General features: G+C 41.6%; 2 protein-coding genes across 5 annotated transcripts; both read left to right on the forward strand.

Annotated features, from left to right (window-relative positions):
* The first annotated feature begins 32931 nt into the window (after window positions 1–32931).
* LOC105918424 (NACHT and WD repeat domain-containing protein 2) lies at window positions 32932–94427 on the forward strand. Of its 4 annotated transcripts, none has more exons than XM_021311100.2 (8): window positions 32932–33108; window positions 34144–34318; window positions 49851–49939; window positions 66367–66483; window positions 83602–83823; window positions 85325–85475; window positions 85883–86472; window positions 88717–94427. In XM_021311100.2, exons 1-8 carry the CDS (start codon window positions 33094–33096, stop codon window positions 92611–92613), a joined length of 5256 nt encoding a protein of 1751 aa, XP_021166775.2. In that variant the 5' UTR covers window positions 32932–33093; the 3' UTR covers window positions 92614–94427. The 4 variants fall into 4 exon arrangements, with proteins under 4 accessions (XP_021166775.2, XP_012708957.2, XP_021166776.2 ...); XM_012853503.3 differs by having other exon boundaries at window positions 83602–83805; XM_021311101.2 differs by lacking the exon at window positions 32932–33108 and adding an exon at window positions 33291–33475.
* A 9026-nt stretch (window positions 94428–103453) lies between these two features.
* zgc:194930 (uncharacterized protein LOC557813 homolog) lies at window positions 103454–137295 on the forward strand. The gene is made up of 3 exons (XM_012853502.3): window positions 103454–103753; window positions 128979–129031; window positions 134690–137295. The coding sequence occupies exons 2-3, from the start codon at window positions 129000–129002 to the stop codon at window positions 135450–135452; spliced, it is 795 nt and encodes a 264-aa protein (XP_012708956.2). The 5' UTR covers window positions 103454–103753; window positions 128979–128999; the 3' UTR covers window positions 135453–137295.
* The last annotated feature ends 6884 nt before the right edge of the window (window positions 137296–144179 follow it).

The following is a 144179-nucleotide window of genomic DNA, read 5'->3' on the forward strand; positions in this document are numbered from 1 at the left end:
ATTTCAAGTCAGCCCACAAGTCATTAATTGAACAAAAGGGAGTCTTATTTTTTGCTTCTTGTTTGCTTGTTTTTTTTACCTTTGGCATACTTTTAAAAAGCTGTGAAATAAAAACAGCATTAGAAGGGCTGTGCTTAATGAGAGCAACAATGTTCCGACATTTGGTTAAAACAGCGTCAGATCCACTGTCACCCAGCTACAGTGACTGCCACTGTAAAGCGTGTACAGGCAGATGTTTCTAAGTCTCACATCTGCTGTCATGTTTTGAGCCTTGTCTGTCTATTAACCTTTTCTCTATCGTCCATTCTGCTGCGACAGCCTGGATGTTGTGCGCACATGCCTCTGGGTAATGGCACTCGGTAGACCTACTCACTGATAGTGCAAAGGAGTGTAGACAACAAGTCGTCGTTCATAAAGTGAGCCTTGGCATGTTATCCTTGCCAGCAGAAGTCCAATGATGACATGTGAGAGCGGCAGAAGCAGCCTCTAACAGACTTTGCTTCGTTGCTTTCTGGTTTTTGTACGTCTCTATTCTGGACATTACCGTTTTCCTGGAAGGTGAATGATAAGCGGATTTGTTCTGCCCACTGCTAGCTTGACTGAGCGAACGGAAGTGTATGGCAATGCAGAGGGGCCACTTTTCAAAATGTTTAATTTATATAGTAAAACAAAAAATACAAATACTTTTAAATAATTTTAACAGCCCAATGGAAAAAATTTTGCTTATTAGTGAACAGCAACTTTGAACCGAAAGATTTCAAAAGAACAGTTCTCAATTTTTGAAGCGAGCTTCTGGTAACTGGTTATAAAAGCTGCATATTTGTACTTTGGGCGTGGTCAATTTGTACATTTAGTACCCAGTTTAGCTGGACCCAAAAGGGTTACACTAATGGTTAGTGTGAGAAGGCCAACACCAAAGTGGATTTTGGTCATCTTTAATCTCAAAGTCTTTATAATGGTTTATGCCAACATAATTTATGGACATTGAAACCAGACACATTTGCATTACATGGTTATGTACACAGGAGCCAGTGATTATTTACACAGGAAGCGGAGGTCAGAGGTGGGGGGGGGGGCACCAATTGTTGTCCTGTGAGCGATAAATGCTGAGAATAAAACATGTGAAATATTTCAGGTCAAGCACAGCTGTGGGTTTAAGGTTATTGATATTAAGATGGAAGTTGTTTGCAGATGGTGGAAGTCTGTTTTGATCTGAACCTCTGAGACAAGCTAGCCAACTTCAGCCTTTAGAACAAACCAATTGATAGAAAATCAAGACACCAAGACAGATTTCCACTACAGTTAAAACAATAAAGTACTTAGAGCATTTTAAAAGAACTTTACATAAGAAATACAGAAGACTTTAACTACTTTATACAGCAACAAGTTAATTCCCCTCCAGAGCATGAACTGTTTTCTGTTGTGTGTGTGTCCCTGCAAGGATTTACTGGGTTGTTATTCCATTCCTGGACCAACATGCATCCAACAGAAGCATGCTCCTTGTGTGTAGCAAGAACAAATTTTGTCATGCAGAGTACAAAACATTTAATAAAAAAAAGAAATCTTAGAACCAAACATCAGAGGTGTCTTTAATTCAGTTTAGCAAAGTCTTGTGTTTCTGCAGAACTGATCAAAATAGTATCCAAACTGAGCCCTACCTTACATTTATTTTAAAATAAACACAGTGGCAAATATTACCTTTATCAGTTAAGTTTTTTTAGAGTAAAGTAGCAGAAATAAACGTTATAAAGATTAGATATGAGCACAAAGTTTACATGAGCATAAACGGATGTAAATACCCAGAGATCCCACTGTAAATTGATACATTACATCATCTGTCACCTTGTTGTAGAAAACTTCTTCTCATACAGCATTCAGTTTGAGCTAGTTAGGGTTGGCAACGTGACATTTGCTCAGATTTGTTAATTTCTTCAGCTGTGAACATGAATTATTTCAATTTTGATCTGTGTCAGCTGAACTTTGAGTTATCTCATCCCAAAGTGTGAGCTTGTAAACCATTGGAGATACGGGTGGAAAAAAAAAAAGAAATGCTTAAAATGTGTCGAGATATCAATTTTTCTGAGTCCTGTGAATGTTCATGTCCATTATTTAGCGGTTGTTGGAGAGCAGCATAACTGATCAAAGCCATCAAGCCTCCTCTGTTGGGAATTTTTAACATTTCAGGAAGGAAACTTGTCACTGCATTCCTCTTATCATGAAACTGCTTTTGATCATTCGCAATCGCGGGATGTCATGCATTATTCTGTTCTACACACACGCACAGACACACATCTACACACTCCTACTCGTCTGAAGCAGGCAGATGGATTTTAAATCAGAGTCACCATTTGTGGGTCACTTTTCCAGAGGGGCATGGCTGAGCAGAATGCTCAAAAAGTGCTAAAAATTTAAAGCGGAATATCCGCAAACTGTACATTGCATAATGATGAGTTCCCACCTACAGTTGCAGCTTTCATACATTGATCATGAACATGGCTGTCAGATTGTTTTGGGTTTTTAAATTAATTCGATTCAGTTTTGATAAATAGTGACAACACTTCATCTCAAGACATTTTGCGAGGTTCATTCTATGGACTCATCCCGACAGTTTTCTAAAGAAACACAGCAGGTTGCATGCATGTAGTGACATGGGATAACAGGAAGAAACCTCCGGCAGAACCAGGCTCGGTGTGAACGGTCATCTGACATGACCGACGGGGGGGGGGGGGTTCAGAGGACCGAGCAGAGACACAGACGCACTGATTTACGAGTCCTTTCTATCTTCTCTTCAGCTTTTCACTTTCAGAAGCCACCGCAGTGAGTCATATGTCTCCCTCTAACTCTTCTGCATCTTCTTCTCTCACACCAACTACCTTCATGTCCTCTTTCACTGCATTCATAAATCTACTGTTTGGTCTACCTCTAGGCCTCCTTTCTGGCACTTCCTGCCCAAGGATCTTTCTACCATTGTGCTCACTATTGGTCCTCTGTCCATGTCCAAACCATCTCAGTCTAGCCTCTCTGGCCACACCATCATGGGTTGTTCCTCTGATGTACTCATTCTTGATCCTATCCATCCTTGTCACTCTTCTTCATCTCTGCTACCTCAAGCTCTGCCTCCTGTGTCTTCCTCAGTGCCACTGTCTCTAAACCAGACAACATCGCTGGTCTCACCACTGTCTTGTAAACCTTTCCTTTCATTCGCGCCGATACTTTTATCACGCAACACACTTTTCTCCAACTGTTCCAACCTACATGGACACGTTACTTCACTTCTTTTCCACACTTGTCCTGCACCACTCTAACATACTTCTCTGTTACTCCAGACTTCCTCATACAATGCCATGGCTCCTGTCTCGGCAACCTGACATATGCTTTCTCTAGGCCTACAAAAACACAATGTGGCTCTTTCAACAGGTTTTCCTGGGTAGAATTACAATAAAACAAGCTGTTTCATTGACTATTTTAAAACAAAGAATTAGGTGCACGGATTAGATTTTATAATAGATTTTCTCTGATCGACACATGTTAAAAATTATACCTAGAAGGTATATACATACAGTCTAAATAGTCTTGGTTGTATGTACTTTTCTAGCCATTAAGAAGCTTCTGGTGTAACTCTGGCTGAATATCTGACCTCTGTTCTTGTTAGAATTGGTAGAGGCTGTTTGAAGGGGTTTGTTTCCCGAAGCAACTAAACCTTTAGCCATAGTACACAATTGTCCAGAGGGTTGAGGTCAAGAACCACCACTCCAGAAGTTTCATGTTAGCCTCCGCTATCATTTCCAAAGCTAGTTTCTATGTCTGATTGGGCTCATTGTGGGCAAGTTTAAAATATCTGACATAAACTGTCAACTAATGATGACTCATGGTTGAGACGTTCAAACAATACAGAAACCAACAAGACTCACACCGGTCATAAACAGGAAGACGCTGCAACACCAGCGCCAATGCCCACATTGAAGCCGATTTTACATCACCATGTAGATACAAAGCAGATACATTCAGCAGAAATTTACAGCTGACCTTATGTCTTCTGGAGACGACGTCACAGCTAGACAACATTTTTATTAACAGGAATAATGTTTGAAGGATTTAAGGCAAGATTTTAATCTTAAATACCTTCTAATCCCCCCGTACCAGATACTCACTCTGCCCACATCTAATAATTGTAAAATGCGGCTAAAAGAGGCATTGCGTCGCAGACCAGGGAACGTGCGGGGAGGAAGGAGGACTGGGCGTTGTCTGGGCTACTAGAACAAGGTAAAAAAAATGCTAAATAAACAAACTGAATGCTAAGGTAATAAATCGCTAACCTAAAAATCGATAGAACGATTGCAAAGCTCACTATTCCAGCTCCAACTAGCTACATTGAGGCATCACATATGTGAGACAGAGACATTTTTATGCCCCAAAGTGGTAGAACTACTGTTGTTTTTCTGGGCGACGTCACAATATATTTTGAGCCAATACCAATGCTAATTGAAACTTTAAATCCAGTACACTGGTAAACATGAGGAGGGCGGCACCCAGCGGTTTTAGACACAAAAGCAGTACTGTCAAAATAAGGACTGGGACATACAGACAGAACTATAAGACATCCGTGTGTCCAGTTTATTAGCAAAAATAAAAAAGTTGATTTGTGGATGAGTTGTTCTTTAAGAACACTGTACCAGCTGTCAATAATGGGGAGGGGGGGGGGGCATCGTGCTGTGGGCTGTTCCATTAATAATGGTACTGGTGCTTTGCTCAAAATAGATGGAAAACGAAGATGGACTACAAAATGAAAAGGCGTTACAACCTGCTACATCTTGAATCTTACAGCAACAGCAAAATAAATGGGGACATACCTAGATGTTAGTGAAGAACAATGATCCCACACAGATGTCAGAATTGGTTTTGGGCTGAATTAAGCTAGGTCTGTACCAGCTATGTCTACAGGTGAGCCAACTTCCTTAAATCCCGTCTGCTAATTTTGTCATAGTATTGTTGAATTATCCGGTCAGAATTATCTCAGAGGCTTGTGGGTGGCTACAGTGTTGTTTATGTGCAAGGAACAACACGTAGAAATGTAGAAATATGTAAAAATATGAATCTGCGTGGGTTAGACAGAATCCACAGCAAAGGGAAACTTGTGCACCGAACTTTCGTTTTATCAGTCCACTCTGAAACAGAGCAGCTCGAGCGCATCGTCAAAAATCCCCACATGTATTACAGTCGTGCTAATGAAGAGTGCACATAAATGTCCGACCAGAACTTTAAACCTTTGACATCCCCGAGGATTCTTGTAAAACCTGAGTGTTTGTTGTAGGGATTACACACCTATACGGGAGCAGCTTATTCCATAACATGTCAGCTCAGCAGACAAGAACCCCAAATAAGAGCCCACTGCTCCCCCACATGCTTCATGTGCATTACTGTCATTTCCAAACAAGGTTACCGTGTGTGTAACGCGCTGACAGGGAGTATAAAGAATATATGTCAAAGCCGTACAGGGGAACAAAGGCAAAAATGACAAAACAAGGTGGGAGACCCTGTCATTGTTGGGCAGGAGCCACGGTACAGTGCAGACACACTCAGCCCCAGAGGTACGAGTATCTTTGAAGTGGAACTACATCAAAGCACATTCTTTTTCATACTCATTTAATCTGTGTCTGTCCCCTCCAGTCATCATTCTGTCTATTTACTACTCTTGTTCAGTGAACGAAGTAACTAACACATTTACGCACATAGGCCTGTAGCTGTGGGTACTCACACAACAGCTCAGGGTTTGAGATGACGGTGAGGTGCCAGAACTTCCTCTAACAGGAATGTTTGGTACAGGAGAAAAAAAAAATAGGTGTGAGCTTTAGTTTTCTGAAGAGGAGAGTTTTGGTTAGCGAGTGATGACGGAATGGACCACAATGTGAGTTGGCGGATCATGGCTTTGTTCAGACATTGGCGAACACTGCTCCGGTCTATCACGGTGAGAAAGAAGTCTTAATCGGAAGGCAAAACAGTTGACAAGTTGTAACTTTAGCATTCCAGTTCCCACCAATGGGTATGAAGTATGGCCAAAGACAATAGAAAAGATCCTGGCAGGGTTGAACCACTACATACTCAAGAAAAACTAGCTCTAAATTCAGTTCACAGCAGTTAATCTGAATTAATTTATCTGCACAACCTACACACTTCTCAACAAACCCATAGTCCAGACCTGAATTAGCTCTCATTCCTTCAGCAAACTTTTAATAGTCTTAAAAGATATTTAGATTATTATGTAATACACTAGTGTCATATTATGTGGCCACATGGCAATAGCAACCAATTTTTTGACAGGTAATTCACATTTGCTTTATTTACTTCTGTTATAACCTGTTCTTTCCTTTAGCCAAATTCCCCCTAAACCTAATCACATTCACATATATTTAAATGTAAAATGTAAAAAAAAAATAATAAAAAATATGCGTGAGAGAAAAAAAACTTTGATCTAAGAAGAAATAGACTAAAGTTGGTGACAGGGAGTGAAGATAAAGATCAGGGTATTTGGAATAATGCTGTTTGGACAGATGGTTCTAAAAGTGAATGATTTGGATCCGAGAAAAGCGGACATACTCGGCTTAAATCATTAACAGCATTCCAGGAGAAGAACCTCATGCAGACTTTGCCGGGCTTTGTATGCAGCAACAGGACCTTGCCAGTCCACGACCATTGAATTCATCATATGTTCTGCAGATTATCAGAGGGAGCTAGAGCAAATATCTACCCCTCTATGTGGTTTTTAACGCTAAAGCATAACCGGATGCGTCAACATTAGAATAACTCAGAATAATACTTGGAAATCACTTGGAAATTTAGTGGATGTCTAGAGTAATTTGTGGGGTAAGTTCCTGCACACCTTGGCTTTTCTGTTCACAAAGCTCAGAAGCCTTTACACCAAGTCAAATTATGACAACAAATTACTCCGTGAAACAACCGTGCTACCGGTCAGAGTAGAACTCTGAGTTTCTCCTCCTTTTTAGCTGAGATCTGCACAAGGACGTGTCGGAAAAAGGCGTTTCCTTTTCTGGATGGGCCTGTATGCTGGAACGAAAATGCTCCACAGAAATCTCTGTCAGGAGAGGCTGATCAGACCACGATTCCATGTCTTATCGTTTCTGGGTTAATACATTTTAAATTCTTGCTGTTTTTCGCGGTTATCGATTATTTACCTCAATATTCTCAGCCAGCACATAATTTTTCTAGCACGAGGGGACACTTTCATTTCTGAACAATTTCTTAATCAACGCCATCTTTACTTCATCATAATATAAATATAGCCTAAAGTGGGGTTGGGGCAAATTATATACCTACAAGAAAATCAGTGTTAACTCATTTTCTACAAAGATGAGTAAAGCCAAATGCTGGCAAAAAGATGAATGAACATATCAGTTATTTCAATAACTCACACCATCCCATAATTGCATATGTTGAATATAGCCAATTCAGGTTAAATATAAGAACTGGACCTTACCTGATTAAACTGTATTTTCGTACTTCATCTTGATTGCCACGTCCTTTTTATGCCTGTCCGGTTGAACCTACAAACGCAATCAACGCACCCCCCTCCCCCCTTTTTTCGGGTGGTAAATGAGTGTAGCGTGAGAATACAGCTTTAATTCTCCATCAAATAACACTCATATCACTCATGCATTGACTTTTTCAGCAATTCTCCGCCGCTAACTAGCTTTTTTTTCTGCAGAAACAGCATTGTTCATTTTAGTTATGGTTTAATATTCTCCATGTGCCTTCATTAAAGATTTCTAATTCCACTGTGGAAAATGCGCAACCAGGCTGAGTACGACAGTGTGAGGTTAAACGACTCAGAGTAGCAGCTTTCTACTCAGGGTAGATCGGCCATTCTCTCTGAAACAGGGCCCAGGGGCAAAAATTGTGTTCGTGAGTAAAATAACCCAATTACATGTCTTGTGAGCAATTGTATCGGTTTTAAAAAAAATAATATTCTGATCTGTTGGGTTTTAAGTTCTGTATTTTGAGTGGAAACCCATGTAGTCATGCTGTCTGGTTTAGTTTTTTTGTTGCCTCGTTTGTTGTTTTTCACTCACCCATACTCTGCAAGTTTGCATTTCTTTTGATTATTACAACAGAAAAACCTTCCTCGGCAGGATGTAGAGTCAAAAAACATTTCCATTATTGACTTCTGTTTTGACTGACATACAGTTGCCTCAGGTGTCTAAAGCCCCGCACGGCACCCTCCTGCGGAGAAATGCGAAAGAATAGAGTTTAAAGCTCTTTCAGCACTCAAACAGGGAACATCTCTTTTACTTCCTTTATCACGTTTTGTAATGCTTAATCGAATCAGACCAGTACACGTGTGATTCCTGCACTTGAGCAGTTCGGACTTTAAATCAAGCAGATAGCAGCGCAGAAGTGTGACCCAACCTGGCTGAAGAGAAACACCACAAAAAGCAGCACATACACACACTGTTACACACATGACCTCATCTATCTCACCAACGTGAGGTGTGTGTGTGTGTGTGTGTGTTGGAGGTGTAACTGTGAGGTGAATTCATATTGTCTGATTGCTTCTCACAGCCAGCTCGTAATAAAGCTGCATTACATTTCTCACACAGCTCACCTCCTGCATCCCTCATCCATCCATATATCTTGAGGAGTAACTTTTGTTATCAGCAGCCTGTCCGGGCAACACTGTAAAAGCATGACAGCAGAAGAATTGCACACGGGAAGAATTTCCACCGGGGCCATGTTGATGTCCTATCGACTGTTATCATGTCAGTAAAGACAGAAATATCATGGTTTCCGGAGATTAACTTTGCAGACCCACGAGTCTAGCTGCACAGGAACAGCACACAAACATACTTAATATGTTCGCTGAAGCCTGCATAGAGGGTGATGTTCCCTTCTTTGTCAAAGCCACTTGTACGGTTTTATATTTTTACAATATCTTGCAAAATAATTTAGAAATCTTTTCACATTTTGTCACAATACAACCACAACCTTTAGTGTATTTTATCGGGATTCGTTGTGACAGACCTACATAAAGCAGTGCATGACTATAAAGAGGGAGGAAAATGGTATATGCTTGTTTTTTGGGGGGGGTTTTCACAAATTGTTTTAATTATACCATCATGATAAGGGAGGCAAGAGTAAGGGTAAGGAGGTATTCATCCCTCCTTACCCTATAACATTCCATATTCTCCATGCAGGAGAACATGCAATGTCTGAGATGTTTTATTTGGTGACCTTGTACTTGTTCGGTATAAGAATAACACCAGATTTATATTAAGAGTTTAAAAACAAACAAAAATCTAAAATATATGGCATTCGTATTCATCCACCTTTATTCTATTACACCTAAATAAAATCCAGTAAAACCTGTATTGTTGAAAAACAATATAGCCAAGACCACAGCAGACATGTCAGGGATGAAGCTGGGGAGAAATGTAAAGCAGGGTTGGATTGCAAAGCCATATCCGAGCTTTAAACATCTCACGGAGCTCTGTTCTATTCAGAGAATATGGAACACGAGAGTATACCAAAACTAACCTAACAAGACGTGGTGGCTGGGCAAGGACAGCATTATTCAGAGACATCCAGACGTAAATCTACCTGAGAATCAGCAGCTGGATTTCAAAATGGATTTCCATGGATTCTCCACATCCAGTATGACTGGCTTTGAGCTATTTCGAAAAGAAGGATGAATAAGCATTGTTTGTAAATGTGTAAATGTGTAAAGTCATGTAGACACACCCCCAAGAAATGAGAGCTCCAACTGTGCAGAAACGGGGCTCTCCAACGTATTCACTCAGAGCAGCTGAATACAAATGCCCTTTTGTTTTTAAATGCAAATTCATGATTCTGTTTGTTGACTAATGTTGGTGGAGCTGGATTTTATTTAGGGGGGGGGGGGTAGAATAAAAGGGGATAAATACATATGGACGCACAGATTTCAGATTTCCGTCTGTAAAAATTGTTGCATTTCATATTTTAAGATTAAGGCTATTGGGTAATCTTACCACACAGCTACAAGGTCGCCAGATAAAATCTAGGGGATTTTGCATGGTTTCCATGAACTAAGCTCTGGATTTTTGCTTTTGCTCCAGGTTCTGTGGCTTTGTTTGCAAAGTCTAAGACAAATCTCTGTCTAAATGTTGAATCTTTGTTGTGTTTCAGTGCCTGCATGGTTGTCTGTCTCCATATCGGCCCAACAATCAGCTGATGCTCTATCCAGCAATTACCCTGTGCCTCACCTAAACACTTTTAGTATACGTTACAGCCCTCCTGTGACCCCAATAGGGATTTTAATGCAACACAGATAAAATAATACCGTACAGATTAAACTTTAGTGTCCTCTATCTATCCAGATAACATTCAAAATGCTTCAGCTGGACCTTCTTATAAGAATTATGATTCTCTTTCATTCCATTAGTTCTGCTTGTAATGGGATATCGTGTTAGCTCAGAGGATCTTTGTTACCAATTAGCAGGATAATTACCATGCTAACTTAGCTGTAACTCATCTTGAGGTTGTTGACATCATTTATTTGCTACATGCAATCAGACATCAAGATAAATAGATGCCCCATAAACTGGACAATATTATAATTCTTAAAGACTTGGATGGAAACCAAATATTGTTCTTTGCAAAAACTTGCATAATAGGTCGTTTATTTGATTTTTTCACATCTACACATGCAAACTTATATCCATTAGACTGCTAAATTCTACCTGTAAAAACAACAATAACATACGACAGAATACAATACATGTTTTAACTTACTTTCAGGGGCCCCTCCAAAATGTATAATTTGTGCCAACTAAGATTGTATTAAACTTTTTGAATTAAAAAAAAAACGTTAAATAAAAACAAAAGTATCTGCAGCCTGATTAGCAGCCAGCAACAGCAAAACTGAGCAACCTATAGCTGCTTAACATGACGCAGCTATTCTGACATCACTTAGCATTGTAGAATAGGTTTACCTTGTTTTTGTTTGCAAATAATTTCAAGTTCTCTACTTGTACGCTTACTATGCACTTTAAACACCGCTAGGTTAATGCTGGTGCCATCAGGGAGCAAGAGGTGGGGTGCGACCATCCACAGGTTTCATCACAGGGGATCAGAGGGGACAGGACCATTAATCATTGCACAGCCACAGAGCCACACTAAAAGCTAAGGGCAAGTTCCAGTGGTAATTTTACCGCACATTCATGGTTCTGGATGGTGGGAGGAAAGTGGAGAACCTGGAAAGAACCCATGTCTATACCGGAAGAACATGCAAACTCCACAAAAAAAGCCTATTGGAGCTCAGTACCTGATTGCACCCACTGAGCGACCTGAATTGATCATGATTTTTGTTTATCTCTGTATTGAAAAATGATGCTGGTAAAATAAAACTAAAGTAAATATCTAAGACTTTTATTGGATAAAAAAACCTACTCGACATATAATACTGTATTAGTTATTTTTTTAATATTGTCTATAAAAACATTCAATAAAGTCAGATCTTTTTTGCTGTTTCTTTCCATTTTTTATAGGAACTTAATCTTAAGTTTTTCAATGAAATCTGTAGGTTGTACTTTGTTTGTAATACTTTTTTTTATCTGGGATAGGGCTCATTTGCTTTAACGTGGACAAAAAAGAAAGTGACATTTATGAAGAGATTAATAAAAAACTGCCCATTTAATGAATATAAAAGAAAAATATAGGCCATATTTACTGTTTGTACGATCCCAAAGAACGGCAAGATATAATTTAACTTGCGGCAGTTTGCATGCCCATTGCTTTGTTGCTGTTTTTTTTTTTTTATTTTTTTTTTTTTTATTCTGTCAACTGGGGATTTAAACACCTGTAATCTGCAATCATTCTTCCTGGAGTCACAGTTTAGGAAACAGCTGACAAAACTAATTAGGAGCAGAAGGACGTTCACATTTCCTGTCCTGACATCATATTAATCCCGTAAGACAAGAGTGCCGAGTTCGTAGGCCACTCATCATCCTTAGATTAATGTGACAATAGGTTACAGTCATGCTGCTGTCATGCCGCTGTTTTGTAATGGCTCCACCAGGCATGTCAAACAAAGGACTCAAGAGCTGCTGCTAATATGACAATAGTGATATGCTACTTTTTTATTGAAAAGAGCTCAAAGAAATCTATGTAAAGATAGATTCTTCTTTGTTGGAGATCATTTGTTTCTCTCTGCTTAAAGTGTCACCCACCATCTGTCTCCTTCTCCCTGTTGAACGTGTTTCAGCTTAACCTTTCTGCTGTATCCTAATTACTCATCCTTTTTGGCAACATGCTTGCAGATCTCTTGATGTTAAACCACTTTGCGTGTAACCCAAAGCTACTATGTGTATGTATTCTCTGGAGCTAAATATGAACTCTCATCTGATGTCACATGCCAAAGGAGATTTCTACTATCCTATTTTGTAATTATTTACAAAGAGTTTGAAATAATTTTGATCTGTTGTTGACTCCTAATGAAGGTTAATGGAAACCACATGGGTTTATTTAATAATCGGTATCTAGTATTAAAGCCTTTTGGCACCTGTTACAGATAAATAGGTTTAACAAAAAAGGATTTTTGACTTTTATCATACTTTACATTAGCTGATGTCTGGCCAATACTGTTGTAGTTCATGCAAAAGGCTCAAATATAACCTTTCAGCTATATGAGAACTGCTTTACTCCAAGTTCCTTAAAAAATGCATTGCCACACAATAGGTCTTGTCAAACTTTCCTTTCCCTCGAGGTCTCAAAGTATGAGGACGGTGTCACTTCATCATGTGGTATGATCAAAAGGTTTTACCTGAATGTTTTATGATCCTTAAGTGTTCAGGTTTTTGAGTTTCTTTGGTGTCTCTGCTTTCTAACTTTTTCCTCATGTTAATGTTCTCCAAGTTTTGCATAGTGTTCAGTTTCTTAGTTTATTCTTCTGTTCTGTTATTTGTACATTTTGAATTATTTCAGTTTCTCTGTTAGATTTCCTGAACGCTGGAGATAGACACAAGAAACCCCCGCGACCCCATGAGGGATTAAGTGGGTCAGAAAATGGATGGATGGATGGATGGATGGATGGATGGATGGATGGATGGATGTTAGATTTCCCCCTTGGTTTGATACTTTCTTTGTGTCTCATTTCAGCTCCAGTCATATTAATTAATCACCCTCCCTCAGCTTCCCTGCTTTCATTTTGCCACAGCTGTCCCACATTTCTCCTGATTAGCTCATCTGCTTTGTTTGCCATTTTCCACCCCTGCCTCAGTATTTAACCTCCAGATTTCTCATTCTTCACTGCTGGATTCTTCCGCTCAATCGACACCTATGGTTTTGGCAGATTTTTTGTTTATCTTTTGGTGTTTTTATAAATTTTCACACCTTTTGTGACACCAATAGTCAGCTACTAACAGACCAAACAACTGAGTGCCCCAAATGGATTATCTTGAAGCCTGATGAATTGGGTTTTTATATCCCTGAAAATACATAGAAAGTCAGTGGGTGGTTAGTGCAGCCAATTTTTTGTAATCAGAATCAGAATCAGAAATACTTTAATAATCCCAGAGAAAAATTATTGTACAGAGGGGACGGTATAATGAATTGTGCGGGTTAATACAACGAAACATTTGAAATTATTCACTTATACTTTCGTCATCCTTCTGTCTGAACTACAAAATTGCAGCAAGAAATAAAAATGGTGGTAAAATTGGTTTACTAGAAGTCCATGACCTTGTTTGGCAAATACTGTGACGTTATTGTTCAAGAAAACATAACAGGGAATGGAGAAAACTGAACAGATTGAAATATATGGCCCACACAGAATATAAAGATTTCTACACAGCACCTGGAGAGACTACATTAAACTTTTGTACACTCCTAGACACTCCAAATACACAACCAATTTAATTTAATGCTAAAAAGTAGATTGCATTTGTCCTGTTTAAAACTGCTGTTCAAGACCAACATCAATTTGCATACAGAGGAAACATGTCAACAGCTCCCCACACAGCCCTGACTCACCTGCTGATAGACAGCAAGCCCACAAACACTATTCTGACGTCAGTCAGAATAGTGTTTGTGGGCTTCAGTTCAGCCTTTAGCACTTTTATTCTCTATAAACTGGTTAATAAACTGAGTGACCTGGGCCTGCTGTGCAGGTAGATTCTGGCTTTCCTCAGGAACCACCCACAGACCGTCATACGGAAAGGACACATCATCTTGCCTCCTGAGCACAGGGACACCCCAGGGGTTTGTTCTCAGCCCCATTCTCTCTTTTCAATATTCATTCATGACTGCTCTGCCATCCACTCCACCAACACTATGGTTAGGTTTGCTGACAACAGCACTGTTATAGATCAGATATCATGATAATAATGAGTCAGCCTGCAAATAGGAGGTTCAGCAGTTGACACCATGATGTTGGAAAAACAACCTGGACCTCAATATTTCAAACACAAAAGAAGTAACCATGGACTTCAGGAAATCTAAGCACATCACCATCCACCCTCTTCTCTGAGGGAGGATGTTGAGAGAATTGATACCTACAATTTTCTGGGTGTCTACATCTCTGCTGACCTCACCTGGAACACACATATGTCACACCAGGTGGGGAAAGCCCAACTAAAATGTTATTTTCTCAGGAAAGTTAAAGCTCGTTAACCTTTCTCACCAGTTGCTTACGAACTTACAGTTCAACAAGAACAAGAAGAACTGGTAGTGGGTGTTGCTGAGGTCAGCAGAATGTGTTATTGGATCAAAGCTGCCCTCTCTGTCAAACTTTTACAACTGCAGAGTTGAAAAGAAACCCAGCCCCATTGTTTGCTACAGACTCCACTTACCCCAGAGATACACTCTTTTTTCTCGTTTTTCATCTAGAAAAAAGTTCAAGAGTTTCAAAACCAAATCCAACAGAATAAGAAACAGTTTTTTTACAAGAGCGGTCAAATCTATCACCCCCATATTTTGAAGGAACCTTATGAACAGAAGGTAGTAAATATCCTGATTGCAGGTGACCTTGGCAAATCCCTTAGTGTATATGTTTTGTATGTATATGTATGTGTACATATATGTACTATCCATAAATATGACCCTTTGCATTTCTTCAAAATTAAATTCAAGAAATCAACCTATGCTCCATGGCCGGTCTATCCTGTTGCTAGCCAGACCCCTTTTTAATGTTCAGTAGGCAACGTAATAGTCTGAGTCTGCATAAAAGTAGTGTGCTGCAACAGTAATACTAAAACAATGGGCTAACATCTACTCTTCTGCCTGTCAAACTACAAGGGAGTGTTTTAGATCATTTATTTTAAACTATATATGAAACTGTAAGGTTTAGTTACAGCCTCAAAATTATACAATTATTATAAGATGTCAAAATTAAATCAGACATGCCTTAAAGGCATACTATGCAACATTTTTCAGTTAATTAATTTGTTCCATATCGTTTTGGATGATTAAATGAATCATTTCACGTCGAACAAAGGTTTTCTCGGCCGCCCTGGTGGTCTGTGGGGAAAATATCGTACTTGCAATTGCAAGAGCCCTCGGCCCGCACTCACAGGCTCAGAAGTCTCGTGCAAGACCGCGAGAGTCGGTCTTGCTTTACAGCGAGAACTCCATGTGTTTTTGCCCTGCCATTCACTATATGCACGCGCGAAAGTAACAACAAAGAACCGCGTATTAACATCAAATAAACATGCAAGCATATCGATTTTTTATTATTATTATTATTATTTATTTATTTATTTATTTATTTATTTTTTTTTTTAATGTTGGCGAGACGCTACCGTGGCGGCCGCGGCCGTCTCGCCAAGATAGCGCTGCGGGAAACCCTGATGTTCATACTTTCACTGTTAGTCATTGTTTGTACTGCCGTTTCTTCGACTTTTCGTTGCGTTCGCCTGTCTGCTAAGCTCAAAACAACCGCGCCTGGCTTGACGGAGAAACCAGAACAGCTGAGCATCTTTACGACAGTGCATTTTTACTTTCGCCCTCTGGGGGGAGCCTCGCTGGAAAATCAACCCCGGTTGCATAGTATACCTTTAATTTTGAAAACTTATTTTTACAAATAGCTTAGGGTACGCAGTACATACCCTGAATGCACAGCACTGTATGGAATATTCATTTAATTTCATATAAAGTTCAAGCAAGATTTTGTTTTATATTACCACCTTGCTTTGGACATGTACTCAGCGTTAGTAATATTCTTTAAGCTCTTTCTTCTTTGTACCTACCTCAGTCTGCAAGTGATCCAAAGTGGATAACCTCCACACAGCCAAAGCCTGTACCAGAATTGACAGCCTGCAAGTGTTCAAGAGACATCTAGACGAGTTGACCGAGGGTTTGTCTAGTGACCCAGACTGTTCTCTAAGACAAGAAATGCTTGTAGGGGAACCACACTAAAGAGAAATTCCAAGAAATCCGTTTTTGACAGATATGGGAGGTGACAGAACTGGCCAAAAGAGTGCTCTATTTAGTTCTACTGTGGTGGTTCTGGTGGAGATACAGTAGATATGAATCCAGGTGGTTCCAAAACCTTTAAATTATCCTCCTGTTTACTAGTCCATGCGAGATAAAAGTTAGACATTAGAAATCAAAATGAAGTCATAATAAAGCTTTTCTTTAGATTTCTTAGAGACTGTGAAAACTTTAATTAATTATTGATTTAATTTAGTCATTAGCTAATTAATATTGCAGAATATGGTGGGCATGGTATCTTTGTTGTTCTAGATTAGTTTATTTTCTGTTTGCTGTGCAGTAATTAATCATTAGGGAGTAAGTCTAGTTTGAAAAAAAAATAGTTGCTGATTTCTCTCTGTAAGTTCTTATTGCATGTTCTCATTTTCTGATTTTATAGTTGATTCTAAATACATCATAATCATGAGAACTAAAGAAATATCGTCCCTTCTTATTTTATTTGTAGTAGAGATTTTTTTTTCATTTTCAAGACTAAATTATACATCATAAGAAGTATTAAGTAACATCAGAGTACTAGACTGCCCTACTTGGAGCTGCCATCCTGACAGTATTGTACTTCTTACACATAGTAACTAACACTACATTTGCTTGCCTCGCTTATTTTCTCGTGTTATGTTTTAGTCTGTTTGCAGCTTCTTCAAAAGCTTTCTATTATTTTCACGCAGTTGCCATGTTTGTAGGACATTTAGCCGGAATACAAGGTATAGGGAAGATGGCAGCCCAGCTGCTCTTTATGCTATTGTGGAAAACAGTGATCTAATAAGGAAATGAAGCAAATGCTAAATTTACCTGTCTCTGTCTCATCCACTCACAAAGACTTTAACTTCAGTAGCACACTTGCTTTTAAACATAAGGTACCACTAAAGAGGATCAAGCCAATAAGCAGTGCATTTCATGGATCCTTTGCTGCAAAAGGCTCCACGTAATGCAAGCACTTCAATGCAGCACACATACCCCTAAATCTCCTAAATACAGTATACAGCAGTGTGAATGCCAAAGACTTGCTTTGGCGTCTCAGCAGTCGGGCAGAGTGCAGTTTTCAGTGCCAGGGCTGTCTCAGTATGTGTTAAATGCATGATTGATGGCATAATCTATTGCTTCTGTTAGAAGCCCCAATCTTGCTGGCATGTCAGCTGTTTTCCAGTAAAGGGAATCAAGGGATGCACACAAGGTGTTGATATGAGAAGTAGTGCTTAGTTTCCATTGAAATCATGCATAATGGAATACAATGGGAAAATGGGATATTTTTATGACAATTTCCCTGGTTTATGTATTTTGATGATGAGAGTGGAACAAGGAAAGTCATGATGACGTTTCAGTCCTATACCCAATCACTCTGAGTGGAAGGATTCTGTTGTTTTCTAAGGCCTCAATGTACGATCACAGGTTAAAAAAAATTTTTTTATGATTGTCCATATAGTCATGGGATAAACTAAGTATACTGTATTATTCTATAGCTTAAAGAACAACTGCCAGCATCAGTTCAACTTTTAATAGCTTTTTTTTTGGTCATTGTTTCAGTGGCCTTTTTAAAACACTGCTTCATTTCCTTTGGGTTTACAGACCTTCTTTTGAACAGCTTTCTTGTATTCCTATTTAAGCATTTATATCAAATATATCTAAAATTTGATTGGGTCATTGCAGCATTGCCTTGATTATTTTTCTTTTAAGGTTTTCTGTTGTACAGTACATTTGCTGCTATGTCTTGGATCTTTTAGATGTTTGGGCAAAGCTTCAACTGTCAGACAGTATGATACCATATGATCACCGCACCACCACCCTGCGTAACAGTTGGTGTTAACAGTTTGATGTTTTTGTGCCGATTAGCTGTTTATTTTTTCTACCAACGTGACGTTGTGCACTCTGACCAAACTGCTTTGGTCGTATCTGTTTAAGCAACATTGTCTCAGAAGCCTTATGGTTTATCAGAAGCAAGTTTGCAAACATAGGTTATTTCTCTGTGGAAGCAGCACAGGTGTGCTTAATGTTATCAAAAAAAAACAAAACATAGTTTGCATGAGTTTTTATACAGTCCTGGAAATTGTTTCTTCCAGTGGCTGTAGGATATTGACCACACTTGTGTTGACGTAAGTTACAGGAAAATATATAAAAGCAATCAAAATGTTTAGATGAGCAGATTGAAAACTCCCTCCGTAAGTTCACTTCCATGTTGGTCCAACAAGCTCCATGTGATTATGCAGTGTTGATTTCCAAAACAGTTTCTCAGAGGGGGTGAATGTTTTTTCACTCCGGGTGTTCCTATTTGTGAATATTACCATCCCCAATGCCTGCAGCACCATAAGTTTGCCTGCCAGTCTCACCCACTTGAGAAATGAGAAGAAGAGAGAAGAAATGTAAACATTCAGAGCCGTTGTTTATCGGAGGTCAAATCTGGTCCACAAATAAACTTGAGGTATGAAAAAGGTTCCTGGTTGACGTAGTTGCTATGAATAACTTTTCAGTTCTCACCTTGGTTCTGGATTGTTTGGAAATGAACAAGCAAATGGCTGATCTAGCTCTCTCTCCAAGTGACCAAATATAACCACAGTGTCTTGGCTGATAGTTGTTGTGGTGGAGGACTCACACTCTGTGGGAAGTTAGCAGGAGGAGGAGGAGGAGGCGATTTGGGCACGTTGTGTAAAAGTCTGTTTCAGTCTTTCTTGAAAAGCTTTGACTTCAGAGACGTGTCTGCAAATCCTTTCAGAGCAACTCCGGAGAGAGGAGCAGATTGCAGTGCCCATCTAATTTTTGTCACCACAGTGGAGAAAAAGAACTGGTTTACACCTAATACCCTTGTCACGTTTTGACATCTCTACCTTGTGTTTCTCTAGTGCAGTGGTCTCAAACACCAGTCCTCAGGGGCCGTGTCCTGCAACTTTTAGCTGTGTCTCTGCTTCAACACACCTGACTCCAATATGAACTCATTAGCCAAGCTCAGCAGAGCTTGGCTACTGCATGCTAGTGAGGTAGTGTAGTCATTTGACTCAGGTGTGTAGGGCAAGTGAAACTTCTAAAAGTAGTAGGAAACCACCCCTTGAGGGTTTAAAATTTGATACCACTGCTCAAGTGCATTAGGTTGCATGGTTTCAAGTAAAAAACCTTCCAACATCCCCATCCTACATATCTGATGCTGTAGCACACTTTAACATAATGCCCAGCTAAAACACACTGCCACCAATATTTTGGGTATGTTGGAAAATGTCATGGGCTGAGACAATTTAGAGAAAACACATATAATAGCAATAACTCAATGTTAACCTTACCTGTTATACAATGAAGCTGCTCTGTCTGCTCTGATGAAGAACTAATTTCGGCACACTGAATACCAGAAGTGGCTAACATAGCGGGTGCATAGCATTAGTCCAACAACCCAATAGTCCGACAGCCCGATAGTTTGACAACCCTTACCCTACCCCTAACCCTAACCTGACAACCTAAGGCAAGAGTCATGACCGTTCTGTCTAATGCGGGAAAAGTTTAGTTTTCTTCGCCTGGCACTCACCATGAAGTTTAATCTAATGCCATCAGAGAGTACTAGGCATGGTAACTGCTGATACACATAAGATTAATTTGGGCATTGGCCTTGCACATGAATCTTGTCAAGGTATAGGCCTGCTCAGAATCAATTCTAAAAACCAAACTGATTTTTTTCATCTTGAAACTGGGTCATCCGACTATATCAGACTAGTGGGACTATCGGACTATTGGGTTGTTGGACCAATGGGTTGTCGGACTATTGGGGTGTCGGACTATTGGGCAGACCCCAACATAGCAATAGGGAAGCCCCTGGGGTTTTAGGCTCCTCATAGACTGTACTGTATATAGAGCATCAACCTTTGAGCCCAAGATGGTCAGGTTGTTAATAAGTATGAAAAATGGGGGGAAATAGCAAATTGTAAATCTTTTATCCTTTATCCCACAACTTATTTTATATGAATGGGGGCATTATAAATTAAACACATACTAAAGATACAGTTAAGGGAAAAAAGCAAGCGATCACTGCTAATTTGTAATTTATTTTATTTATTTTTTGTCATTATGTAAATTGAATATATTAGTTTAAGTATTTTTATTTCATAAACTACCAATGTTTTTTTCGACATTCCAAAAATACAATTTTTAGGTAATATTGGTATAAAGCAGTAAATAATTAATAATAAAGACTTAAAATGACTCTTAAAATAATAAAATAACATAAATAACATGGTGCTAATGTTTTAACTCCAGAACGCTTCAGAATTCAATCAGTATTAGGATGAACAAGACTGATTGTTAATCATAGCTGTCATGCTTTTTGAGATGATCTCTACTGGTTTTTCATAGTGCTGTCGGGTTTAGGCAGTCACCTTATCGAAAACATTTTAAATCTTGTGTAAGTCCTTCAATTGAAAAGAAATTGGAATGGAATGGCTGTCATACATGAAGAGATGCAGCTGTCAGAAATAAATTGCAGTGATCTAAATTATTTGCAGAGCTATATAGCATCCATGCTCTGAAATTATGTCACTTGATACACTATGCAGATGCTCTGTCTGCACTGATGAAGATTCACTCACATCTGGCCAATTGGTTAATATAGCTGGCATAGCAGGGAAGAGACTACTTGTGAAAGACTTTGTATAGAGCAATAAACTTTTCGTCTATAAAGTCCAAGATCATCAGACTGTGATTAAATATGACAAAAATAAAAAGTAGACAGTGATGTCATGCCAAACGTAACTTGCTCTGCTGTGACGCTGTGGAAAACAACAACATCATACACCACGGGTGCAAAATATTTATAGTAAGGGTTAGATACATAAATAGTATGTACGAATAAGGGCAGCACTGTCACTGAGATTTTTTCAGTGCCTTAAAGACAGAGAAAGTCCTAAGATCGAATCCAAGCCTGGGGTGGTTCTACAAGGGGTTTGCATACCCATGCATGCTCTGTCCACATACTCTGGCTTCCTACCACAGCCCTAAAAGAAGCATGTTAGGTTAACTGGTCTGTCCAAATTGTGCCCAGGAGTGACTGAGTTCAGGTTGGATTGTTTTATCTTCTGCTGGAGCCCAGGACCTTCCTGCTGTGAGGCACTGACAATTGTGTTGGAAAAAAGGATTAAGACTCATCTTTAGCAGAATTTAGTTGTCTTATATAATACATTATTAAGGGAAGCGGTTGTGATGATGTTTCAAACACTGAAAGGGCTAAAGGCACAACTTCCACATAAATGTTCATAAGTCAGCACCAACCCAGGTTCTTCCACCAATTTGTGCCAATGCTCCATCAGAGCCAAGGCTTTCTGAACACTAAGTCTTTCTGTTTAAACTGCTAAAGGATCAGCACTCGCACTAAATCACTGACAATACATGAAGCAAAGATTTCCAATAAAAATTCAAAGCTCAAAATAGCATTGGAACAACATGAGCACACAGTTTCTTGTCTTCCCATAGTTTAATTTAACATCCCCATATGCCGAGCTCAGATGTGTTGAGCTATAATCACGGTCCGTTCCAGTCCAACTTCATTCATAAAGCACTTTATAACTACCAGCACAGGACTTAAGTGCTTTAATGTTAAAATGCCGTTCTGTTTCATAATCCATCAAAGATCAATCCACAGGATGAATAGCTGACCTTTTCCACTGAAAGGGTCTTTATCACATATGAAAGAAGAAAGTACCAATCAGAGGCAGATTTAGTGTAATGTAAGAGCAATGACATGTTAGACAGCCAATCTAAAATAGATTCTGTTACGTTTTCTAAGACCCTTTTTTTAAAGTCACAGACATTTTTCTAAATTCCTGAATGGCCAATAGTCTATAACTGAAAATAATAGTCTAAGACTGATGTTGCTTTACCATCACTGTTTTCCTAAATGGTGATTATTCTATTAAAAAAATATAGGGTCATTTGTAACCCTCTCACCCCCATTTTTTAGAGTTAGGGTGGGGCTTCCAGGCTTGCAAGCTTCCACCTGCTTCCTTTAATATAATTGTTTAAATAGATGATCAAGGCATCTTCAGCCATCTGGAAGTTGCACCCAAAGATGAATCAGACTTATGGAGGTTGACCATTTTGTTCCATCGATGGTCTGACATCTTTTCAAATGTCCATGTGCCTTTTTAGGCAGTGTGTAAAAAAAATCTGTTTTAGCTTTTTATAAATCCTTTCAGGTCTTTTAATATCACAAATTGGTGGTTACAAATCCTGTTGAAACTGTGCATGTAACTCCTGTTTGCAGGGCCACTGATGCATACCAATCAATTCAGAAAGGCCCTTTCTAACTAGCTGTCCGAAATGCGGACTGCTGTCTAAAACAGTTTTCATAAATGATACTGGCTGTATGAAGCCATCAGGAATCCTTAAAAAAAATACACTGATATAAGTTGATGACTCTGCATTGTGATCCATATGTTTTCCTTTTCCCACTGTGACAATGACAAACTAAATCCCTGTTTGTGTCATGATCTTTGGGTGTTCGTGTCTCTGTTTTTGTTGCCTTATGGGTTCATTCCTTTGTGTTTTGTTTCTTTGTTTAGTTTGTGTTCTGTTCTTTGCACATTGGGTATTATTTTTCTGTTAAATCTCTGATTTTCCCATTGGTTTGATAGTTTCTTTGTTTGTCTGTTCAGTTCCGTTCATGTTAATAAGTCTCCCTCAGTCACCTTGTGCTCCTCCTGCTCCAGCTGCTTCACATTATCTCTGGAATAACCTTCCCCTTGTCCCTCAGAGTATAAACTCACCAGTTCTCATTGTTCTTCACTAAATTCCTCCATTAAATCGCTTTGTTTTCTGTCGCTCTCTCCTTTGCTTCATGGTCTGATCCTCCTCTATCTCCCTTAGCAAGTTTCTTTTTCATTTTCTCATTATTTAAGGCTGTTTAAATCCACAGCCACTCTCTGCATTTGCTATCTCAACCACAAACATGACAGCTTTTGGACAGCTGAAGGTTTTGCGTCAGAACTGGCTGGTATTTAGAACTCGTCATATTTTCATCTACCTTGACAAAAAAAACAAAAAAAAAAAACAGCTCACTTCGATCTGGAAAAAAGTAACCCCAGGTAATGATACTGTCACGATCAGATTTCACTGTGGGGATGATGATCCTTTGGTAATGTTCTTTGTTTGTTTGTTTGTTTTATCTTTAAGACTCATTGACCAAAGTTCAGATTTGGTTTTACCAGAATCTCCCATCAGGTTTTCTCAGAAAACGTTTGGTCTGCAGGTTTACTATAGAAGAAAAAGCATCCACTATAGCTTTATAGCATCCATACTCCTTAATCCAAAAATCTGGACAGAAATTTCAGCATGCGCTTCACAGATGTTCATTACAGGAAGGGTCAGAGCAGATTCCACCTGCTGAGGAGACTGAGATCTTTTGGAGTGCACAGGGTGCTCCTGAAGAACTACTTCGGCTACGTTCACTGCAGGCCTTTTTTTTTTTGTGAAATCTGATTTTTTTTTGCGTGTCCGTTCTCATTTCCAAATATATGTGACTTGTATGTGATCTCCTGTGTGAACTACATTCATACGCCTAAGTGTCCCGCCTGCGCAGTAGAAGATGCGATGACGTCACGCGTAGCAAGCGTGCTCATTGTTTGCAGAAGTAAACATGGATCGTAATGCTGCAGCGTATCTTGCGTTCTTTACGTTATTCTCCAACCGGAGCCAGAACATTACCAACGCAATCTTTTCAAGAAGATCGAACAGGAAGAGAGCAAAATTTTAGCGACGTGAGCGGCTTTACTAATACGGACTTCTTTCATAATTTTCAAATGACAAAGGCAACCTTTATGTGCGTCTGAACGGATCTCTTTAGCGCTCTCATGTAAAAACACACATCTTCGGCAGCCAGAGCAGCGAGTAAACGCGTTGCCGTGGGGCTGTATTGACTTGCAACAGGTGCTTGTTACCGCACAATAGTCAACCTCTTTGGCATAGCCAGGTCCACCGTTAGTGACGTTTGTCAAGTATCAATGACGTACAGGTCGGATGAATGTGACCCGGCTGTACAGACACATTTAAAAAAATCAGATACGTATCGGATTCAGGACCACATATCCAAGCGACCTGGGTCGCCATTTGAAAAAATCTGATCTGTGTTGTTCAGACTGTCATGAAAAGATCAGATACAGGTCGCATATGGCCAAAAAAATCGGAATTGGGTCACTTCAGGCTGCAGTGTGAACGTAGCCTTTAACTCTGTGGTGGCATCAACCATCTTCTATGGTATTGTTTGTTGGAGCAGCAGCTTATCTACAGCTGATAATAAGCGTTTAGATAAGATGATCAGGAAGGCCATCTCAGTGCTAGGATGCCTCCCAGTGAAGGTGTTGGAAAAGGGAAGGACTCTGGCAAAAATAGCATCACTGTTGGACAGTGTCGCCCATCCCATGCATGAAGTCGTTGCAGAACAGGAGAGCTTCTTCAGTGACAGCAACTCCTCCGAGCAGCTGTTAGTCTTTAGAACCATCACAGCTCTCAGCAAACTCAGTAAGTGATATTTGCACAGTTTTTCGATTTCTTGTGAATAGTCTGTGGATGTCTTTTTATGCACAAATATACATGCATTTGTCTTTTTTTTTTTTATTCGCCTCCTCAGTTGTGCATTTCTTTGAATCTGTGTATGCTATTTCTTTTATAATTCCACAGTATTGTTTCATGGTGTAAAGTTGCCTTCACTGTACGGTCTCTTGTTTTTTTACTTTCTGTTTTTATATTTTACCTTGGTACGTATCTGCATGCTTCTATTTGCCCTTCATTTTGCTGCTGGCACGCCTCAATTTCCCCACTGAGGGACAATAAAGGTTATTTATATCCAATTTAGTAAGGTGATCCCATCACCTCCTAATCCTGTGCCCTTTACTCAGAATGGTGTGAGAAAGTCATGATGCTGTTTTCCGATCTGCATCCTGGTTTGACTAATAGCAGGATTACGGTTGAGTCCGTCTAAGCCGGCGCTGCCAGGATTGATTCACTTGTTTTCTTGGGTATCTCCTGGGTTTCATTATGCGAGTGGTGTTAACGGACGTGCAAATGTAAACATTGTCAAGGGAGACAACGTGGAGGCGGACAGATGCGTTCAGTGGAAGTAAAAAAAATGCCTCATCCTCGGAGTGCTCAAATCATTTCCGTACATCTTATCCAGAGTGGTAAGAGCGGCTCTGATTTATTGACGGGGAAGATTTTTCACTCATGAATAAACCTGGTGATTTGCAAGGTGCCAAACGTTAATCTGCTTTGCATACATAAATTGTTAAGCAGGATCCGTTCCTTATGGGAATCTTGAAATTCAAGTCAGGAAAATCAGCAAATTGCCTAATCATTCACACACTAGAGACAAACCTGAGCTTGCAAGTGAAAAAAAAAAAAAAAGAAAGAAATTACCATTCTGTTTGAGCACAACCGGTAAGACATGGGTGAGCGGGGTCATGGTAACCACAGTTGGAAGAGAATGCTAATCACACAACTAATAAATACAGGAACGGCTTATTAAATTTTCCTTTGATACTTTCGTGGAAATGAACAATGCAGAGAGAGAGATGAAGTCGGAGCAAAGTGCGGCCTCGCGTACGAGAGGGTTTTCATAAGAGGAAGCTGGTGTTTACCGTTCAAATTGTCAAAACATCTGTATCTGTTTGGATTCCTGGACCCTTTCTTTGCTATATCTTTATTTTACTATTTTAACGTATTATTTACTATTTACCATTTTAACTTATTTGTAATAATGTTTTTTTTTATCTGGTTGCCACTGCAAATGAAACCCATACCCTTCAGGCTACTGCTCCCGAAAGCCACATCTGCAAACCTGAAATCTATTCAGATTCCCTGGTAATCTGCTCTGCCCCTCCCTTCACCCGAGTATCCAAGACATATTGCCACAGCTCTGATGTGAGGATTACTAATTTTATCATCGACCTTTGGCACAAGGTGGCTTGGTACCAAGTACGCTTATGAACAGTGGCGTCTCTGGCATCATACGTTGGGTGGGGCACAAAAACCTCAACACCTAGCAGCAACTGAGCCTTCTGTGATGCATACAACCTGACTTTGATCAGTTTTAAAATATTAGCACAAACCAACACACTAGAAGTGCTGTTTTATTTTATACAAGCTAAATGTAATTTAAAAAATAAACCGTTTTGTACACATGAAATTACAAACAAAGTCTGACTCCTGTTGTTAATTTCTTGAACAAAAAAGATGCACGTCAATCTGGGAAAACGTGTCAATAACTCTTTTGTCAAAGTGCAATAATCCATGAGCTAGCGGTGATAACTAAAACTTGATGGCAGCAGATGAAAAAGTCAAAACTTCACTTGCTTCATTTTTGTGTAAACAGAGCAGACCAGTCAATGGCATACCCTTTCCCGCTACATCTTCTATGGCCGCCACCAGGCACCCGGGGACTGTTTGACATAGAGCTCTTAGATTAAATTAAAAGAAAAACATAAATTCAAATGTATCTCATAGGCGTGTTTATTTTTATTTTACATTTGCTAAAATGGTCCCTGATCACTTCTACTTCACGTCTTTTTTACAGCAGAAAACTTACATCTGTCTTTGAAACATTTCATTTAAATCCATACATAAGGCCAAATGAGCTGGTTAAAATTGCAGTGCAAACACTGCTAAAAATACATTTAATAAAGTTCTGTTAGGGAAAAGTGGGTCGTGTAGATTAATCTACCTAATTAGGTTGTGTTTTCTATTGCTGTGCGTGCTATTGTCATTGTTTTAACAACAGTAGCCATAGTGGCTAACCCAGCAAAGAATGGTCACCTCCTATTGTTGTTTAAGATTTCATGTTCAGTTGAACAGATAAGCACGGCTTCAAAAAAGTCAACGGTTTTGCAATAAAGTGTGACTGTAAAACATATTCTGAGGCGCATGTTGGCTGTATTTGCTTGTCAACAATGGCTTTGTCCAAACCTCCATGTTTTTTCCTACTGTCCAACAAAAGGGAAACTGGAACACAAAAAGGAGGAGATGACGTAATCTGCGACTCGTTATTTCCGACCTGCGAGGCAAATGGTGCTTTTGAATGCACGAGAATCCATGTTGTACCGCTCCCGCTTAAGCCGTTTGTGACCCGACCATAAAAAAAGCCAATCACGTTGCAGTATTGTGGTTTAAGTCAGGACATACACCTGTGATGGAAGTGAGAGCTGCTGAGCCAACAGCCATTGCAAAATAAACATGGCAGTGCAGGAGGATTTACACGTAGCTGATGCATCTGTTTTGTCAAAATCCACCATTTCGTCTTTGAAAGAAGAACAACAAGAAGTGCCTTGACCAGCGAAACGCGTTGTGGTTTCTCATGGCGCCTGTTGCTTACATTTACCTTAAATACCGTGCTTGGCTAAAACCAACCTTTGGTAGGCGGACACCAGGTGTCACTTCGTCCAATCACTTCGTAAAGTTCTGCTGAATGTCCTGGTTGATAATTTGAAGAACTTTGCGTGCTACACATCATCAGTCTGGCTGGCCAGGTTAACTCAATGGTGCGGACGCAGAGACACAGAAAAGTTGCAGGACACCAGACTTTGAGGACTGGAGCTGTAGACCCCTGGTCTACTCTAGACAAACACATCGTGCTCTCTGCTCTGTGTGTAAAACAAAAAAATAAAAATAAAGATTATGTAAGTTTCAAATTCAACTCAGAAACTTGAGCTTAAAGCCTGATTGTGAGACATTTTCCTATCCTTTAATCAGTCTATAATAATTCTGCTGCCTTATAAATCCTATGAATTTTGGCAGATAGGGTGTAGGCTTCTGATATTTTCCTTTAAATTCATCATCATTCATTGTGCTCATGTGTTTTATTTAGACATTGTTTTATTTAAATTTTTCCATGAAAGATAACACTAGAAACAAAGGTATTGATTTTCTTGTATCGGTATGCAAATTGGCAGTGAGATTCAGAACAAATGTACAGGAAGCGCAATGGAAAATCTTGCACGAGGCACCAAATTGTCTAGGGCTGACTCTGATACTGTGTTCTGTTGTTGCCAAATTGATTGTATGAAGAAACCAATCCAGTAAAGTCTTGGACACGATTAAACATCTGCACCAGACAGCATATGGCTTTTGATTTGAAACAGGTGTGTAGAGGTCTTCGTGAAAGGCATTGTGTATGTGTCGTTCCGATTTTAACCACTAGGTGTCTTTATTACTTAATGTTCCTTTAATTGAATTGCTTCAATTGGTTAAAAGAAGAAAAAAATTATAAGAATTTTTTTACAGGTAACAAGCAATTGAATTAAGTTGATCTAACTTATTAATTTATTAGTAAACTATTTAGTTTATAAGTTGTCAAGTTAAATTAAATAATTTACCCAATTAGCTGGGTAAACTTAATTAAATTACTTGCTACCAGTCAAAGTAATTAATTTAATTTAATTTGTAGGCGCTTTCTTTTTTTGGAGTGGGACTTTGAACATGGGGTGGCGGTTGTTGCCAGACCGGCCGGTCTCTGTACTTCAGAAACTGCTGTTCAACTGGGATTTTCACACACAACCTTCTCCAGTTTCAGAAAGAACTATACAAAAGTCTGTCTACGATTTAAGCCCGTTTGCTGTTGCGATGACCCGGATAACTGAGAATTTGCACAGGCAACCTTCTCTTGGGTATCCAGTGAGTGGCAGCTGTGTCACAGAAATGTATCGCTGATGACAGCGGTCAGAGGAGAATGAGCAGACTGGTTGGTCAAAATAATCACTCATTAAAGCAACCGTAGGCCCTCTATGAACACACAATTCCTTGAACCTTGCAGCAGATGGGCTCCAGGAGAAGAAGACCACACTGCGCTCCTCACCTGTCGGCTAAGGACAAGAAACCGAGGCTACAAAGTTCAAACAGACTCACCAAAATTTATATCGGACTGGAAATACACTGTTCGGCCTGATGAGATATTAGCAGGAATGACACGAAAGCAAAGATCTATCCTACCTTCTGTCAATAGACCAGGCTGGTGGTGTAATCTCTAAGGGAGTTTTCATAGAACACTTTGAGCCAATTAGGCCTTGTTGAAAGGCAGCGGCCTACCCGAGCATCGTTGCTGACAATCTCCATCCATCTTCCGATCGTTACTTCCATCATGATGCATCGTGTCACAAACCTCTCATGACCTCCAGCATCATGGATAACGTGCATGTAAGGAAGCTGCATGATGTCAACATGGCAATATGGGCCAAAACCTCCTAAGAATGTGTCTGACACTTTGTTGACTTTTCCTCCCATAAATAATTAAGGCAGCCCTGAAGCCAAATCAGGTCCATCCAACCCGGCATGAGCACAGCAGAACTAATAAAGTAGCCATTGTTGCATTGATTCTTCTTTGCAATGTTTCCTTTTTTTTTTCTTTCTAAAAGTATTCGCTGTGTCTTCATATCGACTAACTGAGAGTGAATCTACCGTATATGAACGGCATTGAACTGTTTACATAAATCGCTGCTGCATCTTTATCCTGAAATTTACTGCAGTTTACTGTGATTTTCCAAGCTGTATGCAAACGAAATTGCGTTCTGTACGCACTTTGTGCACACAAAATGACAAAGATAAAGTTGTCTAAGTCTAAGTCTGCAACCAGTTCCACAATTTACATCTCAGTCTTACCTCGTCGACGTCCGATCCGTCTCATCAAATCAGGGAGAAAATAGGCACGTGTGATAAATACCCTTCACCTCTGAGTCAACAAACCGGCCCAGGGTGCATTATAACTGAGGAGTTAATGTAGTGGTGCCAAAGGCTATCATACAGAAATAGACCCACCCTGCCCCAGCGTTCCTCCTTTCCTCCCACTCTGTTCCTCTCCAGCTGTTTTGAGAAATCAACCATCCATCACCAGCTGTTTGTGTAGTTGCTGTTTCTGTTCGTGTGTGTGTGTGTGTGTGTGTGTGTGCGTGTGTGTGGACGCCAAGTGAACAGCCAGTATCTGCTCTTTGTGTTTGTGTGTGTCTACCAGGTGACACATCAAATCTCATCATCCCGGTGACTCACGTTTTGCTTTGGGTGATCCCGTACAGCAGTCGTGGAACATTCAAGATATAACGCTTTTTTTTTATTATCGTTATTATTCCTTCGTGGCCATTAAATTCAAACAGAGCTTTGCTTTGGCAAAGAGTAAAAGCCCATATTTAGTCGCCGCGATCCCCCATCAGCCCATCAAAGTGGATCCTTTGGAAAGACTGCGGTGTAATAATCCTGTGCAGGTGCACCCATGATTAACTAGCCGGGTGTTATGAAAGGAAGCGGAACAATCAAATAAGGAAAGGTCATAACACTGTTGGGAACAAGACTCTGGTCCCCCGGTGCTCCAGTTGAGCTCTACCGGAGACTCAGTTTTGTTCTGGTGTGAGCTGGTGGCCCTGCAGGCTGACTTAAATGGGTCAGAGAGAGCCCGCAGAGCCCAAATCATCCACAAGACCCGCAGCAGTGAGTCCTCTACTGCCTAATCAGGGAAGAGTAATGATTTTATTTGACTACATAATGATTAATCTAGATATTAGATACTATATATAAATATATCTGTGTGTGTGTGTGTGTGTCATTGCAGATTAGGGCATTCAGCATACTCAAACTACAGTGTTTTGATTCCTTGTTCACATTCTGTGTTAGCAGCAGAGAAGAGATTTGGATGGGAACGCCAAGGACGGTGTGCGTCTGAGCAGCAGGTCTGATCATTTTTGGCACGTGCATATCAAAATTTCAAAAGTCGAGATGTCGAATTTCGGTCTCAGGCGCCTCACAGCCCTCATCGGATTCGTAGAAATGCTGGAACACTGAGGGTGAGAGGCGAGGAGGAATATATGGCTCCGTGTCCCCCACCACCACCAGCACCACCACCACCACCCTCACAAGAGCAGCATAGTAATCAATTCCATTTAGTACAAGTCCAATGCACTTAAACCTCCGGCACGAATAACCAGAGGCTGCAGAGCAGAGGTACATTTATCGATAAAGCAATTAATTTGAACCCCTCCTCCTCCTCCACTGCTCAGCCTGTCTGAGCAAAAGGGACACGCAAGGTACACCCTATTAAAAACAAAAGAGACAGTAAAACTTACATACATTGCCAAAACAGGAAAACAAATATCAACTTCGTTCTGTTATGTTTATTTTGCAGTGAGCAAACTACCTCAGAAAACATAGAAATGTATGGAGCGAAAAAATAAAGAGAGCCAACAACAACAAAAATATGAACATTAACATGTTAAGTTTTCGTTCTGGACACATTTCACTGTGATTGCATCAGTTATAAATTTGTTCGATCCCCTTCGTTTAATTCCCTTTTATCCAATTAGGCAAGTTGCTACCATATTTGGTAGGAAATTCACAAACTTTAAGCGATTATAAAGAGAAAAAAAAATATGGACATGCAACATACAAGGGCAAAAGCATGGGCGGTTCTAGATTGGGGCCAACAGGGGCCAGTGCCCCTGTAGAACTGATCGGGTCCCTGTACTGAAGAGAAGACATAATACTGAATCAATTTCTTATGATGACATGTGCTGGAACAGAAATCGTAATTTTTTTACCTTTTACATTTTTATTTTAAGAATAAGTTTCAAATTAATGTGTTTCACCTTTAGCCCCCATGAAAAAAAAAAAAAAAACACTGCCTCCACCCCAGCCCCCACCCATGGTAAATTTGGTCTAGGACCACCACTGGGCAAAAGCTTAATTTTACATGATTTGCTGAAAAAATTTGAGCGCATTCGCATTGATTATCAGCCCGTTAGACGAAGGGTTTGTTTTTACCAGCAGCACAAATCTACAGGTTTTGGCAGCGTGATGCAAACTTGGCTCTCATTTAGCCAATTACGCTAACCGCCTCCATCTTAGCCAGAAAACTAGATGGAGAGGAAAAAAGACAGTGAACACGATGAAGTAAAAGTTTACTTATTTTTTTATGTTTGGTTTGCTGGTATCCGATCACTCCAGCTGTTGTGACCTTTCATTCATTTGGGTTCGTGTTTGGGAAATAATGCTGGTCGTGTCATTTACGATTAGCTACACAATGCTGACTTGGCGGGCCGGCACAATTTTAATAGGGCCCGGGGTGAGCTCCCCTTTCCGCCGGAGAGGAGGGTGACAGGGAGTAGGAGGAGGAGGGACGTCCACAGCAGCCCGCTGCCTGCTCCGTCAAGCCGCACGTGCAAAGCCGCGAGGCGACCGGAACTGAGCTCCTCTTTTACGGAAAAAGCGTACCAGCAGCGGACGTCGTCTACGTGAGTGCGACGCTTAAAATGTTTCAAAACAACTCATTAAAGCTTTAAATACGTGTTAATGTCGCTTGTTTCCGTATTATACTTTTATAAAAATTCAACAAATTAGCCTTTTGTTAGATGTTACTCGGCGAAAGGGCTTTTATTTTGAAGGCGTCGACCGGTAGTCGCGTTGTGTGTTCACGCGGACTTTACGCTCTCTCTCTCTCGCGGCTCTCTCTCTCTCTCGCGCGGCTCCAAACGGTGGGCTCGCAGAAACGCAGCAGGATGCCACGGGGAGCGCTCCGACTCTCGGCGTCCGTTTCACCGTCTGCCGCGGTCTCGCCTCGGTCGCGGCCACTCTGATGGGCGTTTTTAACCCCGTCTCGTCGCCCTCGGACGCTTGGACATTTTCGGAAGCCGCGAAATGAAGCGCATGAACGTGAGCAACCAAAAAGTGCACCCTCGCTGTTGTGCCCGTCTCCGGCAGCATCACAAGTATAGAGACCAGCACTCTGTCTGTGTGGATGCGGCGCGTCTGTGGTTCCTCTAGTAGTCCTTGTTTGGAGGATTTAATGTAGGATTGGACTATATGTTTTTTTTTCCTCCCCCTCTTTTTCATTATTATTGTTATTGTCGCTGTGGTATTTTTTTCCTCGAGGTTTTCCGTCTCTGAAAAAAAACAAACAAACAAAAAAAGATCTCAAGATAAAGAAACTCCGGAAAACCAGCGACAGCAGCTCACTTGGCCATCTGGAATAACCTTTCTTAGCGGTTATTCGCCTCCACAAGCATCTCCTTTCTCTGGGGTGGGGAACCCGACTGATGCTTGCCTTTTTGCTCGTCTGTTCGACTTCTGTGTCGTCTCGTTTCTGTCTGTTTGTCCCCACAGTGGCATGACAATTCATGAATGCGTCCAAGGACAATGTTTGCAAATTACGCATGCACCGTGGCGCTATAGTAGGCTGTGCGTAAGCTCCTTTTATTATGAATGCCTCAACAGACCCATTCAGTCTCATTCCTTGTGCGCTCTTAGAGCAGATTTGGCAGATTCGTCCTAACTTGACGGATTTGTTTGTGTGCGTGCGTGCGTGTGTGTGTGCGCGTGCGTGTTAATGGGGGGTTCAGCCATGGCGTGTCACGCTAGTATCCCCTTTAGGTTTTTATTTATTTATTTAAAAAAAAACGCAATCAAGATTCTATGCAAACAATTTTTACGTTTGTTTCCAAAAAGTTAAATAACAGAATTCGTGATGAGATACAAATAAATAAATAAAAATACGCACGAGATGCAAGCCTTTGCCATGTTTCAACGCCCCATTGTGTGTGTGTGTGTGTGTATGAACCAGAAGGAATCTGCGCGCAAATGTCTGAGTATGGTTATAAAAAAAAAAACAAGGGAAAATCCCCTGGCTGCGCTAACATGAGCCTCTTCATGCGTGTATGCGCGCGCGTGTGTGTGTGTGTGTGTGTGCAGCCACGCTGGAAGTCGCCTCCCATGTGGCCGTCGGGAGTGGGGAGCAGCCGGCAGCCGTGCCCGCGGGAGTCGGCGCTGCGCAAGGCGGCCGTCAGCGGCAACATCAACGCCCTGCCGCCGCACCATGTCCCCACCGGCCGCAGCGTCCGGGTCTTCATCTGCGCCAACCCCGATGGTAAGACACCGTGACACCTGCGTGGCGCTGATCTCAACCCCGTGGAGCCCGCGGACCCTCTGGCGGTGGGCGCTCTGAGCCATCGCGGTGCTTTTGCAGAACACATACACATCCATGTTGGGTTCTTGAACCCGCAGCCGTGAACTTCAGCGTGTTTAAGGTCACGGAGGAGCGCAGATCACTGCGACGTGCAAAGGGAAATGTTATGTTCATTCCCCCCTTTACTCCAACGCCTCTAAATAAAATCCATTGGACTCAATTGCCTTGACCAATCAGAGTTGATACTAGTAAACATGAGACATGGTGATGGCAGCATCGTGGGGATGGGGGACGTTTTATCGGCAGGGGCAGGTTCTCAGTTCTGATGGGAACATAGTTCTCTGTGCCGTTTAATCTCGGCCCGCATGCAGCTTTTCTGTGAAGCCTCAGGCTTCTTAGAGAACATCAGTAAACAAAAAGTGTCATGAAGACAGGAGTTCAGCAGACAGGTCAGGGATAATCAGTGGAGAGGTTTAACAAAGAGACATGAAGCAATACTTCTTATTTTCTGCTTTCGGTGGTCGCCATCCGTCTCTATCCGTCTCCATCTTCTGCATCTTCATCTCTCACACCAACTATCTTCCTCTTTCACTTCACTCATAGCTCTCCTCTTTGGTCCACCTCTACGTCTCCTGCCTAGCAGTTCCTGCCTCAGCATCCGTCCACCGGTGTGCTCTCCATCCCTCCTCTGTACATGCCCAAACCATCTCATCCAGCCTCTCTGACCACATCTAACGCGAGCTGTCCCCCCCTGACGTGCTCATCCCTGATCCTATCCATCCTCGTCACTCCCAAAGGGAACCTCAACATCTCCACCTCTGCTACCTTCCAGCTCTGCCTCCCGTGTTTTCTTCAGCACCGCCGTCTCTAAACCACACAGCATCGCTGGTCTCACCACCTCCCTTCGTTCTCGCTGATACTCCTTTATCACACGACACACCTGACACTTTTCTGCACCCCATCCAACCTGCTTGAACGCGTCTCTTCACCTCTTTTCCTCACTCGCCGTCGCTCTGAGGTAAAACGACATGTAAAGCTCGGAATATATCATCAAGAACAAGGGACGCACAATATTGCCATTAACATCGACATATACATACATACATACATACATACATACATACATACATACATATATATCTATATATAGATATATGTAGATATAGATATATGGTTATATCTACTCATCTGTAAATATCTGTTATCGGACATAGCAATTTTGATATTGATATCGGCCCAGATTTTCATATCAAGAACTGTTTTGTTAACCACAGGAAAAGGCAAAGGGTGTCGCTGTCCATCTTAACTGAAAGGAAAGGGAACATTAATCAGAGTAGCGGCCTGTGATAACTCTGTGGGCTCGGGTGGAAGAACCTGTACGCTGGTTGTGCAGAGTACAAAAATACGTCTTTCAGCAGGCTGAGAGGAAGGTCACCGTTGAAAGATTGTCACGGGAGAAGTGCTGTTTGTGGTTTGCCCGCAAAGGAAGGATTTGGAAGAAGGGTTAAGGCAAAGGTGTAGAAGAACCTTGCCAGAATGTTACGTGTGGAAGAAAATGAATACTCCTGCGTATTGCAGCTAGAGCTACGCATTATACATCAGAGAATTGGAATAATCTAGTCAAAATCCAGATTGAGATCCAGCTGAGAATCCGGTGGCAAAACTTGAAAACTGAAGCTCACCGATGCTCACCATCAGATCTCGCTGAGTCGGGGTCATTTCCGAAAGAGGAATGGCAAACATTTTAGTCTGTAGATGCAAAAACTGCTTCTACAGATTACTGAATTCATGCTTTTTAAATTGTTATTTTTAAAATAATAATAATGATTGAAAACCACCTGTATGGTTCCATCCAACTCACAACTATGCACAATCGATTTGCAAGGCACCGTCTGCCCCTATCGGTTTGGCCCTGTGCAGATTTTAGAAGCCTTTTTTGTCATTTAAAGTTAACGCAGCAGCTCTCGAGCATGTGCACCCGTCTTTCTCCTAGACGTAGTCGTCGCGTTCCGAGCTCGTTTTTCTTTGGGTTTTCCGTCGCCTTCACATGGCGCCGAAGTGTCCGCTTACCCACCTATTCTAATCGGAGTACAGTAACAAAAGCCGGGAAGAGGGATGGGAAAAAAAAAAAAAAAAAAAAGAAACAACAAAACAAACAAACGCTGTGAGCTTTTTCCAATGAAAGCAGGTGACACAACAGATTGCTTTTTCAGCACAGATTGCGTGGCGCGAGCAGAGTGTAAGACAGCCGGGTCGCAGAGGAGACACCCAGTTGCAGCTCTGGATTTGAATTCGCCCTCTGGGCGAGGGGGTAAAAATAGTCTCGGTAAAACTGGAGTAAACAAGGCAGGAGAAGTAGAGTAGGCTACGAGAGAGAGAGAGAGAGAACGAGTGACGGAGGGAAGGAACGGCGGATGCTGTCGTCGATGCAGCCCTGCCAGTCGCCTCTTTTCACCGAGCTTTGAAGGAAGACGCCAAGCCACCTGAGATCGCGCCGCCGCAAAGAGCCGGGTATTGTTTGGCCACCTGTGGCTGGCTGAGTGAGGGAGAGCTTCCTGTGTCGACGGGAGTGCAGCCTTCCATTTTGCATGTGGATGGAAAAAAAAAAAAAAAAAAAAAAAAAACGATGATGGGGCTGAGGGACGTAGATCTTTTTAACGGCGTGAACACCGACGGAAAGATACACACCTGAGCCAGAAACACAAAGACACTCTAATGACGAGCCTCTTGTTTTGAGCCCAGTGAGGCGCGGGCGACCGGTGCGATGCTCTGGAGCGCAAAGTCATCGGGCAGGAGTCAGATTCCTCCACCACTTTTAACCGTTCAGCTGCATTTGCAAACAGACACGCCTAGCATTCGTGCAGATGGTTTGCTACGTCCTCAGTTACATAACAGCTTCATAAAGCGCTCATAAGATTGACCGAGTAACAAATCTACCCCTGCTCTGCTGGTAGAAGATTCACTTCATACCTAACCCCCCCCCCCTCCATCGTCGATTAAAAAAAAATCCCTCTCCTTTACCACGAGCCCGGCTGCAGAGCTTGCTTCCTTATCTTCACTAGAGGGGGCTGTCCCTGCACTTATTCAACACAGCCCAGCGCGTCTCAGGGTGAAAAGATGCTGCGATCTAAGGTCAGTGACCTGAATCAGATGAATCAGTTCACATTCCGACGCGGCTCCAAGCAACCATCTCAGCCTCTCATAGGGGCTCTCCTCAGGATTTTTTTCCATTTAAATCCCAAAACAAGCCCGATCAAACCAAATCTAGTGGTCGGAGTTGAGTCTTTCAGAACATAAAAGCAAGTTGTTTCCGACAACGGCACATAGGCGGGAGTTTGGCAACAGTAAAGCAGAGAAATTCAGCTCTTTGTCGTGAAAGACTTAAGAGAGTTGGATGCAATTACCTGCGGTTTCCAAGCATATCGACGCATCTTGTCATACAGCAGTGTGGCGGGGCGGAAACTGACTTGCATACATCGCTAGGTTATTCAGAGGAAATGATTGAGATGTCTTTATTCTGAACAGATGCCACATGCAGACACAGTAAAAAAGAATGTGCGCTCTTATAAAGCAGTGCATTGGCTTCTTTCCTATTAGACTGACAGAAAGTTTAGTGTCAGTATTGAAATCTCTCTGTCCGACCTAGCCCCTATTTCTTGCGGGATTTCTCAGGGCTCAGTCCCTGATTCTCTTCTTTTTTTTTTTCTGTGTGCCAGCTCCCTTTGGGGTCTGTTTTTTTAGAAAACATGGCAGCTCCTTCCACTGCTACGCAGACGACTGTCAGATTTACGCGCCTCGAACACCTAAAATAACTCATGCTCCATCCAACCGCTACTAAATTTCTTTGAAGACGTCAAGGCTCGGGTGGTGCAAAGATTTCAGTGAACGCAAAAGTTTATTTTTTTATTATTCAGGCACGACAGTAGCTCACACAACCCGCTTATTATTTTCGGTTGCCTGGAGTCATGCATCAGACAGCTTGTGCAACAAATCTGGGAGCAATCATGGACTCGGATTTCACATTTAACAAACAGATCGGCGTTGTTTTGCAAAAACGATTATTTCAGTTGAGGCAAACAGCAAAGTGTGAGGCAGTTTTTGTTGAGGCATGACTTAATAGACAGGATAATACATATTTTTATCTCAACCCATTTATGATGCCTTGTGTCAGTCGAGCTCTCCTTGCTCATCTTCAGCTGGTTCAGAATGCCGATGCCTGTCTTTTAACTGGTTAACGCACGGATATGAGCACATCCTGTCCTCGCTTTATAGGCTCCCTGTGCGTCACAGAACTAATTTTAAAATCCTAATGTTGGTTTATGAATGCCTAAATGGGCTTTCTGGTTCGATCCAACCTTATCTTTCTTCACGGGCCCTTAGATCAGCTGACCAGCTGCTTTTATTTGTCCTAAAAAACTAGGCGGGAGCTTAGAGATCGAGCCTTTTCTGTTGTGGCTCCTAAACTTTGTAGCCCATTGCTTTTAAATATTAGTCGCTTCCTGTTTTTAGGTCTCTTTTAGAATCATATCTTGTTTTTCAATGGCATTTGGCCCATTGTTAGCTGACCTTCTCTTTTTATGGTCTCTGTTCCAGTTTAGGAGTGTTTTAAGATCTGTTTTATGTCTCGGTTTCAATCTCTTTTTTATCTTCGTTTCTGTACAGCTCTTTGGTTAAACTTTCTGCTATTAAAAGGTGTTTGAAGAATAAATTGGATTTGGAATTCACATTTTCAAGATTTTCAACATTTCTTCCTTCCATGTTTGCAATTTTACTCATTGGCTGCATCCAAAATGTCCTTTTGAGTAAGTAGTCTTTAGCCAAAGTGGAGGCGCGACAGCGGTCGCCATGATGACTGCTGTCCGAATAGTGCAGTAAGGAGAGAAGGAGGTAGGAAAAGGAGCCTGTATGCTTCCTATCACAGCTCCTTTAGCATAGGAACCCCACGAGGTCCCTTACCAGCTATAAGGAATCCCACAATCCTTTGCATGACAGTCCACCTCATGGACATTAACGAAAATGTCCAAAGAGTAGACAGTGTTCACTTTGTAGTTCTTTTTCAGAAGGCTGTGTTTGATATGAATCATCCATGTGTGTTTCCGTCACGTAATGACGTCGAAGTTAAAGGCTGTCCGAAATCTGCACAGCAGTCCGAAGCTCCTTTCCTTCCCACGGTAGAGTTCTTACTGATGACCTCATGAAAGGTCAAGGAACAGGAGCTATATTAAGAACATTTCAGATGCAGCAGTAATGAGGAAGCTGACTCATAGCTGCCCTCTAGTGGCTACACTACCTAACAGCTTTGCCAACTTAATGCAGAGAAAGCATGAGGGCAATTCTACTTTGTTACTATGCAGCAGTCTTTTACCCTTTTATGTTCCTTAAATGGAAAACTCAGTACACCAGACGTTCCTTGTTTTTCACACAACATTTTTGGAGAATCACCTCTTTGGTGAAGAAGCCTCTACAAATTTTCCGTTTCCGGGTCATCACAACAGCAAACAGGATTCAATCGGAGGCAACCGGACTTTTGCTCAGTACTTTCTGAAAGAAGTAACTTACAGTAGTAGTTTTTCTTTAAGATGCGGTCGCTCTCTCACATCATTGTGGAGGGATTTAGTTACACTTTTCTTCATGGCATTGATGCATATCCACACATTTGGCTTTGGTACTGTCCTGGCGTCTGCAAGGTGCAGAAGCCTCTGTGGCTGCAAAATGAACCCATATCGTCACCCTCCCACTGCCATGCTTGATAGCTGATACAAGGCATCTTTGCTGATGGGCTGTGTTTGATGCTGTGAATTATAGGTAAAAATCTTTTGTCTTGTTCCGGAAAGCGTTTGGTGTATTTAGATGTAACTTTGTATGTGTGCCATGTTCTTTTTAGAGAGAAAACGATTTTTCCTGCAAACCTTTTCAAACAAACTGTACTTATTCCATCATTTTCTAATTTTACTGTCATAAAACAAAACATTTTAAATAAAAAAAAAAACTGAGGCCTGTAATGTCTGAGCTGGAGCTCTTCTGTCTTTTTGCAATTTCTCTGAGCCTCACCAGTCTGACCCTACAGTAAATTTGCTGGGACGTCGCCTCCTGAGAAGATTAGCAACCGTTTCAAATGTTTCTTCCCCGCTGAAGGAACTTTCTCACTGTTGGAAAATTGACTTTAAACTCTTTGGAAGCAGCTCTATAACCTCTCCCAGATTGATGGGTGGCAACAATTGCTTGTCTAAGATCATTGCTTATGTTTTTTTTTTTTTTTCTGGGCATTTTATTCACGCACGCTTTTTGTGGAGGTGGTCACACTGATGGTGATAATAGAAATCATTTGATTATCAGCACCTTCGTTCTTCCACAGAGCTTCTCTGTTTTGACTTAGTCTGTGTTTGATGAGAGTTAACAGCGTGGGACCTGTTGTGTGATTTGTACACCTAAGGTTAGGTTGAAATTGTTTTTAGAATTTGGGAAAGACCAAAAATTAAAAAAAATTAAACGTTAGGTTACCGTGACAGCAGATATAAACTATTTTAGCTACGTTCAATTTCCCCAAAAAGCAATCAGCTTCATTGGCAGCTTCCTTTAAAGACATTTAAAGGCGTGAGTTAGGATTTAAACCCACCGAGTCGTGTTCTGTGCAATAAAACCAGACAACGAATGTGAGAATGTTTCTGAATGTAAAAGTCCAAAGAGTTCTGGATTTATTTAATCACCTACATTATTATTATTATTATTATTGAAACAGAAATCTCACGCTGTTCTTTCTGCTAACCAATCCACGCATGTAGTGCATTCCCCCAGCATGATACTGCCACCATCGTGCTTCATAGTTTTCATCCGCTGACCTCTAAAGGCAACTGGTTGCTCTGGAGTTTATGTTGTTTTCTTTTAGGGATGTCTGAATAAAGGAGTCTGAGTATAACGAGCGGCCACATTCTTTTACATTTTGAACAAAAACCTTTAGGATTACGGCGACTTTGTGTTGATCTATTATGTAAGATCCCCGATAACACACACTAAGGTTTGTGTTGGTAACATAGCAAAACGTGAAAGGTTCAGTGGGCGTTACTGCTCCTGTTAGGCACCGTACGCGTATACGTGTGTGGGCCACAGCCGACCATTTAAAAACCCATTAGGTGTCGTCGGTGCCACAGTGGCCAACAATCCAGGGAAATCCTCTTATGATTTGTTTCATCGGTGGATGGATGCAGCGGCTCGCCTAATCACTCGATTATCTACGCGCGCCCGCGAGCTCCCGGATCCATATGGAGGCAGCCGCGGCACCTTGCTCGAGTCACCTCGGGGGATCTTGGCGTCGAAGCCGTAGCCCGCATGCAAATAGCGATCTCTCTCTTAAGCTGTTTGAGTTCGATAAAGGAAAGGAGGCCTCAGAGGCAAGACGTGTGAAACGCAGCCGCCAACGCACCACTGTCAAGGCTACGATGAAGTCACCACAGAGGCCCGCTAATCACTTCATATTACAGCACACAATTGTTACCGCTATTCGCATTTGATTATTTCTTTTTTAAATGGGTTCCTTTTTAAAAAAATCTTTAAGACATTATGAGGCTCCTGGATGATCTGTTTTATAGTGTTGGGTCTGTTGAAAGAGGAAGGAATAGGTCAAATGTCTGTGGCTGCTTGTTTGTAGGGCTTTATTGGGACGGTGTTGGAAGTTGGACTCCTGGGCCTGCTTGTCCCCATCCTGTGCCGCGAAAACGTTGCCGTGAGCTGGATGATCCCTCCTCCCTGGAGGCCTCCCCTTTCTTTTCTTTTTCTAATTTTCTGATCTGTCCTTCTCATGTTACGATCTTGGATCCAATTTTCCTATGTATTATATACCCCAGGTTCCAGTTCAGTTCAGTTTATTTATTGCCCTGACTTTGATGCCATCGCTACTCAGGAACGAGCGTTTAGTTAGTGGCTGTAGGTAGTCGATAGCATAGCAGCAATAGCTAGTTCTGAGTATGCATGTAGCTACACTGGAGAGGAGAAATCACCTTTACCAAGAAGAAACCTCCAGCTGAACCGGCCATCTGCCACGACCGACTGGGCGTTGAGTGACTTGTGTGGCGTGACTTGTGTGGTTAAGCCCGTCCCTTAGGATCAACACTACTGCTACTCTTGTATATTTTCTGCTGTACTGCAGTCCTGTATTTTCTGCTGTACCCCATAAATGCCTGCTTACATTTCATCTGGTACAAATCCCAGCTGCCCGGGTCATTACCAGAACTCCATCCGCTGCACAACATCTGGCTTCCTGTATAAGAAAGAACTGATTTCAAAGTCTCCACACCCCAGTTTCTCTCTGGTCCTCTGCCCATCAGCACTCAGTCTCAGAGATTCTCGTCTTCTATAACTCCCACTCCAGCCACAAAGGGCTTTGAGTAAAGTGGGCCCTTTCCTTTTCAATTCTCTCTCAAATCGCTTTTTTTTTTGCCAGATTGCTTATAAAGATTGATTCTGCAGCGCTGCCTTCTATTTGTATGTTGAGTTAAAATCCTAAATCTCCAATGCTTTTTCCATCCATGTTCTGCAGGATTTCTAAAGCTGTACGATGTCCCTGAGAGCCTGTAAATAACCTCAATTTTGTTATTACTATTATTATATGTGTGCCAGGCTGTGAGCCGGCCCTCTTATTGTTTACCCTCTAAAGGAGACAGATTTCCTGGTAACATTTAAAGTGATCTTCATCAGTGGTTCTTCAGGTTTTTCTGTCGGTCTTAGAACGGCTCTTTTTTTTCATCATTCAAACAACCCGAAGCTAATTTCTCTCGCTGACCTGTTCACTATGTGTGAAGAAGGACAACAATGTGTACTTATAGATTGGAGAATTTCCATGTTTCCCCCCATCTTTTACAGTTTTAAAATGAGCAGCACTGTTTTTGGAACATGCAAACTAAACACGCTACAGCCTTGTATTGCCCCACTAGTTGCATTGGAGGCAGCAGCTGGAACCCACTGAGCGTCTTATAATCCACATTTCTGTTGGGTAGGCTGAGTAACGCATGCAGCCCCGGTTCTGCGTTCTGATTATCTAATCGAATACAAAGTCAGTGGAGTGATACGGGGGGGACTGCTATGTGTTTTTTTCCATTTCCCCTCGATGCTGATCAAGCTGATGCAGGTAGTGTCACTGTAAGCCCCAGTGGGTTTTCTCCGTCTTCATTAAATCTTATTTACATAAGCTATAAGGTCCCCTCGTGGTCTCATTATGCAAGAGCATCTAACCCTTTTGCCTCAAGGGTTCTCCAGGTCATTTGCTATTGATCATCATACTGTTCACATGATCAGGTTCGGTTCAGTGGAAGGTTTTAAACCCTGTATCAGGGCTCTTGAGGTTAAACCTCAAGTCCTGTCACACAAATAATCTTGCAGGTAAAATGAAGGACCCGAGCGCACATATTCAGGCAAGGCTCTCTAATGAATAAAGTAGCAAACTTCCAGGAGAACAGGAGATGCAACGCAGGCAGGAAAGCAAACAGACTGATGGAGGAACAGAGCGACGCACATGGGGCAGGTTAATAAAAGAAAACGTTAGGAGGAATAGCAATGAGACGTGGAAAAGCTGAGGCTGATGAAGGCAGAGGGAGCTGAGGGGAGGAGAGTAATGTCAACACGAGCTGAATGGAGATGAATAAGACCCTTTAATAGAGCTAATAAGAAGGAACTGAGAAACCAATGTGTAAAAGAATGAACTAAAAACGGCAACGCTAATGGCCCATAAACAACAAGGAGGTGAATTAAACATCAGACATGAAAGGGACCCAAAACACTGAAGCACCTAAGGACCCTAGCAAATAGAGGATGTGCGCCGAGCATGAGCCTTATTGTTATGCATACGGTGTGCGTATCGGGAAGATAGGTGGAAAGATTATGATGCGATACGCATTGGTAAAGAGTGTGTTACTTCAACGTGCTGTAGCTGTGTCTTTATTTGTTGCTAGATGTGTCTTTTGTGCCATCGCCGCCTTAGGGGTTAGGGATGTTCACAGGATCGGTTGCATTGGTTGCGCTTCGTTCTCGCTGTTTCTTGAGATCATGCCATGTACGAGCACATAAAGGGCTGATCCTGCATTAGCGTGGCTACTGATGCAGGATCAGTGTTGGCTCGTAAAAAAAAAAAAGCTTGCGTCTAAAAGCGAACCGTTTAAACAGACGGGGTTTATTTGGCCTCATTTGGCAAGAATCCCACAGCTAAACAACCGGCATGTCCCGTTAAGAGGCTGATTAGTCAAGTGCCTGTATCATGTGTTGTTATAAATCATTTAAATCGGGTGGATTTCTCTCTGATCAGTACAATAAGCACCATTCATTTGTAGGTTTTTTTTCTTACCGTATGCGTTTAAATTTATTGATTATGTAATAAAAGTTTGGAGGATCCAGCATTGTTGGACAAATGAAACATGAAACATTTAGCTCAGGAAAAGGATCTATGATGTCTTCGTTTACATTTTAAGGGTTTTCTCCCTCAGATGCAAAAGATTTGACCAGGATCGTGTTTCTACTTTTGCTAATGCCACCATTTTCCCTTGCCTGGTCACCCTTACAGTCTTCTGACATCTCCAACAAGTCATTTGTTTAAATTTGTCGTCTTGCTGCAGATGTGTTTACGCAGGCGCAGAAGGAGAATAAACCACATTCAAATCTCTATTTTTATTGCCAGCGCAATCTTTGAAACGAAAGGTAGAAAGAAACAACAACAAAAAATGTATAGTTATAAAATCTATTTTCATAGAAAATATAGTGGGATTAAATAATATATTTAATTAAATTGTTGTTTGTTGCTTATTTGATCTTTATTAGTATTACCATTTTTTATTTAATTTGTTCAGTCACATATTTACTGATTGCCGCAAACGCAAATATAAATAAAATTTAAAATGAAAGGTATTTTTAATCAATCTAATATATTAACTAAAGTTTAATTAAGGAAACAAAATAATGGGATAATGATGTCACATTGATGATTCTCTACAGATTAAATGGAAGTTTTATGAGAATGCTGTGGACTTTTAAGATAATATCTAACTGATTTACAGCCTAAAACTAATCAAGAGTTGGTCGGTCTCTAAGCCGCTTAAAGGACGATGTTTTATCGCCTAAATCTGAGTTCTAATATTTAACTTTAAATAGAAACAAAATGCAGGGATAAATTCAAAGGTCCAGATCCACCTGAACCAATGAGCTTATGACACCAGAACCGTGACATAAAGACAAAGTTGAGCGCTTTACTGTGGTTTGAGGAAACCGTAGTGAAACCGGTTTTGCTTCAGCTGGAAGGTCGCTCTGAGACTGCTGTCGGTTTTGGTCGTTAAACGTCTTTGCGGGTCCTCACTTTAGACTCGAACCTGGGTTGGATATGAAAGGAAGTGGTCTTAAAGGAAATTACTACGGCGTTGTTGAGCATTCGTCCATGATGGATGGAGGGAGCAACCAGCGACATCCTCCAGCTAATTCATGGGGATCCCACGGCGTTCCTGAGCCAGATGGGATATACGGGTCTTCTCTGGGGTCTCCTCCGGGTGGGGCGTCCCCAGATAACCCCCTCCCCCCAAAGGAAGGCGCCCAGTGGGCATCCTCATCAGATGTCCAAACCACCTCCGCTGACTCCTTTCAATGTGAAGAAGCAGCGGCTCTACTCTAAGCTCCCTCCGGAGCTCCTCACCCTGTCTCTGGATAGGCTAAGCCCGGCCACCCTACGGGGGGTGGCTCATTCCGGCCGCTTGTATCCAGGATCTTCTTTCCGGCTTGATCCACATCTCATGACCTCATAACAGATAATTCATTGTAACCAAATGATGTTCTTCCTCCAATCCTGCCGGGGTCAGTCTGTTTTGCATGGTCTGTTAGACTCAGCGGGAGTCAATACAGATAAGCTGTTCCGATCTTTATTTCTGAAGAGAAAAAAAAAACCATAAGCAATACTCATTGTTTCCTTCCACAGTTAAGTCTACCTTTAAAACCCCATTAAAATAAGTAGAAACGTGCAGCTGTACCGTGATAAAATATTCAATTTCAATTCAATTTTATTTATATAGCGCCAAATCATGAAACATGTCATCTCAAGGCACTTTACAAAATCAAGTTCAATCATATTATACAGTATGAGTTTCATACCATTATCATATCTTTAGGGAGCTGTATGATATATGTGACTATTCCTAGCATACATCGTTTGTAACTGGAGGCTCTTTGTAGATTAACAAAAAAAAAAAAGCAAAACATTTTCCATCAGCTGAAAAAGTGCATTTTCATTTTCCATTTTGCACGTTGACCTCACTAATGATCTCTTTCCATCAAAGGCCTGTTTGCCCTCAGCAGTGTTGAAGATCACTTTGTCAGTCCCTTTATGATGAGACTTTTTAACGCCGTAAAAATGGTGATTTTAATCTTTATTATTTAAAACCAACCTCCCAAGATGGTCGTCTTTTTTCATAATCTTTTCAACCAAACAGGGTAATAACAGTTAAACTAAAGAAAAAGAAAAACTGAGCCGTGGTCTCGGACTCTTGGAGATCTCAGACTATTTTTGGATTTTATTCCAAAAATAGCGCTTCGGAAGGGAATCGTCAGGGACGTGTAGCTTATTTCTGTGTCCGTCCATCACTTCTCCAGAATGAGGAGAAGGGAAGAGAAGAAAAAGAGAGAGAGAGAGAGGGAGAGCTGACAGCACATATGTGAAACCTGTGTTGTTCATCGCTATTCAAATAAGCAGATAGGAAGACTGAAGAGATGGACACACAGGGAGAGGAAGCAGGCGAGTGTAGGATCCGGGCTTTGTTCTTCTGCAGGCTGCTGTGTGGACGACGGACCCACACATATGTCAGCCTGCCATTGCTCATCATCATCCCACAGAGAGAAAAAGACGCAGTTTGTTTTTATTAGCACAACACAAGTAACAATAGAGCGAAGAGTCTTTACGCACTTCCCAGATGCCTTAACAGCGACAACCTAATTCCAATTATGTTTATTCTACTGATGGGATGAGACACGCCCCCCCATGCAGCATCTGCTATATATTTCATTTGCGTACAGCTACACGCCCTGGGTTTTAGTTTGACATTTGGCCGGGGCCGCTGGGGGCCGATATCCGCCCTGTCACAGCCCAAAGCCTTGCTAAAGATAGACGAGCGATGGATGCGTCAGAGTGGATTCCTGCGCTCGTCCGCTCACGCCGCGTACGACGACGCGGTCAGCAGCTGAGGGGCTGTTCGTGGCGCCCGTATGTGTGAGCGTCTCTGCCGCACGGGGCAGACTCTGTGGGGCATGTTCTGTTTTTAAACTCTCCATCCACACACCCCTCACAGACAGACAGAGATAACCGAGACCGGGCCTGTCCAAATACATTACGGTAACCATTTGGAAGATGGTTTAAAAAAAACAAAACAAAAAAAAAGGAGTCAGGGAGCAGAAAGTGGGACACATAAATAGGCGGTGGAGTTCCCTCTCTGTAGCGCGGTGCATAATGGCCACTGCTTTTGTAAGGCACCGTCTCTCAGAAGCATATAGGGGCAAAAAAAAAGAGATGTTTGTTGAAAAAAAAAAATCTTTATCCTAACTCTGGGGTTAAAATTGTGACCTGAAAACAAAGAATCAATAGTTTTTTTAAATTCTCAAGAACAAGCTTTGAACACACTTCACAACTACTAATTCGCACAGACCTTTCAGGATTTCTTCGTTTTCCAAGCCTAAATGCTAAAGTTCCCCTTAAATTTATGCTTTATGCTTTTGTGCTTTGACTTTGAATCTCCTGAAAGGCGCCTACAAATAAAACGCGTGATAATTAGTGTTGCAATGTTCACTTATGCTGTTGGGATACGTCACAATCTTTGTGTCAGACATTATGTCCGACTAAACGTCGCCCGTTTTAGGTCAGTTACGACTGCCAAAAGAATTTATTTCTTTTATTTGCAAAATGTCAGGAGAAATAATTTGCTTTTTGGATAATTTTGAAAAAAATAAAAAAACGCTCTTCAAAAATAAAAGTTTGCATAAGCAAAAGTTACTAAAACTTTTAAAAATTCGGGGAAAAGCTCAACAGGACGTAATGGCTTTGTAAGCCTCTAAATCACAACATCCTGGGACTTTCTTATTTTTTTTGCCCGATCCTTTTTTTAATTGTTGTGGCAGCAACTTCGTCAGCAGCGATTAGAGTCATTTACACGTTTTCTCATCCCTTGCTCATCCAGTCAACACAGGGCTCACTATGAGGGGTGGGCTTCATCTCACGTGTAATCAAATCACAACCCTCCAGTGTGGATGTTCCCCTCATAAAGTCGTCCGTTTGCATCAAGTGGACTGGAAGTTAAGTCCCCCACCCTTACCCCCGACTCTCCTGCACAACGTAGGAGGAAGAGAGTGATAACCGGCTGGAGAGAGGGAAGAGAGCATGACGAAAGGGACAGATAGCGGGGAGCCAGCGAGAGAGCTGACGAGCACTTAGAGACACTTGTTTAAGGAGAGATGAACGATGCAAGACGGCTCTGGGTTTATCACCCGCTTCAGATTGCACAGACATTTTCCAACGAATGGGTTTCCCGTAACAGCCTTCGTAAAGCAATGCAGGAAAAGGCAGATACTACCAAACGTTTGATTAACCATCTGGGGGGTAAAAAAAGCTAAATGGACATCAAGTATTTTTATAATCCACGTTGTAGTCCTTAAAGCTGATCAGAGGGATTTTTTTTTTTTTAAAGTAATCCATTACTTCCTGCTTGCCTGGGGAGCAAATATGATGTAACAATTACGGCCGTTTCCCTGGTCTGCTCTCCAAAATGGGAAAGACGTGAGTACACGGCATTCTAGTGCATATTTGCAGTCAGAGAAATAGCAAAATAGTTTGTTTGTTTGTTTGTTTAAAGGAAGCAGAAGGAGGATTTATGTTGGCTTTTTATTTATGACACGGCGAATGATTCACAAGCCAAATGTAGTCACACATATTGGCACGCGTCATGATGCACAATGGGTAGGATGGCAACGGAAGTGAAGAAAAAATCTCCAAAGCTGACAGTTTTCCAGAGTGGTGTCTCAGGGCCGACGAATCCCCAAAACTGTTTATTTGAAGACTTTTCTGCACACATCCACTAGCCATATGCATGCTTTGCAACTTCATCCAATATCGGTAGCAGCAGTAGACCGAGATAGCGGCGATACAGTAAGCCAACCTTAAACTGTCAGGGTTTTTATAATTTAATTTATAATGTAAAATGTGCTCCGGTGATAATGAAAAAGCAACTCTCAGCAGACTTAACGTCTCCCCACCTGTTGGCCAACAAACGGGCCCAAAATATCAAATGTCAGGTGTGTCACTTTCACTATTTAGACTATTTAGACTGAATATCTTTGTCCTTTTTTTATTTATGCTGATATAAGGAATAAGCAGACAAAAGACGTGGGCAAAAAACGTTCTTAGAAGTTAAAAACTGTTGAGTTTTCAAAGTATTCAGCTATTTTTTTATATATATATAAGATGCAGAAATTTTGTTTTCTGTTTCAGACACAGAAGCAGAGAGGAATGCACTGAAAGAGCACGTCTACCCCAAACTGCGAGACTTCTGCAGGGAGAACTATGGCATTGAATTCCAGGTAAGTGTTTAGCTTTTTTGTTGCTGTTGTTTTTTTGGGTTTTTTTTTCAAAGTTTTTCCTAGGTGCATGGAAATCTAAAGATGTCCAAAACAGTTCTGGAGGTGTTAGAGGCCCCCTTCACGTCTGTTGCTCTGCAGGCAGACACAGAAGGGCAGCAGAGATAAGGCTCCCATTGGTGAAGTTTGGCGCGCATGTAGATGTGGATAAGGCAGCGCGATAGCAGGGCTTTCCCCTTTGTTGTCGTCGTCAGAGAGAGGCCGCATCCTCCCTGCGGCGTCCACTGATCAGGAGCATTTGCATTGCAAATCAACGTACGCAAGCAGATCGCTATCAGAGGACTGTTTGTTTAACAAAATCCAGGAGAGCCTTGGGGGGGGGGTGGATTACTGCCATACTGTAGATGGTTCCTGGACAACTCGTTGCAGTTCATTTCTGACTCGTGTCGGTGGACAGCCTGATTCCTGTCTGGACCGCAAACAGCCTCAAGCGCAGAGCAGCTAAAGCCTGAGTGTTTGGAACGCCTCCTGTAATTAAACACTTCGGAGGGCGACGCGGTCGGGGTGGTTTTATGTTTTACAGCCTGCGATGGTTACAGCGTCCCGTTTTACATCCCGCATATATTATTTAAGCACAATTTCAGAACTGATGTCAATTAGAAAGTAGCAATAAAATTCGGCACTGCCTATTCTGGTACTGTGATCTGGTTATTTATTCGGTCAAAGCCACTATGACATGACGTCATTTTGATTGAAGTTAGGATCACGGTTTCAGGATTAAGGATTCAGAACAAAGATGCTTTGATAGTATTTATTTAAAAATAAATAAATAAAGTCAGTTTTTTGTGTGTCCAATTCCGATTTCCAGTTTTTCTGGAGCTTCTTCTTCTTCTTTTGACTTTTTTCTTTCTGGGCTCACCACAACGAGTCGTCTGTCTCAATCTAACTCCATCTTCTGCATCACCTTCTTTCCTTTGTACCTCCTGCCTGGTAGGTCCAGCCTCAGCATCCTTCATCAAATGTAGCCTCCAAACCTCCTCTGTACATGTCCAAACCATCTCAGTCTCCATCCATCCATCCAATTGGCAGGTTGCCGGCTCAATCCCCCTCTCTGACCGTCTCGGTCGTTGTGTACCTTCACCCGCATTGGCGGCTGGCGGTGGTCAGCTCCCCACCGTCAGGGTGTGAATGTGTCAGACTGGATAAAGCGCTGTACAAGTACAAGCCATTTACCATCCATCCATTGAATATCTCTGACAAATTCATGGTGAATGTTCTGTATTCAAAACCAGGCAGTCCAATATAATCATCATTGACCAAAGAAAGCAACAACACACGTCTAATTGCCCCTTACCTTTTTTCAAACCATTAACAGTGCCACACGCCATGTAAACACGTAACCAAGTAGGCGACAACCCTCCACAGAGAATTCGGCTTCTTTCCAGAAGCCTGTCATGTCTCTTCTTCTCCCTCCGACTCCATTTTTTTAACATCTTACAGGTATTAAAAATAGCTAACTTTGAGTCATCCTCATCTTTAAAAATATCCCGCACCAAAGCCCCGATATTGCTATTACTAATGAGCCTCGTAAAAGGAGTGCCTTTAAACACTTTCCATACAGTAGCTCTTTCACTCTTTACATTTTGTCACTTTACAACACATAATTGAATGTATTTTATTGGGTGCAGTGGGGGGGTTCCATTTTTTTTCCCCTAAATTAAATCCATAGTTTAGTCCGAATTTATCTAAAGAACAAATATTTGTTTCCTGGAAGTCCACAAATCTGGACTTCCAGGAAGAGGGCTATCGTTCAATGAAAGCTTGAAGAAGTGCAGTTTGCCACATATTGGCCACACGGCAAACATCTAAAGGAAATGGCTCTTGTCCGACAAGACCAGAACTAAACTTTCTGGCGTACACGCAAAAAAAAGTGTGGAGGAAAGCAAACCCCTACTACGCAAGCACGCTGTTTCCAAAGCATGGTGGTGGTAGGATCATGCTGGGGGGATGTGTTTCTTAAGTAGGGGCTTGGAAGCTGATCAAACATGCAGCAAAAGCGTTGATCCAATGGGCACTCAAGACCTACGAATGCCACAATTTTATTTATAGCTGCATCGCATCAAATCCCAAGAAAATATATTAGATTTTTTTTTTATTGTTTTTATGCCAAAATGTAAAGCAGTGTTAAGAGTTTTGTAATGCAGTCTGTGCTGCATTCAGGGCCTGAACGGACAGCTTTGTTTTCGGGGCGCTGGATCTTCCATAACTAATCAAGGTAGTGAAGCTGATAATGGGCTTTCCAACCTGAGCAGTCAGCGAATCCCGATTATTCTGTTTCAGAGCTGAAGAGTGCCTTTGTCGTAGCTCGCTCTTTGCCGTGTAGGGCGGCTTAACCTCTGGTTTTATCCTCCGGAAAGCCTCTCGTGACGCCACACGCGCGTCTCTCATACATGAACATAAGCGTGCGCGATCCAGAAGATAACAGAAGTCGCCGGGCCACGTGTCTGTCTGGTGATTCAGCTCCTTGCGATGAGGCGTGAGCTGAAATGATTTATGCAGGAGGCCGGGAAGTTAATACCGTGACTCACTTGCGTTGCTCTTCCTCCTACTCCCCCTTCTCTTCTCCTCCTCATCATCCTCGCCTTCTCCTCCGTAAGAGATTTGCTTCCTTGGCTGGAATCACCTTTTTTCTTCGCTGGAGCTCGCCGATGACGCGTGCCAATATGTGTGACTACGTTTGGCTCGTGATTCATTCGCCGTGTCAAATCCTTTATGATTTCCCTGTGTTGTGGATTCTTCGCCGAGTTGAACTCCTTTTTTTTCTTCTTCTTCTTTTTTTGTACCTTGCTTGGATTTGTAATTTACGAGCAGTCCCGCCTCCTCTTTCACATCCACGCTCTCTCCATTACTCACGCACACGCTCGTGCACATCCGCTGACACACGTATGCCAAAGTTGCCGCCGAGAAACCGATTCTCCCAAGTCCCCTCATCATTGGACTCGGTTTCCTTACGGAGCCTTCCCCCTAACAGGATGGAGGAGGATTGGGGGAGCGCCGGGGAAATGGGCCACAGGAATACAGCCCAGAGGCCGAGGGCAGCATCCTCATTCAGTCGGCGCACCGCTTCCTGATTCCTCTTTACCGATTTCATTCCCCTGCACCATGCTCTATTTCTGCTTTTTAATCAGCCGCTTGCCTCCTTGTTTTTCCATGAGAAATATTAAAAACTGAACCAGGCTGAGACAAAAACTGGTAACGACACAGAGATGCATGAAACGCGACAGTTAGACAAGAAGCAAGTGTTTCCACATAGTTGGACATACTTGGTTTTCAGACCAAAAGGAATAGTTGGGGGAAAAATAGCTGCTTATAAACCTCTGTTTTCCATAGGAGAACTAATAAAGATCCCGTCAAATTGCCAGCAATTGAGCTGATCGTGAGACGCCGGCTTTGTTTAAATCATCTCAGGAGAAAGAAGTGTTTTTGACACCGCACAGAGACGGCGGGCTGTTATTTGCGGGGCCAAATTACACGCATTACTGTCTGCTTCGACAACAGCTGCTTGTTATTTTGGAATGAGACCTAATTGTCATTCCAGTTATTCTGTCCAACAGTCGAGATTGGGTCTTTGTTTGTTTGGTTGGTCTCTTATTTGTGGGGAAATTGATGAGACAGGAAGTGGGTAGAAGAGAAACAAGGCAACTCGGATTAACCATACATAAGCAGTCTAAGCAGTCAATTCTTGAGCAGCATATATAGTATGGAAATAGCAACAGACAGTATTTTAGTATTTGCTTAAAAAGCATAAAACTAACAAATAAAAAGATATTTAACGGTGCATAGCTACGTTATTTGACTTTAAAAAAAAAAAAACCTAAACATTTATATGTCAGTAGCTCACTCTGGTTGCATACAAAGTTTTCATGAAAGATTATCACATCCTGCTGCCATATTAGTTGTTATTTTGGTGTTTTATGCTTTCATTTTGCTCAATTTGTTAGTAAATAAAGCCTTTCGTGCACGCATGTGCCGCAGGGGATAAAACAAGGCAGCGGCTAACACCTATTAGCATCTCTAAGCGAAACAATCCAGAAAGGTCCAAGGTTCACTGGTCCAAGATCCAGAGAACAAAAGCACAAAAAATATATGATTCCAGGAGGGAAAAGACTGGAATGTCGCCGGAAATCCAGTATGAACGTTGGTGTTCACTGAGGCGGACGCTAAACCTGCTGAGGCTCAGATGTGACTGCAGAGTTGTCTGATGTGAGTAAATGTTCTGATATGAGTTAAAAGACGTAATTTGATAAGAATTGACTAATTGATCGCACGATTGTGGGAGTCAATGTTTCTTTTTAGTAGGAATAAGCGGTAAAATGGGGACAACCCGGGTCGACTTTTCTCTGCCAATGGCACAACGAGGTGTCACATAAGAAAGTATAATTTACCCAAGACGTAGCCATTTATGTCAAACAAAATGAAGAAAAGTCCCTCCATGAAGCTCTGTTTCCTCTGGAGCCTTTTGCACAAGCTTGAGGCGTGTGTTTAGTCTTGTGCATCATGAGGGTTTCTCATTGGGTAAAAAACTGCTGGGGGCCGGGCTTATCGTTCAAACTAAGCTGTCCCCCTCACTCGCAGTTCAAATCTGTGCAGAATCAGGGAAACTTTGTTTTTTGAATGAAAATGAAATGAAATGAAACAGGGCCTCTCTCCAAAAAAAAATAGGAGGAATTAAATAGTATTCATTTGGAAAATAAAGATTTTTTTTTGTTTTTATTTACTTTTCATTTAAAAATGGTATGTTTAAAGTAATATATACTCTTTTAAATGGAAAGGAAAACCTGTTTTTGTCACTAATCAAACCCATCTTATAATTCAAGAGCTTTTTTCATGTTCCCACTATTTTTTCTTTGATGATTCATCCTTGTTGATGAGCTCCATGTTTTTGACGCTGCCAGGCCTCCTCGCCATCACCCTCATCTTTAGCTCCCCTCCACAAACTTATTATGGGATAGAAGCGGGTGTATCGGTGCCACACGGGTAGTAGAGAACTAGACCCTCAGTCCTTGACGTAGCTGTCCAAGGTTTGAGTCCCGCCCCGTGGATCTTTGCCTTATGTGGTCAGTTTACTGTCAAATAAACGCAACTAGTGCTAAATAAATATTACTGCCAGCGTGATGAGACTGGTCAAAGACCTGAATTAACATAAATGTGATACAGACTTGTATGTTTAAGCTTTATTCCCATACAATGCAGCAAACTGTACATGCAGTCTGACTGAGCTTGAACTTGTACCGACAATACATTTCATTGTCTTCATTGTTCTCCTAAAGACTTGCAGTTGTTATTGCTTCAAAAGGTGGTTCTACAAAGTGTTGATTCAGAGGCAGGAATACAAATGCACACCATGTTTTCTTTTATGTTGTATATAAGAAAAATGTGGAAAACTATATATAATTCTCAATATCGTGCTAGTTGTGTTGACTTGTCACATAGAATGGCAACAAAAAAAGTAAATTTGAAAGTGCTTTCCAATCATGGCCTTGGCCGCAAAATGAACTACTTAGACCAGGTTTAGGTTTCTGGGGCCTTTGGAAAAATGTATCACAACTTTTTAAACTTTTTTTATTCTTTACATTTTTTCCGTTTTGTAACTTGAGGGGGAGGTTTTTATCTCTAAATGCTTTAACTTTATTAATTGCGTGGTTTCGTAAGGCTCTTCTGCTGTATGCCATGTATGTCCATAAATGAACATCATTTTACCAAACAAATTCGTCCATCTCATTTGAGATGAGATGAGTAAGTGATTACTGCCATCAAATGCTGGTGAAAAGTCATCCTGATTTCCTTCCTTATTACTCAGCTGTAGAGCAGAATCAGCTCCTCCCTCAGGCAGAAGTTAAAGAGTATACTAAAGCAGTTCTGTGATGTGACCATCACCCTGCTTAACACAATAAACCCTATTCTGGCCACTTCTCTGCTAATTTTACTCAGCCGCTGTCACTTTCTTGGCTTTAACATTTCCCAACCCAAAAGAATCCAATTGGCGATTGGGAATGTAAGCCGATGCTTTAAACAAAGCTTTCTTAATGTTTTCTATTATGCTTGGGCTTTAAAGGGTGAAGAACTGCCTGTCACTGCTTATCATGAAAGCTGGATTTCTTTTAGAAACTGAACCCATTCTTAAAGCTGGTAAATCAATTAGTTTTTATCTTCTTACTAGTTTTTATGTAGAAAATAAAGAACACATTTTCTTATATTTTAGTGCCAAAAAATACTAAATACTTTTATAGTACAAAGAGTAATTCATAATAAGTTTTTTCCATTGTTATAATTACACTTACATTCGGAACGTAATCGATTATTTGTTTTTCCATTGAGAAGTAATTTTAAAGGATACTTTTCTGTCACAGAGAACCCTAACCCTACTATTATATATATATATATATATATATATATATATATATATATATATATATATATATATATATATATATATATATATATATATATATATATATATATAGTCTGGAACAGCAGACCTTGATTTGAGCAGGTAAATAAGATTATCTGACAATAGAATAAGATTTTTTAATTAAATTACGAACAACTCATCTCCATCATCTCATTTCTCATTTCAAGTGCAGAATATCTAATTATCTTATTTTAGGGGTCAAAATACACATTCCATTGGCATATGATCTTATTTAACTGCTTAAATCTAGGACAAAACACACATTTTTAAAAACGCTTTACTTAGTTTAAGATCCGTTTTTGCAGTATTTATACAGGAAATGTGAGAGAGCGTCACAGTTCAGTAGAAAATGTCTGCTGACGTTGATCACCTATCAAACCAATAGACCTTCACTCCAAACGGGGCTTCTGCATGTCTACAGATGCTAAGGAGTTTCAGCTGCAGCTGCAGCTTTTCTCAGGGTCTGAGCTAAATGAATTAAAGAGTGGTTAAACGCAGCTGCCCTGATTCTATATCGATATTTCCAACCATCCCATGTGTAGCATCAGCTTCGGACCCAATGGCTTGTCGTTGTGGGAAAATTAGCTGCAGACAGACTCATAGGGTTTGAGTGGTGTGACAGAAGGTGGCCTCAGACTAATGTTTAGACAGCTAGATGACTGCAGTTCAGGTAAACCCTCGTGATTAAACCACAGATCGATTACGTATTCAGATGTGAGACTTTCAGTTGCTTCTATGCCCACATCTCTCAGTATTCTGGTACTTATCAGCTGCTTGGATAAATAAGAGCGTTGGGCTCACACCTGTGATCCTCACATTAACCATGCCGCTAAAACAAAGATTACGACGTCTCTCTGAATGCAGCCACAATTTTTGTTTAAACAAAATAACAAGCAGTTATTCAACACCCTAGGAGCCGTTTAAATCCCCGAGTGGGATGCTGGTCCGTCAGGTCTCTAAGCTTCTCTTCATAGTCAGCATTTCTCCTGATTTTCTTCTTCCTTACCGGACAAATGAGCAAATAAATGACTTCAGTCTGGAGCTGAACCCTTGGCTATCACTACTTTCTTCCTAGCTGGACACCGTCTTACTCTTCCATGATCAAAAAGGAAAGAAGTTTTTAAAATCATCACGAAGGCTTTTTTTTTTTTTTTAATGCATTTTCCTGAAGTGTTTACATGCGGTGGGCCACCTTAATTATCTTCAGGCTGAAATTAAAAAAAAAAAGAAGAATCAGATGCATTTGTCGTTCCCCCGTCTGCTTACCTGTACTTCATAATTCTCGTTTTGTATCTCATTCTTCTCTCCGTCTGCTGCTTTCAGGCATTGGCAGCGGGCCATCGTCTCTATTCACTGCTTGTTTCCTCTGTTTAGTCTCTATTCAGAAAAGCCAGCTGCCTTCTCACAAAAAGATGCTGACGATCAACAGAGATAATCAAAGGCCAAATATGAAACATGTGCGAGGCTTCACTGGCACTTTATTTATAGATAACCCACGGGAGAGTCATTCATTCGATAAAGGATGTCCCCTTTATCGTCTCGGTTTATTTGTTTCTGTATAACCTGGTGGACATGTGCACCTTCGGTAACAACAACTGAAAAAAAACGTTGCCCTGCACTTTGAGACGGCTTATTATACATTTTCTTACTGACCAGATTTTAATATGAACATGCACTGCCTCATGGATCAAATTTGCTTTCCAGCAACACCTACACTCGATCTCCCACACTTTTTGCCCTTGAGCAAGTTGAGGCCAGCTCAGCCGTCTTCCAGCCAGCCTGACTAAGAGACAACTTTCCGCTCTGCAGTCTACCGGTTGGTGGGAAAGACTGATGAGACCCAGAGGATGCATTGCCCACAGTGTTTCTCGCGTAGAGAATTAAATGGACTTTGAGTGCTGGCTTGCTTAAAATGCAAAACGAGTGTGCCCTGGGATATATATTCTACCACGCTTCTATTCATCTGAAAGGGTTTCTGGCGTCTAGAGAAATGTCTATATTGACTGAACTACCGGCTAGGAGCTTTAAGCAGATCTCTCACTGTACATATTTGCTCTGATTCATTTGAAGGATCGTCACACTAGCCAACCAAATGTTAGACTTTCTACAGCAAGTGGTGAGGGGAAACAAGCTACTACCTTCTTTAGACCTACATCTCAAACAAGTTTCAAAGATGCTTCAGGCAAGTTTATTTCAGGCAAGTTTATTTGCATGGCACTTTTCAGTAACAAGATGATTCAAAGTGCTTGTTTTAGATATACCATAAGTTATAAATTTATTCCACAACTGACAAGCCGAAGTTGGACCCACATTAGGTTTGAACTGAACAGTAATGTCCAGTTGAAAAGAGCTGTGAAGTACTGCTAGTACTTCCTTTTAAAAGATACTTGTTTTTATGCATATAAAACAGAACATAGACAGAACAGAGCTGGTCTATTGATTTAAAGTACTCTTTTAATTTTACCAACATTTTTCTTCATAATAGAACCAAAATTGATTCTGAAGTAGCCCAGTGAGAGTCCTGACCTGAACTAGATAGAGGATCGATGGAGGGAGCTGCAGATTAGGGGCATTGCTTTCCAACCTCAGGGTGTTTTTGGTTTTCTTTTCATCTCTGTTTAATTATCTCTCTTGTTTATTATGCTCTAAAAGATTGTGCTGCATCCTGTTCATTTCTCTGTCTTCATTCATTGTCTCTCAGGTGTTGCCATATCAGTGAATTACTTGATCTTTAGTTTCTTAGTTTAGTCCTGTGTTATTTTTACTGTTTGTGTAGTTTGATCCCTTTGGTCAGCATTAGTCTTTTCCCCTTGTTTTGTATATTCTTTTTATCCTACTTTAGCCCCCTCTCTGTTAATTAGTCTCCCGCCCTCTGTTTACGTGTTTCAATTCCACTTCAGGTGCTCCACATAATCCCCTGAATAACTCACATGCATTCCATGTCATTCTCCATTCTTCCCTCAGTATTTAAGTTAATTGTTGATTATTGTCCTTTGCTGTTGTCCTGTTCTCCTGGTGCTGTTTTTTCTGTTTTATTATTATTATTACCATCATTATGCTCTTCCCCAGGGGTGGAGCTAGTTTGGTGGCATACGGTGGCACCTGGCACCCTAAAAGAAAGCCTTGCCACCCCAGCTGGCAGCTCTGAATTCAAGCTTCAGCTAATGGCAGACCACATGTTATAAGTGTGACCCTCTTATATCCAACAACTTTGAACGCAGCGTAGTTTTTAAGATCTTACCATTTGACTAAGATTTAGCAGAATCAACTTTATACCAGTTTCATTGGGCAAAATCTGGGGCTGCTGAGATTTGGTTCCCTTCTTCTTTCACTCCAAACTACCTGCAGGTTATGCAATTTACATCAGTAGCTCAAAGTTCCTCTGTGATTATGTAATCTAGCAAATGAAGGATGAGCAAAGAATGAAATGTCCATTAATTCATATATACGCATAATATATATATATATATATATATATATATATATATATATATATATATATATATATATATACCAGTGGAAACATGCAAAAAGCTAGTCAGCAATTATAAGAAGGTTTTGATTGCTGTAATGACAAGAAAGCCTTTTCCATTTTTTATTAGAATTGTACAAATAATTTTTTACACTCTTGTGTTTTGTAAAATAACTAAATTAAAAAAAGAAACCCTATTTATATTGTTATATCATCTTCTCCACATTGGCTGTGTCATTTCCTAGTACAGAGAAACTTCTTTTTTGAAACAAAATTCCTTAAATCTGCCAGGAGTAGGGGTTGTTTTGTGGCTAACCATATTTTTCAAGTCTGTATCGGTATGAAAAAAGGGGAAATTGACTATGAAGAAATATTTTCATTTTCAGATTTTATAGGTACCCTATTGTCTAATATTTTGCTCTTAGCTTTGTAAATTTAAGAGGCCCTAATAAGTTAGTTAGCTGGTTAATTAACTATTTTAACATGGTGATGGCAGCTAACCAGCAATGCTTATAGTGCTAACTCATGTTGCTTGTTGCTAACGTCCATTCTAGACATAAGGATCTAGCTCCTGTTATGTAGAAGCTGTGATCATCTCAGTTATTTTGCTGACAACCCTGTCTTTGCGTATCCAGCAGCGATTTGATGAGAATTGCCCTTCTTTTCCCCATGATCCATAGCTCAGCCAGAGAAAACTCCATATCCAAAGTCATCTAGTTTAGATGACTCAACCATAAGAACAGCGTGGCGCAAACTTTTGTTCGTTTTGACTCTGGGGTCGTTAGCTAAAGTATTCCTTAAAAAAAAAAAAAAAAAAAAAAAAAAACATTCCTCTGCCTCGAGGACAATTTAGCTGCAGTCAAACACAAGAAAACACGCGATTCCCTGAATAAAGAACACAAAGTAAAGGCAACCACCTAACCCAAAATGACAACCGACTGAAAAAGACCAACAAAGCATACAAGAAATACCAGAAAGATCCAAAACCCTGAAACCTTAAAGTTTATGATATTATGACCTTTTGAAGATGTTGTTGGAAACATTTGAACGTTTAATGAAGTCCTCTATCTTATCCAGGGGATTTGTTAAAACCTTTTTTTTTTCCCTCCAGCAGCTAAAGGCCAGCATTCTTAGAAATCTACATGTGTTTAATAAAACTGCAGGCAGTACTGAGCTTAATATGCATTAATGTTGGCGCTGTAACTATTTTTACTCGTCTCCTGCCTTTGAGTCTTTTTTTTTTATGCTGAGCTTTTTTTCTACATTTTTTTTCCCCCACCTGATTTCATGCCCTTTCCTCCTGGCATCTTGGGCAGAGTCCCAAAGTCTAATAGTATAACATTCAATCAATAATAAAAAAAAGAAACATTATAAACCTCTTCTCCTGCACTTGACCTGCCATGGGCAAACGCTTCGCAAGGGCATTGGAAAGCCGCTTATTGGAAGCTGCTTCATCCGTTACGCAAGCAACAGCACCCCCGTGACTGTAGTTTAGGAGGAAGGGGAAGTTATCAGAGAGAGGGAAGTTGCCTGAAAGAAAAACAGAGGAGGAGGAGGAGGAGGGTGAAAAGACCTGAAGAAACAAATCCAGTCCCACGGGAGGCTTCTGCTTTGCTAAAGGCGTCCTCAGTGTGCCTTTTGTCGACTCCGTCTCTCCTCTCTTGCGTCTCTTTCTGTTTTCTCCTCGCCCTTGTCTCGTTCACTGGTCTCTCCATCCCGTCGTTCTCCACCCGAGCGCGGCAGGTGAGGGGCGCAAATTTAATCAGAATATCCTCGCCACGTGCACGCAGCGAGTAGGAATGAGTAATGTCTTCATTTAGGTTTTAATTACTGTGCATCCTCCCAATCACCTGCTGCAACCTTTTCTGCAATCAGGGGGGCACTCATCTCACTTCATTCCTCTTCCCTCCGGTCGTTGTCAACACAAAGCCCATCACGGCCACCACACATGAGCTCTAGAAGTAGATTAGTGACACTGATACAGTGTGACTGATGTGCCGAGCAATGAGGTTTTCACAACAAGCCAACATGAGGGATGCTTATCAAGTGTGCACACAACTGAGTGGGAGAGTTTTTTTTTTTTTTTTTTTTTTTTTTTTACAAAGTAATAGTCTTCTGGTGGGGGAGGATAAGAACTGTATTTAATCAGCCAAAGTGTATTTTTGATCCCACGCGCTCATGATTTGTTTCCCTGCTGGCTGTGCCAAAACATTTTGCCCTTTACCAAAAAGTTAATTGCAAGCCTTTTCTTCCAAAGCTCAAAGGCAAATTTCCTTTTTGGTTTCAACTCAGCCCCAGCCCTGTGAGCATTTTTTGAGATTATTTTTCTTTTCTTTATCACTAGTGGCTTTTAGCCACAGTATTTCAGACAGGAAAGGAGCAGAGGATCTGCAGCAAAGGTCCTGAAGTTGGAGTTGAACTCGATTTATGGTGCACCAAAGCGGCGCTGCTCTACCAAACTACCCACTCGTACATTTTATCTTAAATGTTGATATATTAGGCTAGAATTGGGCTAAAATCTATCCAAAAGTGAAATTCAGTGGTTGCTAAACCAAGTATCCAACATATTCATGACCTTGGCAGATTTAGATCAAACAAATTTTTCATTCAACCAACTTTGTTTCTGAAAGGAAAAGAGACGAACATTCATCAGAGGTCAATGATACAATGTAAAAGAAGAATAGGTTTTAAGAAAGCAAATTATTGTCAATTTTTTATCCTCCTCAATAATCTGTGGAAAAACCTCTAATTGGCAGTACAACAAGCAAAACCTTCATACAATTGCTGCCTAGCTTTAATTTACTGGTATTTTGACAATTTGCCTTTAGTGATAAACTCCAAGTCTTTGAGGCTGAAATGACTCGCTTCCATCACCCTAATCTTTAGTTCCTGCCACAGATTCAAACAGGGACTCTGGCTGTCTAAAATGTTAATATTCAGAAGAATCATGGTGGTAAATTTAAAAGATTACTTTACTATGTTATCAGTGTAGAATAAGTCCAGTGTTAGCTTTCTGAAGTACAACAATTTTCAAGCAGATTATCATCAGATACAGACCACTTTATGCCAAAAAAGTGAAGTACATATTTTACAGTTCTCAAAGATTACAACACAGTAAAACTGTGGATCCACACAGAACTCCATTAATGCACAATTTTAGGCATTTTAATATGCATTGTGTAATAGCCTTTAATTTTAGCACCTAATTGGAAACATGCCCGATTCAGTGTGCTCAATTTGTGTCGTCACAAATAAAACAGAGCTATAATGAATCGTATATTGTGTTTGGCTGCGTGATGTCACAGTTTTTAGCGCTTGTTGCCTCGCAAGATGGCCAAACGTTCAACAGACAACAGTCTTCTTTTTGGACTGTGGGACGAAGGCGGAGTACCAGCACAGAACCCATGCATGCACAGGGAGAACATGCAAACTCCATGCAGCAAGACCCAGGGCAAGAGTGCTACCCACTGCCCCACTGTGCAGCCTGCAATATACAACATGAGGGTTCATTATAAGCAACACAAATACTTAATAGGATTGACAGGAAGGACCAGAATGTGATTCATTTCCTCAGATTTGACAATTGTGGACTGGCTGCTTCCCCCACAATCCAAAACATGCACGTTATTGCACATGCATTTTGTCATCGTCAACGACAACATCAACACCCTAGTGTGCCTCCCAGTTACCCATCCGTCCGCCACTTCAAGCATTGCGCATTGCCTGAGGTGAGGGAGTTTTCTTCATTGCAGACTGAGCACCTGCATGGAAGAGCATGAGATTAACTAATGTTATTATCAAGTCAATACTAAAACATTTACATAAATGCCATAACAGTGGCCATTTTGTACAGCATGTGTGTTCTCATGTAAATGTGTCATATCAGATGCCTTAAAAGGTGATGCTGGAGCGTCAATTACTTAAAACGGCGTAGCTTTGTATAAAAAGAAAGCAAAGCAAAGGTTTTGACAGGACTTGCTGCAGTGTCTATTTTGTTGTCTTTCTGAAGATTGTGAAGTTTGATACTCCGGTATGACAACATGTTAATCTTGTTGTTTTGCTTATTTATATGTTTATGTCGCTCCTGGCTCAATAGTTGACTGTGGTATTTGACAAGTTGACATGAACATAGTTGATAAAATGTTGGTGGAAAGAAAAAAAACCTTTTACATAAAGTACTGACATGGGTTGAGGTTCCTATACATTTTCACTTGTTTTTTTTTGTTTTTTTGTTGCATCTAAACTAAGTTTTAAAGACCAAACTCTCTGAGTTAAGTGTAATCTAGATTCCCCCAGAGATATTCAGGACTAAATGAAGAATGTGTCTAGACCCAACTTTGAAATTGGATCTATTGCTCCCCAGGTGGACATCTCCAGAGGGTTGACAGCTGTCTCCTTCGGCACTAACACATCCGCTCCCAGGTGCATGACAACAATCAAGCATATGAGCAGAGGTGTATTTCCAGCCCTGTCAATAATGGCAGAGGCGAGAGTTCCCCCGCCTGTCAGAGTTGAGTCACACGTTCAATTTCTGGGTAAAGTGGCCTGCCAGTCATTCTCTCCAACGAAACCTGCAGATGTGCCACTCCTTTTGCCGGGCTGAAGTCATTTCAAGCCGCGTGTCTTATGAGCTGGGGAGCATAATGGCATGCTCCGGGATACCACTACTGTTCCGCAGAGCAGAAATCAGACAGAGGAATCATATGACGATGATCGTGTCGCACATGCGTTTTGCACCTGCCTCCTTTATCTACGCTGCCTTGTCTTTGAAAGCTGCAAGGCCATCAGGAATAACGCTGGGAGCCACACGCCAGAGCTGGCAGGAGAGAAGCTGTCAAGGAGCCAGGAAGCTGCAGTAGGAGGGCTCGTTGTCCCGTTAGATGCAGTTCCACTGTGATGTCGGCCACACACACACACACACACATACAAATTTACAGGCATTTCCTCACGATTCGCTCCTCCAGCGGGAGATTCCCCTGTGGCGTGGTTACAGTCTCTACTGCCAGAACTTTGTGATGAATGTGTTGAGAGTGGATGCTTGTGAGTGTGTGTCTCCCCGCTCCGACCTGGGAATGTGTGTGTGTGTGTTTGTGTGTGTGTGTGTGTGTGTGTGTGTGTGTGTGTGTGTGTGTGTGTGTGTGTGTGTGTGTGTGTGTGTGTGTGTGTGTGTTTGTATGTGTGTGTGTGAGTGAGTGCGTGTGTTTAAAGATAAAATTGGCTTCGGCTCGGCTTAAGATTTAGACTTCATACCTGCTGATCCCAGATGAGCTGCGAAATTTAGGGCTGATGTCTTTTGTTGCACTGATTCTTACCATTATTAGATAAAGGTAGGATCATTGAGTGCGTCTGATTGGTTTTTAGAACCGCACGTGGTGCTCTTACTCATGAATACGTTTAATTTAGACACACAAAATAACTATCTATGAGGCTCCCTCCTGCTGTGGGGGCCACTGTTTATCTGCCTTTTTTTAAATTTAAACATAAATATATTGGCAAAAGTATAGATTCATCCTCAGCCTTTTCACATTTTGTCACATTGCAACCACGCAAACGTTTGTGCAGTAGACCAACGCTAGGACATGGCTGCTAAAAAGGCCCCTTAGTCCTTGTTGCTAGAATGTTTTACAAATGAAAATCTGAATCATCCCTACAGCGTTACGCTGCTGAACCCTGTTTCAGAGTGAAAGTGGCGTGCTCAGGGTGATGTGCAGTCTTAGTTTCCTGCCGCCCGATCGTTTTGCATGTAGGTAAGCAAGTTAAATTTGCTTTGGTTTATTTGGTACCTTTCTCCCAAGTGATTGCTGTACGGTGTGCGTTCATGTTGCAGCCTTTCACTTTAATTCTCCTTAATGAACTCCAGTGCAGTGAAATGGGCTTTCTGAAGCCACCCAATTAGTAGATAGCGTTTGCATGTGTGTAATTTAACATCAGAATGAATGCAGCAGAAGGCCTCAGAGGCTTGTTAGAGAACGTTAGTAAAGAGAAAACATTAAAAAAGACCCAAGGACCCCGCATACGGGTGTCAGGACAATCATGCACACCACAAATCTGGTTTTAGTGAAAGGGCGGCCAAATGAAAGTCATTTCTAAGTAAGACTTGGAAAATTGTGTTCACAAATGCTTCCCGTCTACTCTGGCTGAGGTTAGCTATTTTACAAAGGAGAATCAAAGACAATGTAACAGCAGCTAAAGGGGGTTCTACAAAGTATTGACACAGGGCGGTCTGGATATAAATACTTGGAAAACCATGTATCACTTTGGTTGTGCCTCACATGCATAAACTTGCTTTGCTCTGTCTCTTCAAATAATAAAATACTTCCAAATGTGTGCTTGTAATATGTCAGAATGTTAAAAAAAATGAAAAGCTAAACGGTTGTGAATACTTTTGCGAGGCCCGGTAACGTTCCGCCTCCACGGATAGCAGAATCAAATTAGCCCTACAGCATATTTGGGACCAACTCGTTGCTTGTATCTGTGTGCGTCCAGGTGGTGGACCTGTACTGGGGAGTTGATCCAGAGGAGTGGGACAACCCAGACCTGCAGAGACTCCGGATGAAACTTCTGGAGGAATGTCTGAAGACCTCTGCGGGGCCATGCTTTGTTGTGAGTATTGCATGCTTCCCAGGAACAATTGGACGAAGCAAAATGGATTTTTACGGTCCCACATGAGCCAGTTAACAGCTGCCTATTTGTCTTCAATTACAGTAGCACCTTGTAAAATATGTGAAAATACAACTTTTATTTTTGAGAACGTTTATGCATTGGAGGGTGAAAAAAAACATAACACAAAGAAATTGTTGTTTTTATCTCCATAAAGTGTCGCCAAGCATTCTGGCTATGCCTAATATAAAATAAGATTTTGTTTTAATGACACTTTTCTTTAGTAATGACAATCTTTGTTTAGTAATCCTTGACTCTACAGTTCCCTGGGCTATAAAAGCAGGCTTTTGTAAAGTTAGTCATTCTTTAGTTTCTCTGTGGGCTGCGGCTGTTTTATCTCACTCCTTTTTAGGCCAGTACTGTCTGCCGAAGACCTGACATGTCTTGGTATGATAACAAAAGTGGAAATAAATAACAAAGCTCTAAAAAACTACCCTCAGAGGATGAACAGCATCTGGAGTAAAGGAAGACTTTGAAAGACTTTTAGAAGGAATACTTTTCTAGCCAGCTTTAAACATTTACACCAAAGTTTAGCTCTGTTGAAGTGAACCATAAAGAAGTGAGTGGTGGCTCTAAAGTTTTACACGGTTAAATTGCTAAAGCGCTCCCCGCTTCTCTTTTTATCTCCGTACTCTGCTCTTGATGCGCCTCGTGGGTCTTTTGTCTCAGTTTGCATCGGTTACAGTGGCGTGTTTGTCATTTTATATTTACCAGAAAACACAAAAGGCAGATGACCTCTTCGCTTTATTACCTCTGCAGCTTATGTTCTCCAGCTAGAATAGAAACAAGTAGACAAAACCATCGGGAGCTTCCCGAAAAGAAGAGGAGAAAAAAAGAAAAATGCAAAAACCGTCCTAAAGGATCACAACTGGAAATTCATGAAAGCTTAACGCTGTGTTTAATCTGTACTTAAGGCTGAGATTTTCTTGATTCTTTCAGGTCCTTTCAGGCTTTGTGAAAAGTAAAAAAAAAAAAAAAAAAAGGGTCAGTGAGAGTGTAAAGAGGAACAGCACAAGAAGGGGGGAAGTGATAGTGAATTATTCAGACGGAACAGATTGAGTGTAAAGGTTGAAACGGAGGTGAGAGATCACAGGTAATGCATTATGGGTACAACAGCAGCTCAGTCTCCAACCCTTAACCCCTGCTCCTCAAAAGGAGTTTTGTACCTCAGCCTCTTGCCACCATCTTGCATGCAATGTTTCCAGATGCTGCTTTCAGTCAGAAGTTACCCATCTTAAATATTAACACCACAAATGACTTACAATGATTGTTTTTCATTTATTTTGTAGGTAGCTTTGCTTCTTATTAAGCAGCTGAATCCTCCTCGGAAACAAAAGACAACTCAGTATCATGTTGAGCCTTTTGTCACCAGCTTAATTGTTTGGGAGCCCCACATAAATATCTGACACACAATCACAGTTCATGTTTGCTTCTGAACGAACAAAGTTTTCGCCTACTTTTCTCTCATGCAAACTGTGTTTCCAATTAAAGAAAAATAAAAATCAAGAGTTTTACCAATTCTTTAATAAGCAGACTGGAAACATTCATGAAGCGAACCAGAGTCTGAGCCTCTGTTTCCTACAGCCAGAGCACAATGCGCTCTGTCCTCTAAGACCAGTGCTGTTCGGATGGCAGGAAACATTTGCAACTTCTAAAAGACGGCGGTTTGAAACAGGAAAACGAGAAGACAAAATAAGTGCTGCTGGCTTCACCAAAAAAGGTCAGGGATGTCACATGAGGAGCAATTCAACCTCTCTTTTCTGCTGGATATTTTCGCCGATGATGTCTGTGTTATATCAATACCTTTTAAACTATGCGAGGACGTCTCGTTGCTCATTTTTATCCACTGCGCACACCTGATTAGATAACCGTAACACATTCAAAGTGATCAAAGGTACATTAAAACAAATTTGTCTAAAAACATCAGCAAAGACTAGCTGAGTGCATCATACCATACATTTTATACTCGCTTCTGTCAGTCTGTGGCTACTAACATAGCTCACCACCGTCGGGGTGTGAACGGGTGACTATAGTGTAAAGCGCTTTGGGGTCGTCGGACTTGATAAAGCGCTATACAAGTACAACACTATACAACATCCATCCATCCATTTTCTAACACGTCTATCCCTGTTGGGGTCACGAGGGGTGCTGGTGCCTATCTCCAGCTGTCAATGATGAAGAGGCGGGGTACACCCTGGACAGGTCGCCAGTCTATCATAGGGCAACACAGAGACAACCAGGACAAACAACCATTCATGCACACAGTCACACCTAAGGAGAATTAAGAGAGGCCAATTAACAGTCATGTTTTGGACTGTGGGAGGAAACCGGAGTACCCGGAGAGAACCCACGCATACACAGAGAGAACATGCAAACTCCATGCAGAAAGACCCAGGGCAAGAGTGCTACCCACTGCGCCACTGTGCAGCCTGCACTAAACAACATGAGGGTTTATTATAATAACACAAATATTTAATAGGATTGACAGGAAGGGCCACAATGTGATTAATTTTCTCAGATTTGGACCCAAGTAAGACGTGTTTTTTTTAAATGGCAAGGAAAGTCAGTGTTATATTTTTAACAAAATGTGCACAAGGCTTGCCCTGATACTTTGGTCGAAACTCTAAAAAATGTATATATTAAATACGAGGATTTCCGCTCAGACTGGACAGAAATGACTGAATGCACAAAACACAACCACATTACCTCAGGTTTACTGTTCAGTTTGCTCTCAAGCCTTCAAACACAAGCTCTGTGCCATGATATTCAGAGTCTTTTAGATGATGCACACACAAATCCACAGTGCACGACTTCCCCATCTGGCTGGTTTAATGTTTAATGGCATATTCTAGTGGTCCTACTTTGGTAGTGAATGGAGGATTTTATGCTGAGGGTCTCTTGATAGCTACACGCTCTCATTCAGACATGTCAAAGCCAGCTGCTGCCCCCCCTCCCAGCCCCTCAGCCCGGCCGCCCGTCAGCAAGCCGGCCCCGTTTTCAGTACCAGGAAGCTCAGAGCCAGCAGCGGCGGCGCTGGTTTCTCTGATTAGGTACTCCCATCCCAGTTTTTGACAGTTCTAGGTTGTCTAGGCATCTTTGGTGAATGGCTGTTTATTTCTTACTGGGTGGTAGCTTGAGATTTATATGTAAGAACAAGAAAGGTTGTCAAAAATTACTGTTTTTTTTTTTTACCCTGGGTGTGTAGTTGTGCGCCGAGCCGTCGCCTACAACACAGGGAATCTTCCCATTTCTCCGTTTGCTTTCTTCCCTTTAACTTCTTTTGTTTCCTTTCTTGTTCTTCGATGAGAACACACTCGCAGCAACTCATTACCATCCGGTTCCCCCAACGCAGGTGTCACTGCGGCGCGCGCGCACACACAAAGAGACCCGGGCACCTTTCCGCACGGCGTGGATCAAACAGCAGATTAGGAAAGGAGTAGATGAAAAGAACAGACGATAAAGTCTGGACACACTTTGGAGAGCCAAATTACTTCTGCATTGACTATCGATTTCCCCCCCCCCATGCGTAGACACGCTGCAGACACAGAGGGAGAGAGGAAGCGGAGAGCGGTGACTGACATGTGTGCTGCAGGCCTGTTATGTTGCTGCCACAGAGGATGTGTGCAACAACTGGAAACCCTCTTTAATCTCCGTGCCGCACATAAACTGCTCCTCATCCTCGGCTCCGCGGAGCCATCCTCCTGGACCCGGACAAAAGGCGTTCCAGGTCAAGCTGTTGATGCACAGTTTTATTCCCGCTTTCACGCCTCTTTGTCCGGACGTCTCCATCTCGGAGCCCCAGGAATATTGCGTTACTCCTAAATGACCGCCTTTGGAGAAACTCGTTTGTGAGCCTCAGGCTTGTCTTCACGCTGTGACATGATAATCCTGTCTTTGCGTGTGTCTGTGCGCCTCTGTGAGCGTCAAACGGTTGCAGGATGTGTCGTTCCGGAGGCAGTTCAGGACGGCGAAACACGTTCATACCGAGGCCACCTTGGCGAGAGCGACTTTTCCCCATACCGTTGATTCGGGAAAAGCTGGTTTCCATGGCGATCGCAAGGGTTGGCATGGTGATAGTGTCATTGACCCGAAGATTAGGCATGACAATGAGCCATCTCTCTCTCTCTCTCTCTCTCTCTCTCTCTCTCTCTCTCTCTCTCTCTCTCTCTCTCTCTCTCTCTCTCTCTCTCTCTCTCTCTCTCTCTCTCTCATATAAAAACTACTCAAGAACCTAAAGGATCCATATATCGGCAGATAATTTCAAGCTTCCACATGTCTGCTGCATGAGCGGGTGTAGTTAAACATACTGTTGTTCATCTTTTACCTCTTTTTTTTCCTATATGTTCAGATTAAAGTGCCTGATAATGTTATAGTACAGAAAAACTGTTTTGGTTTTTGTTTGCCCTCCTGACCTTACACCCAGTGTTAGCCTAAGCATCTATACGAGTAGATGTTTCCTGTAACTACCCGTAAAGTGTCAGACGTGAGTTTCCACGACTGGACTAACATGACAATTACCATGAAACTGTAAATCTTCAGTACGTCGAAGCAAACACTTTGATGCCAGTCATGTCAAATAGTCAAGCATACGTTTGTGTCACGTTTGCTTACAGAAACGAATAGACATAAATGGCCCCCCTTAAAGGAGCCACGCACATAGAAAGGCAGAAAGGCATTCCTTTAGAAAGGTTTTGTGGCCCAACGAGACAAAGATTGAGCTGTTTGGTCCAGGTCACATGTTGCGTGTTTGGAGGGGGTCAAGCTGTCAAGTATGGTGGGGGTAGCATCATGCTGGGGGTCGGTGTAGCAGCCAGTAGCATCGATGCTTCGCACAAATCTGATGGAATGATGAACAAGGAGATCTACATCCACATTCTTCAACTTCCTATCAACCCAGAGGTTAGATTGATGAAACTTGGACTCAGGTGCCTGACCCTATGAATGATAAGCACCCACAGGATCGCGTTTAATCCCAAACATGGATCCCAAACAGGGGTTTTTGGGATAATTTTCTGTGTTTCCAAATTATTGGCCGATGATCCCGAACACACAACAAAACTGGTTTTAAAATCAATAAGCAGTTGTTGTGGTATCATTCCACCAAGGAGTTACCTTAAGTCGGGCATACACTGTACGAGTTTTTCAGTCGTGGTACTTGTATACATCTCAAACTGTGCGACGGAACCGCGGGGTTTAAAAGTTCACCGCTCACGATATGTGTACGGCACAACGCTCGGACGCGACCGGAGTGCTCACACTGTACGTCCGAACGTAGATAGAAGAAGACGAAGAAGAAGAAGAAGATGGAAGTGTCGATGGCTACTGTAAACATTACCGGAGAAACGCGCTGCTTTGGCAATATGTGCAATTTTGTGTGCAGAAAGCCCTAAAAAGAAAATGCGACAACATATTTGGACAAAGAAATGGCTGAGCAAACGTAACTACTATGGTCTGTCAGTTTTACAGAAAGAACTTGAGGTAAGCTGGCGGCTGTGCACATTTAACACCCCAGCCTTATCAACAATGTCACGATAGTCAGTTAAATCTACTTGTTTGCACGTGCGCACTGCGCGAGGTTGGGGGAAAAACGACTTGTAAACTGTCGTAGCTCTGCTTGAACAGCAGGATGTGGTCACGAAAACCTCACGACGGCCGACTGAATTTCAAACATGTTTGATTTTCAACCGACTGTCTGATTCCTGATCAGGAGGTAGTCGTGAGAAGCCAGTCGCCCCTCCTCCCCCCCTGTACGATCAAGCTGAAATTCGGCCCGATTCAAAAAACGCTCGCACGACTGAAGAATCGGCCCGAAAAGGGCAAAAACTCGTACAGTGTATGCGGGGCTTTACAAAACAAGTTTGACCCTCCTATGAAATTGAAAAAAATTGACAATAGATCCGAGCATTTGCCTCCTCTACTTGTTTTTAACAAGTTCTTTATTGAATAATCAACCCAGCCCGGTTTGAACTATTCACTGCAGCCAAAAATGGACGCTGTCCCCGCAGATGATGATTGTAAACGTATGCAAACTTCTGACCAATACGATGTCTTAGCCCAGATACATTTGGAGCAGAATAAAACTACAACTAGGGATCAAGCCAGAAACCCAGAGATCCATGTTCACCCAGGTCTATCTGTGCTGCAGAAGAGGTTCTAATAGACGACTTGGACCCATTCAGTTTGCAAATGCATGCATCGCCGATATTAACCTTCCTCTGGTGTTAGCTTTCTGCTGCCATCTGTAGTGTTAGCGGGTCATTTCGGACCCGTGTATTAAATCAGCCATAAAATACCCTAAAAACAATCTTTTATCATCCAATGTTTTCTTAACTCTTGTTTAGCTGGTTGGGTTCCCTTATCCATGAAAAGATTGGTATTAATATTTTTTTGTGGCCCCCTGGGCCTTTGTTTTAACAGCATATCTTCTCCTCATTGTTGCATCCTGTGAATTGGAGATGTGTACTCTGCAAGTCACCACCTCTACACTCAAATGGCTTGACAAGCCTGGACATGTCTCCCTTTGTTTGTTCTTGCAAAAAGGCAAAGAGAAAAGCCCCTAAATGAAGCTCAAGTGGTTGGAGGAAGAGGCTGTTGGTTGACTGTGTGTTCATGATTTAATTTTGGACATTTTTTATTGTTTTATAATAGAAAATTTTAACCGGGTCACAAATGACCCGAACACCACAAAAGTCATTTTTTTTCACCAGAGCACTTTATATTTTGGAAAAAAAAAAAAAAAGATTTTACTTTGTTTAAATGGAAGTCCCTGACAAAGTCAAAAAGTTTCAACTCAAAAAACAAATGTATGAAGTGCTTTTATGCATGTTAAAACTCAAAACGGGTCCGTCGGGACCCTAACACCATAGGAAGGCTAAGCCAGCATATATATATCTTTGGGGTTTGTTTTTAAAATGTGTTGGGACGCAATTCTGCGTCATATTTTATCTGCATATTTGCCTCCAGGAACTGTAAGAGACAAATTAATGTTAATAGTTCAATAAAACTAGATGTTTCATTCATTAAATGCTGTATATATATATTTTTTTTTATCCGATCTCCTTACTTTGTTTGGATACATGATGTTTGCCTCTCCTCTGCTGCAAATATCTCCCCAGCTGACTGTGTGCATTGTGGATTAATTGACTGCATGACTGATTGATTTGTTAATTCATACTGTGGCTGTGCGCAATCTTAGCTGCTTCTCCCAGCTGGTTCATCAGATAAAGTGCACTTAGCCAGAGTATAAAACCCAGTCCAAGGGTGGAAAAAAAACAAAAAACTAGGGAAAGAAGAAGGGGGCGGGGGTAGAGGAGGGCAATGAAGGCTGAAATTGCATTCGGCCCCTGTGTTATCTTTCCTTTCCCCTCCTGTGTTTCTCACACCTTCAGCTCATGAGAAGCCACGAGAGCTCCACAAATCCCTCTTAAAACGTCAGACGTACACGAACTGAGACATGAAAAAGCGAAGCGGTAGCAGGAAGTAATCCGTTTCAGACGCCGATGGTGGAGACAGAGGTGTTAAAGCCCACCAATCAAGACCTTTTTTTTTTCCTTTTTACATTTCTACCTTTTTTAAAGTCAAGAGAATGATCGTAGAGCTGATTTGACAGGTGTGAACGCACTCTGCTGCGTCAGCGCTTTAAAACCTGCAGTTGTCATTTTAAGAGAAAACTCTAGCTTCAGCTTCCCCCCCCCCCCCAACCTCATCTCACATACAGCTAGTCACCCACTCCATTCATCCTGCCGTATTACAACAAGACAAGCAGACAGAAACCTTGTCAGCAACACGGAGAGTGACTGTTCCCTCTGTTTTCGACGTGCAACATTTTGGTCCCAGGATTGCAGTCGATTAGCACCCGCTACCTCCATCATTTCCTGACACGTCGCTGCAGGGCCGTGAGTCAGGAACACGAGGGGCCCTGCAGGTTCGGCCCGGTGCTACGGGAGGCCTTCAGAATCTCTACAGCTGAACAGTTACAGAGCTGTGGAAAACCGTTTGTCTCCTGACCGACGGTGCGTGTGCTTAATTACACGTTGCGCGTTACGGTTTCACTTCACCAAGAAACGTTTTCATGTCAGCTAAAGATAACCTGAGTAAATACAAAAGGCAGTTATCATTCATTAAGGTAGACGGAGCTATCCAACCCAGCGCACATGCTAGTTAAACCGTAAATGCACCGCAGGTCTCACCTGCCTCAGTAAGGGATTTCTCCATGTGGCTTAATGCCTCATAAGGCCATGTAGTCGTTATTAAAGTCGCCGTAGGAATCTGATCTTTTTTAATTGCAGCATTTCTAAAACTGGAATCATACAATTATTTTAGTCTGAAAATCCCATTTATATGTTTTTTTTTTATAACTAATATTTCATCTTTAGAGAATAAGGATAATTAACGTTATTTTCCATAGTTATAGATTAAATTCTAGACAGCCAGGTGCAATATGCAAGTTCCTCTGGGACCACCATTTAATCATAACCTTCTTTCGTTGCGTACAAAAACGCCATCTTGCACCAGAGCACTTAAACCATTGTATATCAGCATTTTTTCTGTTTCAGGGGTCGCCACAGCGAGTCATCTGTCTTGACCTAAGTCTCTCTTCTGCATCTCCTTCTCTCGCACCAACTATCTTCATCTCCTCTTTCACTCCATCCATAAAGCTCCTATTTGGTCCTCCTCTATTCCTCTGTCTGGCAGTTCCAGCCTCAGCATCCTTCTGCTCTCTGTCCCTCCTCTGTACGTGTTCAAACCACCTTGTATATCAGCTTCATTTGTTATGCAGAAAAATATTCATCAAAATGCAAAAATCTTGCCTATTCAATGTGTTGTTTTTATCAAGACCTTAAATAAACACTTTCTGGAATAGGAATGTGAATCAAACTTTAATACGAATACACAGCTTTCTGTTCATTAAAGTTTTTTAATTATTATTATAATCACACAACCACATCTATCTGCATTAGTCTGGGAGTAAAAAATAGAAAATTACTTTATATCTACCTAAGTCAAAGTGACATGAAAGGTCCTCCAGGAAGGTGAAGAATGAGCCAGGGTTAGATGGTTATATTTTGTACCTGAAAAAACTCTAAAATCAACAAAGTAGCAAAGAGAATGCTGAGTTTTAAAATAGCAAGTGAGTAACCAACAATAGTGCATGCAAAATGGATGGCACAAAAACAAAACACATTACTCTGCACCGTCATCTTTTCAACAGAATGTAACCAACGAACAACAGCAGCACTTCTTAGGGTTCAGTAACTTGTAAAGGAAACATTTTCTTGATTCATGGCCTCATTTAGTTTGGATAGATTAAGCCAGGGGTGGAAATCTAATTTGTTCTACCAGACACTTTTTCTGGAGGAAGCAAATTTGTACCACCCAAATGTTATGTACTACTACTTGTTGCAAGCACACTTTTGTGTACCAGTAATGTTTTTCTTAGTTATAAATGAAAAGGGAAAAAAAACTCAAATTAAATTAGTATTTTTTTCTGGTACTGATCTGAAAAGGTTTGGGTTTGGCTCGGCTGTCCGTGTACCCTGTGAGGTAAGGAGTGGCATTAGTGGGCTGATCTACTGCAGAGTGGGTAATGAGCCACGGGAGCAGCAGCCATGTCTGGTCAGAGCCTCCCAGGCTGACAGACGGGGCTTTAAAACAGACATGAGAAAGGATGGAAAAAAGATCACGGGTAACAAGAGAAACTGAGGCAATACGTGTTTACACTGGTGTTTCTTAGCAAACTGACACTTTCCTCTCGCTTAAGTTATTTCACAGTTTTCTAATTGGCTCCCTCCAGATCTTAAACCTTTACTAAGCCAACTGCAAGTTGTTGAATCTAAAATGCTCCCAGTGGTTTGCAACCTTTAAAAATATCAGCTTTTCCTCACAGTGTGAGCACGCAGCATTGCTTTTGCTTCTCTAAATTAATATTTAGGTATCTTTTGAAAAATATATTCTTTTTGTTTTTTGTTTTAGGGATGCCCTGACAATTCTGTGGTAACACACATGTGCATAGCCTCCTAAACAAAAAAACAACACATATGGAGATTATGAAACAAAGTCCAGTTTCCACTTGCTAGTACAATAGAAATACGTAAATATCTCTTCATATTAATGGGTAGAATAGTAATTGTGGGTTGAATTCCAGCTTCTTCCTGCCACATGCTCATGTGTCCCTTGGCACGGCACTTAATCCCAAATTGTGTCGGTGTATGAATGCGTGAGGGATTTGGTGAATCTGGTTAAAGTTTAAAGCGCTTTGAGTGGTCGGTACAGCCAAAAAAATGTATTACATAATTTTTAAATTAATGAAATCTTTTAAAAATACTCTCATACTGTGACCCAAACATATGACGAACATTTCAGTTTCACTTTGAATCGTCTATTTTTGCAAATCTGTATATTTTGGTCGTACTTCCTATGGCCTGTGTGGATATGACTAATTTTTGAGTTTATGGTGAAACTTCTTGGGGCTAAGCTAAGGCTGGTTTACACGTCAACGTTTTCTGGTGAAAACTTAACAGTTTGGTTGCATTTGTACCGTTCATTGACACGACCATGCTGAATGTTCGTCAAACAACGGCACAGTTAGAAAAAGGCTTCCAGGTTGTAACGGTGCAACAACGTCCCAGCTTCCGCTGTCATCTAAACAGGAAAACAGAACTTTTCTTCGAGGGAATCTTTGGCTCACGCTCAGTATGACAGAGATCAGTAGGACTTAAAACACAGGCACAACATTACGGCTGCCTGCAATTGTAAAAACCACAGAAGAAAGAAATGGCGGATAGCAGACTGCTGTTTTGGCTGCTGACTCTTCTGAATATAACTACAGCTGGGCAAGGATATGATTCAAAGTTACCTTAAGCAACAGTTAAACCTCATTGCGTGTGAAAACTTTATTCTCGGTCATCTGCAAGGATTATTAGTTGCTGCTAACTGCTTTTAGGCAGTACACGTGTGCACTGCTCTCAAGTTAAACACACATTTTCCCAGGCGCCTCTGTTTGGTGAGTGATCCTCTGTGAGTGATCCGTGTGTGACACAGTCACCCACTCGGACAGTCCACTGTCCGTTCAGAGCTCAGTGTCAGGATCGCCTTCTGCTGAGCTTTTTCAGTCTTTTTTACCACTTGGTGGGCGTCTGCAGTTTCTACCGTGCATCAGAAAAGCAAAGCTGCTTCAGTGGCGCAGTGGTTAGTGCGCGTGACCCATGTACGGAGGCCTTAGTCCTCGACATGGCCGACCCAGGTTTGACTCTGACCTGTGGTCCTTTGCTGCATGTCTCTCACCCTCTCTCTCGTACCCCCTTTCCTGTCAGCCCACTATAAAAAAAAACAGCCACTAGTGCTGTGAAAAGCAAAGCTGACCCCCAAAGTACCCCTGTCATCTCACTCTTTTGAGCTTATCATACTGCTTGAGAGCTTGCATGCTGAGTTTGAAAGAACATAGCACCACAAGTGGCGCACCGTAAGAACAACACCATTTTCAAGTTTGTACTGCTGCCGTGTAAATGGAGAGTGTAATTAGAACATTGTCATGTAGACATTTTGGCAAGACCGTAACGAAAGACGGCCTTAGATGCAATCTGGAAATGATACGCTGGATCCAGGGCGCTGGATCAAACATGGAAGTCACTGAGGCAGATCTACTCACCAAGCAGAGCTTCTTTATCAATATTTATTATATATAACAATCCAGGCAGCTCTTCTTCTGGCTGATAGCATGTAAAAACAAAGAGACGCCATCTTGAAATACTCCTGGTTCTTGTAGTCATGACTGGTCAACGTCTGTTAGCATAAAAATGCAAATCTTACATCGACATTGATCTCAACACAAACGAAAATGTACAAACATACAAAAACAAACTGTCAAAAATGTCTGCAATATTTTTGTACCATTATAGAAAATCCGGTTTGATACAAACCTAAGCTAACATGAAGACATTTGGGCCTTGATTAAAGCAACATTCGTTGCTACGTTGATCTCTTAGAAGCAGAAAACTGTTCAAGTGTGAGCTCAATTGACTGAATTGAGCTACTGTAGCTCAATTCAGCTAAAGTTAAAGCTGCCTCTGGCTGAGAAGTGCTCTATACACCAAAGAAACTGCCAACAATGAGTAACAGAGCCTGACCAAGTAACTAAGGAATAAGGGGGCGTGATCTGATGAATCCTGTTTCCTTTTGACTCTTTTACTTGGGAACACAAGACTCCAGGATGCATTGTCTACCTAAGCACTGTCGGGGCGACAGTGGCGCAGGAGTTAGGGAGTTCGTCCTGCAATTGGCGGGTTGCCTGCTCCGACCGTCTGTCGTTGTGTCCTTGGGCAAAACACTTCACCTGAATTTACTACTAATGGTGGTCAGAGCGCCGATGTATGGCAGCTTCGCCTCTGTCAATCTGCCCCAGGGCAGCTGTGGCTGCTAACATAGCTCACCACCGTCCTGGTGTGACTATGTGCATGAATGGGTGAATAACTGACTGTAGTGTGAAGCGCTTTGGAGGTCGTCTGCTGTACAAGTACAAGTCATTTACTATTTACTACACCAGACCATGTGCACCTATTCATGGAGCAGTATTTCCCAGTGGTTTTGACTTCCTTCTGCAGGATACTGCATCCTGCCACAATGCAAAAATAGTACAGTTTGAGTAGCCTGAAAGCAAGTTTCAAGCGGTCAACTCGCTCTCCAAATTCCCCAGATCTCAATCCAGTCGGGCTTCTGTGGGATGAGCTGGACAGACTAGATGGAGGCTCCAACCCAAAGACCTCCTGGACTTTAAAGCTCCGCTGCTAAAGTCTTTCAGAGATCTCGTGGCGTCAGTGCCTCGATGGGTCTAATCAGTATACGTGGCGATATGAGACACAGTGTGACAGCAGCGTATTGTCATAGTTTTGAGCAGAAAAACCACAGAGTAACACAAGGGGCATCCTAATTTCTCCTTATTTTACATGTGCAGTTGTTCATTCTATTGTAAATTACTCTTCCTTTGCTGTACAATTAGCATTTTAAATTATTTTTACCATCCTTTGAGGATTTAGATAGAAGAACCTTTCTATGTAATGTGGGCTTCATGTCTAAGTCTTCTCCGAGACTCTCTCAGCTGAGTGTTATCCAATGTGGAAATGTTCGTTGTATCAAAAGTACACCTCTAAACCCTGGAAGTGGCGCTCCCTCTTTTTAAAACATACTGATTGCCTAAAGAGAAAATGTCCAAAATCAACCTTGAGCACGTTCTGCTTGCTGGACCTAAAACTACCTGAATGCAAATGAATGTTACGGCGGACATTTGTGGGCTGTCAGGGCAGGCCATCCCACAGACGATGCAGCGTGCCATCGTTGGATTGCTGCTGTCTTCTCTGCATCTGTTCCCACTGAGAATGCCAAGGGAATGAGGAGTCCAGCGCGGAGTGGCTTTGAAGCGTCATTGCTGGAGGCAAGCCGTCGTTTTCCTGCTCACTGGACCTCGCAGTCATTTGGCTCATCTCCCGCTCGTGCTTTGTCTCCTCCCGGAGGAGAGGCTTAAGGTTCGTGTGAGCTGTGGCACATGTAGTAAAGAAGAAAGTCAGCCGGTCATGTCACAGTAGGATTTGTGCCTCTGCTCTCCTGAAAAGTGACTGGAAGACAACATGAAACTATAGGGAAGCATATAGTCCTGATTATTTCCAGTGTCACTGGATCTGCTGTGACTCACGTGCATGGATGAGCAGCCGGATAGAAAGGCTACTAGTTAATTTTATGATGCATGATTGTGCTCTGTTTTTGTTTTTTTTCAATCTGGGCTGCAAATGTAATTTTAATAACCCAAACTTATAGCTCAAAAACCCATAAAAAATCTGATTTCACAGTTAACCTACAAATCCACATACACCCTTCTAACGTGTTGTTTTATGTTTTGTTTTTTGTTTTCCCCACAAACAGCCCCATCTGTTGGATATAAAAAAGCAAATCTGCTAATTTTCTTAATGCCGCCGATTACTGGGAATTACCAAACTTGGCAGAGTCCGCGTCTTTGGCGTAGCAGCGGTGTCATTCAAAACGTTTGTCGTGCAGCCGCAGAGCAAATCTGCCGCATTCGCCAAAAGAAGGGGTATAAACGAGGCAGAGCCTGCAGGGAGATAGTTCCCTGTTATTCTTCTGCTTTGGGATAAAGCAGAGTAAAGGTGCCAAAAAAGTTCAACTTCGCTATTTGTCAGTCCTAAAAGGAAGATCACTTGTGTTTGTTTGCTTTTTAGCATATTTATTGCAAATTAGGTCCGTACATCCGTCGTGTTGCACATATCTGAGATTGGGTCGCGGGGGCAACAAGTCCAGGAGGGAACCCCCTGATGTCCCTCTCCCCTGGCAGCATCCCTCAGCTCATTCTGGGGGGACCCCGAGGCGTTCTCAGGCCAGACAGGATATAGTTCTGGGTCTACGCAGGCCGGTGTGTTGACAGGTTTTTGTAACGTAATGTAAGCTCCACAACAAATAGATGACAGAAGAGCGATTTAATCAGCAGTCAAGAATCTTTATTGTCAGTATGTGTTACCATGAAGACATTTTCCATGATGCAGGCACCGTCTCAGAATGCACATAATTACACATAACACAGACACACAACAAGACCTGATGTTTTTTTTTTTTTTAAACTGTTGATGGGTGGGCACTGGGGGGCCGTGCCCGCTCGCGGAGCTAGTTGTCCTAGCTTCCCCCCAGCAAACAGAAATAGCTGAACGGGGTGGAGTGGAAGCCTCTGTGACCTGGAGGGAGGCGGGGTGTGAAGTGCCTCCTTTAGATTTTAAAATGCACCAAAACGAGTTGCTCTCAGACACTGATCTCAGAACATGGGCAAAAAAAAGGGGGCTTTGAGGCAACAATAACTAGGAATTGAGAGCAAAGCATTGCAGTTCCACTTTATGTAGATTACAGCTGATTGATTTATGTGAAAAGGAAGAACTGAAAAGCATGACATGTCCCGTTTCAATGTAATCATCCCTTTGTATAGACATTTTCATAAAAGCACATTAGCTATAATCTGCTCCGCTCTCAGGAATACCTCAATGAGCCAATCATGGGACTCATTGGTGTAACACATCCAGTGAGGATTGAGCTGCATCCATTTTTCATACAGTTAAGCCGTACTGAAAAAAAAAAATACCGTTGCATATGATATTACTGTCTGCCTAGACAGGACTGGTTATGATAACTGTGTGTAATATAGGGTTCTAATATATCTTTTGTATTTTTTTTTTGTCTTATTAGGAAACAATAAACTGTTTTTTCCTGAAACTGCATCATAGCAATCTAAGCAATAGATAAATAGTTCCTAAAATTATGTGATAAAGAACTGTAACGTCGCCACTTAAGGTAGTTGCTATTAGAAATTAGAAATCAGCCTATCAGCATCATGGCCTCATCGAGTCTGATCAGGAAGCAGGATCCAACTTTTTTTTCTGAAGGTCCGACTTAAAGTGATGCTTGTAGAATCTCAGAATCTCCATAAGATCCAGTCAACCTGCTTTTTCTTTAACTGTGTGGCTCACTGGTGTCCAACTTTCCTTTTATCAAAACAAAAAGTTTTTTCCTTCCAAGGTTTAGCTCAGGAGGGCGTCCCATCTCTCTGCACCCGGCTGCAAACTTTCCAACTTAAGACTCTCTCTCTCACACACTCTCTCTCTCTCTCTCTCTCTCTCTCTCTCTCTCTCTCTCTCTCTCTCTCTCTCTCTCTCTCTTCTTTATAGAAGAGTTTAGTGCAAAGTATTTAGTAAACCGTCCTGTAGAGACTGTGGATCACAGCTAACCCTCTGTTATACCTGCTGGCAAAAGCAGGAAGCAGAGAATTAACTGGCTTCAAATTATCTATAAGCTGAGCTGTAGGACTGAGGAAACCCATCTTTCGTAGTTCTTTGTTTACCGTCCTGATTAATTCACTCATGTCTTCCAGAGCTTTTAACCCTCTTTATTCGCTTGAGACCCATAAGCTCTTGGATTTGATCATATTTTCTGTTTATTCAATGGAGCACTTCCAACATACTGTTAGTGCTGTTCAACACAGTAAACTTGACGGATGTTTGAAGTCTTTCCTTCTTTATATATTTAAAAAATCTTTGAAGATTAGGTCGAACAACAAACTTTGCAGATCCCCGGCAGATTTATAGGTTTAAAATATCTTTGCTCAACCGAGACGTTTGTTTTTCTGAATGTGTCAGAAATCAGTTAATAATAAAGATGATGTAACAGGAGTTGACGTAATGACAGCAAAACGTTTGTATTCACGTATCATTTTGAAAATAAAATGCCTCATCAAAAAGGATTTCATCCCCTCCTTAAACATCCGATGGCTTTAGAGCCACCAAACTCTTCTAATTGCTGCCAGCTTTTCCTGTGTTTCCTCTGGTATTTAGATCAGTTTTCTTTGCTCTCCACAGATTCCCTATCAGATAAAAGATTGGTCGGTAAAATCAAAAGATTAAACCTAAATTTGTAAGTGGTATGCTAAAATCAGCAAATGAAAGAGGAAGCGATATTAATATTACCAGCTCAGGTTTACAAGAACAAGGCCAGAGGAATATTCATCATACAGGAAGTTTTGGGTCTAATCGTAGATATCAGCAGTTTTGGGCCTAAGTGTATATTTCTGTAAATCAACGCTGTAAAAGCTGTGGTGTAAACACAGCGGCCACACGGACTGAACTGTGTCCACACAGAGTGGGGGGTTTCTAAACCACCTGCAGCACAGTTACTGTCTAAAATAACACCCGGCTGTGGGCATCGATGACCAGGGGTGGGGGGGACCCATATGTCAGCAAATGATTTCAACACTATTAAGTTATTTTTATTTAATTTGGGCTTTACTTAGTAGTCCAGTAGTAGCCTATGGGCAAATAGTTGGCACTAACAAAGGCATTGTAGAATTATTTGGAATTATGGATGAACTGGAAAAGCTCCTGGAAAGCACAGACCTCCACCAAGGCCCAGACAGCTGGTTTGTGATCCAGTCAATGCCACTGACCCCACTTTACACCACCGATCAGGTTTTGCAAACACGTCACGATGTGTCTCTGTCTCCCTCCCTCCGTCCTTCCTCAGGGTCTGGTAGGAGAGAAGTACGGCAGCATCCGGGTGCCGGGGGAGGTGGAGTCGGCGGAGTTTGAGATGATCCTGGACGCGGCTGTGGAGGCGGGGCTGGACACCCACATTTTGGAGGAGTGGTACTGCAGGGATGAAAACTCTGTGCCACCCGCATACTACCTCAAACCCAAAGCCCAAATGCTCAAGAACTACCAGAACTCTGTGAGTCCAAACGCTCCGGTTAGTCTGTGGTCGGATCTCATACGATGCGTTTCTGTCTGTAATACAAAATAATCGAGCTTCTTAAACTTTTTGCTCTTTTTGTCGGATTGGGAAATGAAACTGGAACATGGTTTTTATTTTTAACTTTTATTGGGTTTTTTTATTGTTTTTTTTTTTGTTTTTTTAAGTCTGAATCAATATTTCGTAGAACCATCTTCAGCTCAGTCAGACTGGATGAAGTTAGAAATATTTTACGTTAGAGCCCTGAACTATTTAACACATGAACATGTGTTGCTCTGAACCAGGGCTGCACAACATTAGGAAAACATGAAGTTGGGAGAATATTCTTGAATTTGGGGATTTTTATTTTTTATAGCTTGTGATTAACCCACGTCCTTCACGCTTATTGTTTTTTTTTCCATCACCATGATAAGTTTTAAAACTTCATTTGTCACAAAGGTCTAGTTTAGGTTTGGATATGCAAGACAGTAAAAGACTAATCAAACAGACCAAACATATTAGCGGTAAAAAAAAAAAGTTTCAATTCCTGAGATATTCTCTAACAAATATGGCTCTTAGCAATAATGGCTTTGGCTGTATGCTTAGGATTGTTGTCCTGCAGGAAAGCTTATTGACTCTGACCATCTTCACATTTCCCGTTCCCCACAGCATGACGCTGCCGCCACCATGTTTCGTGGTGGGAACGTTGTGTTCAGGGTGATTTGAACACAAATGCCTGTCACCCTTTTTTAAAATTTTATTCTCAAAGAATTTTAAAACCACTTATCACTGTCCTTCTGCTGCATCGTTCTGCACGGCTGTGGGTCAGTCCCTCGCGTAAAGTTCGTGGCCGAGGAACACCTTAGCAAGGTTTCAGGGGACGTTTGAGTTTTGTTTTCCCCGCTTTAATCGTGTAGATCCACAAAGAGAATTTGTAACCGCTAAACGAAGAACTTTATGGGCGCGTCGTTACTGTGGATTTGTGTCCTTACATCCATGTTGCGAAAGCCTCCAGCTCTGCCTGATAAACACATTTTATCCGCCGCTGCAGAAAAGAGGCTTTGCATCAAGTTTGCGGGGTGCGGTGGAGTTTGTTCAGTCGACTCTTTTCATGTTTCCTGCTTTAATGTTTTCCCAGCCGCCAACTGGCCCCATAAATTCCATTTAATACATATTTTTCTCTTGTCAGCACCGTGCATTTTGAGAGAGAAAAAAAAGTCATTCTTTAATGTTTCATGTTTTGATTTTGGAGGGAATTATATAACTATATTTAAAAGCTTATGAAAGTCTGGTGGAAGGACGTTGGAAGGCTTTTGTTCTTGAACGCTAAGGTCAGGGGATCCGAACCCTAAAATCTCTCAGACCAGCACATAGTTCAATAACGTATAGGTTGGTTTCTTTCTTATTGCACAGGTCTGCTCAGTGCTCACTCAGGCAAGAATGACAGCTTTCCTTCAGTAAATGACGAGCGTTACAGTCAGCCTTTCCTTACTCTGCCCCCCCTCCATCCCCTTTTTAGATGGAGTCGAGCAGCGCAGCAAAGACCAAGAATGACAAAGCCTGGAGGAATGTGTCAGAGGAGATCAAGAAGATCTTCCGAACGGCGGTGCTGCAGCTGCAAGAGAAGGGAACCATGAAGAGCGCGGACGCCAACAAATTCCTTTGCTCTGGTGAGAGTCAGGCCTTCTGTTTCCGTCTTTTGGTGTCTTGGGACATATAGTTGGGTTCCTGGTCTCTTGTTTTGAATCAGTCTATGAAGCAAACCTTACCTCTGCTCTGAACGTAGTCAAACCCCGCTTTAGATAAAAACCGGTATAACTAACCTTTCTTTTCCATATGGGCCATTGCTCATAAGAAAAACTGCTGCAGATTCATTAAAAGACAATCCATATTAATGCATTACATCATATGTCCCTAACCTTTGTCTAACCTTCATTAAACTCTATCAATAAATGGATGAAAAGGAAGAAATGGAGAATATTGGCCTATTCCCATCCCTGATTGACTAGTTGTTTCAACCGTTGTCATGACTTTCCCAGCTAGAAAACTTGTAAAACTCCCATGTTTGTCGTTGCAGCTTTGGAGGATGAATTAGACTTTGCCCTCGGGAAACAAACGCCCGCCTTTCTCAGGAAATGCGTCTGCTACATACGCAAGATCTCCAACTTCGACCGCTTCGCCAAGCTCCCCGACATGGCCCGCTACATGGACATCGTGGTGAGCGCCGAGCGCGTCATGCGCAACCAGGAGGCCTACGAGCGGCTGCTGAAAGTGCGCGACGAGTTCATCCCCACCGTGGTGGCCGCCTCCAACCTCCGCGTCTACTCTTCGGTCACCCACTGCGACATGAAGCTGGGCTACTCCCAGGAGGTGGAGAGCCACTACGTGGAAGGTCTCTGCAAGCAGTTCTACGAGGACATGGTGGACATCATCCAGGCCACCGTCCAGCAGAACTTTGACACCGAGACCGACCCGCTCTACGACGAGATCCTGCAGCACCTGTCCCTCTGTAAGACCTCCGCAGCCCTCTATAAGTACAAGTCGGAGACTCTGGATTACGTGCAGGAGTACCTCATGCCGTCCAAAGGGAGCAGAATGAGCCCTCTGGTGGTGTACGGAGGGCCCTGCACCGGAAAGACGCTGCTGCTGTCTGAGGTGGCCAAGCAGGTGAGGCGTAAACAAAAAGGATGTCCTCCCCGTCACTTTTTTCCTCCTCGGTTATCTCAGTTTGTTCACGCTTGCTCCGCTCTGTCTGTCTGATCTCAGCATGTGTCCATCTTTGTGCAACAGAGCATGAGGGGGCGTGCAACTGTTCATCTCCTCGCAAACGCTTGCTCGCTTGACCATCTGTGCGTCTACCAAGAGGCACTCCTTCGCCATGCATGCATGTGTCATTTCCAGTGAAGCCAAGCAAGTGTGCCCAAGTCGATATCCATTTTTACAACTCAGCTTTTGCTTTTCCCTCGATGTGCCAACAGTGGCAGTAACACTTTTGATGTCGCCCTTTTGTTATCATTAATAATAGTATTATTATTTTTCGGTACACATATCTTGTCTTTTCAGCCTTTGGTTCTGTGTGTGCCATCTGCCTGCCCAGCCGCATTAAGCTCTCACTATAATTCCTCCAGTGTCACTATGATGTACTCATTAGCTGTAAGCAGCAGGGGGAGAGAAACAATCATTTTAATGCCTACATTCAACATGGATTCAAACCTGTATCCACATTATTTTAGAGTTACTTAAATGAAGGAAATAAGTATAAGGTTTTAAGTTTTAGCATAATATAAAATATGTGTTGCATTCACACATACACACACACTCAACCTTTTCACATTTCATTGGGAATGTAACTGATTAAGATGAAGTTGTGCATCATGCTGAAGTGAAACAAAAGAAAAAAAAGATCCTCGATTTTCTTTACAAATATACATCTGAAAAGGTTAGCATGCATTTTTATTTAGCCCCTTTTACCACTAACTAGAACCCAGCTGTGTCTTGTTTCTCGTTTTAGGGCTGCGCGAAATTAGGACAAATTGCGATATGCAATCATATTGATAAATGTTACAGTAATGATGTAGCTTGCAATAAATACAGAATATGTTTATACCATAAATGTCCTTCTGCTTTAGGATCATAGCAAACATAGATTATGAGTCGTCGATCCAGCGACTAAAAATCTAAAACATTCATCATTTCCATCTCAAACAAAAGGTTTTAATGAAAAGGTTGCCTCTGTTTGACTTGTGATGTTTTGGCAACTTTACCACATCTTTACCTTGTCAAACGTTTCATGTTGCATCAAACAACAAATGTCACCAAACATATTAGGGGCACTGAGAGCTTGAATGCAGGGCACTATAAATAATTGCATAAGTTTGATACGAGCTGGAACAGGGTAATATTAATTCATTAATGTGCTCAATAGAGAAAAGTGCTCTGGGTTCACTGGGCTTCCACTCTAATCCCACTGGAGGTAATTTACACTTGATTTGCTTCATCTAAACCCCCAAAGTGTGGTGTAACATAAGAGGGGACTAAATTCTTACAAGAGATCTGAGCTGTGCATTAACCGCTGTTAAAACAACAACCAGACTCATTTTACCCATAATGATCACTGGTCATAACAAAAAGTTTTAATATCACATTTTTTTCTGAATTCTTAAAACAAAGGTACACTAATTTTTCTCTGACGTTTTCCTATAAGTTTTTTACATAATTCTTGAGGGGACTGCATATTTTATTAATATTTACACTTTTTCAGTTCACTGTGGTGACTTCTGTCTGTGACCCAGTGAAATACATTTGTCTTTTGTTTAAACATCAAAATTTAGTTTATTTTCTTTTTTTTGTTTTTTTATCCATATTTGTGGCTGTAACTACGTGTGTTTTTTTAAACTCTGAAATACAAAGGCAGTCTGAAATATAAAGGGAGCAACTCTTCAACAACATATTTAAACTGTGAATTATTTCCAGTTTCTCCCTCCCTCAAACACAGTTAAGTAGGAAGCGGAGTCATGAGGGATGCCCTAAAAATGTCAGATAGCATTAAAATACTTTCCAAAAATCTCAACTGGGCCATATAATGAATTCATGAATGAAATTATGAAATCATGGTAGTCTCAATATTAGAGTAGTTCTCCTCCGCAGATACGTGACTCCCATAAATAAAAAAGGAATATGATGCCACAATGGGCAGAATATAAGGAAAGAATATGTTTAAACTCTCCTTTTTTGCTGTGGTAATAAGCGCTGTCATAAAAGTATTACATTCATTTACTTCTAGAACTTTGGTTATTTTCATTGTTAATTCTTGATTCTCTGCCTTTTAAAAAGGACCTTCAAATGTCAGAAAATAGATTTTATTTATGAAACCAGTTTGACGGTATTTGTACTTTTCCTTATTTTTTCCAGGCCTACACATGGCTTCAGAAGGAGATGGGTCCAGAAACAGATCCAGTGGTCATCGTTCGATTTATTGGTTCCACGCAGCTCTCCACGGACTTACGAACACTCCTCCAGAGCATCTGTGAGCAGATTGCAATCAACTACCGCTGCCTGATTCACTTCTTGCCTAACAAGATCCAGGAGATGAGGGAGCTTCTAATCAACCTCCTTGGGGAGTCGTCCTTCCACAGGCCCCTGGTCATCGTCCTGGATGCCATGGAACAGCTTTCCGATGCCGACGAGGCTCGTAAGCTGTGGTGGCTCCCCGTGCACCTGCCTCGCACTGTCCGCATCGTCGTATCAACACTGCCCAACAAACATGGCATCTTGCAGAAGCTCCGCCATCTCATTCATGATGAGAGGTATTACGTGGAGTTAATCCAGCGAGATCGAAAGGTCTGCAGCCAAATGTTAAAACAGCAGTTGCTTGGGGTGAAGAGGAAGGTAACGTCAGGCCAACAGATCTATGTCAACGAGGCACTCGCCAAGTGTACATTGCCCATGTTTGTCAACCTCATCTACAGAGAAGTAGTTCACTGGAGGTCACACAAAGATGTTGATGATAAATCTCTGTGCTCAACAGTGCATGAAAGCATTGAGCAACTCTTCTACTCTGTGGAGAACAAGCTGGGCCAGCGATTTGTCTTCAGAGCATTAGGCTACATTACCATGGCGAAGGCTGGACTAACGGAGGTTGAGTTGGAAGACATCCTGTCTCTTGACAACATAGTTCTTGGAGATGTCATTATACCAAGTTACCTCAAAAATCCACTAAGGATCTCCTATGATCTTGTTGCTAAACTTAAAGAGGAGCTGGAGGGCTATCTGGTTGAGCGGCAGGTACGAAATGTCACATTGATGGTCTGGGCCAACAGACATCTGCATCTCATCGCCCAGAAGCTCTATCTCAGCAATGAGGAGGATGTACATCAAATGCACAGTCTCTTGGCTGAGTACTTCCTGGGGGCATGGTCAGGAGGCAGGAAGAAGATCTTTACCTACGATAATAACCATTTCACTTCCCTGAATATTTCACATCACAAGAATCCTCATCATCAACAGTCACATGAAAAAACATCCTCTGACAAATATTCCTATGACAGACAGACTCCCGAACAGCCTTGGGTGTTCCAGTGCAACTTGCTGGAGCCGGACATCTTCTTTGTCAATCACAGGAAAATGACTGAGCTGGTGTACCATCTGACCAGGAGTGGGCGTACAGATGACCTCATGTTTGGTGTCATCATGAACTTCAGCTGGCTCTATACAATGATCAAGATTGGTCAGTTTGAAAAAGCTATAACAGATATTGACCTTGCTTACACATGCAGCCAAGAAAAAGAGCTAAAGTTTCTGGCCACCACTCTCCGTAGCATTAAAGTGAAAGTACTAAAGAACCCTGCGTCTCTGTCTGCAGAACTGCAGCAAAGGCTTCTGCCAGTTGTCACCTCCCTGCCTAAGCTCAGACACCTTCTCCTGGAGTGTGACAAGGATGGTCCCAAGTACTGCTCTATTGTGCCTCTTCATTCCTCCATGGATGTTACATATAGCCCAGAGAGACTTCCTCTTTGCTCCAGTTACATACAGATTGTGGAGATTTTACCCACTCTAGCCCCAAACATTGTTCTTGTAGCACTGGAGGATGGATCTATCAGCACCTGGGATGTAGAGAGCAGGCAGCTGCTTCGACAGATTGACACAGCTAGATCTGTCGTGCTGGGAATCAGACTAACGACCGATGAGAAGTACCTTGTGGTTGCCACAACCAAAAATACTTTGCTCATCTATGATAATCACAAGTCTTGCCTTTTATCGGAGGTTGAAATTAAGGGGTCAAAGCACAGTGGTGTCACTGGAGGAGTTGCTTTCATTAATGGTTTTACTCTTTCTACCCATCATGCACTGGCGTGGCTCGAGGCTAGTAAAGACGTCAGTGTCATTGACCTTGTATACGGCTGGCCTCTCTACCAGTTCCATTGCTGGTACGAGGTAACCTGTGTCCAGTGCTCGCCAGATGGAATGTACGCCTTCTGTGGCCAGTACCTGAACACAACATCTGTCTTTCATCTAGGAAATGGTGAAAAGTTGTCCACTGTGACATCAGAGTTTTCCGGGGGCTTTGTCAAGTCGATCTTAGTACTGGACACCCTTAACCAAATGGTGATGATTGACAATGAGGGAAGTCTGTCAGTGTGGAACACCAAAGAGATAGCCAACCCGAAGCTGATGGAGGATTATGATTGTAGAGGGGATGAAAGTGAAGTTGTGAGTATTGAATTGTCTGAAGACCAGCGTTCCATTCTAATCTGCAAGGCCAGTAGTATTGAGGTTTTGGATACAAAAGTATGGAAAATGCTGGAGAAATTCAAAGCCAAGCGTACTGAGCGCTTTGTTGCTGCTGTTCTCTCCAAAAATGGACAAAGCATTGTTGCCTCAATGGAGAACACTTCTTCCATTTTTGTCTGGAGGAGGGACAGCGGGCAGTGCATGGCCAGCCTGATTGAGATCTCAGGGGCTATCGTCAAACTCATCAAATCAACTCACCACAACCTGCTTCTTTCTGTTGCCAGCAGTGGTGTACTGTCTGTTTGGGACATTGATATAATCACCGCCATGTCTAACATTGATAAAACAGGCAAGAAGATCCAGACGTTGCAGTTGACTGGCAGAGAAGACTATGTGTTCACCATGGACGGATCAGAGGCTGTCCACAAGTGGAACTTCAACACTGGCTTTATTGAGACGGTCTTCAAACACGAGGGCATGGTGGAGAACTGTGTCTTAACCTCCTCAGGGGATCTCATGGTGACATCAGACGACAAGTCCAGTCAGTACATCTGGCAAACAACAACCGGAGAAAACATTTTCCGCATTAATGGACAGAGAATCTCACAGCTTCTGATCACCCACAATGATCAGTTTGTGGTTTCCCTCTGTGAGCAAAATGCCTCAAGAGTGTGGCGACTGGCTACTGGGCACAAAGTCTGCAACATTTTAGTCAGCCTCCAGAATGCACTCATCACCACAGCAAACACTTTCCTGGTGGGAACGTCCAAGAATAAACTGCTTGCTGTGAGTCTGTGGTCAGGCAGTGTATCAAAGAAATTCGTCTGTGATGATGGCATTACCATTGTCAACTTCAAGCTCATTCCAGACTGTCCAGATTGTGTGGTCTTTATTACGTCCACAGAAACAGTCATCATCTGGAGTGTGGCAGATGAGTCAGTCTGCAGAAGAGTACAGTTGCCAGCCAACTTCCTCAAAAACCTTGAGGACTTTCAAATCTCACCCAATGGGAAGTTAGGAATAGTCTCCAAAGGTGATGAGAACATCAACGTCCTAGATCTGCACAGCGGGAAGCTGAGGCTTGTCCATGCAGCCGGTATAATTTGGCGTCAGAAATTATCAAGAGATGGCCGTTACCTTGTGTATGTTTGTTTCCGCAACTGTGACGAGGACGATGAAGCCGGTGTGGTGTCTAATTTGATCGTGATGCGTCTTGCCGATGGCAAGAGCATCGGCACATGCTCACTTTATAAGACCCCCACCTTCCTGTCTCTGTCCCAGCGCGCACTAAACATAATCATCGGCTTCGAGGACGGCAGCATCGGCACGTACACGGTCGTGGACCGTGTGGACGCCACCCTTAAGATAAAGATAGCCACCTCCAACAGCCGACAGATTGTCAACAACGCCTCTCAGAAGGTGCGCCCGAAATGTGGCAACCATTCCTTCAAGTCTGTTGCTGATTGCACCTGGAGGGAGTCGACGGAGGTTTTCTCGAGGGACAGCCCCATCAACGTGTCGGACTCAGGCGAAGGTGAGTCGACAACACCTACAAAGAAGACTGAACTGCTGCAGTGAAGATGCGGAGAACATGGAGAGTTATAAAGACAGGAGGTGGGTGAAAAAATGCTCAGAATCTCTGGGGTTGCAGTTGATTCTTGTTTACAGCCACGTGATTCAGCTGCAGATGTCAGCCCTGTGGGTAGTTAATGGGTTGACAATTTTAACGCTGCACTCAAATGATGTTTTACTTCCAACATATGATACATTTCTTTTAGTTTTAAACATGAAGACTGTTAGACAAAGTTCTGTTTTACAAAACAAAAAAAGTACATTCTGTTATTAGTTTACCATCATGTGTCCTTTTGCATTTGAAGAACAATATTCATATCAAAATGTTTCTTTCATTTAAACATTTTCCAAGCCAACCTGGAGATTTTTTGTTATCCCCTATTTGTTAGACACTTTTGTTATCATAATTTAATTTATACACATTAAGCCATAATGTTGTTCTTAAAAGAGTATACTTATGTTTGTATTAATATCAGGTGGTACTGTACAAAAAAGATGAACAAATGTACAGAACATATCTCATTTTGGCTGCTGCAATTTGTGCAACTCCTTAAAAATGTTACGTTGTGCTTAATGCAATCAAAGTGAGTGCCTGGAATTAAAAAAAAAAAATGTTCATCACGTGCAGATCACAAAATTAATGAAAGTGCAGGGACTTTGTAAACGTAGTACACACACTGTTGTATATTAATCGCATTTGATGCCGATTCTACTGAAATCTAGTCAACATCAAGAGAGAACCACAACGTAACTCTAAAGATTTATTGGTTTATGATTTTTGGACATGTTTACATAGTTTAATGTAGATTTACCTGCTGTTCCATCAGTTTGTGTGCAGGTTGTTTTTAAGGGGAACACCACTATTGAGCATACAGTGTAGCATAGCACCACGCACATTAACGCCTTAACCTGTGTACTTGCTTTAGGTTCTGTGGAGTCTGTTTGTTCCAATATAAAAGAACAGAATGAGCTTTACTTTAAAAAACTTGGCCAAGTGAATATATTTAGAGGTTTAGCCATTAGGTGGATGCACTTTAGGAGTGGTTTGTGAGAAATCTTTAGATTTGTTCAGAAGAAATATATAAATTACAAAACATTATTTAGATTTGTCTTTAAAATCAATTATTGTCTCTGCCGACATATGTATTATAGATTACAGAATACAGGTGAATATCTGGTTTGAGGAAATAATTAAGATGGAGACATTTAAACAAGCTTTTTGAGACTGAATCCCTGTTGTAGTATAACTTTACAAACGTGAAGGGAAAATTTATGGTCAAAGCAACAAAAACAAGGTGTTCTGAGCACAGATTAGTAATTTTTTAATGGTTTGCATAGACTTTAAATTCTTAGTTCAGAGAGAAAAAACATCTTCACAGCTTTACAAAAAGTGGCACAGGCTTCATAGTTCATAGTTCTATTTTCTAATTAAAGTATCTAACAGTTCATATTAACAGGATAAGTCATTTTCTTCTGAAATAGATTTTGTTGTGTCTTGGCATGGGCCGGTCTCTCATTTTAAGGTTCGTATATCATAATTTTTACCGAACCGTTTCCTTTTCAGTCGTGTCCTGTCTTCTAGCTCAAGATAGTTATATTTATTTCTAAGTAAAATAAATACAACATTTTCTATAGAAAACATGAGTACAGGGCAGGCAAGGATGCAACAGAAATGTATCTAACAATGATGACTTTTGGAAGGCTGAACTCAAATATCAATATATCACAACTGCCACCTAGGACAGAAATACCCCCAGTCTTCTTTTTCATCGTTTTTAAAAAGGCCTAGTCATGTATTTTGACCACAAACAGAAAACAAACAAAAAAACATACTATATTCATCTTTACATAAAACTATATACGATAAATGCTCGTCCTGATAGTGTTTACACCGGCGCGATTACTAGACATAAACATTGTTGCGCCATCTAACTATCCGAAAGCAAGATGCCGCAGCTACTGTAAGAGTCAGCAGACCGTCCTGCAATGCCTCGCAGTACAGTGACAGCTTGATGAGAACGAAGACCACCCTGATCCACTGGGCTAGGGTTGGCTCCTTGTTTACTCATTGTGCAATATCGTATTTCCTGTCACGTGGTCTTGTTATGGGAAAAATACACAAAAGCGCTTTGGTTACTAACAAATAGAGTAAAAACAAAGCGTAAAACAGAAATAATAATAAGCCAATAGGGCACGGTAATTTAATCGGAAAACATCTGTATGCAACCACTGTGAGCTACTGGCATAGAAATTTGTACATTCATACTACGTGACTAGGCCCCTTTAAAATAAAATATGCATGTGTTGACGTGTCTGGCAAGACGGAGGACGGCAGGGGTAATGCTGTTTGTGAGCAGTAGCTTGGACACCTAGCAAACACGTACCCTATGGAGGTGATTTAAATGCTCCAACGCCTAAATTCTTGCAGCATTTCGATACAATTTCTGCTGTAGTTCAGACCAACACTGATGTGTTCAGGTATGCATCAGCTTGTTCCTTCCAACAACTTTTACCAGAGTAGTCTGTTGTACATTAGCAAGTCATGCAGTGATTATGAAAGTCTTACGTTCCCTCCAAATAAATAATTTTTGTTTTACCTTTTGTTTGACGTAGCTGTCAGAGCACCATCTCTCGCAGCAGTCAAAGGCTACGTTCACACTGCAGCCTGAAGTGACCCAATTCCAATTTTTTTGCCCATATGCGACCTGGATCTGATCTTTTTATGACAGTCTGAACAACACATAGCGGATTTTTTCAAATGCGACCCAGGCCACTTGGATATGTGGTCCTGAATCTGATACGTATCTGATCTTTTCAAATGCGACCTGTGTCTGTACGGCCGGGTCTCATTTATCCGACCTGTACGTCACCGATACTCGACAAACGTCACTATTCTGCATCCTGCTATGCAGAAGCGGGAAGAAAGACAACACCCATAGCGGACAACAATGAGGAGAGCAGTCAATGAAGAGAAAGCTCCGGTTAGAAAATAAATTAATGACCGTAAAATGCGCACCAGCATTATAATCCATGCTTATTTCCGCAAACACTGAGGACGCTTGCTACATGTGACGTCATCACGTCCTCAAGTGTGCATGCGGGACACTTAGGTTGAACGCTTTCAGTTCACACAGGAAATTACATACAAGTCGCATATATTTGGAAATGTGAACGGACACGCAAAAAAATCCGATTTCGCAAAAAAATCGGAATTGAGCGTTAAGACCTGCAGTGTGAACGTAGCCAAAGTCTTTAAACTGAAGGTTATTGTCTCGGCTAAGAATGCAGTGGAATGGTTTGGAAAGAACGGCTGTCAATTCACCGTAATCTACGTACATCTTCAGATGTTTAGAACTAGCAAAGTGTACAAAAAAGAAATAAATAGACACTTTTGTTTACTTTATATTCACAAACACCTGTTGTACCACCAGAGGCTGACACCGGCCCATGCCTAACTGCGTCCATCGTTGTACTAAAGAGCCAGTAAAACACAAAGTGCACGCTTTGTTATGATGAGTAACCTGAACAAATGTGTCTTATACACGCTGCTGTTTATATGCTCAAAGGTATGTCAAACAATAGCACATGTAAGGAGCATGTAGTGAATGCGTTACGGACATTTTGGTCGGTTGGTTGACCTGATACAGGTGGAAATAAAGATCTGCAGACAATCTAAATAGTGTGGGGAATTTTTCAGAGGGTAGCTTACACTTCCTTATATAGAAAAAATATTCAGCAGTTTTGAACTCAGACTAATCAAATATTTATTATTTCGTAATGAACACAATGTCACTCCGACAACCACTTTGTAAGGGCTATACCATCCTAATTTAGGTTTACCAGTTTTCAATGGTTTAGAAAAAGGCCCTTGGTAAATTTTCAAATGGGGTAGCAGCACGGAGCTTTAAAATTTCCCGCTAACTGAAGAGTTTTAAAAATAAAAACCGAACGAGATTCAGTTATGTACTTGCCAAAGTTCAAATTATTTGTTATTTTATTTCATGACTTTCTCACTTGTTTTAATGGCTTGTACTGTAATTATATTGTTACCAAACTGTTGAAGTGTTCGACTGTGATTATATTACGAGAAAATGTGCTATCTTTGCTAAAAAAAAAAGTTTAAAGAATCCTACTATAAAAAAATATATCGGAATGCCAGTTTAAGAGTATATTTGAATGTGTCCATATGGAAGCCAGTAAACAGTATTATTATGTATTATGTTATGTAACTTGAATGACTTTTAACGACTTACATGTTTGCAACTTATAGTTGACATACTGGTAATGAATGTTTCTATGGTATTCTTTTTATTGTCAGGACTGACGTACTTGTTTAGAGATTTATATTTTCATAAATGTTGTACTTACATTTTGTTACAGAGTTGTTTAACTGGAGTTAAAACAGAAAAAAAGAAACTTACGTCTGAAGCAATATGAACCTAGTGTGTATGCATTGTTTGTATGAAACATTTTACTGTAATAAAATGGTTCACTTTTTGCCTCCATGTTGCAGTTTCAGCCCCTTTTTGCATTCCAATTAATTGTGCATAATTTTGCCTTGAAAACTTTATTAGGGTTTCTTGTGATACCGATAGGGGGGAAATTAAAAGTGAAATGATCCTTTTTTTTCAGAAATTTCTTCTTAGTAGCCAGAATTTCCTGCTGTGTTTAAAAGTGCTCTTGATAAGTTCTTTGTGCTGACTACAACTAATGATCCACCCTAAGGAACTAAGAGCAACCAATTTTTGGTAGCTGTTATTAATTGGAGTGTCATAACCACATTTTCTTACAGTAGACTGAGTAGAGAGTAAAAATGTATTTAAATAATCAGTTGCCAGAGGGTTTAAGAAGCTTCCCTAAGGTGGGTACCAAGTCAGACTTGGGCACTACAGACATTCCCCAAGCCAATTATGAATTGTTGCTTGATTACTACAGAACATCACCCACGCACTTCTGGATTGCCTCATGGTTGGTAAAATGTCTTAATGGTGGTGTTGGCTCTCAGCCAGTCCAAAACAGACTCAAGGTGTTAAGGAAATGGTGCATCATGCAAAATATTCCTGAAGTTGGTACCAACTGGGAAATAGTGAGTGTGGAAAATGGGTGCAGTCACTAAAGAACATCCCCAAGCTAACTATGAATTGGCGTATTGTCAGTTTATTTACATTCCTTTTGATGAATCAATAACATTTTGACAGAATTTTTTTTTAATTTTAGCACATAAATAAGCTGATATAAGCAGACAACTTGGCATACAGCAGGTGATCAATTACAGCAGGATCCTTGAAGAGGTTACTTACAAATGCTGTTTATCTGCTGCTAATGTTTTATTAAGCTTGATAGCTCTTCTTTGGTCCTCCACTCGTCCTCTTTGCTCATTTAGGCACGCACACAATGCACGCTGCAAGCTTGAAACAACTTCAGAACACCTGGTGAGATTGATCAAGACAACTTTAGAAAGGGAGGTTTGAAAGTCTGTGCTCTGTGTGACGTTGCAGGAAACGCCTCAAAACGGATCATTTGTGAGGCTTTTATTCTGGCAGTGAGAAAGCGTCAACACCTTGAAGAGGACAGAACAGAGCTGTAAAATGATTCGATAGGCTAGTAATGGCCCTCCTGCGCTCTAAGCCGACTGCCAGACAACCGTGGTGATCAGTCCTCCAACGGCGGCTGACGGTGCCATGTTGATCAGGTGATGCATGAGCCAAGACACCAAGGTTCGAGCTGTGACTGGCCAGTAAGACCCTGTGGCTTTGGGCCACTGCTGTGATTTCCCAGTGGCGGCACTCTTGACGATGACGTGTGTGTACATGGTGGGTGTGAGTGTGTGTTGCCACGACAGTCTGAGGCTGGTTGCAGTCCCGGGCTTGGCCACGCCTCTCGCTGCATTGATGGTGAGCTCATGTCTGTTCCAGGGTTAGCGAGAGGTTCACTGTGGCAAGCAGCACATTCCACCTGCAGCGCCACACGGCCACATAATTACACCAGCCGTTTGTCAAACACAGGTCAAACCCTCGGTGCAGCGTGACTTTATTTGTCCGGGCTCAAAATAGCCACTTTCTTGTCAGCTGCATTAGCTCTGTGAGCCAGGAGCTTTTGTAGTCATTGTGCTCCACCTGTAACCTGTATTTTCTGTTATGAGAAAAGACTGAGTCACCCGTGTTTACCTTTCCCCTTCCACAACTGGCTCAACACACCTACCCGGCATGATTAGGCACTTTAACCCAACCGCTATACGCCAAAGAAGTAGGAGCATGAGATTGCAGAGCGTCAGCTTCAGACTGCTCGGGACAACATCTTATCTGAGAGGCGAGATGGAGCAACAAACCAGGACTGATGCCATCCCTGTTATCAGATCAGCCCCAAATCCCCCCCCACTCCACCCCCCGATGCATCAAGGCGAGACCTCAGAACAAGATAACCACCCGTGGGCCTTGACCTAATTCCTATGAAGCAGATGCTTGTCTTTCGGAAGGTCTGTTTCAGTTTCAGGTGAACAGTTCTTCATTAAAAGAGGTGTTTCCTTGAAGAGCTTAAGATTAAACATGCTTTCATATCTTACATATGACATTTGTTGGCCCCCCGAAATGGGGCATGCCGTTACTGTGTGAACGTACAGGGCCAGGGCTCATCCTGATTATCTCTTTGTGTTGCCCTGCGCTTGGATGGTGACCTCTCCGGTGTTTACCCGGCCCCTCTTGCCCAACGGAGATAGCCACCAGCCTCCCGTGAACCTGCAATCATTGAAACTCGTCAAACACGGCCGCATTTTGTACTCATTATGCTCTGTTCAAACACATGCTGTATGAGGAGTGATAGGCCATCCCCTGACCAACCTTATGCTAATATTGGCGCATACTGACAAATTTTTAACAAACAGGTACGACCTATATTGTCGATGCTTTCCTGCCTCCCGTTTATCTGTGCCCTACTTTCATTCTTCTCAAAGGCGTAGCATTCTACATTTCTTTGGGGATAAAAAGCCAAAATCAGTGAAGCGAAAAAAAGCTGGATCTCCACTCCATCACCCAAAATGTCTAAGTGAGCTCTGCTTCACATTTTAATATTCCACGCTGTCATTTTTTTTTTTTTTTCCTTTCATTTTGTCTGTACCGGGTGTTGCCTGCCTCGCTGTCGGCCACAGCCGGGGAGGGAAAAAGGTGCTCGGACACGTTTTAAATGACAATGTGAGTCTGAGAAAGCCTCGAGTCGTCCAACACACTTGAAACGGGCAGAATAAATGCATTTCCCGAAACGTAAAGCTTGCCATCGTGGTCAGTCCGCATTGTTTCTCCCGCCCTCAGCTAATATAGGAATGATCTCACTAAGTGCTCGTGTAAACATGCAAACCAATTTGTCAGAACTGTGTCGAGCGCAGAGCAGCTGCTTGTCCGTCACCTCACAGAAAACAGCCCCAACGTCTGCCCTGTAAATATGTTCATTGGCAGCACTGAAATCTGACAGATGTAGAGTTACGGTACAAGAGCTTTACGTTGTGCTTATTTTTCTTTGACACAACTTAGCTCTTCAACCAATATTTATTAAAACACATGACACTTTTAAAAGAAAGCTTTCTCCTGAGTTATCTTTTTCTATTCTTTGCTGGCTTCATGTTAACCCTCTAGGCCTTCATTTAATTTAGTTTTATTTATATAGCGCCAATTCACAACACGTCATCTCAAGGTACTTCAAGTCAGATTCAATCAAATCATACAGATTGGTAAAAAAGTTTCCTATCTAAGGAAGCCCAGCAGATTGCATCGAGTCTTTGACAAGCAGCATTCACTCCTGGAGAAGCGTAGAGCTACAGGGAGAGTCGTCTGCATTGTAGATGGCTTTGCAGCAATCCCTCATACTGAGCAAGCATGAAGCGACAGTGGAGAGGAAAACTCCCCTTTAACAGGAAGGAAAACCTCCAGCAGAACCAGGCTCAGTGGGTTCATTCGTTTTGTGCTCGACTTTTGTGCCTTCGATACATTAAATGCTGTGCTTAAAGATTGCCTTTGAAATGCTATTTATGGATAATTTTGTTCCCTACTTTTTTCTAAGAATTTCAGCATTAATTAGGATCTAGTTTCAATCTTTGTCCAAAGTGGTCTGCAAATTAGTAGGTACACCTGGTCTGGCGTTCTGTTAGCTGTGACATCATCCAGAGAAGACGGCTCACCCGCTACTACCATCTAATGTAGAACAGATTACTAGATCAATGTGTGCTTCTGTGCTTTTTTGTCTCTCTTGTTGTGTCTCTGCTCTGTCTTCTGTAACCCCAGTGGGTCGAGACAGATGACCGTTCATACTGAGCCTGATTCTGCTTGAGGTTTTCCTTCCTGTTAAAGGGGAGTTTTTCTTTCCACTGTCACTTCATGCTTGCTCAGTATGAGGGATTGCTGCAAAGCCATGGACAATGCAGACGACTCTCCCTGTGGCTCTACGCTTCTCCGGGAGTGAATGCTGCTTGTCAGGACTTTGAAGCAATCAACTGGTTCCATTATATAGGAAATTTCTGACCAATCTGTATAATCTGACCCAATATGTATAATATGATTGAATTTGACTTTGTAAAGTGCCTTGAGATGACATGGTTCATGAATAAAATTAATTAAAATTGAATTGAATTGAATTGAATTTCTCCACTGCTGTCCCTTGGACACAAAAATTGCTCTTCTGAGGTTTGACATAGAAAAATTGGGACAGTATATTTTGTCCAAATGCTTTTAATGAATGACATGTTTACCTTTAGTCATGGTCACACATAACAAATATCTATGAATTTGTTTCCGCAATTTTGAAATAAATTAAGAAATGCAGATTTTCATCCATTACAAAAGCCATTGGATTTCTTTTTTTGTGCAACATTGTTAAAAATGCACCAAAACAATGTTTTCCCAGTCAAATATATGGAAATCGGTAGATTTACAGTACATTTAAAAAATATATTCACCCAGCAATGAGCAGCAAAAGGGGGAAATCTCAAAGTCACCTTCCAAAAATAATGGCCTACGTCATTTTTTGCCAGAAATTATCCTTTTTGCCTAAATCATCCTAAAAAATTATTGCTGTATTATTTTGTGTTTTCTGAAAAACCTGGGAAAAGATTACATACATTATTTTAGGAAGGTGACAATATGTAAAATGAGTGCAAAACATAAAGAAAGACAGAAATACAATTGCAAAGGGAAATTTGTACTGCTCATTCAGACTGAAAGACTTAAAAAAAAAAAAAAAAAAACTGAAATTGCCCCTAAAATACGCAACCTGACCAAATTTTACAGAAGCCACATAAACACAACCAAGGTAATGCAAAAAAAAATATTTTTAAACAGTCAAGGGACTTGCTTGGTGAGCAAGCATTAAAGGGTTATTTCCCCCTTTTAATCACATCTCAGTCATATGATCCCCTGTGGGAACTGAAGGAAAGGAGGCTCAGGTTAAGCTGCGTCAAGCTGGACACGGGTTAGGAGGGCAAACAGGAAGTCCTGTCCAGTTTGTTTACTAACATGAGGACTGGCTAAGAGGGAGTGTGGAGGTATGACGCGAAAGGGACCGTATTTACCCACTGACACATCAACCACCGGCTCAAAGGGGATCTCTGTACCTTGCCGCAGCAATCCAACAAAACAAAATTTATCTGAAAGTAATTTGGACAGTCAAAACCAGGACTCTCTGTGAGAGACGAAGCTTTTCAAGGTGACCTTCCCAGTTGATGACAAACGTAAACACAAATCCTTTTAAAACACCACAAAAACTCAGAAAATAAACTTATTTTAAGTTCTATTTTTGTTACATTTTGCTACCAGACTAACAAAGGAAATCTAGTCTCAGGGGTAAAAGGTTCTGGGAGGATTCCTGATATATCTCTCTGTAACCAGCAACACTCTCCGACTCTTTCCAGGGGACGCCAAGGCGTTCCCAGGCCAGAAGGGATTTGTTGGCCCTCTCCCGAGTTCTTGGTCTGCTCCAGGGTGCCCAGAAATGCCTAGAGACCCTCAAGAAGGGAGGCATGTAACGTGAATCCTGATCAGATACACAAAGCACCTGATCTGACTCATTTGATCGCAGAGGCGTGGTAGCTCTACTTTAAGCTCACTCTGGAGGAAGGAGCTTCCCTCCCTATCTCTAAAGCTGAGCCTGGCCGCCCTACAGAGTTAGCTCATTTCAGTCACTTGTATCCAGGATTCCCTTCTTTCAGTCAGCTCTCACGCCCATAAGCGAGGCTCCGCGTGTAGGTCTCACTTTCTGACATTAAATCCACAATTCCCTGATAATCTGCGATGAAGACACGTACATGAGAAACAAATATTGACAAAAATAGAACATCATTAATTAGGATAAATACGTCATCATCTTAATACATTAAGAAAATATGATATAAAAGTATTTTTTATGGAAACAAGAATAAAAAAAATTATCCAATTATCCTTTTTACATGTTATTCAAATCAAAATTGTTCAGCTTTTGTTATTCCAGAGGCTTTTACTTAATAAATGTAAACACGTTCAGAAAAAAATAATTATCCGAGCTACATACAATACGTGCTGTATATGTCCACAAAATGAATAAAATTTGAATCCCTAGTCAAATTTTTGCATGAATGGGGGTAAAATAGCTTTTACGTAAATAATAATGATAATATGTAAAGAAATCAATAATAAATAAATAAAAAATTGCCTTAAAAGCTGTCTGTGTCGCACAGCAATCGAAGTCGCACACCAGATGGTCAATTTCAAATGTTTTATTCAACAGCAGGAATTAAAAAGATATATACATCTCTACGCGTGCGTTTTATTTTGAAGTGTCCGACCGGAAGCCGCCGTGTCGACACCACAGGCAGCTTCACGGAAGCTCCACTAGTTTCCCCCTCCAGACTAACTAACTAACCAACCCAACACAGCAGACCGAGTCCGCGCAGGAGACATGGGTCTGCGGAGACACCCAGGGGGGGAAACTCTTCCCAGCGACCCACCACAGCAACTCTGACCGTCCAGGGAAACAGGCCTCCATCTTCTCTTCACCTGTTTAGTTTTTTTATTTGCACTTTTTTTTTTTAACTCGACTGACGGGCCGGAAGAGAGAGGTAGACGTCGCATATGCGTTTGTGATACCTGAGGCAAATTAAAGGGCCACACCTTCACCTGTAGGACGACAGGTAAGCTCGGACTCTTGTTCTATCTTTACTTTAAATAATAAAAAAAATGTTGTTTAAATGCGCCTTTTTTATGCAGTTTCGAGTTATGGGAGGGAATGAGGTTATTATTAAACATTGGTTAACGCGGCTACGACAGATGGCCGGCCGGTACGGTAGAAAGACAGCATCACTTCTCAGCTATATGGATTAAAAACACCTTAACAGAGCCGCCGAAGGGCTGGATTTGGTTTGCAGAAAACAAGCCGAGGAGTTATTTCAGTTTCTAGCCGAAAGCGCACACCTGTTGGACTGCAAAGCGTCACTAAATAAGATTATCTCCGCATCTGTGCGTCATTCATAGGGGGGGAAATAGCTGCTGTTTTACACACAGGTGATAAAACCTCGCCGTTTATTTCCTCGTTCATTTAAGCGACGTATGGTTTAACTAAACAGGTGGAATATGTTTAAGGTGGTGCTCCTGCTCCACGGGGGAGTCACACACACACAAACACACGCACACATACACCAGAAACTTTCCATAACAGAGAGCTGCTGTAGAGGTGAGGTTAATGAGTAAACACGGGGCTGCTGGTGGGTCGCTCCTGATTGGTGGAGGTGGAAACCAGGAGGTGGTCCTGCACACATGACTGGCCTTGGCTGGTGTTTGTTCCTCCAACATGAAGCTGACCCCTGGACCAGAACCTTCTGATGCATTGCAGCGGCGTAACGCATCGCTCGGTGTCCTAAAAACCTTTCATGTCAGAGCTGTGTCGTGGCCCCTGCTCTCTGTTTTTTGTTGTTTTTTTTAGTGGCAGCTCAGTGCTCAAAACAAGGTATTAAAAGTGGATGCAAATGATCTGTGGTTGCTGAGCTCAGGACTACACCTGTAACAGGATGTGCACCTGAGGCCCGGCGCTGTTGTTTACATTGTGTTAAGGTATCGGGTTGCAGCAGATGGTGTGTTGGAGATAAGGGATGTGTTGTTCTGTAACAGTGGGGAAACCAGTTTCCTTTTTTAATAATAATAATAATAATAATAATAATAATAAAGCAGAGAAACACAGGAATAAACATTTAGAAATCAAAAGACGTTAATTGCTTTGAAATATTTTTTATGTTTGTTGTTTTTAAAACCACATCACGAACCAAAACATTTTCCCTTTTTTTTCCCCCGTTGCAAAACAGCTGAAGCTTCATTTTAATGCGTGGCTTCAGACCCTCAATTGTGTCTGGGTCTGGACTTGGACTAGGCCGTTATAACACATGAATATGCTTTGATCTAAACCTGCCCAGCGTGGCGTTGGCTGTGTGTTCGGTGTCACTTTCCAGCGGTTGCGTAAACATCCGCCCCCGCATCGGGTTCTTTTGACGCCGGTACGCAGGATTGCGCCGTGACTGTCCTGTATTTGGGTTCATCTGCTATCGACCCGTCGACTCTGACCGGCCTCCCTATCGCCGCTTAAAGCAAAAGCTTCTCCACCGCACGCTTCAGCCACTTTCATGTGTCGGAGCGGAAAAAGGTGTGTTACTTGTAGGCCAGGTGGTTCAGCTTGGTGTCGGCTGATCAGAGCAACTTTGTGCACAATTTTGCTGTGTCTCTGATGTAGAATGAGGCAAACCGCAAGTAGGACTTCTTTTCAAAAATGGCTTTCTTCTTGCCATTCTTTAAAAAAAAAAAAGGCCAGATTCCTGGAGTTCAACGCCAATATAAGATGATCTTACACCTTAGCTGCGGACCTCTGCACCTCCTCCAGACGTGCCATGGGTCTGTTGGCTGCTTGTCTGAGTCGTTCCTGCCTTTTGTTGATTTAGACAGACGGCCACGTCATCCTGGGTCGGCACAGCCGGGCCATTCTCCTTTCACGTTCAGATCCTGGAAAATTGCTTTACCCCCTAACTCTGCTTTAAACCTCTCCACAGCTTCATCCCTGAACGTTTTCTCTGTCTCACATAAACTCCCGATGAAGTAAATTGCAGTTTGTCTTTGTGATGTGACAAAATCTGGAAAAGTCTTAGAGACGGAAACTTGGGCGAGGCGGTGTGGGATTCTTTTTTTTTTTTTGTTTGCTTGTTTTCTGATTCCCTTGGACAATCGCCTCCTCTGCTTCTTCGGCCCGAAGGTCGGAGCAATTTTTAGGCCACGTTCGCGCACGTCGCGTCGGCAATTACTCAGCAAGTCTGTGAAATTAACAGCTGGATCATGGCGGCAATTTCCACAATCAGCGTAATCACCGTAATTGCTGTTTATCGAACAGAAGCAATAAGTCGCCTCATTCGGCGTTTCAGACGGAAGACGCTTTGCATGATTGCAAGTGTTTGGTGAAACAGAAACAAGGTAGCATCTTCCCACAACGCGCAGTTAGATTCTAGAAATGAGATATTTTCCTTTTAATTGCAAAGGGTGTGGGAAAAGAAAATGAAATAAAACGAGTGAGTCACCAATATCTAATTGAATCTTTCCAGTGATATCTGTGTTGTAGAAAGGAATAAAGCAAAAAAAAAGCAGTAGTCATGCAGCATTAAACCTGCCAGTTTAATTGTAAAATATTACAGACTTTGTGATCAGTTTTGAGCACTTAAATCCAGACCTGAACCAATCAGGTGTCTACTAGGCCATGTCGACTTTCGTGTTTCTGTCCGAGGACTGCGGGAAAAACAAACATGTTCTCTAAACTGTTCTTCGTTCAACAGTTAAAAAGAAGATACGTTGATCCTTAAAGAAATGGATGAACGGAGCTGTTGTCATATTACGTTTAGACATCAACCTAAATGTCACTAACCTTTACTTGATTGTTCTTGATCTCAGAGAGAGTTTGAAAGAAGAAAAAAGGGGAGTTTTCACCTTTAATGCACAAGAAAAACTAAATTTAGTCACAACGGAGCTGCATCTGGCGCAGTTGGATCACTGATTGGTGGACGGCTAGTAAAAGGGAGCCAGAAAGGAAGAGGTTTATCTAATAACTGCACTTTGTGACATTTTAACACGTTAGTAAGAATGGCCGCCGCTCAGTAGAAAGTGTCTGAAGATGTCTGGATGCTGATGCTGCGGTGAGTGATTGAGGAATTTGTCTGAGTTAACTTTTGGTTTTGGTTTTTCTTCCGTGCCATTTTATTTAAATAAAATAGGACTGAATTGAAAACTGACTTGAATCATTCTACATATTAGACATTTCTTTATTTTTTGGACTGTTTGTTGTGACAGTAGCGTTCCCCTGTCCAGAAATAATTTCTCCCACAGGAAGCTAATAAAGAAATATTGAATCTTGATTATTTTTTTTTTTTTTTTTTTTTTTTTTTTTTTTTTTTTTTTTTTTTATCGCTCAAGTCAGATTAGGTCTGTACACATGCAGTGAAGTCAATTTGTTTTTTTTAATTTTATTTTTTTCTATTGCTGCTACATGCTCCAGTTTGTGCCCCAGCAGACGTTACAGGTTAGACGGCTAAAAGTCCTAAAACGGTGACAGGTTACAGATTTCCGCTGCCATCTTGTTTGGGTCTGTTTGACCAGCGCTGGGTCATGTCTGGCGTTAGGAAGCAACATGTCTCATCTCTATATTTAGTCATAAAACGTTAGACTGAAACACAACACATGTTCCTCTTGTGCATTTTTGTGCCACCCAGCTTCGTTTTCTCCCACACTCCATCTACTTTGAATGAACCTGATTGGTTAAAACGGTAAATCTAATTAACCATCCATATCCGATTTTTTTATTTATTTATTTTTATTGACACCATCTGTGTAGAGATTGAGTTTGCTTAACACGCGGCATATTCTTATCTTCTTGATCTTGCGTTGTTTTTACAACCGAACACTTCCACGCCTTTTGTTGGGATCGTATGTCATGAACCGACACAAAGAGCAGGATTGGAAACTGGACGGTGTCTTAAAACGACATTTAAGAGCAAAATGTGAGGCGTGCGTTGCGCATTTGTATTTAGCCTCGTTCACTCTGGTGCACCAGCGTAAAGTCCAGTGCAACGTACAGAAGCCACCCAGTTATTAGTTAGTTCCCCCTGGGCGTTACTTGATCTCGGTTTAAATACAGCGGCTCTGTGAAGGCCTCGCCTTCAGACAACGATGGCGGCGCTCATCATTCCCCATGGTGACACACGGCGGCGGTAGCATCATGCTGTGGGGAGGCTTTCCTTCAGAGGGTTAGTAGTGATACTGACCCGATGGGATTGATTTTATGTATTTTTTTAAAGCATGCCATGTTTTTCAGATTCTCTTCTGCAAAAGAATTGCAAACTGCATAATTTTCTGTCCACTTCAGACTTGTTTACCCTCTGAAGAAGAGTCCAGGGCTCCTGGGCAGTGGAAGAAAACAAGCAGCAGGTCTGCTTGCTGCGTAACAGAGAACAGGGCAGAGCTATTGATGAGTGTGGGCTGCCGGGTAACACAGAGGAGACGGGACTTGTTTACTGTAGACTGCCGCTCCGGGGGCCGTGTGAGGGAGGCGGCACATCGCGTTACAACCCACAGAAACACACCAGCCGACACAGTCAGTCTCGTCCGTGTCTGAGATCTGTAGACGCGTCGGGATGTTGCTCGGCACCGAGCTTTAGGGAAACGGACCGATCTCATCCGGCCTATTCAAATCGGCCACCTCGAGGTCACCCTGCCAAACGCGCCTGTCAAGCACTCAGATCCAGCGCCACAGCCACGTCCTGACCAGAGGTCCATCCTGTCACACACGTTTAATAGATTCCCGGGCTTCTTTTTCTTTTTTTTTTTGTGCGTGTAATTGGAAAACGTCACAGAGTAAAAGGAAGGGGACGAAAAGCTGCAGCTGCTTGCGTTATCAGGTCAGGAAGGGCAATCTCGTCATCTGCTTTGATAAGATATGAAAAGCAGCACAAAGCCGTGGCCAAAGCGGCGGCGTTTTTTTTTGCCTGTCGGTGCGGAGACTTTGAAACGCTGCGGTGACATCTTAGCTGGGACCTAAGAGCCTCGCAGCTGATAAGAGGTTTCTAAAACGAAGCCTCTTATCAAAACGCTCGGGTTTGCTTTCAGCTGAGAGTCACACCAGCAGCAGGCGGCGGGGGAACTCCTGTCAATAAGGGGTTTGTTCTCAGGATCACTTAAAAGACCTCCAGTTTGTCACTTAAAATGTTAGAAAACTCCGTTCGCAGCCGGGTAACCAAAGATCCCGTCAGGCCTGGGAGAAAGGTAGATGGTCAGGTAAACAAGGCATGTCCAGATAACCATCAATCCCACAGATTAGAAGAGTATTTACACATTAGATGAGCCTCCCTGTTCCTAAACACCCTCCAGTTTGGCTTTGATGTTGCCTATTCGTCTCATGTGATTTTTATGAAATGAAAAAAAAATTGTTCTCTGTAAAAACTGTGCAAACTGTGCTTGATGATGACTTCTAGGCAAGACAAGTTTATTTATAAAGTACTTTTCAATAACAAGAATATTCAAAGTACTGTTTTAGCAGCTAGCATCAGTGTATATAATTAATATATATAAGTATTAGATAATATGATAATGATAATGTCATTTTCAGTTGTATTTTTTAGGTGAATTATGAATTGTATTGTCTACAGTATATTTTAGGAAAACGGGCTACTGTTGGTGCTGTCTTTCTGCTTTGGCTTCACAGAAAATATAGACCCCAGATAATGAGTAGTCTGCCTACTGGGAGGAAAATTAAACAAAGCTCAATATTTGCATCTCAACAACAAGGTTTTATTGAATAGTTGCTTGTGGCCGACGTGTGTCGTGTTGCCGTTGATGAAAGGTAGTTGCAGTTTTTGAACAGCTTCGCTACCATTCCCCTCTCTACCGTCTGAAACATTTTATGCTGCGTTAAGCAACAAATGTCACCAATTACATGACAGGCACAGAGAGCCTGAAGGCATCGCAATTAGGTAATTGGCTTAAACCTGTCCAGGCTGTTCTTCACATGTGCGTATCGCACACAGGGATATTGCAATAAGGTTGTTGTTTTTTGCAAGTAGTTAGGCTAATAACAATGAAAACATTGTTATTATTAAATGCTAATATTCTTTATGGTTTATTTTTAGTCATGCTCTATCGGTTTGATATATCTTCCCTCAAGTGGAGGACTTTAAGTATCTCAGGGTCTTGTTCACGAGTGAGGGGAGAACGGAGCAGGCCATCGACAGACGGATCGGTGCGGCCCCCGCAGTCATGGGTACGCCGTACCGGTCTTGTGGTGAAGCAAGAGCTGAGCCGAAAGCCAAAACTATCGGTTTACTGAACGGTCTCACTCCTACCCTCACCTTTGGTCATGAAATTTGGGTCATGACCGTAAGAACGACAATCTCCGATACAAGCGACTGAATATAGCTTCCTCCGGCACTCCCTTAGAGATTGGGAGAGGAGCTCGACCATTTGGGAAGGGCTGGGAGTAGAGACTCTGTTCCTCCACATCTAGAGGAGTCAGCTGAGGAGGCTCGGGCATTGTACCGGATGCCCCCTGGACGCCTCCCTCAGGAGGTGTTCCAGGCACGTCCCACCGGGAGTAGGCCCAGTGGGCGGCCCAGGACATGCTGGAGAGACTGGCCTTGGAACGTCTCGGGCCTCCCCCAGAGAAATAGACCTAAAAATAAAAAAAAATTCTTGAAATTAAAGTATTTTTCCTTGATTTGAGCAGGTAAATAGGACTATTTGCCAATGGAATAAGATTTTTGCACTTAAAATAGGAACAATTCATCTCCATCGTCTTATTTCAAGTGCAGTATATCTAATTATCTTATTTTAGGGGTAAAAATACTCATTCCATTGGCAGATAGTCTTATTTAGCTCCTCAAATCAAGGGCCAATACATTCATTTCAAGAAAATTTTACTTATTTTTAGTTCTCTTTTTGCAGTGAGGAGGTGCTTGGGGAGAAGGAAGTCTAAGGGTCTCTCTTGCAGAATATAAGCAGAAGACGACGAGTTTGAGTACGAGGAAACACAACTAGTGAGAGTTAGTCCTTTACTGTCAAACACACTACAGAGAGTATGTGGCCTACTGGGTAAAAAATGTCATTCCTGACTCCGGTCTCTGCAACATAGTTTTAATTTAGAAGTTACAACTGGTTTAATCTAATAATCTGGCAATGAAATAACAAGTAATTTGTGGGATCTTAATGAGTTTACCAGAACATTTCTAATCAGGCTGCACAGCATGTAGGGCAGCGCCTGTAATATATTTAGTGAAACTTGTTGTTTAACGCAACAAGAGAGGTGGTAAGATTGTCAAGTCACTAAATGAAGCCGACATTGAGACGGATGTATCGTCACAAGCTGAGTGGATACTGAGAGCAATCTATGATGAGCTTCACGCAACATTTCTTCTGTTCTTATTGTAAAGGGTGTGACACGTGAAGTTCTGTCTTCTTTGATTAACGCTGCCAGGAAAATGAAGCGTACACTGAAATAGCGAGGCCCTGTAATTCACTGCAGTCTTAATAAGTCCACAGCCATCTATAGCCCTGGGCCACAGCAGCAAAACTTGTTTGACATCAATTAAATTAAATTAGCAACAATAGTATCTCACTCTAAAGCAAAACAATGAGTTCAAAAGTCCCGGCTTGACTTTCTTTCTGCAGGGTTGTGGAGACGGCGAGCTCGTCTTCAAAATGCTTTTTCTCAAGACCTTTCTAAAGTCTAAAATACACCCCCCCCCCCCCTCCCCTTCTAATTAGGTTCTGTCTGGAGGCTTTAAAAGTCTCAGGTGGTCTTCCACAGCGGGGTCTCACCATTGTCTGGCGATCAAATACCATTCAAGGCTGGAAGTTTTGATGGTGCAACTTATCAAGTCGCATTTTAGTCTCAATTGAGTTACTTTTCATTTAGTATCCAAGAACTGTCTGACACAATTGTATACAACGTTCATCCTTGTCCCATTTCACCATTTTCATCTTCTTAACACCTTATTTACACATTCATTTGTGTAAACATTACATTTATAATGTATATTTATAGCTTTTCACTTCCGAATCAGGCACAAGTCTTCTGAGAACAATCTATATTAAAAAAAGGAAAACAATAACAAAAAACAAAACAAAACATCACTTACACATTACCCTCAGTTAAACCTTACCCCATTAAGAAAAGGTAATAGTAGGTAGCTAATTCAAGGAACACGTAAATGAGTCCTAAAACAGTAAATTTGATTCGTCATCACTATTAGCAACAATACACTTTTCCCTAAATAGTGTCACAGCGTAGGCTTTCCTATCACCAGCGCTATTTCCCCTGCTTTATGCAGCTCAGTGTTGTAAAAATAAAACAGTTACTGTTTGTATAGTTCAGTAACAATGAGTTGCTTGTATGTTGTCTTAAAGTAAAATTAACGTTAAATGCGTTTTCGGCTACAGCATCAATGACTTGTGGGTTCTTTTGATTGTCCATCAAATAAAAAGGAGTGAGTGGGTCGTCATTAAACACCAGAGAGTAGCAAGTTCTGAGTTTACATATAGGCTACGTTCACACTGCGGGTCTTAATGCTCAAATTCCGATGTTTTGTGAAATCGGATTTCTATGCGAGGTTGTTCACATTACTTTTAAAATGCTGCCTATATGCGACTCCAGTGTGGACTGTTTGCGGCTCCAAACTGACTGCAAAAATGCACAAAAGAACAATAATAATGATGATGATAATAATAATAATAATAATAATAATAATAATAGTGACCAAAGCATCCGTCGGTCCAGCAAACATGGAAGAAATAGGTTTTATGGTTTAAAGTGTCCAACAGAAGCCATTTAGTGTCAGCAGTGCTGAGGAGGGGAGCGCACAAATAAATAGAAAGTGAAACTCTGGTATTTTACTAAGTTTTGGCTGCACATAGATATATTTGGAGACACAGCCAGGAAGGGAGTGGCAGGGATATTAACAAGTCCACAGAGACAGAGTTCATTCATAACTTTAGGAAGTCGAGAGCAACTTTTATTTCCATATGTCAGCGCCTCTCCTCTGGACTCTTAATGCAGAACACTTGTTGCAGTCTGTTGTATCACTTTGCAACGGGTGCAGATTTCTCCGTCTGGTGTTCAGAACTTTAGAGAAATTACTTTAGTATTGTAGACGTGCATAAAGAAGCATCTTTGCCTCTAAGGGTGCAAAATAGTGCAATTAGTTTCATGTTTCTTTCTGTTGTTTAAAACAGATGTTTCTTCCCCACAACAACCATCATGGTGAAGCTGGCAGCGAGCACAGTTCTTTTCTTCCATTTGAAGAGATAGAAGCTTGAGAGATAAGGTGGTGAAATAGACGTTTTTAGGTCTTTGTCACACTCTTGCAATGATCGGCAAACCGCCGATGACACTGCAGTCACAGTTGTCACTACCAGTCCGTTTCACAACAGCAAGGCGGCACCTCGCTCCTCACGCCTCGGATCGTGCTGGGATCTCACCCTGGCGTATTTGTAAGGAAATACCGTGCAGGGGAGGAAGAAAAAAAAAAAGAGCATTGCGTCTACCATAGTGTCTGCAAAGGCCTGTCAAGACAACACGTTGACAGAGCAGCCGCTTCGTCGTGCGCCATCTGTCTCTGGAGAGGAGGTGATCAGGAAAACCCAACAAAGCCAGGAGCATCAATAGGAGAAGGAGGGTTTTCATCACGTGTAAATCTGCAAAACACAAGCATCTGAAGAGGATTAAATGCTTAGTGGGAATGATATCTGAAGCTTGAAATTTCTCCAGTCATGACACAAACTCTGATACACATCAAGTAGGGCCGGACGATACGGACCTAAAATAATCCCTCGATATTTTTAGCCTGAATCCTGATATATGATATTTATCTCAATATGTTTTTATTTTCATAAAGTAATTATAAAAAGGCATGTCTGAATCAAAAGCTTCATCCCAAATGTCTCACAGGCACATTTTCTACCAAACGGCTGAAGATAAATATGAGAAACAAAACAGCTGAAAAAGAACCTACTGGAATACATAAAAATACAATTATTTGGCAAATAGACCATCTTCATATAAACGATACGAAACTGAAAAAATATATATAATTTGATTCTTGTGATATTGCCCAGCCCTAACGTCAAGTAGAAATGCAAATAAAACTGACTTAGTAAAATTTAAAGTCCAGCACACAATACCTTTTATGGTAGCTATAATACAGCGTGGCTGATGGAAACTATTGGGAGGTCAACAGAAGAAATCATCAGCAGATACACTTCTATACAGATCACTCAAAAAGGCCTTCACCAGGACCCCAATCGGATTGGGTCGTTTCTACTCCTGTCATTAAAGCTATTTTTCAAAGAGCCTGGCAGCTTTGCTCCTCCCCTACAGGGCTCTTGATCACTATTTGTTTAGGCTTTCTAAAGGTTTCATAAAATTTCATATGCAGTTAAAGCCAATTACCCTTGTCAAGTTGTATGAAGATCTGCATATTTATGGCATAAAAACTACTAAACATGTTACATAATACCGTTCCTACAATATAAAATAATTTTTTATCAGATGCAATAGAAATAGGTGGAGTAACACAGCACTGCCCCCACCCGTTGCTGTGAAAGGCCCCTACATGTTTCCCTTGCCTACAAGAAATAAACTTTCAATCACAAAAACCTCATGCGGTAATACAGTCTGTATACCAGTCTTCAGCTTGTTATACTTGTGTATATGAAGCCCAGATTGGCCAAAGTGCATATTATGTTATGTGATAAACCAAGAACCAGTTTTTCAGAGAAAAGAGCAGAGTTTGTGGCAGTGGAAACAAAAAGTAGTGCAAAAAAGGACTGGTGACAGTTCAGAACCAGGAATGGTTTCTGAATTCACCTTGTTGGTGCTAAAACATTATATCCTGTCTGTCAAACTGTTATTTTTGCTATTTTTAATAGATTAATTTAGAAATCTTGTCTTTTGGGGCAGGAGATTACGTTTGCAACTAATCCTTTTAAGTTGTCCGATTCATCCCTAGAGTCTAGAGTCTATAAGTCCGAGTTAACAAAAAAAAAACATTCCTCATAAAATGGTCTAGTTCTGGACTGAAAATTAGGTCAAAAGCACCCAAAGTCCAGAGCGAAATCTGAATGACTTTTTGAAATGTTAGAAGAACCTCTTTAGGAGATGAGAATAAAGTCTGTTTGCTTGGTAGCAAGGTATAAAGAAACAAAGGATGACTCAGGACTGTATGTCCTGTTTAAACATATATCTGTTATTACGTCTCCCGGGACTACACCCAGGCTCTATGCTTATGTCCGGTGTACACGTCTCTTGACTCTCAGGAAAAGTACCACTTCGTATTTGAAGGGCAGATAAACTTGTTCCTGTGAATGTATGTGTATAGCTTCAGAAGAAATGGTAGGAACACCTGATAAACCGGAAAAGACTAGAGTTCACATTCAGATATTAAGTGTCTCTCAAAGCGTTCCAGATAATCCGTCATGCGTGCTTCTTATTTCAGATCTCAAGGTTCAAGAATGTAGAACTACCAATTAAGAGCAAGAAACTTAAACAACAGACAGTGAAGAGGATGTCAGACCAGTTGGCCCACTTTGTTGTTACCACACCCTTCCCAGGGTTACCTACATGAATATGATCTCCCTTCTCACTGTCCCGTCAAACACATGAAACACGTACTGTGTGATGAGCCCCGGGTTAGTGGCGGGGTCCGAATTATGACTATAATGTGTCACCAGGCTTACATAAGCTAAATGTTCTGGAAGACGAGGAGGTTCTTCTCTGTTAGCTCGGAGACCTACTTTGGAGAAATGACATAAGAGCTCCATGAAGGTTTGGCAGAAACAGGTCATTTAAGCTCCTTGTTATTGTTTCTCTACCTCATCTACCCGTATTTTGGTCTTGAGTGTTGGTATGTGTAATGTTTGGACCAGCAACTCTACCTCAGAGCAAGACAGAAACGCTTGTGGATGGATTTCAGTCTTCCAAGGGCACAGCAAGAACAAATGGTATCAGATATGCAAGACTGAGAGGAGATCACTTCAGGGTGGTGTAGGGGGGGATGTTTTGTGGATGCCTGATGTCAAACGACCAAAGTCACTGTGTGCCGTGGGACATTTCACACTCACCTGAAGTTATTTTGCATTCTAATGTAATGTTCTATAATTCACTTCTTGACTTCTTGTATGGAAATGTAGTTAGTGACTGCTGTAAATTTGATCTACCAGAAGAAAGCCACTCATAGTTCTTTTGGTTTGATCAGGGGTCATAATCCGTTTACTGGGCCAAACCAGGGTCAGAACCACAGTCAATGGAATCTAAAATCTTCTGAAAAATCTACTATTACGTCATGTTAGACATACGGGGTCCATAATTTATTAAGATACATAACAAATCAGAGAAATAAACCAATGTCCTTTTTAGAAGCTAGGGTTTCAGAGGCTGCTTATTTGAGATAAAGCTACAAAAAGATTTTATTTAGATTTATTGAATCAGGGTTTTGACCTACAGAGGTGCAGAAATCCAGTGTTTTTTTTTTTTTGTTCTGCACTCTAAAGGTAATATCCCAGAACTATAAAAATGGATGTACCCATAAACATCCATGAAATGTATGAAAAATAAATACATATTTAAACATGTATGTTTGGATTAAAATGTTGGGACTTTTACCTGTAATCGTTTCAGCGATCAGCAGGGTGAAGACATTGTTTTAAATAACACCGGCAGCTTCACAAGCTTTGTTGACGTACCACTTCACCACAGCCTCCTCCCTATGCAAACTTCAGTGAGAAGAATGGCATCACAACATTCAGTGCTGCTCTGAACATTTTCAGCCTTAACTTGAAGCGCAAGAATCCAACCAGCACATCGGACTTTGACCCAGTAAAGTCTGGCGGATATTCAAATGACACTTCCTGACAAATATATGGATGACTGAGGTCACCTTAGGAACTGCCATCAGATAAACCAAAGATTATTTTTAGTGCAGGGGGATTTTTAGCTGCTTCCTTTCACTGTGGCTGAATTGTTCACATTTAGCTGTTCAGTGTTCTGACGTAGGGCCTTCACTGTTCACTGTATCCACTTTACGCCTCGCTGCACGTGTACGTGACCGGCAGGTAATCCAATCCAATCACTTTAAACACACAGAGACCAAAGTGTTGTACAAAAAACGATATAGGAAAATAAACAAACAAAAAAAAAAACTGGCAAAATATATATATATATATATATATATATATATATATATATATATATATATATATATATATATATATATATATATATATATATATATATATATATATATATATATATATATATATATATACACTTTGTTTATTTTACATAAAGTTAAGGTGAACTGGTAGCCCTTCATATGACACAACACCAATGAAGTAGCTCTCAGTTTCAAAAAGGTCGGGGACCCCTGATCTATAGAGTGCGGATAGTGCCTCTTTTTTCAAATAGAGCCACACTATTATCCAAACGAACACACCAATTGTTACTAAGCCTGTCGTCATCTGAAAAGGAAGAAAAAGCATCTTTCAACACATCTGCCTTGGGAAAAAAAACATATGTTTGTTTCAGATCAGTGTTCAGAGTGTGGCTGTTTTATGGCTTTAAGGCCTAAGCGTTAAGTCTAGGAATGTTGGATAATGCCCAGTCCTGATACTGTCCATTCATGAGCCAAACACTCTATATGGTCAACCTTTGATAATATAAGATAAGATAGGCTTTATTGATCTCTCATTGGAGAAATTTACATGTAATGCTTCAAAGATAATGGAGAAAGTCTACTGTTTTTAATCGGTGAACCTCTCTTTTTATTTTCCGCAGATGTTTTTAGAACATCTGCAGACTCAGTTTTATAAGTGAGAGCTGTTGTTGCAGTGTTGTTCCCTGGAGAAGGTGGAGGCTATGTTGCACTTTGCAAACAATAAAACAGAAGACACAAACTAAACAATGGTTGACCACACCTTTGAGACAAAGGCAGTAAGGTCTTTGCTTTGAATTGGAGTTTCTTCTTTATGTCCCATACATTTTGCTTACTCTTTCTCCAGAAGAAAAATATATGCTGCATCAAAACTCTGTGCTTACAGTTTTCTCTGTTGTGCTTCACAAGTCTTTTATTGGATGTTTAGAAATGGTTTGGGTGGTTTGTCCTTTTCTAATTGATGGTAGAGAAAAGGGTTTTGGGTGTTTGAAATAGTCCAGTAACAACCAGTCCAACGAAGCAGTGACCATTCTACAGTGAAATGTTTGCTCAGATGTTTTCACAGATCAGAGGACTGTGCCAGTCGTGCTTATAGTACCAAATGCATCATCGTCTAGAGTTTAGTAGCTTTATAATATTGTTTTCTTTTTGATGCAGCAGCTTCATAAAACCAACGTCTGAACTGTTGCCTCATATTGAGCGTAGTCACATTTTTAAGCGTCTCATTCGCTGACAATAAAATCCTCCATTTATTGTGACAAAAGATTCCTATTTTATGAATAAAAAAAGACAAAATTACATTTGCCCTGGCTCTCCTTGGAAGAGCTATTTTCAGCCTTATCTTTCCTGGTGAGATTTTCCTCCTGCAGCAGTTGCTCATGAAAGGCCCTGACTGCCCAATCTGCAGGTGTTCCCTAGATTTCAATCCATAGCACATTTAGGCGACACTCTACAACAATCTCAATTTCATTGCACCTGTTCCTCCAAGATGAAATGTTTCAATTTCCCCCGCAGGAAACTCACAAAGTGAAGAAATGGGAGCCCCGCCAAGCTGCCAGCCCTGAAATATCTCTCCCCTTCAGTAATCGTCCGGCGATCTTCCCCATCATAAAAAAAAAAAAAACCCGAGCAATATATAATATATTGAATGGCACAGGCAGCAGATAAGGCACTATTATTGCCAGCCAACAATGGCCAATATCTGAATGAATGATAGTCATTTGATGCACAGATTGGATCTGTGATCTCATTATTAGTTTGAAAAGTCTCCAGGAAGGCAACATGATTGGTTATTTGGATGCTGAGATGTGAGTTTGAGCCAGCAGAGTAACCCGCGGGAGGCTGGAGAGCCTGGTCTTACTGTAATTTGAGCAGAGTTGTTTGGAAATTGACTTTAGCCCTTCCCAGATTGATGGACAATGACTTCTCTAGGATCGCTGTTGACATCTTTCTTCGTCGGCGTAGTCATTGTGACCACCTCTATAACGGCAGGAGTGTTAACTTTCTGCTCTGGAGCATACAGGGCTGTATCAACATAGCGCTATGTTAAGATATTGCCACTGATGATGGCGCTGCAAACTAGTGAATCACTTGGTGTACTTAGTTTTCCATGCACAGCTTTTCAATTACTGCTCCATATTTGTTTAGTTAACAATAGTCATGTTTCTAGCAACATTTTTTTATGCACATTTTAAAGTAATCTTGGCGTCCCTAACACTCTGTTAGCTTTCACTGTATTGGACTCCGATATCTGTAATCCTGAATTTACACAGCGTCCTTCTCCACTCGTGTTCAATCTATTATAATCTCCAATTATAAAAACTGAAAGCATCTACGCAGCCTCCAGAAGGTTGACCATCTGTTAAAATTAAACAAAATTTTCTTAAAGCCCTCGTTATGTTGAATATATGAAAGAATATGTGTGCATGTACATATATATTAATTTACTTATGTTTGAGTGTCTATTAGCAATTGTATACATTAAATAAAGTAGATCAATAACTGGGCTATATACATTAACTTGGGTATTCGGAACCTAACAATTAATTGCACCAAAATAAGCAACAACTGCAGCTTCTCTGCACTAAAAGTGAAGCAATTTTAACTTCCACCGAACAAGTTATTTCGGTTTGATTTCCACATTTATGTCTAGCTTTTATTGCGCGATCTGGAGCACCTCTGGGTTCTGCAGTGGGGCGGAGTCCTTCTAATGAAGATTAGGACGCTGCGTAAATGAGGGGTTAGTTTGCTAACAAAGCTCACAAGACGTAGAAGCAATCGGATGAAGGCACGTTATCGGCTTACTATGCATGTACACGTCACAACGTCATTGTTATGATAAAAACAGAAGAAGACGCCATTGCGCAACAGAGGGGAGGCTTAAATGGTTCCACTGCTGTGTAAATGTTAGATTTCAACGTAATTTATCTTGAGCTAAAAAAAAAAACTATGCCACGTTCGTCATGCTAGCAGTGCAGCATCTTTTGTCTGATGGCGTGCGACACAGACCGAGTGACAGCCGTTGGTTAGCATTAGCTTCCGCTAATTTGTTTAGAAAGATTAACAATTTCTGTCTTACTTGAATGGTATGTTCACTTGTTTTTCCCATTTTTAAGAGTGGAAAACGACAGATTGCCAGTTAAAAGTTCGGAGACACTGATGTAAGTCGTGAGGTATGCCTGTTGCAGTGGCACTGGGGATTTTGGTAACAAGGGATTGTTTTTCCTCACTGAAAAAAAATATAAAATGTTTTTCTTCACTGAATAATAAAAAAAAAAAAAGTTTTTGTTTTTACAAAATTTTGTTTTAGTGTAAAACTGCACTAAAATGCCTACAAAAAATAAATGTAAATTTGTTTTGTGATCCAGAACTAAAAGTAAACTGAACGTTTCTTTGCAAAACAAGGATGAGAATTATGTGCCTCTAATAATTTTACTGCTAATATTTTGTTGTCACTGATAACAAACCCAATAAGGTAATTATCAACTTTACATACTGCAGATAAACATTTGCTGATTGTTCAGCTCTGCTTTACGCTGAAAGCTTTTGCTTTTATTAACGATTAAACAGTGTTTAGTAAATGCAAAGTAAAATATATATATATTAAAAAAAAAAAAAGAGGGAAAGCTTGCAACTGGCTTCTTAACACGTAAGTGTTTCCCAATTTGGGATCCTAGGATCGGACTTTGAAAATGGCGGATGATAGAATTAGATCAGCTCAAAAAAGAGTTTAAAGCTCTTTGGTTCTGAAAAGACAGGAGAGGAGAAGTCGTGTAATCGGGTTGGTCCCTTGTATGGATATAGTGGGGTTTTAACAAATCTTGCTGAATATTTAATGTTGGCTCTAATCTAATCTTAGATACTGTTTGTGTTACATAATTCTCCTGCGTTTGCTTTTTTTTAGCACGTTTGTTTCAGATTCTCAAAGAACCAGCTGCGTTTTTTTTTTTTTTTTTTTTTTTACTGTGGTGACTTGCTAGTGTACGCCCAACCTATTGAAACCTTTATGCTGACAGACTGATTAAGTCACTCTGTTCCCATATGTGGCCATAATAAAAAGGTAATTGTTAGATGGTTCTTTAATGTCATAAAGTATTTTCGGAACAAGTAACACCAAAAAACTGATACCACTTCAGCTCGTTTTTATAAAGCCGTTTTATTTGCATTCATTGTCGGTTAAGTTGTAAATATTAATCACTTTAACTATTGTCCTCCGTTTCTCATTCAAAGAAGACGCTCTCTTGCTTTTATCTCAAGTTGGCAACTACAAATCGAAGTGTTCCCAGAGAAGGGCTTAAACTGCCAATTGTTTCTCTTCAGCTCAAATCTATTTTTGCCTCCTATGGTTTTCTACGATCTTACTCAGCAAACACATTGTGGCACGACGACAGCCGCGAGTCGACACTCTGGAGCCAAAGCATACCTTTTCTGGGAGGGGGGGAGTTGTCTTTGACTTTTAATGCTAACCATCCATCTGTTATCAGAGCTGTGATGTAACTGGCCACTTCAGCTCAGAGGAGCCTTTTTTTCCCCTCTTTTCTTTCTCAGTAGCCGGGGCCACCGTGGTAATTTCCTCCGAGCGGATTCTTTTTGTTGAGCAGGAGCAGGATGGTTCGCCCAAGGCAGGGAACACCACAATCACATTGTCAGCACTCAAACAGCCCAGAGACTCTTTTTGCCTTGCAAATACGCAGCTCAACCCAACTCGGATGCAAACCAGCGAGGCAGCTATTAATCATCCCCCTCTGACATGTTTGCTCTCAGTGTACGTTGGAGTCATTCTCTACACTTTAATAGATTATGCCTCTTGTGGCCGACCACAGAGTTTATCACTGGACTAAAAGAGGCACTTCACATTTTGAATGCTGATATACATTTTCAGCAGATTTAATTATAGACTCATTAAATATATTAATCAGATGTTTTTACCAATTTACAATTCATAAGTACCACTTTATTGCAGCCACACAAACCAAATGAGCGATTCTTGACATATAATACACATACAATTGTTAATGCAGGCGGTGTTTTGTTATTCACACATATGTTGACGTGCAGATTAACAGGCAAGTGTTTTTTTTATAGGCAGGCAGAGGAAAGCAGGTACTACAAATAGCAAAGCAAGTATGTAATGTGAATATTTACAGTGGCTCTGTAAATTGTGCAAATCCTTGTTCAAATGACAGTTTGTCATGTAAACAAAACACCACCGCAGATCTTTTCAAAACTTGTTTTTCCACATATAATGTGGCGGTTCAACTGAAGAACAAACACATTTATTAGAAGAAGAAGAAAACTAATTAAAAAAAAATAAAAGCTAAAATAGCCTAGCTGCATAGATTTTCACGCCTTTAAGATTGTTTCATTCAAGCGTCCTTAGATGCAGTTTCAGCATTCAGCCTTCTTAAGTCCGCTCAGTTTGAGCCCTTTAGCTAAAGCCTTAGTTTCCATAGAGCTTAGAAATGATCAAGATCATGTCATTGTTCAAAAGGAACAGTCAGGAGAAGGGATTATATGTAAGGTCAATCTGAGAGAATATTGGAAATTAGAAAAACTACGGTAGCCATTTCTCTAAAACCGGAGAGAAAAGTTGAGTCAGAAACAGATCAGGGAGGCAACGCTGAAGGAACTACAGGCAAATTACAACACAAATTAGTTTCTCTTTCACGTGAAAACACGTGTGCTGTACTGTCCATGTATGAACTAAAGACTTCGGGTGATCAAAACATTGTTCCTTTAAGCCAAGCCAATAACAGCCCTAACAACTCCTCGTTACAGAGGAGTGGACCAGTTTCGGTCCAATCTGTTGGCTTAATGGCTTTAACGACCGCCCATTACTAAGGGGTGGACCTGTTTCTGTTTAATTTGCATGTTATCTAAGTCATTACAGGGCCTTTGTTTGGCAATGGTATAAAGCTTGTTACTCCACATTACTCCAGACTTTTTGAATTGAGAAAGCTTCCTGGAGAGGAAGCAAAACGTCTCCAACTACGGAAAACAAGTCCAGTTGCTTTGTTTTTTACCTTTTTTTGGAAAAACTAAAGATTTAGTTTGTAAGAGGAAAGCATTTTCTTGAAAAACAAAAAAATTAAATCAGCCCTAAAATGTCCCTAAACCTCATAGGAAAAGGTGTCATGGCAGAATGAAAGCAAGTGGAGGTTCTGGACCACAATAGCAAAGGATACCCTGCAGATCACAGAAAGAGCACCATACCCACAGTAAAACATGGCGGTGGCAGCATTAGGCTCCGGGGTTATTTTTCTTCAGCTGGAACTGAAGCTTTTGCCAAGGTGGATGAAGTTCATAGTTTCCTGGATCTGATGGTTTTGACCAGTGCTGAATCCGACAGAAAATGGGTTGGCTCCCCTGCAGAAGGCTGCGGACTACAGACGTTCACACAGTCTGGTTGATTTTTGCTTGGCAGGGTAGCTGAATGTTACAGAGGCAGGACTATTGCATCAGGATGGCCTCCGGTAAAACAAACAACCTAAATACTTAACCTGAATCAAAAGATGCTTTAACAAAGTATGAGTTTAAGACTCTACACCCTGATTAAACGTATTTCCTGCTGCCTTTTTTCCTCATTTAGAGATTATTTACTTTTGAGAATATATCTGGGAATTAACTATTTATGGTTTACCTTTTTTAATTTACAAAAGTCTCATTTTAACACAGCTGTGGACACAGGGCTGCGTACACATGGTCAATTTCCCTCTCTGGGTCGTGGGTCAGTCTCTGACTCAAGCGGAAGAGTTTAAGTATCTTGGTGTCCTGTTCACTAGTGATGTGGTGATGGAGCGGTGGACGGAGCGTCGGATCGGGCCTTTGTCTGCAGTAATGAGGGTGCTGCTCTGGTCTATTGTGGTGAAGAAAGAGCTTAGCCGTGGGATCCCCCAAAATGAGCTGGAGGATGTCGCTGGGGAGAGGGATGACTGGGTTACACACCTGGACCTGCTGCCTCCATGATCTGATGGCAGATAACCTTTAGACAATAGATGGGTGTATGGATGTGTGCATGTTTGGAGTGGTGGCCTAGCGGTTAGAGCATTGCGCATTGCTCTTGTGTCCCGGAGGTTCTGAGTTCAATTCCCACAGGCTGCCACTCTGGGTCCCTGAGCAAGACCCTTAACCCCAGACTGCTCCCCAGGGCGCCGCACAGTGGCAGCCCACTGCTCCTCAGGGGAATGGGTTAAATGCAGAAGTGAATTTCTCCATTGTGAGATCAACAAAGTTCTAATTAAATGTTTGACAGCTACTATACCCATATTTGCACATTTAAAAGTAACACTTTTCTCTCTTTTGGTACCTTTTCTTGTGTAATTCTTCAGTTATTACAACAGCTCATAATTTAACACTTTTGTTTAAAATTGTAAGAATTAACTAAACTTGGTTTAGTCAAAACTACATATTAAACGACAGTCATTGCACAAAGGAACTACATCCCTGTAAATCCTTAGGTTTTGCCTATTTTGAATCAGTCTAGGGTTTTTAGGGTGTATTTATTAGGGCTGGACGATAAAGAAATAAAGCATATCGATAAAATAGAAATCACATTGATCGATATCGATAATTATCAAAAGAAATTCTAAATATACCTTTTAAGTGCAGCCCTGGCCATTTTAACACAACCCTTTATTCAACAAACTAGTTTGTGATTGGTTGGGAGGATGCAATATCTAAAGTATTAACCTACATGATAGGCTAGAATGCACTGTTCTTTTATTGAACTTTTTATTGACCCCTGTTTTTTATATTGAACCATACGTCTATTGATCGATATATATCGTTATTGAATTATCGTCCAGCCCTAGTATTTATTAATATTTAAATAATTTTAGAAGCTGGTAGACACCAGGCCGTTTTTATGTAAAAACCCCAGAAGTGATAGAGGGCGTTGCTACTTTCCGTTTTTTTTTTACCACGACTGTATATTTGGCAGGATGGTGGGCTGCGGCTGCTCCCCGAATTAATCCGAGCAGCCTGCAAGACTTTGAGGCAGCTGCATTAAAAACACCCCTGAGGTTGTGCAGAGCAGAAAGCTTCAAACACATATCAGTGATAAATGGGATATACATAATGCATCAGACAGGAAATGCCACTGCAAAACAATAAAACAGGAGGAGGTCTGTTAGATGAAATGGGGTGGAGGGGGGAAAAATTGGCTCATCCCAGCAGCCTGGAGCTCTTCAGAGGATTATTGACCTGCTCCGACGTGAACTGTAGTTGTAAAAGTTGGCTGATTGTGACGGCGTCGCTCTCACGGGACCAACACGAGGCTGCAGTGATGTGATGCTTCTCGAAGCCCTCCGGGGAAATAGGCTGCTCTTCTTCTTCTGCTGCGGCCCCAGGAGGACACGGGACACTCCGGCTGGGCGGGTGCTCTGCAGAGCAGCAGTGTGTGAAGCAGGGTCTACTTAAAGAGCAGCCTGTCGCAGCATCCGGCGCCGCTCTAAATTGCCCTCTTGTGGGTTTTAACCGTGAAGGTGTCAGAAGTCCGCGTGAACGGGCAGATAAAGGCAAAGCCGGGGTTTGTTGCTACCGGATCACGGTCAAGCCCGCCTCAAATCAGAAGGCTCCGTTTTGATGAGGAGAGAGCAAGGCCCTCAGAGATGAGAGGGACATCATCATGAGCTCTGTTTGCCAGCTAAGTGTCATTTTTTTCGCCCCAAATCCTCAATGCAGACGCCCACTTTTGCCTCTAAACCCAGCTGCAAACCTGCAGGAGGATAATCGCACACCTTGGGGTGAAGCAACGCCAGATTTTGTTGCTTTTCAACAAATATCACAAGTCTCCACCAAAAGATGACCTCTGCGTCCAACCGGCCTTCAGCCACGGCCCCGTTTGTGATGAAACCTGCATAACCAGCTGTTACATGAATAAACTTAGCGTCCTTGAAGCTGTTTAGTCGATACTAACATATAGATCGGTATGACTGGAGACTGGAGAAACTCTTGCATCATGGTCAGAGCTGGAGCACTTTCTTACACTGCTTAATCAGGCTGCTTTCAGCTAGCCCTGTTGCATTTTGATTGGTTACCGAGGCCATGCGGTAACCAATCAAGGTTTTGATTTTCACAAATCCGGACACCGCAGCGGTCCTGTGTCAAGCTCCAGTGAAGTACATAAGCCAAACAGGAAGGTAGATCCCACGTTGAAATAACTTCCTGTGTATTTCGTAATAAAAGAATTCTGCAAACTCTGCATTTTCTCTCCTTCTCTGCCTGCGCGCACGCATTCGCTCGGAAATGCGTACATTACGTCGTAACCGGTGACATGGAATCCAACGTGTGTGGTTGACCACGTGCATCAATAGTGAGGAAAAACAACGAGGTAGTGCTTGTACAGCCAAATACAGCTATTGTTTCCCGGGCACTTCATAAATATTGCACTAGTTATCGCGTGAACCCACGTGAACTTCTGTTCTCGCGAGCGTACTCCTGAAAGAGTACTGCTGCATCATAGTCAAGGTTATAAACCGTGAAGTTAGGGCTGGGTGAAGAATCTATTTAATCAAATAATTTGAATTTGCAATTTAAGATTTGGAAAATCTGGATTTTATTTTGCCAGTGCACTCAGTGGGCTTCCATGAAGAGAAATGCATGCAATGCTGAATGTATGTTTAGGAAAATATGTTGTCAAAATATTGTAAAGGGGAAACTTTTTTTGACCATAAGAGGAGGCAGTTAATTTAATTCATTTACTTATTTTTTTTAATTAGTTTGAAGTTACACAAGTGAGGCTTGTTCTGTTCTTAGCTCGTTGTGTAACGCCACTAGCAGCAAACATTTTGTTGTATTTTCATTGTTTACAACGGCAGTGCCGCCATCTTGTTTTACAAGCATGTTTCACAGCTTGTATTTAGTTGCACTTTGAATTCAGGTCAACTCCCAGACGAAATGTTTGAAATAAAATCAATAATTTCTTTAATTTCTTTTTGTGAAACGTAAACGTGGGGGGAAAAAAATCGATAAGTCGGATTTGGTATAACAAAATCGGAGATTTAATTTTTAAGCCATATCCCCCGGCCCTATATGAAGTTGAGGCTCAAAGTTAAGCAGCTTTATTAAATGATTTCACTGCGGGGCTGCTTTAAAGATGCCACGTATTTAAACGTCAGTGGACTGTCATGAAGTGAGTCCTTAAAGGGTTGTTGTGTTACATCAAAAGCAATTGCTCATCGCTCTGAATGGCCTAATAAAAAAACTGCTCAGATCTCTGATGTGCTAAACTTATTATATTTCTGACAATTTTTAGTGACTTCTGTTCTGACTCAGAAGTCCAATTATCTGGCAAGGCGCTTTTATTTATGTAGCACTTTTCAGTAACAAGTCTGGGTTCCCTGTCAGAAATACACCTGTCTAGCCTTCCTGGTTGTCCTCCGTCCATTAGGGGTAGGAGTCTTTAGGTTCTCCCTTCAGAAGGCTACTATGGAAGTATTCATTGATTACAGATGGGAAATGGCGCTCAGTTTAGTTGCCTAGTTATCCGACTCATTTTCATTCAGTGCTCAGGCTGCAGGATGTCATTTCTACTCAGCCAACTACGTGTGTTTGTGCCTTGTACCTTTAAGTGTCTGGGTGCCACTTTTATGTCATTTATGTCATTGAGTTTTAATGTTTGTTAATCTGTTCAGAATCCTCCATGTCTACATGTCAATACATGAAAAAAAACATGTTAGACACTTAGCCACACCGACCATCAATCCTTTCTGTCTTCTGTAAGTCCATTTCTTCTTTCGTACCTTCCTTCCTTATTTTATTCCATTCCCACAATCCTTCCTTCCCTCCCTACCTCCCTTCTTTCCTCCCTTCTTTCCTTCCCTACATCCTCTCTCCCTCTCTCCTAGTCTATGGTTTGTTCCATATTTGCCATAAGGAGCTGTTCTTATTTAAAAAGATAAAAAAAAAAATTACAGACATTTTTTAATGACTGTGGTTCAGTAGGTAGAGTAGTTATCTGGCAGTCCGAAGGTTGAGGGCTTGATTCCAGCATCCCTCATCACATGTTGATTTACCACTGGGCAAGGCACCTCACCTCTAGTTGCCTGCCGATCTGCGGTGTATTAAATGTGTGCGTCACTGAGTGTGATCGAGGGATTGTGGCTCTAGCGTAAAGCGCTTTGAGTGGTCGGGATGACAAGAGAAGCACTAAACGTATTCAGTCGTTTACCATTTTACCAAAGGCGGGTGAGATGGTAAAGGAAACGTCGAGATGAAAAATGTGTCGGAACCCGGTTTTAGATATTTCGGCCGTGATGGACCATTTTCTGTATGCCTATAAATAAAAGGGAGAGACGGGGTAGAACAGGGGAGCTGCCAGGAGCAGAGGTGCTGAAGGGGAAAGAGGGGTGGGTACCTGGGATCAACCATCCGAAGCAACAGGCGCCGAGGAAGAGGGGAGCAGGCTAGGTGGAGAGATGAGCGCCAGTGATTCGTGACAGAAAAACAGCTGCGAGAGTGACAGGAGCAGTTTATGAGACGTTAGCGAGGCTCTCCATGATGTATAGTTCAGAGACAAAGCGGAGGATATTCAGATTTAAAATAAAGTCCAACGGGATCAGAGGCACTGTTCCTCACCATTGTTGTTTTATTAAAAGATGCCGCGTCCTCTCCCTCTGTCAGCCTCTGTTTCTCCTTCACTTTGACGCAAACTTATTCAAAAAGTCACTGATTAATTATTTACCCAGGCAATGAAATGCCACAGCCTGCTGAAGCACACCGGCAGGAGAGAAAAGGCCTGCTTGATACACGATCTTTCCCACACAGAGACAGACCCGGGCACGCCGCGGTGATCGATGGCAATAACACCTTTATCAGTGCTTCAGGCAAACACAGTTTTCATCCTGGTCGTGACCAAACATCGATGAGACCAAGGGCAAAGCAAAAACACTCAGCGGATCAGGTGAAATTTGAAAGAGGAAAACCGAGTAAAAGCTTTCATATAAAGCCCCTGAGGTGATCTGGTTGATCACCGACACTCTCTGGTTATTAATCTGACCCGGAGACCCTCCTCCTGCTCACACGAGTTCAAATCTGACTTCCTGTCGGTGGGTTCTGTTGCTCTATTCATGTCCTGCGCCTTGTACGTCCAAGAATGAGCAGCTGGTTAATGTTTAATTGGTCTGTTAATGTGTCTCCACAGCACAACGACACATCTGGCCAAATGGGGTGCCAATGCTGCCGGATGGTGAAAGGGTGAGAAGTCTTTTACATTTCTTTATGTCTTTACAGTGCTTTTTTTCTTTTCTTTATCCGAACACAGAGGTGTCAAACATACGGCCCGCGGGCACTTTTGCCATAGTGCTCCGCTTGATTTATGAATGTGAATAGTTTTATTATGATTCATGCAGGAAATATCTCAAATGATATGGACACTACAATAGGAAAGTAGAAGAAAGGAAGAAGAAGAAAAAAACAGAAGGTGAAAGAAAGTGGAGATAAAAGGAAGAGAGTCATAAAACAATTATTGAAAAAAAACGTGTACTTTGTTTAATTGAAAATCTGCAGTTCCTATATTGTCCACGAGGGGCGCTGTGTTTTAATCAGCAGATGGTAGCACTGAGCTTCAGATGTGGAAAAATGATTTTAAATAATTTCTTAATTTTTATCTGTTTGATGTATTTTGTCATGCACTTTTATTATATTCAATCTTGCAATGAGTTTACTCGTGTGGCCCTCTTGAGATCAGATTAAGCTGAATGCGGCCCCTCAACCAAAATGAGTGTGACACCCCTGGTCTAACATCAGTTCTAAGTATTTTTCTTCTCCAGTCAGCGACAGCTGTGTTGAAAATAACAGCAGTTTATTTAAAAACCAGTAAAGTTAGAGTTTTCATAATAGATTTTATTTCCATATATACAATTTGAATTGGGGACAACATAATATATTGTTGACTGACAGTTGAAACATTGAGAAAAATGTGTGAAACTTGTTCTGGCGCAACAAAATATGAGGAGTTTTTAGTCGCGACGTTCCTTTGGTTCTCCATTTTTAAGCAAACAGAACCTTTAAACACAGGTTGTGTACATCTTTATGTATTGAATTAATAAGGAGAGACGGTCTGATTTTACTATTTTATATCTATAAATAATATAAACGGACTAAACAAAGATGGTAAAAAGTTGGAAAGTGGCATAAAAATGTATTCAGTGTTTTAAATATATACATTCAGGGTTCTTTTGAGTTCCTTCCGTTTTGTCTCATTAGGCTTTTTGGATTTTGCTCTTGTTTTTCCATCCGCTTTTCCTGAAGGAACTGTTAATTTTTTTTTTTTTACATATAAATAATGACAGAAACGCTTCGTATCGCCTTAGAAAGGTCCGTCCTGATTCTGTGGAGGAAGCAGCCGTACTGCAGCTGAAAGCAACAGAAGGAGGCTCTTTCCTCCTCCGGTCCGAGCTGCAAAAATAAAACAACAACCTTCTAATAACCGCATGACTACAGAGCCGAGACAGTTTGGGAACAATCGGCAGCTCTGGGGGGGGCTTAGTCGCTGTGTCGCGTGCGCACAGATTTTAAATAGAGCTCAAAACGGCGAGTTTTGTGCAAGTCACACTAATTGTATAACAAATGGAAAATACACCAACATATCCGCTCGTTTTAAAGTACAAAAAAATATGGGAATCTAAAGGTATTTTACATGTTGTTAATGCATTTCCCTCTATTTAATAAACAGGCTATTTAGCCCCAGAAGCCCTGATCTAATTCCTCAACCAGTTTCCTCCTTGGTGCCGTTTCCAACGCCCTCCTCCGCCACGTAACGATTTCTCGCCTCGTCTCCCGCAGACACGGAGGGGTCCATTTATAACACGTCTGCACAGCGAGCCTCACGCCGACTTTTAGTTCAAACCGTGAGTCAATATGTCAATAGCCAGCACCCTTGGTTACTGTATTCCTCTCAAAGACTGTCTGCTCATTAAAAGCGCACAATGCGTCGCTGTCAGAGCCCGACGGCGCTGTGCTATGGAGGCGAGCGGGAAGACGGAGCAGGGCCAGGAAACGACTTTCTGATTGGAGATTAATGAGGGGAGGGGGGGGGCTCAATGTGCTTCGCATACCAGCGTAGTAATCCCCCCCACCCCCTCCTCCTCCTTCTTTCACACTCTTTTTCGTTTTTCCCTCCCATGTCAAACACACACGTGTGAATGCCTGTGACACAAGCGCATACCTCCCCAATTATGTGGAGCGTCACATTTCTGGGATTAGCAGAGTCGGAGGCCTCGGGTTACTGGGTCAGCCCCCGAAGACCCGCCGTACACCCGGTGAAAAGAGAAAGCACTCCGCTGTGCCGCTTTGATAAACGGGGAAATAACGTCAGCAGCAAACAACTGACATCTAATTTAGTTTTATTTTACAGTGGCCATTAAAGTTGCCTACTTCACATTTCCACCACGGTTCTCTTAAAAGTTCACATCTCCAACCTCCATTTGTTTTTGTTTTTTTTGGGATTTCTTTTAATAATCAAGCTACACAAAGTGACGCCTAAACATGAGATCAAAGCATACGCAGGTTTCCAAATTCTTTGCAGATAGAAATCTGTAAAGAGGTGGCAGGGATTTCTATTTAATCCTCACAAATCCAAACCGACGTCTCTGCCTCCACCGTTGGCCTCGTTTCGTTACGTCCATCTTCTGGTCAGCTTCCCTGTCCCTGCTTGAAAAACAAGGAAGCTCACAGATGAGGTTCATGTGACCTGAGCTCCTACTCCCACGCGCTTGCTGTGTCTCCTACAAAGCTCGTGGTGAATCAAGTGTGGAACCGTTCAAAGGGCACGACCACTATCAGGTCAACAAGCTCACTTCTACATTGACTGATCTTCACCCTGATGCTGAACATGGTTCTGTGTTTATGTGTGCAACCACTCAGGAACCCAAGCCCCTTCACTTTTTTTTTTTTTTTTCCCCTGTCGTCCATGTGTTGCTCTCAGCAGAGAGGCGTTGTGGGTTTCTGGCCTCATTGCTGTCGTTTCAGCAGCAAGCTGCAGCGTTTTAGTGCAGGGAGCTCTGTCGGCTGCTGCGCTGCCTCCTCTGGGGACTTTAGGCGGGGGTTTCCCTGTTTTGTTAGATTTTCTTTCCTTCGTTTCTTTCCTAACTAGTGCTCTACCTGTTTAACAAGTGTCTGCCAGGCTTTCATCATAGTCATAATTAAGGTAAAACAAGCCCTTCTGCCATGCTAAAGATAGAAATAAAGCCAATGAAAAGCAAAGTAACTGGGTTATCAGGACACTCCTTTACATATCCCAGGCTTTATTTAGAAATGTTCCCATACATATATTATTTTTTTTAATCCCTGGAAAAGAAAGGGGAAAAAAAAGTCCTTGAGCAGCAAGGATGAACTCTGTTGTACTCATTAAACTCGTTAAACTCGTTAGTCTTACCGCCTTTAGCTGAAATGACTTCCCTGTCGCCGTCTACCAGTCTCTGACGTCAGGAAAGTTTGCTCCTTTCCTCACTTTTAGCTGAGATGTTTGAGGAGTTTCTTGCTCTTGTTTATGTTCAAGTGACATACAACCATCAAAATGGTATCTGTGACCTATTTGTTGGTACTTGCCGATACCGATACCACCATTTTAGTGCAGTATCGGCGCCCCGGCCGATACTGGTATCGGTATCGGTGCAACACTAATAAATTCATCATTTTATAAAGGTATTTTTTTTGTTCCAAAGACATTTAATGACAATTATTAATAACTTTTTTGTCTTGGTGAAAGCCCTTCTACAGCCTGGGTCCCAAATGTATGAACAATATGCAAATTGGATGATGACAGGCATCAGCAGCGAGATCCTGCTTCAGGTCCATGATGACATTTCTGTTGTTGTTGTTTTTTTTGTTTGGAGACTCAAGCATATAGTGGCCTGCTCTCAGGGCATGTTAAAGGTTGTTTTGAAGATCTTCCACTCATAGACTATTTTCTATACAGAGGAAAACTGTTTTATATGTCTTTAAATCCCTTACCGGACCTTCAGGCTGCTACAGTCTTCTCTCTGAAGGCCTCAGACAGCTCCTTGGATCTCACCATGATGTCGAGTCTCAGTTAAAATCAGGAGCACACCAAGCCAAAGGTCTGAGCTTCAAACAGGGCCAATCTGCTTTAAAATGCTGAGCAACAATGTTCTGATCACGTTGACCTGATATGATGCACCATTTTAGGTGGCATAAATGAGGAGCTATTCTAATTTATTCTGGAGCCAAAATTTGATTTAGATTTTTTTATTAAACTTTTTAAAAACGTTTTATTTCATTTCAATTGGTTATAATTTTAAATGTTTAGCATATTTATAATTGATATCACGTATCCATACATCAATATCTTAGAGAAACATGAACGGTTATAGTATGGATGGTTGATACTGACCTTTTCTCAATTTTACCATGATATTTTCTGGTATGTATTGCAAAAATAGATCAAGTGACTGTAAAAAGGGATTTAAAAATTCTGATTTTTAATTAATACATCTGTCTTTGCATACAGTCAAAGCCCCACACCCAAACACTCGTCCTTGGCATCAGTGCTTCTGACATCCTCTCCATTTACATGAAAGGAGCCGACCCAGACCTACGTAGGCTTCAAATACGTTCCAAGCATAAAAACAGACGCCTTACTCCTTGTTGTGTTTGTCCACTGCAGCAGGAAGCAAAAACATCACAACAACAAAAATTGCTTCCTGATGAACTGGATGGGCGTTTGGTGATTGATGGAAACGCTTGTTTCATTCTCCTGCTAAGCGTTTCCATCCACCTCCAGGTAGTCTTGGTCATTTTTTTTTCTTAGTAAAACACAAAGTGAGCCTCTCGCTTCTCGGAAAACATGCTTCAGATTTCACCTTTGGCAGAGGACGCAGCAGCAGCGCTGAGGAAATGGAAAACATTCATTTTCTCAGCTTTCCGCTGTGAGAAGAGAATAAAAAAAAAAAAAAAAAAGATGCAGGGTGGGTAAGGGGTGCTGGAGTAAGGGGGTGAGCCTGCGTGTGGCCGGCCGTGGAAACCTGGACAGAGAAACCTGAACCTGTCGACACGTTGGAAAGCGATCTCCTAAATTCTCAGAAGTTGTCATTGTGAGGCTCAAAGGGCGTTCGGATCACCGAGCGTTAAGTTGCAGCGGGTGAGAGCCGCGGCTGCAGCACGGGGAAACTGAAGGAGACACAAGGATGTGGGGACTGGCAGCGCCTGCAGAGGTGTGAGATGGAGGCGGCCCAGCTGGAGTCGGGAACCCGGCGATGTGAAGGAGAAAACGAACGAAAACAAGAGGCGCTCACAGCAGGCCGCGTCTGACGGCGTCTTACAGGGAAGCCTCGCCGCTCACACCTGCAGGATCTGTCTAAGTGTGAGCGAGGTAACTTGGACTAATGTCCTTGAAACAAGATCCCACCGTTTGGGTCAAAGAGTTCCGTAAACACAGCAAGCCTTCTGCTAACGGTGCAGGGAATAAGTGATCATTAATTATTTTAGCCGCATCGATCCTACCAAATCCGAGGGTTACCTGCTGGTTTCTAACTCAAAGAACTCCCCATTTGTCAGCTGGTTGGTGCTCCTTTGATTTACTAAATATGGATTTAAATCATCCTTTCATAGGCCTCCATCCATCTCTCTTCCATCCAGCCGTTATCCAGTCTGCTATATATAAAGAAAGGATAAGTAAAGGGAGCGTTAATCGTTTATTTTTGTGCTTTATTGTAAAGCTCTGTGCTGTTGGACAGATGAAGTCAGAGCTGCGTTTTCTTCCCCGGTATAAGTGAGCGGCCATCTTTGATGTGGATGTGCCAGCAGCTGCTTCCTGACTATGTGATTCCCGTCTTTTGCCTCCTCTTATTAGTGCCTCTACCTCCGTGATTAATACTTCTGTCTCCCTCGCAGCTACATCAGCGACCCCTCGACGGCGGCGGATGCGCGGAAAGGCGATTCTGCAGGCAGCTCGCTCTACCAGGCCCAGCACCACGCCGGCGGTGACCCCAACTTCGACCCCCACGCCGGCGGCAACAAGCAGAAGCAGGGCTTCCACAACCTGGGCTACAGCAAGTCCAACGACAGCACGCTCAAGCTCGAGTTCGACAACAACCAGGTCAACCACAGGCTGCACTCCGCGCCGTCCCTCGCGAGGGAGCTGCACCAGCAGGCGAGCGCGCCCCCTGCTGATGGGGGGCTGTACATCATCCAGCCAGAAGCTGTGGGACCGCGATGGATGGACATAGATCCGAGCCAGGTGCCCATTTACCCCAACGTACAGCAGTACGAGAACCATGAAGCACCAACAGAAGGCTGGGACAGCCCCTTCACCCGCTGCACCATCCCAGGCAAAAGCTCGTCATTGGACGAGATCGACGAAGGCGTGGGGGGGACGCCGGAGCACCTCTGGGACACCGGGGATGAGGGGAGCATCTTGTCCGTGGAAATCCACACCAGCACCGCCAGCTTGTCCTCGGGCGGCACGAGGGACGAGCTCACACTGCCAGAGACTCTGGACGTCTCCACGGAGGAGAGCGGGATCTCGGTGACAAAGAGCGAGAACGAGGAGGAGGTGAGGAAAGACCAGGCGGAGGTGCAGAGCGTCACAGACTCAATGGTGGCGGAGGCTCTGGCTGCTTTGGAGGCCGCCACCGCCGGGGAGGATTCCGACTAAATCCCCCTCCGTCCTCCCAGAGAGACCACAAACTACTCAGAACCAATCCTGAAAGCAACTTGAGAGCGCAATCGAAACCGCCACGAGACTTTGCCAAAGTTCTGAACAAGGACGTTTGTATCTACGAATGAAGGACAGCTCTGTTTGCAGGAAAAGCGATTTATTATGAAGGCGTGGACGATCTGTGCGGCCTTGTGAAGGAGGCTCCAGCGTCTGGACTGAACACATCCTGCAGATGGACCATGGTGCACTTATCACTCCATGCTCCCAATAAGCTACAGGGTCATTTAATCATAATTCATTACAACGTTTTTATTATAATAGTCAATATTTTTTTTAGTAAACACAGTCCCTGCTACCAGGAATCCCTCCATTTAAAGTGCCATGCAAAACTACTCAAACACCTTGAAACAACCACAAACCTCAGCGTATTTTACTGATATTCTGTGCGACCCGTCGAGAGAAAGTACTTCGTCCTTTTAAAGTGAAGTAACAAAATGTCTGAAAAGTGGGAAATGCGCTTGTGTTGAGGCTCTTGAGTCGACCACCATCTAGCAGCTTTGCTCATTCCGCGGTTTTCAAATTTGCAAAATAGCTACAGTTCAGTCAGACTGGATGGGGAGCGACTATAAATATCCTGTTTGTTTGTTTTAACGTGTTGTTGTAGATTCTCGGTTTAGGTCCTGGCTTTGACTGGGTCGTTATTACACATGATTGTTTGATCTAAACTAATCAGATGTCGCGTCCTGATAGGAGGATCCTCAACCACGGCTTCAAGTGGTTCTTTTGCAGAGTCTAAAGACGTTCTTCTAGGATTACCTCACATCTACCTCCATCTAGCTGTCTGACCAGCTGCTGAAGAAAGCATCCCCACCTCGTTTATCACCATCAAAGCCAAAAAGTTAGATTTTTGGTCCCTTCTTTTTTTTTTTTTTTTTTTTGCCCTCTCATTTGACCAAAGCACTTTCTCTAATTTATTTGCTGAACCCGTATGGTTCCACTGGAGTTTATTTAGGGGTATGAGAGGAAAGTGGGTGATTGTAAATGTATGCCATGCTTTTTTCTTTCTTACCAACGGTTTTGAAAACCTTTAAGCCATGCCCTTCTACTTTACTATCACACGCTGCTTTGTTTGGTCTGACGTAAAATATATCAACAAAATACATGGAGGTTTGTGATTGCAAAGCGACAAAATGGAACAAATTTCAAAGGGAAGGAATCCTTTTGCAGGGCTCTGTATCTATGAAGGAAAGGTCATGAAATCCCTTTTTACTGATGAGTTATAGTTAGTTCGTCCTTACTCACAACTTTCCTCTTTTATATCCTCGCTAATTTCTAAATAACACAAAGAAGAAAGAATCAATCTGCAATTATGAAAACAAAAACGATGGGGAAAAAATGAGTTTTATATCAGAAATGTCCATGCACATAATGAAGGTTAATTATTTTTAATTGTTATTGTTCTAAGAAATTTGTCTTCTTTCTGCCTTAATTTCTTAGCTTTTCCAGCCAAGGTTAACAAGCCAAGCGAAGGTCAATTAGTCTCAGTGCACACTTAAACACACAAGCGCCATAAATTTAGCCCGCTTTTTTTTTTTAAGGTCAAGCTTTGAATATGTAAAATTTGTGACATCTGTTGAACTCATGTGCCTAGAAATGAGTTAATTAAGGCCCACTCAATGCTGACGTAATCCGGTTGTAAACGAAATGGTTTGCTCAGTTTAGTTCATTCTTTGTTTGCACTGAGAAGCCCCGTTTTAATCGTTTGCCTGCCAAATCATTTCTTCCTGTTACGTTTGTGCCTTTAAATAAATTCAACTGTAATAAAGGCTGTCTGAAATAATTTATTGTCGCTTCTTTACTAAACGCAGAAAATATTACTCATCAAATTGCTTCTGATGGCTTCTAAAGGTCTTGCTAGCAATGCATTTATTTTGATATTATTTTTTTTCAGTAATTTATTTTCACTTGTTCTCTCATTCACATTATTCCATTTACTATAAAAGGTGCCAAACTAGTGGAGTCAGGTTCATTGTGAACACATGCTGTGTTGGTTTTGCACAGTTGCATTCTCTATATATATGAACACCAGCACGGTACACTCTAGGTCAGGGGTTCCCAAACTTTGCGACCTGCGACCCCCAAAACAACAGCGCCAGTGACCGGCTACCCCCTTTTAGGCAGGGTAGCGGTGTATTTTATTTCTTTCTGGAAACTACGAGACTAAAGTCATAAAATTGCGAGAGTAAAGAAGTAATATTATGAAAACTTTTACAAAAAAGTGCAGTCTTCCCCTGTGTTAAAATAAAGACTGTTGAGCATCTTATACTTTGGTATCTATTTCACAAATAAGGACATGCTAAATGATGAATGCTAAATCTTTTTAGCACATCAGCATCAAATTGTTAGCATTCCCAGGACTTTGAACTGTTTGTGTGACTTTATTCTTGTAACATTCCTTGTTCTTGCAACATTTTCTATTCTTGTACACCCAATGACTTTATTCTCGTAAATTCAAAATAGAAGAATTGTAAAAGAAAGTAACTTTTTTGCCACAAAGAAATATATTTCCGCAAAATACTCAAGAATTTTGAGATGCATTTCACATATTTGTGAACAAAAACTTGGATTTTTTCTGATGTTGAAAAGTTGTACATTTTCCAGAGAAAATATTTTTCCATGACTAAATGCAGAAATTTGCTATATTAAAACAAGTATATCTCAGATATTGTAAAGTCAGAAATTTTCCATCATCATTTGGATCATCTGGCGACCCCCACTTTGAAAACCCCTGCTCTAGGTCACGCTTCAATCTGAAGTCACTTCAACAACTACAAAAGCTGCTATGTATGCTAGCAGTTCAGTACATTTTTGTAATGTTACTGCACAAATATCTTTTTTAAAAAGAGGTTTTAATTTTCATTTGGATAAATAATGGATATATTATAATAAAACCTTCAGAAAAAAATTACTTTTTTTTCCAATTATTTGAGACTGAAATTCTTCAGCATAGCCAGCGTGTTATTTGGCTATCAGTAAGGGAGAGCAAGTTCATTGTTTAGTACCATTCATACGCTAATTCAAAAGGCTTTACAGTCAGAACAAAGGAAGAGAGATTTTCTTAAGAAGTTAGCTCACTAACTAGCTTGCTCACAGTAAACTGCCTAGCTTGATAAATAGAAGTAATACTATATCAACCAGCTGTTAAGGTTTTTAAAACCTATTAAAAGCACTTCTCTTTTCTTTACAAACTCATGTCATTTTTAATACTGAAACTATAGGGGGAAAAACTCTTATAATAGAGTTCACTATGTTCACGAAACTATTAAGCTTATTGCATGTTTTAATTTTAAATTTCTTGACTAACATAACATTTTAAACATTAAGGCTAGCTTGAAACGTCCATTCTCTAGGGTTTGTAGCAAGATAATTAGCTTGCTAAAAATAAGCTACCTTACAGTTTTAGACTAAAAACGAAACTACATCAAATGGTTGTTAATGTTCACAAACCTTTGTAGAAGCTCTAAAATACTTAGCTTATCTGTTCTTGACTTTTAGCCTTGTTTTTTTCATTTTTTAAGTTAGATTGTTATCTCGGTCCATGTGCGTAGAAAGTTTGGTAATTAGCTTTAGCAAGCTAATTTTACAGATTACCAAATTCTGCACTATACCATCAACTATTGGCGGCGTGTTAATAGGGTTGCTAAGATGTCGACCCCGTCAAAATTGTAGGAAAAAAGTAGACAGTAAACAAATTATAAAATGAAAAGTTTTATGAAATTTTTATTCAGGTTCTGAAGAGATCGGCAAGACACAAATAAGGACTCAAACACTGTTTCTGTTAGAATAATAAGGCCCACATTTATTGTTCCCCACAGAATACAGCAACACAAAACAGCAAGCACTTTGCACACGCAAAGTAGCAAGCACTTAAAGCAACATGCTTTCAGACAGGCGTGATGTTCCATCTTTTACCATGGTACAGGACTGGGAAGTCGGTCAGTCCGGTTATGGCACAATCCATGTGGCCGGGCGTCCACACGAATCCACGGCAGACTTCAAGGACTGAGGACGGTCCCCTCCTTTTTATACTAATAAACAAAGTATCAGATGGGAGCAAGAGTGGCCAGTTCTCTCTCTCAGCTGATCTGTTTGTCCCGTTTCCAAAACATGTTTCCAAAACAAAAACTGTTCGCAGCATCTCAGCAGTGTGTGAAGCAAAATAACATTGCGAATACAGCAAAGCAAAATAAGGAACACAGAGCTTGAATCAGTCTTTCCCACAACACATTGTCATAACTTCCCACCACAAGTTAAAAGCAAGTTATAACAAAATAACACATGTGGTTCTCAGTTTTATGTGAGAAACATAACAGAGCACGAGCATATATGTTGCTCTTAGTTTAAAACTAACCAGTTTTTCCCAAAAAACATTGTCAAAGAACAAAAATAATTCTTTAATATATCAAAGTAATAACCCTGCCTCTCGCCCATTGAACGCTGGAGATAGGCACCAGCACCCCCGCGACCCCATGAGGGATAAAGCGGTTTGGAAAATGGATGGATGGATGGATGGATCAAAGTAATAATCAAACCTGTTCTCTCATTAATTATGTCTCACTTTTTTGTGTGTTCCCATTCCATTTTGGGTTTGTTTGGGGTTACTTTTTGTGTTCTAATTCAAAATGTGTCAATGGCGAGGGGCACCGGACCAATAAATGTGTTTGTACGTTCTTACATTTTTGGTTTCCATGTGGGCTCTAATTGGTTACCCATTCTCCTCGGTGCTCAACCAAAGAGTCAGACAGCAACAACAAGACAGCAGAGACTGGCTTAGTTTGCTTAGTTAATTATGTATGACTGACTCTTAGTTTCACATCTTTGAGACTAGATTTTCCCATTACTGTAATATATCTTAGCATACAATGTTGTTAAAACAGATGTTTTTTGCCATTTTTTTAAACTAGCCACTTTGCTAATTACTCACAGTACACTGAGAAATAATTAGTGAGAGACATGCAGAAAAATCTGGAAAAGGCTAGGCATGCAATGCAGAAAAATACAAAAGAAAGACCTCAGCAAGACAGGGAAGGAAGCGAGATCTGATATGTAAACAGAGATGTGGAAGCAAACATGAGACAAGAACGGAGTTAAACTATGACTTTATAATAATATCTTCTATACAATCTGTATAGTAAATCTCTCAAAGGAAAGTGCTTAGGGAAACTGAATGATTCTACATGGCGACAAATGTTTTTTATCTCTTGTTCTGTGTAAATTATAGTGATCAGTGTGGGAGGTCGGTGCTTAAACTTTGCTATCGCAGCAGTTAGAGCCTCAGCGGGCATCTTTCATGGTCCCTGGGACCCCAGCTAATGAACACCTTTGAGGCTTTGCTATTCGCAAACGGCCGACGTTTGCACGGCGAACCATGGTAACTTCCACAGCAGCCTGGAAAAGTGATAATGAAAAGAACCGAGATCCGCTGACTTTTAACTTGCTCACATTAGGAGGGAGCCTGAGGCTATTTGTGGCTCTGTCTTTGCAGCAAGAAACAGAAGAAATGACAGAGATTTTTTAGATTATTATTATTATTATTATTATTATTATTATTATTATTATTATTATTATTATTATTATTGTCTGTTCCTGTTTCTTAAAAGACAATTATGTAGTGTTTACTACAAAAAAATCTATTTAGAAAAAAAAAAAATTATGTGTTGACTGGATATCAAATGTTAAGATAAAGTGGACAACTGCCCTGGTTCACTTTTTTGAGTTTGTGACCATGACCACCTTCCCTTTTTGTGTCCATCTCTGTTCCTCTTTGCAAGGAGCTCTCCTGTTATAATAATGTAAAAAAAAAAAAAAAAAAAAAAGGTTTTAAGTTTACAACTTGTTTGGTAACCCTTTACACTGAGGTACACAACATTTGATTCACTAAAATGCTTTGGGAACTAATCAGGAACTAATGGTTACTTACCTAGGAACCCTAAGAGGAACAAATCAGAAACTGATGGGTAGTTAACCAGGACGGACTGGAGAACACACAGTCCAGCCTTATTACAGGACTACTGGTTTATTACCACAGACGCAGAGGAGAAATCCTCCATGTGGGTTTTGAATAAACCAGTGAGGTCACAGCTCATAATTGTCAAAAAACCTGTTTCCCAGCGATTACTGGTTTTGTTCAATTCTCTTTATTAAACCTGCTGATGAAAGACCTTAGCAATTTTATATTCTTGTACTGCTGTCATCTTAACCATGTATGACTATCACGTACTGAGCACCAGATCATTGCCCGGCTATTATTTTGTTCGCTCCATGTAGTGCAGCATCACACCGAGCGAGGAACTAATCATTAACTACCCATTAGCTCCTGATTCATTCCTCTTTGGTTTCCTTGGTAACTAACTAATAAGGCTGAGCTGTGTTCCCCATTAAGTACTAGTTAACTACCCATTAGCTCCCGATGAGTTCTCAAGGTGTTATCTAGAAGTTAATAACATTTTCTTTTTTTTTTTTTCTTCCCAGTGTCCTGTCTAGCAATGTGGCAATAAAAATTGATATCTTAATGCCAAATAGAGCTCGACAGATTTTACTTTCACAAGTGGAGCAAACAGCTTTCGCCATAATGCTCCGCTTGATTTGTGCGTGTAAATAGCTTTATTGTGATTCCTGCAGGGAGAATTTCAAATTATATGGACACTACAATGGGAAAGTAAAAGAAAAACAAGAAGAGAAAAAAAAAGAGAAAGAAGAGATAAAAGGAAGAGAATGATAAAACGTCCTCTGTCTGCTCCATCACCTGGAAAGAGACACAAAAAGAACAGCACAACCAACAGACATAAAGCAACAGATACAATCGTGTAACACCTTGATACCATTGCTAAATCATATGTATTATTATTTAAGCTGACATGTGTAATGTGATACCTAAAAAAGAAAGTAAAAGAAAGTAAATAAATAAATTATAGCCTTTCTGTATATAAGTGAACATTTAATACCTGGGACCCAGCACCTGTGGGTGTTTGTGAGAGTGCACTAGTTTAGGTGAAAAATTATCCAGAAGGAAATGGCTTGATAGTGGTTGTGGAGAACCGAAGACCCACCTTCCCCGAGCACAGAAGCAGGCGTCAGGGGACCCGTAACCCCGGACTCCCAAAGGGGCCCCCAAAGCAGTGCGCCCGAGAGGGGCCTTCACAGGAAATCTGCAACCCCCCGAGGAAAGACGACCCCGAGGAAATCCCCCAGCCACCGCAACGCTGACGCCCCCAAGAGCCACGGGGACGAGCCCGTGGGCTCCGCCGGCAGCCGGCCTGCGCTGAAGTGGTCCTGGCCATGGGCCCTGGGGGCCAGAGGCCCCAGGGGCGCCCCGCCCCCGCGGCTGGGGCCCCGGCCGCCCCCTGGGGGGCCAGGCCCCGCGAAGCCACCGCCGGGAATGGGCCGGCGCCCACCCGGGAACCCGCCCCAAACCCGAGGACCGCCAACGCGCCAGAGGGCCAAGGCGCCCGCCAACGCAGCGGAGGAGGGCAGGACGTGGGGGGATGGGCTCCGCACCTATCGGAGACTTGAGATGATCTTGGGAGAGATCTTGGGAGAGTTAATAACATTTTCTGTACATTATTGTAAAGTATTTCCAATTCTGTTGTTTTTGATTTGCCCTACAGATCATTGTCATAATGTGGTTTTATTAGGAAGCCATAAATTTCCCACTATATTTTGACAACTTTTTCATAACTACTTCCTTTTTTAACTTCTTACCAGACTGTCATAGTTTTCATCTTTCCTCCACCACAAGCCACTGAATCCCTCAAGTTGTAAGCCTCAGCTTTGAATTTAAAGCATCACAGCGAAGCCACATGAAAGCTGTCGAATATAGCATGATGTCTCTCACACACACACACACACACACACACACACACACACACACACACACACACACACACACACACACACGTATACACACTCAGGGACAGGCCGATTCTGCATGTTTGTGTGAATGCATCAACAGTTTAGCCCAAGCTTTGATTCAAAATGACTGGATGACTGAGAGCGGTTGAGCGGGGAAGCTCGTGTGTCTGCAGAAGCTGTGTTTTGTATTTTTGCGTTCTCATCATGATGGATGACAAAAACATGTGAACACAGAGGCAGCCTGTTAAGTCAGAGGCAGCTCACAGGGCGGTTGGAATCACAAAGTTCAGGACTACCAGAGCAAATTTAAATAAAAAAAATGCTTGTATGGTGTAAAAAATGCTGATGTGTAATTAGTTAGGGGGAAATCAGCTCTCATGTTATATATCCTATATTTTACCACATTTTTAAAAGGGTTTGCCTGTTTTTTAAAACATTTTTGAATGTATTTTAACATTACTGCAAACAGCAATAAAACAAAAACAACTCATCAACTACAATGGATCAGAATCAGCTTAACCAAGCTGCCACACCTATAACATTTAATGTGTGTACTCGTAGAAATCGTAGTCTTAAAGGTTTAACTAATGAATAACTTCACTGTGCAGTAACTAAGGCAAAATCAGTACATGAAACAACCCATGCATCTTGGGGGACACAGGCAATAAGAAGAACATCTCTGTGTCTAGCACCAAGTAAACGCTGTGATCTGCTGACGCTAAAGCTATGACAAATTAACCACGTAAAGTCTGGGTGGGGGGCCTTGATGTAGAGCCACTGTGGCGTTTCTCTACATAGAAAGGAGACAATTGG

This window comes from Fundulus heteroclitus, chromosome 14 (genome assembly GCF_011125445.2).
Source record: "Fundulus heteroclitus isolate FHET01 chromosome 14, MU-UCD_Fhet_4.1, whole genome shotgun sequence".
Classification (NCBI taxonomy): Eukaryota; Metazoa; Chordata; class Actinopteri; order Cyprinodontiformes; family Fundulidae; genus Fundulus; species Fundulus heteroclitus.

Bases quoted from the DNA above. Each gene is read 5' to 3' on its own strand.
- LOC105918424 (XM_021311100.2), top strand. The intron at 34,319-49,850 runs GTAAGACACCGT...TTTCTGTTTCAG, and splicing joins CATCTGCGCCAACCCCGATG to ACACAGAAGCAGAGAGGAAT. The intron at 83,824-85,324 runs GTTAGTCTGTGG...TCCCCTTTTTAG, and splicing joins CTGTGAGTCCAAACGCTCCG to ATGGAGTCGAGCAGCGCAGC.
- zgc:194930 (XM_012853502.3), top strand. From the start codon at position 129,000: ATGGGGTGCCAATGCTGCCGGATGGTGAAAGG. The intron at 129,032-134,689 runs GTGAGAAGTCTT...TCTCCCTCGCAG, and splicing joins TGCTGCCGGATGGTGAAAGG to CTACATCAGCGACCCCTCGA.